At 44.1% G+C, this 144,179-nt stretch overlaps 1 protein-coding gene and 1 long non-coding RNA gene across 2 annotated transcripts; one reads left to right on the top strand and one right to left on the bottom strand.

Annotated features, from left to right (window-relative positions):
* Nucleotides 1-3,390: 3,390 nt before the first annotated feature.
* Nucleotides 3,391-92,528, top strand: LOC146036598 (G-protein coupled receptor 83-like). The gene is made up of 5 exons (XM_083160543.1): nt 3,391-3,527; nt 13,310-14,251; nt 14,954-15,079; nt 37,944-38,077; nt 90,869-92,528. The coding sequence occupies exons 2-5, from the start codon at nt 13,862-13,864 to the stop codon at nt 91,461-91,463; spliced, it is 1,245 nt and encodes a 414-aa protein (XP_083016669.1). The 5' UTR covers nt 3,391-3,527; nt 13,310-13,861; the 3' UTR covers nt 91,464-92,528.
* Nucleotides 92,529-103,839: 11,311 nt separating this feature from the next.
* LOC146036599 (uncharacterized) lies at nt 103,840-104,770 on the bottom strand. Its single transcript, XR_014460876.1, has 2 exons — nt 104,509-104,770; nt 103,840-104,093 (listed from the first exon to the last, which is right to left on the bottom strand). It is a non-coding gene; the product is annotated as an uncharacterized LOC146036599 (long non-coding RNA).
* Between the last annotated feature and the right edge of the window lie 39,409 nt (nt 104,771-144,179).

A 144,179-nucleotide genomic window follows, 5' to 3' on the forward strand; every position in this document is an offset into this window, starting at 1 on the left:
TGCATATAACTGAGATAGTTAGATAAGGTCTCATTTTCAAAATTGTTCATACTGTTGTTCAGGGCAGATCCAGAACAAAATGATATAGGTACCATGACAATGCAAAGAGGGGGGATGCTATCTATGCGCACCGATGGCATGCAGGCTTCTTGAAAAAAAAGTGGACTTACAACAAGGGGTGTGGCCTCAAAGAGAAAGAAATATCAGCATGATGGGAAGAGGGTGATGGCTTGGAGATGCAGAGGGTGACAGTAGAGAGAGTGTGATGGGGAGAGAAGCAGTGGGTGACAGTCAGAAGCAGTGGGTGATGCCAGTGAATGAGTGACTGACGGAGACATGTGTGATGCCAGGGAATGGGAGACCAGGTGACAGTTTGGGCGGTATTCAATGAGCCAGAATCGTTGGTCACAGTGATCCAGATTTAACATTCGCCTGCCAATCGCCGGTTTTTAGCTGTGAATCGCCATGCATGGGGATTCGTGGGGAGTCGCCAAGTCACCCTATTCAACGTGGCTGAGAATCGCCGGCCCTAACGGCGATTCTCAGCCATACCGGCGTTTCCCTATACAGCGGCATTAATGTAGTCAGTTGTTTAAAAAAATGCAGAGAAATGCAAGAAAAAAGCAACTTACCCTGGACAAACGCTTCCCATACAGCATACGGCAAACGCTGGGTAATCTGCTCAAAGGGCAAACGAAGGAGTGAGGTGGGGAGGAGAATCATGGGTAAGTGAGGTGCACCATGGGTAAGAACAGTGCTTTGTGGGAGAAAAAAAAATACCTGAAAAAATTAAATATATATTTGTATAGCACTTCTACGACCATGACATCACACAAGGGCAGCGAATAATAATACATTAGACTTGCATAGTTAAATAGAACACTTAAAACCAATTATTTCACATGTTCCTATAAAAGTTCACCAGAAAAAGATGACGAGGGACACTCGGTGAGGAACGGCGATATGAAAGAAGAAAAAGGAATCGCCAACTTCTCATTGAATACACTTTTGGCGATTCCCCTCAACTACCGTCGATTCCCCATGTAAAATCCTATAGACAAAAAACGGCGATTTGTAGAGAATAACATTTGGCGATTGCTGCTTCATTCACCGGTCGTCATCGGCGATTTCAGCTCATTGAATAGGGTGATTCGCATTTGGGGCTCCAAAAATCACCGTCAGACACGATAAAAACACAGAATCGCCATAAAACTTGGCGATTCCGGCTCATTGAATACCGCCCTTTGTGATAACAGGGAAAATGAATTACAGGGGGTGGCAGTGAGTTACAGGGAAAAAGGGTAACAGGAGATGACAGGTAGAGATAGTGGGAGACTGTGAGGCTGTTGGTGACAGAGAGTGGCAGGGAAATTCAGAGGGTGACTATTCATGCTCTGACCTTAATATGGTACATTATCATAAATGGACTAGAAGTATTGACATATTTATCAAAGGGTCTAGACCATGAACTCCATTAGGGCCATGCCACACATAGCCACCAAGCAGGTCCCTTTCAGTATTACCCGCTTGGCCGGAAAGAGGCTGTGTGTGACCACACACAGGGGTGTGGCTGAATCGTGCAAAACGGCAACAGGATTTCAAGTGAAACAGTGTTCAAGTTGAAATGCAGTTGTTCTGCCATCCAGTCCTACCTCAGCATGCTGTATATTTTGAGGAAATATATTTAATTTCTCAAATAGAATCCTAAAAGTAAAACTGGTGTACTCTAAGATATGTTTCATTCCAGTAATTTTACATCCACTATCTAAAGTGGGATATGTATGATAAGGGGATGGCAATATAGAGTACATCCCTGAATATTGTCTTATCTAAAGGAGGCAAATAGCATTCGATCCACTGATAAAGCCATTATAAGATGACATTAGACAAATAAAATAAACCCTAAACTAAAAAAGTAATAAACTAATAATGTAATTTAAATGATATGGGTACATAACATAACATAAGTAATAAATTAGGTAGGTATAGTTAGCTATATATATATAGTTAGCCCATAGTTAGCTAGGTACATAACCTTAAAATATAAAGCTATAAAAAAGCACAAAGCAAAAACAAGAAACAAACAAAAAAAATCTACCCACAAGCCAAAGCCGTCAATCCATCCATGCACCGATCCAGCATTTTTTTTGAGTACCAATTAAAATGTTGGGCGTTCTTCTGCGAACGCAGACGTGTCCATTCCTGCTCGGGGTTGGCAACTGACATCACATGATGTCAGCGCATGCCCCCAAATTCAGAGGACAACGGTGAAATGAAAAGTCAGTCCAGGCTGACTTTTCATTACATACGGAGGAAAAATCATTCGATGGTGAGCGACCATCGAATACTGTTTTTTCCGTCCATGTGGCTGCATGCGAGAAGATGTGTTAGCATACACTAGTGAGGGGATTCACATGGCGGTAGTGTGTGTGTGTGTGTGTGGGGGGGGGGGGGGGTCAGTCCAGCGAACAGATCTGAATCAGACCCATAGTTAGCTAGGTACATAACCTTAAAATATAAAGCTATAAAAAACCACAAAACAAAAACAAGAAACAAACAAAAAAAATCTACCCACAAGCCAAAGCCGTCAATCCATCCATGCACCGATCCAGTCAACCAGCAAGAGACAAAATAGGAGAGCTTAAAGTAGGGAAGTGTAGTAAAGACAAGGGCTAAAGCTAGAAGGCCATGGAAGTTTTATTATTGGGATATTCACGCATGTGCAAACCCCGGGAGCACATGGTTCCTTTGTCAGGATTCAGTATTGAATCCCGGCGGTCGGGATCCCGGCGTTCAGAATCCCGACGCCGGAATCCCGACAGCCGAAATGCCGACAAGGGGAGGACGTGGATCGCCCCCCCTTGCGGGCTCGCTGCGCTCGCCACGCAGCGGGCCCGGTGCCTCGCTACGCTCGGCACACTAATTTATTCTCCCTCCAGGGGTGTCGTGGACACCCCAGGAGGGAGAATGTGTCGGCATTTCGGCGGTCGGGATTCCGGCGTCGGGATTCTGAACGCCGGGATCCCGACCGCCGGGATTTTTAACTGCATCCCCTTTGTCATCCTGTTCTATCTGGTTGATAAACCAAAGAGTAGTTTGTTATCTATCGTGTGGACTAATCTCCATCACACATTGTTGCCACTTATATCATTTATAATAATTTCAGCTATATTTCAGGAGCAATACTGCTCATTTCACCTATGTTATATGATATGTTACAACAGTGCTTAATAATTTAATTACTTTGAAAATACTGGCTTGGTAGTCGGTGCAGCATGGCTAAATAACAGCACATTCTTATGAATGAAAGTTCTGGGATGTGTTCTGCTGGAGACGTTCCTCCCACTAATACTGTCATTGGCTGCTGTAGTCACAAAGCTACACATGTTGCTGCTAATATTGTGAAGAGATCTGGCAGCAGCTGGCAAAGATGAAGAATATTAGTATTGGTAAGCTTAGCTGCCAGTGTTAGGGGTCTCTGCTGCTGACTGCGGACTATACAATTTTAACTGTATGCACAGATACAGGTAAGTGCTATAAAAGTGATTGCGTATTTACTAGATCTATTGTACTGTACATTTTACCCATTATTGTTATATGAAAGTTAAAGGCTATTTCAAATATACTGTATACACCAATTGCTTTTCAATACTGTATGCTGAGTGTTGTATATAGTTTATGTATGTGTGTGTGTGTGTGTGTGTGTGTGTGTGTGTGTGTGTGTGTTTGCTTCTGTGTGTGTGGAATTTGAATATGTTTTTGGGCAGGTACATACAATATAATGATATATGTTTGAAATGATAGATATATTTTCTCTGCATATGTATGTTATATGTGTGAATTATTCAAAGGCCATTCTTACTGAAAAGGGTGAGTTTAGAAAAACCCAGTATAAAAAAAATGTGTTCCTGTGTGCATGCAAACAATGCATTGGGCAATGGGCTACATGCTGCTATACCTATATGCTGATGATATACAAAGTATATGTGAAAATGTAAATCTCCTGTCTTTGCTGTTTACAAGACTGTGTAAGGCACAGAAAGCTGTTTTGATGATGAATGAAATCCTAATCTAGATTCAGCAGAAGCCTTAAATGCAGCAGTCACAAAACAGAGCACAAACCTTTTGTGTCAGCCTGGAACCTATAAGCTTATCACAATGTCCACAGCAGCATCAGAGACTGCAGCAATTGTTAATATAATGTCATACATCTTCGTGACAAAGTCCTTTGCCAATATGTCTGTTATATTCCCCATCATTTGTATTTACCATGTAGAACTTGGCACATGCACAATCTTTCCAATAGAGTTTGCATGGCCCCAATAGAATTGTCTCAAGTAGAAAAGTGCATAGTTTTTCCTCAGGGGTATGTAAGAGAACTCAGTCTTGGTAAATTGCATGTTAGTTGTGTCAGTATGAGTTTGCTATGATACTTTTCTTGTTGGGGCAATACACCGTATGTTCATTTCTGTCCTGAAGTCAGTTGAGATGGCTGTACTTGGCTATGTACATTTGAACAGCAAATAAGTATACTTAGATGCTATCGGGTTCCATTGAAGATAGGATGTTGCCCATGGTAACGGAACAGATTCTATCTATTATCTTCTAGAAGGCGTATAAAACAAGGATATTCCCCAATGGGATTGGTGGTGGCGCTATGGAAGGAGCTGCCCTAACCAACAGTGGATTAAATCCAGGGTAGTTGGAACCTGGATATTGGGGGAACAGAAATCAAAATGGTAGCAGAGCTCAAAGATTAAAAATAGTATTTATACAGTTGGACTGATTTTACAATTAATATAATAAGCACATACTCAGATACATTTTCCAATATCCATGAATAATTAAAAAAACAAGTTAAAAATGCCCCAGGAAGTCTGTTCAAATAATCCAGGGTGGAATTAGATAGATTGAAAATGTTACCGTCCATCATATGTGTAGAAGTTAGACAGCACTCTTTTGCCTCCTATAGATCAATGTATAAGCTGGTCTGTGAATGGAGTCCAATTCACCATGGGGGTCCGGCTTTAGCTGGTCTTATAAGTCGTTGTGGTGGGTTTGAGGTCACGCTGCTGCAGGTTGTACCTGGGGCTGGTTCGAATAGATCCAAGGCTGAATGGTAAGTAAGTAAGCTTTATTTATATAGCGCACTTTCTCCAACAGGACTCAAGGCGCTTTACAGACATAAAAATTAACAGTGCACATACTGTAATACAAAATCACAGTGCACATACTCTAATACAAAATCACAGTGCACATACTGTAATATAAAGGTTTATCAGTACAAGGAGCAAGTAACAACGGCAGTACAGATATACATCACACATACAGATATGCATTCTAATAAGGGACACGGACAAGTGGAACATATTTACCAAGCTGTGCAGTACCCAGGCAGCCATTTAGCGGTGCCACATGGTAAATTGCACAGCCAGCTAGGTAGCTAGTAACAGTACCAGCACCAGCCAGCACCGTACATATAGAACACATTAGAACAGTACAGGGTACACAGAACTAGACATAACACAATTAAAGCACAATTCTTAGTACACAATACAGCTGAGAATAGATGCAGGTATAGATTGTAGGTGAGTAAGAGTATGTGTGTTGGGGGGGGGGGGAGAAAAAAAGACATTAGAAATTATTTTCATAGTGCATGTAGATGGGTCACTGGTGCATTTCAAAATGTCAAATGGCTTTTTCGAAGGTCTTTGATAAAGCCATTTGACTACTTGAACCACTCAACCTTGGATCTATCCAAACCAGCCCCAGGTACAACCTGCACCAGCTTGCTTGCCACTTTGGACCTGAAACCCACCACATCAACTTACAAGACCAGCTCAAGCCAAACCTCCATAGTGAACTATACTCCATTCGCAGAACAACTTATACACCTAGCTTTAGGAGGCAAAGGAGCACTGTCTAACTTCTACACATATGGTGGACAGTAACATTTTCAATCTATCTAATTCTATACTGGCGTATTTGATAAGACTTACTGGGGCATTATATGAATGGAAAGTTTAAACTCGAAATTACCAAGGACCCTATGATTACAATGGATTAGATAACTAATTTTTTAACATGTTTTTGAATGATTCATGGATATTGGCAAATGTATCTTTTATTAAATTAATTGTAAAATCAGTCCAATTATATAAATACTTTTTTTTTCATCTTTGAGTGCGGCTACCATTTTGCTTTTTATCTTCTAGAAGGTGATAAATAAATAACAAGAATAATCTGATTGGTTGCTAAGGGCAACCTTCCATCTTCACTAGAACTCCCATCTTTGTAAATGTATCCCATACTGTGTATTACTACAGTACGTGTCCTTGTAAAAAGTGGTTTTGATTAGCAGAAATAGAGAGCTAACAAACTGCAGCAATCTAATATGTTTTTGCAACATTGCCTATTTTTTTCTGTGAGTGTTTCTATTATCAGAGTGATAATTAAATTTTACATTATGGACAATATTTAAAACTTAAGTTGTTCCAGAAAGAAAAGCTGGAGGCGGGTGTCAGCCATGTCTCTGTGCAGTTACAAGTGGAATTAATCTTCTTTCATTAATCCATCTCAGCAGAACAGTTTGTGCAAATAAGAAAACTAATAATTATGCAGATTATGATTACAGATAATGTTGTGCCGTTTCTCCAATCTGAATCTACAGTATGTTTAAAATGTAAAATTAGTGTTCATAAATGTACTCATTAGCTGTTTAAAGATGCCTCGAATAATAAATAAAATATGTGCATGTGTCAGGGAATATGATGTGACTGATGCGAATAACTGAAATATTCTCTGTAAAAGTACATATATTTCTCAATAATAAAATAATAATTTTAAGGCTAATAATTTACTTTAGTACTCTATAGCCATGGGGACTGAGAGTAACATTAAAAAAATATTTTCATAACCTATTTTAGCATTGATATAAAATATTATATTATGAGAGCTATATGAGCAAAATTATGGTTATACTGAATTTATAAAGGGTAGTGGAGTACAATAAGGATTATACAGATAGGGGGAGGGACTGTGATTTATTAGATACTCCCTTCTAACTTGTTGCTTGTTGCCTCCTCCCCATGAGTATTCTTCCCTAAACTTGTGCATCTAAACTTCCTCTTCTGTACATCTGCCTCTCTCCTCATTTATCAGTATCTTCCTCCCTCCCTAATGTTGCCTCTACCCCCTACCTACCTGTACTTCTGCATCCTTCTCTTGTGCCCAGTGGCGTAGCTTGTGCAAGGCAGCCCCTGCTTCCGCTTGGGGTAACGAGCGACAGTGGGGGCCTGTGCACCCGCCCGGCGCACTAACAATCATCTGACTGTGATGACAGGCTTCCGCAATTCCACCTGCCACTGTCCGCGCACTGGCTGAACACGGGAGGCGAGTTGGCCACAGCATGTCAGAGACAAACAAATCCCCGCCTCACTAGGCTGTACACAGAGCCAGATATTGGCTACTGTGTACAGGATGGGCGGGAGGTTGGTCGGATAGGCGGGTGCACTGTGCCGGAGGGGGCACATCTCCTCCATTGTCTCCGGCTCTACTGTACTCAGCGGTCCCTGCTTCCCTCTCTCTTGTACGGGTGGTTACCTTTGCTGCAGCCTCCTGGGCCCCAGGTGGTTGGGGCAGCACACAGTAATTTGCAGTGAACTAATGGGTAAAAAATCCCAGGAGGCACTGCAGTGGGTTCAGAGGAGAATGTGCTGAGCTCTGATTGGAGGAGAGACCAGCTGTTGCTCCAATGACCTCTGGAGATATATTCATCAGCAGCAGGAAATGGGACCCCTCCAGCACCCAATGCAGTCAGCAGGCACAGGAGGAGACCCCACACTGAGAGCAGCTACCACCTGCTACAGCCAGGAGCTCCTTCCCCCATCACTTACCCTGTAAATGGCTCACACAGGCCAGTGAAATTACACAAGTAATGAAGAGCAGGGGAGGAGCAGGGAGTGGGCTACATCCAGAGACATATAACTTGCTACCCTCCTACAGCCTTACCCTAACCTCTCCCCTCCTGCAGACTTACCCTGACCTCTCTCCTAAACTCCCTTCCTACAGCCTTAACCCCAACTTATCCCCTACAACAGCCTTACCCTTACCTCTCCCCTAACCCTAGCCTCCCCTCCTGCAGCCATACCTAACTTCTCCCCTCCTGCAGCCTTACACTTACCTCTCCCCTAACCCTAGCCTCCCCTCCTGCAGCCTTACCTAACCTCTCCCCTCCTGCAGCCTTACCCTAACCTCTCCCCTAACCTCCTCTCCTGCAGCCTTACCCTAACCTCTCCCCTCCTGCAGCCTTATCTTAACCTCTCGCCTATCCATAACCACCTCTCCCACAGTCTTATCCTATACTCTCCCCTCCTGTTGCCTTCCCTAACCTCTCTCCTCGTGCGGCAATACCCTAGCCTCCCATCCTGCAGCTTTTCCCTAACCTCTCCCCTTTTACAGCCTTGCATTATTCTCTCCCTGTCCCTAACCTCCCCTCCCACAGCCCTACCTTATACTCTCCCTTAACCCCAACCTCCCATCCTGCAGCCGTACCCCCTCCAGCAGCCTTACCCTATTCTCTCCCCTAACCTCTCCTCTGGCAGCCTTACCCTAACCTATCCCCTAACCTCTCCTCCGGCAGCCTTACCCTAACCTCTCCCCTAACCTCCCCTCCCACAGCCATACCCTAACCTCACCCCTAACCTCCCCTCCAGCAGCTTTTTTCATAACCTCTACCCTAACCTCCCCTCCAACAGCCTTTCCCTATTCTCTCCCCTAACCTTCCCTCCAGGAATCTTACCTTAACCTCTCCCCCTAACCTCCCCTCCTGCAGCCTTACCCTATCCTCTCCCCTCCAGCAGCCTTAAACTATCCTCTCCCCTCTGGCAGCCTTACCCTAACCTCCCCTCCCACAGCCTTACCCTATTCTCTCTTCTAGCTTCCCTTCCTGCAGCCTTACCCTAAACTCTACCCTATCCTCTCCCCTCCTGCAGCCTTACCCTATCCTCTACCCTCCTGCAGCCTTACCCTATCCTGTCCCCTCTGGCAGCCTTACCATAACCTCTACCCTAACCTCCCCTTCCACAGCCTTACCCTATTCTCTCCCATAACCTCCCTTCCTGCAGCCTTAGCCTTTTCTCCCCTCTGACAGCCTTACCCTCACCTATCCATTAACCTCCACTCACACAGCCTAACTTTGTAGTACTGGCGGAGCTGGCATCACAGCAGTCAGCTCTTCTGCCGCAATACTAGCTAGCAAAATTAGTGGCTGCCCCACTTCTATCTATCTATCTATCTATCTATCTATGTATCTATCTATCTATCAGACGGGGGCACCAATATTTATCTTGCCAAACTTACGCCACTGTTGTTTTTTATATTGGGGGGCGCCTCAAAATTTGATGGCAGGGGGGAGCAAAATTTACAGTTACGCCACTGCTTGTGCCTCTGGCTCCTCCCTATCTGTAATTTACCATTGCTACCCACCCCACTTGAAACTCTGCGTCCTTCACTCCATTACCTTTAACCCCTTCAGTGGCAATCCCAAGAATTTTCCGGGCTGTGCCTCAGTGCCCAGTCTGGCAAGCCCGGAAAATTTTCGGGATTGCCACTGTTTGGAGCCAGGCAGCGCTGCTGAGTTCACTCTCTGATCTCAGGTAGCGTCGCGCTGCCTAGCTCCCTCCCCTCTGCGGCGCTGCCTCCTCCTCCCCCCCTTCCCCTCCGGGTTTCTTATTAAAGTCCCCGGTGCCGGCTTATGACAAGCCGGCTGCCGGGGACAGGTACGCGGTGTGAGGGGCACAGTTCCGGGCAGCCGCTGATTGACAGTTCAGCGGTGCTGCCCGGACCCAGGGAGGTGGTGGTGTTTTTTTTCATATAAAAACTCGCCCAGTGGGGAGCGCTCCAAAAAAAAAAACACCATTGAAGGGGTTAATAGCTGCCGAATTCTGCTACTTTTACTATACTCTATCACTACCTGTGGCTTCACCCCTCAACCTACCTATGTATCCCTTCCAATTTTGCCTCAACTGTGTCTATAACTCTTCACACTTGTGCATCTGCCTTTCTCCCCATCTTTGCCTCTGTCCACCACACCGCCATTCTGCCATCCCACCAGCACCACTCAGAGCTTCTGAGCACTCACACCTGTGCTTCCCCCTCCTTCACAACCAGTGTCTCTTCCCTCCATCACCACTTGTGCCTCTCTCCAGTTCCATCTATGCCTCTGCCCCTGCACCAGCTTTGCAACCAAAATTTAGAAAAAGAGGTTCTTTCAGCGGATGGATCTGATGGAGCAAGTATAGCAACAGTTCCAGAGCTCTAGAGCAGGAAACGAGTAGAGCAAGGTAGCCCTTACTAAAATGAGGAGGCAACATTGAGATCAGGTGTACAGTCTGTGTCGGGGAGGCAGGGGTGGTTATTGTGTCTTATACACCCCTTATAGAGACCCAGGACATGGTTTTGGATAAGGAGGAGGAAAATTACAGTAGGCTGGTGACCAAGGCAACCCCAGCTCAGTGGAGAAAGTACCACCTCAAGCTGAAATCTTCCTGCACTTTGCACTCTGCCCACTGCCTTGTGCAGGGCATGATGATGATGAGTGAAGTATAGGGTAGGAAAGTAGTGGTAAATATGTGGCTTGGATTCAGAGACTTTTTACATCTTCAAAATGTCAACATGTTCCAAGTGTCGTGTGAAATCATAACAATTTCAGAATGCAGACATAATGGTTAGACTGGTCAGGTATGGGGCGGGATAGGCAGGCTCGGACTAGTCTAGAGAGAGATTCCCCAGTGGGCCCCATTGATTTATAACTCCGCCCACTTTTAAAGGCGTCACTGTTGTGGGCGTTCCCAGGCCGCCAATGTCACAAAAGGGGCGTGCCTGGGCACTGTCATGATGAAAAGGGGCAGGCCAGGCCACTGCTGTCACTAAAGAGGGCGGGCCCAGCCCCTCCGTAGTCACCGCACTGCCAGTGGTCAGGTGGCCACACCCCTTCAAAAAAGACCATGCCCCTTGGTGTGTCCGTGTGAGTGCATTTACCTGGTGGGCGCTTCATGCCCAAATGAAATGCCAGTGTTGCTTTCATTTGGTTTATAAATTTTAATAAAAAATGTTGTGTAAAAAAGATTATGGGTGACATTTATTAGGAGGAGATATTTTGACTTTTGTGATTTTTAATCAGAAAATGGCCGAATTTGCATGTTTTCCAAAAATCCCAAGACAAATAGACCAAGTTGAACATGCAGAGCTTGATAGAAACATGCAAAGACCAGTGCAATCTGTGCATGGTTCTGTTCCAGAAAATGTGTAAAAGTAAAAAAAAAAAAAAGGCCTCCTGAGTTCAACCAGCCCTGGGCTCAAAGACCAGGTCCTGGTTTTAGAAATTCAGGGAACAAAAGACATATGGGATCCCCAGGATTTCTAAAACCAGCACCAGACTCAAGGGCCGGTCCTGGTTCCCAAAATACGGGGGGGAGAAAATGAGTAAGGGTCCCCCACATTTTGGCAACCAGCACCAGGCCCAAACAGCCAACAAGGTAATGCCACAGCCGTGGGAACTTTTTATGCAAGTTCCCCCGGCCAAAGCACTAATCCCTGTGGCTGGTCAGCCCAGGCAGGGACCCCGGAGGAGAGGGGACCCCCCAATAAAGGGCTTCTCACTCTAGAGTTAACTCTGCCCAGGCTGAAGCCCAGGGCTGTCCCTGGTGCCCATGGGCTTTGGGCACCGGGTTGATTGTTGTGTAAAAATAGACAAAACTATTTTACATTGTTGTGGAACTAAAAGTCCCAGCAAGCATGCACCGCATGCAGGGACTTGGTGAACCACAAGTCCCAGCATGCAGGGCATTATAGTGCCTGCTGGGTCTTGTAGTTCTACAGAAATGGAAATAGGGTAAAAAAAACACACACACACACACATAAGAAAAGTAATATTTTATTACATGCTACAATCACACATATAATACGTAATTATAGGGGCCACCGCCCCACCCTCCCCAATGGGGATTATAATGATGGTATTATATAAGAGATCAATGCTAATTTTCAGTAATTATACTGTGAGCCATTGTACCCCCGTGATAGAGAGAGAGATATCCTATTACTATATTTAAGCAACTTAGCCCTTTAAATTACTGTTCAGCCTCTGTTTAGTGGACTCTCATCGTTACCAGCCTGGGAGTGACCCCTGTGCTGGGAGACTAACAGGTGTAAAATCTGGTGCTGGATCATGACAGCAGATCCCCATATTCTTCCTTCATTGCTCATAGATCTCAAGACTCTATCCTGCACGTCTCCTATTCGGTTCACTGCCCGAGAGGCACATGGATAGGCAGTAGGAGCAGTTTGCAGTTTGAGTGAGAACTTTTGCTTGTGACCTGTCCTCATGTTACCATTATTCTGCCATATTCTATGTGAAAAAGATGTATGTTAAAAGACCCATATAAGGATTCCACATTTCAATATTGCGGTACCCCATCTGTGACAAACATCTAAGCATACAAATATTTTCGCCATTTATTTTATTTGTACATACTTTATTAGGTGTTATTTTCTATATATGTTGTGTCTGTATGTGTCACTTAGTTAATTCAGCCAGGTCAACTAAAGCTTTTGATTTCATGTAATGTACTAACATAACCTCATATAATTGAAGGTGTGTATTCTATCTTAACGCTTATCAATAAAAATATACATTTAAAATAATACATTTTGATAAAAGCAGTGCCCCAACTAAAAGAGTTATTTTTTTCTCCCATACTCCCTATACTGTACAAAGCCTTGTATGCAGTAACAAGTTAGTGCTATGTAAAGATAAGAAAAATACAGTATGCTTTAATATTCTATGGTTATAGCTCTTTGCACTGATTTATTAATTCCCTGTGTTGCATGATTTAAACCATAAATGAATGAATGGATAGAGAACATTGGGGCAGATGTATTAAGCCTGGAGAAGAGATAAACTGGAGATAAAGTGGAGATAACTTGGAAGAGTTAACGCACCAGCCAATCAGCTGTGTTTGAAATATGACAGTTGGGATCTGATTGGCTGGTGCGTTATCTCCTTCCACTTTATCTCCAGTTTATCTCTTCACCAGGCTTAATACATCTGCCCCAGTGTTACCTACTTATAACCCGGCCTATGGTAAAAGTCAATAATTTTCATAAATGCTTGTATTTCCTGACTCTGCAGGAATGATCAATGTAAAGTCAATAGTCAAGTTTTTAAGTGTATTCTAAAGATGAAAGACAATTACTGCTCTTTGACTGTGCAATTCAAATCTTAATAATCTTTTAATGCTTTCAACAGATGAGGAATCAAGGGGGATAAAATGCTTCAAGCATCACAAAAATATCAATCAGACGACTGAGAAGGATGGCCTACTACCAGAGAATAAAGTGCAAGCCTCTTCAATGGATCGGGCTATGAATGTAAAGCAGCTACTCCGAGAATAAACCTCAGAACAATCCTGGAATGTCATGTCTGATGAATAGGATACTATGACACAAATAGCACTCCAGGCAGGATACAAATGTTGAAGTACAGTATACAATCCAATAGGCACGGTTTGTCTTGTTTACAGCTTCTGGTAGCTGCAAGATTTATAGGTTAGTCAGAATAATGCTGTCTAACATTTACAATGGATTATACCAATTAAAGTCCATTTAAATGAATATGAAGTATTAATCACTGTGGCTTTATCTTGAAAAAGATATTTGATATATATGTGGACATGTTTACAACACAGGGAAAGTTAACATTACCTGCATTGACAAACTCAGGTACGAATCAATTAGTTGACATATTGATTATTGGTTTCACTGGTTAGATGTGTCTAAGTTTGGTCCATCTGAAGAAGCTATGACTCACTTTATACTTCCATCCTTAGAAAATATTCCAGGTCTCCATATACATTGGGAGGAACACAACATCAACTCCTCATTTCAGAACTTATTATCTAAACTTCAAACTATGAAGAGAATATCATTCAATTGGACAGATAGTAGGATTGGCGAGTGGGAAAGATTTGCAGAGCTGGCAAAGTATGAGCCAGATTCCCAGAAGCCCACAGTGAAAGCCCTGCTAATAGTTGCCTACACCGTCATCATTTTTATGTCACTTTTTGGCAACATGTTGGTTTGCCATGTGGTGATGAAGAACAAGAGAATGCACTCTGCAACAAGCCTGTTTATTGCCAATCTGGCTGTCTCAGATATCCTGATCACATTACTCAATACACCGTTCACTCTGGTGAGATCTTTATTGATTCTTCATAGTTGTTGCAAATGGACATGTTCTATGAAATACAGTATAGTAAGATGTGTTTCCTACTTTGTTAAAGATTTCCAAAAATGTGAATTTTGCAACCCTGTACCGATAATGGAGTGTTTTTTGCTACTGAGTTAGTATGAAGGTGTAGTCTGCTAAAACCACTTTGATGCATAATAATAAGTAGTTGTTTATTTACACTACTCATAAATATGAAAAACGTAAGTAAATGAAACAATGATATAAAATTACTTTTTCTTATATACTTTTGCTTGAAGTGACTTCTAACACAGGACACTTTGGTTTGTTTATATATAAACCCAACTGAATTTGGTAGATCCGATCCAAACCAATTTTTCTTCACATAGTTCAGAATTCAGATTATAAATGTGAATTTCTGGTTTTGGTTTGAAATTTTTTTTATCCATATTCGAGAAATTTAAAGCCCAGTATTTGGATTTTAAGTCTAAATTTTTTTCCAAAACACTTCAGGTGGTTTTACAAAACCTTGCACATTTCTAATTAAAATAAAAGGATAAAAGTGGTTCATCTCTAGTTAAAGTAGGGATGAGAACAAGATTGAACCCACTAGACCTTATGTAAATGTTTTGTTAAAGCATAAAATATATATTGAGTACAATTTAAAGTTTGAGCCATATTAATTATATACCTTCCTCTCATCAGGTTCGTTTTGTGAACAGCACCTGGGTGTTTGGGAAGGACATGTGTCATATCAGCCGCTTTGTGCAGTATTGTTCCCTGCATGTATCTACTCTCACACTTACTGCAATAGCTTTGGACCGACACCAGGTACTGTAGGATTAGGATTATAATTCCACTAATATTAAATTAATGTGCATATAGACTTTTAACACTGTGTATTATTCTATGAAGGATATCATGCCCCTGTCCGCCCTCTTCCCTCCGTTTTCTCAAGCAAACAGGTTTGTGCTAAGGATGGACATCACATCGCAATGTTTCTTACCATCGATTATTTTGTTTTGATGGTAGTAGTTTTACCATTCAATGGTGGCATTCCAAAGTTTGGTGCCATTGAAAGGTAAACATTTGATGGTGATTCGATGGCCTTGCCCCTTGACCAGCCATGCTGTAGTGCTTCTGCACATGCATGGCCATGCTAAAGATACGGTATTTGTGCATACATAAAAAGGGCTTTTTTTGCGCATACACAAATCATATAAATTGTTTTCTATCGAATTCATTTGATGGTCAGTTACCATTGCATCAAAAGATCATTTGATGGTGGGCTTCCAATGTCCATCCCTAGTTTGCGTATGCACATATTCGCACATGCGCAAACCCCAACAGGGACAGTACTGAATATTGGATGTGTCTGAATCGGTACCAATGTGAAGAGATAAGCTATACTGTTCTTTCAGCTACATACAAATCCTCCAACAAACTCTAATTTAAATGTTCTTCCTCTTAAAAATGCTGCTAAATTCAGGGAAGTCAAAACTTATACTGTGACTCACAAAAATAATTGGCAAATTGAAGCTGAACATTTTCATGGCCACAGCCATTGCACTGGTGATTTTCATTTAAGATCTGTTTTAACATTGGGTACTCTTTACCTAGAAGGGCGCCCACGATTGGAATCGCGGGCGTCGGGGGTAAAAAATCGCGGTCATCGCGGGTAAATCGCGGGTACATAAAAATCGTCTGCCCGCGATGACCGCGATTTTCCCATAGGGAACAATGTTAAAAAGGATGATTGACCGCGATTTTAATGTAAAATGCCTCAATGCCCGCGATTTTACCATAGGAATCAATGTTAAATGGGCTACAGAGCCCAAATAGGCACAATTAACCCTTAAATGTCCCCCCAAATTTTTAACGCCACCCCACGATCCACGCCAACCCGAAGCGTGGCGAGCGCAGCGAGCCCGCGAGGGGCGGCGGTACGCGTCCTCCGACCTTTTCATGCCCTACTATCCACGTCGGCGTGGAGTTGAGAATAGAATAGTGTGGCGAGCGCAGCGAGCCACCGAGCCCGAAGCGTGGCGAGCGCAGCGAGCCCCGCGAGGGGACGCGGATACCTTCACAGGTAAACGCGTCCCTTCGCGGACTTCACAGGTGTCCGCGTCGCCACGGACACCTGTGAAGCCCGCGAGGGGACGCGTATAACTGTGAAGGTATCCGCGTCCCCTCGCGGGGCTCGCTGCGCTCGCCACGCTTCGGGCTCGGTGGCTCGCTGCGCTCGCCACACTATTCTATTCTCAACTCCACGCCGACGTGGATAGTAGGGCATGAAAAGGTCGGAGGACGCGTACCGCCGCCCCTCGCGGGCTCGCTGCGCTCGCCACGCTTCGGGTTGGCGTGGATCGTGGGGTGGCGTTACAAATTTGGGGGGACATTTAAGGGTTAATTGTGCCTATTTGGGCTCTGTAGCCCATTTAACATTGATTCCTATGGCCAAATCGCGGCCATTGAAGCATTGAATGTAAAATCGCGATCAGCACAAAATTTAACATTGAACCCTATGGGAAATCGCGGTGATCGCGGGCATCGCGTCGCGGCCGTTAATGTACTGCCCGCGATCACCACGATGGGCGCCCTTCTAGGTAAAGAGTACCTAACATTGTTGAGCATCTATTATTAGAACTAACCTGGGGATTAAGGTGAAGTCTATAATATTGACTTATTTTTATCTGTAGGTTAAGAATTCAGGAGTAGTCTACCCGAAATGAGACAGGAACTTATTGGTGTGGTTCAATGACTTCATTAAAAAAACTCGGTACTTGTTTAGTTTCACGGCGACAGCGCGTGCCGCTCTAGCTATGAATCTTGGCAGCTTGCTAAACTGCTTTACTTCTCTAAGCTACGTTAGCTACGTAGTTCCTGTTTGAATCCTGGCAGCTCGCCAGCTGCCTTACTTCTGTAATGTACATTTTCAGCATCCTACGCTGACTCCGAGGCAGCCCAACGCTGCTACTCCTAAACTCCTGTCAAGCCTATTGAGCACCTCTCACACAGCGCTGGTGCCTGTGAGGATACGTGAAAGACATGTGAAGTTATCCGTGTCCCCTCGCGGGGCTCGCTGTGCTCACCACGCTTCGGGCGAATCAAAATCAACTCCCCGCTGACGTGGATGGTGGGGGTATGAAAGGGTCAAGAGAATGCATAATGCATCCCCTCGCCACGCTTCGGATACAATGGATAGTGAGGGTGTTTCAGGAACACATTCACACCTGCCATATCACACATCTGATCAATAGCTACTCAGAGGTCAGAGGCAGGAGCGTCTCATTGCTGGAGCGTCTGAGACGCTCCTACGTATCACACAGATGGAGCGCCTCTCCGCCGGCACCCGCATGATCCCCTCTCCACAGAAGAGAGGATATCATGTGAGCGCCAGCGCTGTGTGAGAGGCGCTCACTAGGCTTGACAGGAGCTTAGCAGCGCTGGGCTGCCGCGGAGTCAGCGTAGGACGCTGTAGATTACAGAAGTAAGGCAGCTGGCGAGCTGCCAGGATTCAAACAGGCACTACATTAATAATATAGCTTAGAGAAGTAAGGCCGTTTGACAAGCTGCCAAGATTCATAGCTAGAGCGGCATGCGCTGCCGCCGTGAAAATAAACAAGTACCAAAAACGGGATGTAGTTTAAATCCCGGCGGTCGGGATCCCGGCGTTCAGAATCCCGAAGCTGGAATCCCGACCGCCGAAATCCCGACACTTTCTCCCTCCGTGGGTGTCCACGACACCCCTGGAGGGAGAATAAATTAGCGTGCCGAGCGTAGCGAGGCACCGGGCCCGCTGCGTGGCGAGGCACTGGGCCCGCTGCGTGGCAAGCACAGCGAGCCCGCAAGGGGGGCGATCCACGCCCCCCCCCGCTTGTCGGGATTTCGGCGGTCGGGATTCCAGCATCGGGATTTTGAACGCCGGGATCCCGACCGCCGGGATTTCATACTGAATCCCCAAAAACTCTATTTACATGGTTACTGATCAGATTTTCTGGGGAAGCCGATGGCTAGAGTGGTCCAAATCTATCATCTATAGATGTCTAGTGTCTGTTTGTGTGTTTCTGAAACACTGCCATCTGTTGGCAGCAAGTGAAACTACATCTCTTTCACACGTGCACAAACACAGAGGTAATTACAAGGTAGCAGACTAGCTTTCGAAGCATGTGCTTCAAGCGTGTTTACTAGTAGTAATTATGTGTTTTTTTCATGTCCTTTTATGTAGCGCTTTTATGTTATCCGTAATGTACAGCCAGGCCAACATTTTTAGAGGATAGAAAGTGCAATAGCAAAAGCTTCAATGCATCACAGTGGCTCCTAAATTACTAAACTTTTTATTGTAAAAAACCCCATTGTGCTCAGACACACTTTCACTTTCTAAGATGCAATAGAGAAATGATAGACAGAATCTATTGGTTGCTGTCACGGACCCACCGGACGCCTGCTCCAATACGTCAATCTGAGCAGCTCCGGCCGTGACTGGGGTTCACTTTGGACACTCGGGTCCCCTCTTTGAGGTACACTGGCACCAGCCAAAGCCTGATTTTAGCGCTTTGAAACTGTGCAAGGAGCGGCTTGGCTCGCACCTGACCACACAATGCAATATAAAAATGGTAACGCTCTCTTCGTTGACTTACAGGATCCTAAGAACACAAAACCAGAACTGAGATATATATATGATTTATTCCTAGAAATACTACAGAGCTTTAGTGATAAAAATGGCTACAAGATATTACAATGATTTTAAAAGTACACACAAGATAAATGCAATTCAGAAATAAAAGGGAATAAAAAAGAAATGACAGAACTGTATCTTACACCTAAGTACAAATCCTGACGTGGGGGGGGGGGGTCGCCACATCAAATCAAATGGTCACTTCAAGCTAGATGCTGCTCCCCAAGAAGTAACAGTGACCTATTTGACAAGATGGACAGGTTTACTTGCAGGCTCCCTCATCCCTCCCACCCTTGGGATTTTTAACCAATACCTTGCTGAGCCTAGGGAATGTCCATAGATATAGGATCTTTCACATGAAGAGTTCGTCTGCTGTTTTCAAAGTGATTGATAACTGTCAGGCTTCACTGATAAGAGGTCTAAACTGGATGGGGGAGACAAGCTCTGTCCTCTCCATGGTTTATGAGGGGTATCAGATCTTTATCTGACATCCAACCTTCAAAGGATTACTACAGATGGTCAATCTGAGGGAATACAGGCCTCAAACTCCCAGGGTCACCTACAGTTTACACACATAATACAAGACATGTTCTGATCTCCCACATAATAATAGCAGACATGCTTTATTTTGATCGATCACCTGATCTGATTGTTACAGTTGCTATGGGCAACATCACCTCTTTTGATTTTTATAAGGTTTATTAAATGTATCCTTTGCGATATCACACATAATGCACAAAAGTTACATACCGTGTTTCCCATATAATAAGACACTGTCTTATTTATTTTTGGTCCAAAAAACACCATAGGGCTTATTTTATCCACATTATACCCCTCAATCCTGCTTTTATCCACATCATGCCCCTCAGTCCTAATTTTATCTACATCATGCCCCTCATTCCTGCCCCTCACATTATACTTTAAGCACAACCGGCACTTTCCTTCTGCATTTTTCAGCATTTCCACTGCCGCCGCTCAGTCACTGCGCTCCCGCCTGTGTACAGATGCCTCTCAATTTTGGATGGTGAGAGCTGCCGTCACATGCCAATGCATCCCTGGGTTGCCAGCAGAGGCTACAGCAAGAGCATCCATTTCATGAGGGGGTGTGCAGCTGGAAGCATTGTAGTTTAGCACGGGGACTGGACAAAATGAGGATTTAGCTAGGGCTTATTTTCAGGGAAGGTCTTATTTTGGACCGTTGTCCAGAAATAAGGGTAGAGCTTATTATCGGGGTAGGTCTTATTATCGGGTAAACTCTGTAGTTATATAGTAATTTACTGTAGGTCAGGCATGTCAAGTTAAAATTTTGATCACCGGTTGTATCCCTGGATGTTTTAATCTGATAAAAATTAAAAGAGAAAAAAGGAGGTTGTAAGTGTTGGACGCAAAATTTACAATAATATTAAACTTTTAATGGTTATTCATTCAAAAATCCCGTTGTTTCTTTCTATTTCATGAAACAGTGGAGGGACTAATATAAGGGTGAAATATAAGGGTTACATAGAGGAAAAAGCAGTGTTAAGGCCCATACACACTAGGCAACTTTCAGCTGAAAGTCACCTAGTGTGTATGCTCCAGCAAGGGTCAAATAGCACATCATCGCCAGCAAGGTGGGCCTCTGGCTGGTTTTACCAGCACATCTAGCGATGATGGCTGGTTTTTCAGCCATCAACGCTAGGTGTGTATGCCGAGCGGGCTGACCGCCCCACTCCCTCCCCCTTCTCCAGATCATCAATAGTCAATACTCACCGCCACTGAAGGACCTCCCCGCTTGTCCGCACCACTCCACCTGGCTCCATACTCCTTCTCCCCTGGCCACAAAGTTAGCTGACGCCCCAACCCTCCCAGCTTCCACCCGCCCTGCTCCCTCCGCCTCTGGTCCACACGGAGCATACAGCATACACTGGCCACCAATGTTTTAGTTATTAGCCAGCAATATACACATTGCTGGCACATGCCAGCAATGTATATATTACTGGTACCACTACCCACCAATGAGGATTTATTAGCCAGTAATATGTATGAATTGCTGGCACATGCCAGCAAAGTATTTATTACTGGCACAACTGGCCACCAGGGGTTAAAGTGAGCCAGAACAGGGCAGGACTGCTTTCCGTCACTTAATTTTTTAGGTGGAACGTTCTGCCTCTGTCTGCTCACCCTGCCCCACTGTTTGTCCCTGCCTGCATCACTAAAGGAGACAGCCAGTAGAGCGGTGGGAAACCCAGCTGTCTCAGAGCCGGTCCATATCTCTGCTGGCACCGAGCATGTTACCCTGGTCACCATGCATTTTACCCCTGGCACCCAGGGCTGCCGAGAGGGGAGGGGCACTGGAGTGGCCCGGAAGGGGCCCTGGTCCTACCCCCCCCCTTCCCCCTCTGTCTCTCTCAGGCAGCAGCACACATGTATAGCATGTGCTCTGCTGACAGCAGGCTCAGCATGAGCGTCTCACTGAAAGCGTGAAAGCTCATGCACAGCACATGCTGTAGGTATGTGCTGCTGCTGCTGAAGGGTGAGGCGACTATAACACTCCTTTCTAGACATTAAAGTTTGTTTTCACCGCCTTAAATGTTTTTGGGGCATGGCCTAATCGCGGTAGGTGGCCACACCTCCTGCAATTAGGCCATGCCCCCAAAATTTTACCGGGGCCCGGCATAGCTCTTGGCTGCCCTGCTGGCACCGAGCATGTAACCCCTGGCACCGAGCATGTTACCCCTGCCATTGAGCATGTTACCCCTGGCAATGAGCATGCAGGTAAGCGGCAATTATGTGGCATTCTATGTAATGCATTACAGTGTGTGGCATATGTGTAATGGGTATTACGGTGTGCATAATCCCATGTCCCACAAAGCTATGCCCTACATTTTTTGCTGTTGAGTTGTTTTGCACTGTGGAGCATAATTTGAATTAGGGGTGTTTTATGTGGCCTGCATTATACTTTTCATGGAAAAAGGCCATGAATTTAAAGCTTGCAGGGGGTGCTGAACATCCCAGCAATGTATAGGCTACTGCCGCCACTGCCCTCCAATGTATATTTTGTTATGGCAGTAACATATACTGTGCATTGGATTTGTACCTATGTGCAATGTTGCAAATGAAATCGTAGATATGCACATTTGCGGGATTTTGCCCGGTCAGGGCCACGTGGGGTGGAGTTTATCTGATTGCTGGGTTCTGAATATATGCAGCCCAGCGATCAGTTCTGAATCAGGCCCCAAGAACAGAAATGCACTGAATAAAATGGCCGCTGCTCCCACCCTTGGAATTCAAACCCAGCCCATTACGTAAATAGAAAAGAATGTGACCCTGGGGTCACTCCGTAGCGCTAGTCGTGCTAGATCTTAATCTTCAGTTAGTTGTTACACACTCAATGTATATAATAAAATAGTTCAAAAGAACCAATCAGCCAATTCATATGGCACCCACTTTAACTGTGCAGGATTTGCTGCTTCTTACTCAGGGAGTGTTGATCCCTTTTTTGGAAGTAAAATTTGGGAATTAGTGTCAGAGACCAAAGGTGTCTGGCACTTTAAGAAGCGCAGTCCTGCTCAGTAAATTCAATGTCCATGCATGTTTAGTACAAAGTATAAATCATTTATTTAAAACAACACATATAATGGAGATGGCTTCCATACAATGGCCCTTATTCTGATCGGTACGGCCGGATCCGATTATGCGGCCAGGACCGTGCGTGCGAAACCCCGCCTTCCATACGGATCGCCAACTCCGTCCGTACGCGGTAAGAAGCTGGCCGAACGGACCGCACGTGTATTTTTCACGGAATACGCCTCCTACATCTAAGGGAACCTCCCCCATCATTCGATGGTCGCAGACCATCGAATGCAGGACCGAGTGCTCCACCAGCTCCCGCAACCTCAGACCACACGGACATTTTTCCGTGCAAAAGCAGGGATCTGGGCGGGCAGCTGACATCCGGCGATGTCATATGTCCGCCCCCTACACGTGCGTCACGGCCGCAATACCATACGTACGCCCAGTGTTTGCATGGGAACGCCCATGAAACGCGGGGCGTATGCATATGGTAATGAGCCCAAATAGCCCTTCACGCCCCTCTCCACCCCCTGTTCGGAGTGTTCACATATCATGCGGGATTTGGCCGTACGCCCCGCTCGCACATGCGCAGAGACGCCTCTGCACATGCGCAGAGACAAAACATCGGCGGGCCGAACGCACGCGGATATATCCGCACCGACCAGAATAAGGGCCAATGTAACAATTCATTAACAACCAAAGGATTCAAGTGTATGCAGGACTGGTAATTATGATAAATCATTCACTGCCTCTAATAGAATCTATTACACAGCCTCATATATGCGCTTTCAGTATATGTTATATGTTGTTTGTCTTGTCTGTCTGATATATTGTGCACAATTGTTAATGAATTGTTGTATTATATGGAAGCTATTTCCATTATATGTGTTGTTTTGTGATTTATACTTTGTACTAAACATGTATGGACATTGGATTTACTGAGCAGGACTGCGCTTCTTAAAGTGCCAGACACCTTTGGTCTCTGACACTAATTCCCATTATGTAAATAGCCTTATAATGAAAGATTTTCAGCAAAGTCTTTCATCCCCTGAAAATCTCTTGCTCTTTGGGAAAATAGCTCAGTGTGTATGCATTACTTTGGTGACAGATATTTTCAGAGATTTTGGAAAAGTCTTTTTGAAATGAAAATCTCCTAGTGTGTATGGGCCTTAGCTAGTGTTAAAATCGCTGGCTCTGGATCTGCAAAATGCAAATAAATGAAAGTGTTTAGCAGGGGATTCTTGCTACAGTGTCTCCTGGGTTAATTATTATGTTGCAATTTTTGCATCGCTCAGGATTCTTGGCACTGAGCCCAGAGAGATTCTTTAGGTGGATACAGTTTAATTTCAAACTTTCAGTTCATTCAATTGTATTTGGAATGTGGGTTGAAATTAATATATATTGGAGTTTTACACAGATGAGGGCGAGGGACTTACAGTACAGCCGCCATCCCCCGCCAGCGCCATCTCTATAGCGAGAAGGGGACGCGCGCGCACAGGAGGCGTGCGCGTCCCCTTCCGACGGCGCTTCCAGCGCTTCCCCCGGGTCACCGCCGGCGCCAACGGAGGGGGGCGTTGCATAGCGCAGAGCTATGCAAAGCTGTCCTGAAAGACGCTTATCTGCTGGTATAACCAGCAGATGAAGGGCTTTGCCGGAGATGTTGCGGGATCACGCAGCAGCGCTCACCGCTCATCGCCGGGCCATACACACTGGGCGGCTTGAGCTCCTGTTTTGAGCGACTTTCAGCTCAAAGTCGCCCAGTGTGTATGGGATTTAAGGTTCCTGCCTGGACCGGCAATCAACCAAGGACCAAGATCCCCCAATCAGCTTCATATAAAATCAGTCAGCTCAATCCTATTAGCTCCTAATATTGGCGCTCACTCTCCAAGTTTTTTTTATTTATTTTTTTAATTTGAGTCTTTATTTTATTTTTCAAATACAAAATTTACATATAAAAACACATATAACATACATATCACGTTGCAAAATCACGGTTTCTATACCTGCAACTTTAAACCAGTAGACGTAGGCACTTCGTGGGACCCAGGAGGGCAGGGTATAGAGGGACAGGGATCCAGGGAGGGATTTGGGGGGGGGGGGGGACGGCCAAGGTATGATCCAAATTTATTTATATTTTACAGGAGACTTACATCTCCCTCTCTATTTTTAGATTGTAACATTCTTATCTCAATCAAATATGGACTCTGACACACCTTGCATTATGATATACTAGAGGGATATATATGGGTCCCAGGGAGGCCGGGTATGGGGGAGGAGGGATTCAGGAATCGATTCGTAGGGGGGAGGCAGACAATATTTTCCACTGGTTTACTTAAGTGTTATGAGGATCTTACATTTCCTTATTTACTTTCGGGTTTTGGCATTCTTGGACATTTCTGGAGGGAACACTGGCACTCCTTGCTTTACATTGTACTAGGGGATTAGACCATGTAACAGGGAACAAGCATGTAAAGGAACAACAATAGAAGGTGCACATATTGACTGTGAATAATTGAGATACCTAAAAAACGCACACAAGAAAAAAAAAAAAAAATTCAGACATACAAGGAAAGAGGACTGTGTCTTAGTGAGATTCCGTGATTTTTTTTTTTCCCTTCTTTCTTCCCTTCCCTCTTTTCCTTTCCCCTCCAGTTAAATCTACTATACCCAAAATTAAACTCCTACAAATTTGTACCATTTAGATTGGTACCATTGATTCCAGATAACGTGAAACTTATTGTACTCCCTTTTAGAAGCATAGTGAAATTTTTCGTGGTCATATATTACATTAACTAAATTAATCCATTCTATAAATACTGGGCACGTTTTTGCCATCCAGTGCCGTGCGATTATCAATTTGGCCGAGGCCGTGAGCATTAATAAGAGAGAGCTATGCTCTCTAGTAATATGTTCTTCTTGCCAGATCCCCAAGACCATATTTTGGGCCGTGAGAATGTCCTGTGGTGTCCCCATATCTAGCAAGACCTGTCGTATATTATCCCAGAATTTACCTATTTTTTTGCAGGACCATAACAGGTGCCAGAAGGCGGCCCCTGACTCGCCGCACTTCGGACACCTGTCTGAAACTGAGTCTGCCATTTTCTGTAGTCCAACTTTTCTGTATGTCCTATGAAGGATGTTAAATTGGACCTGTTGAATACGAATCGAATTTGTTGCCCTTTTCGGAATCACCAAGGCTCTCTGCCACTGTCTGTCAGTGAGGGATGGGAGATCCTGAACCCATTTTTGCATGAGCTGCTGTAGCCCCTCTTCCTGTTCAGTTGTTAGCAAGAACTTATATGCTTTCGATATCCATTTTCTCGGGGTCAGTGTTTTCAAAAATAATTTGACCGGGGTGTCCTGTAACCATCCATCCCTCCCTTTACCCCACCGTATAGTGGCATCTCGCAGCTGCAAAAATCTATAGAACATTGATCTAGGGAGCGAGTACTCGCTCCGTAGTTGGTCAAAAGACTTAAAACAGTTATTTTAATGGAGATGGCCCAGAGTCTTAATCCCATATTAAGCCCATAATTTTCCTCCTTGCTGTTTATAAATCTCTTTAGCTGACGGCAGAAGGAGAAACGAGGAATCTGGGTCCACCCCCTCATACTTGCCCATTTTACAGGCCATATTCCAAATTCTAATAGCCTGGATAATAATACCTGGATATTTTCTCTTGGCTGTACCCAAAAGTAATGTCTGGAGGGGTGTTATATAAGGGTCTACGCACTTTAGCAATCTAAAGAGATCTAGGGTGTACTCGTCTTCTAGTATCCATGAATTGAGATGTACTAATTGGGCCGCCATGTAGTACCTTTTAAAATTTGGCAGAGCCAGGCCCCCCTTTTCTCAACTTCTCCATAGGGTAGCCATCTTAACCCTAGGACGTTTATTACCCCATATAAAGGAGGATAAAATACTATTAAGATTTCTGAAGTATTCGTCCTTTATATAAATAGGGGAGTGCTGTAATAGGTAGAGGATTTTAGGGAGAATGACCATTTTTATCAAGTTGACACGTCCCATTACTGAGAGAGGGAGTCTGGCCCATCTCCTGCATTTTGACCTAACTTCTAGGGTGACTGGATAGATATTATCTCTAAGATATTCTTCTGTTTGACCAGTAACCACTACCCCTAGATACTTAAACCCCTGCACTTTCACCAATGGAGCATATGCCGACCCATCCTCCTGTGCGTCTTTTCCCAGGATCAATAAGTGGGATTTTTCCCAATTTACTGTTAACCCCGAAAAGTTCCCAAATAGGCTGAGTTGTTCCACTACTTCAGGGAGATCTTGCTTGGGTTCTGCCAACCCCACCAGTAAATCGTCCGCGTAAAGTGAGATTAAATTATAGCCAGTATCTCTCACCCGATCCTGGCCATACAGCCTTGATCTTAAGAGGCAGGCAAGGGGCTCGATCGCAACTGCAAAAATTAGTGGAGAGAGCGGACACCCTGCCGGGTTCCTCTGTTTAGTGAGAAAAAAGAGGATGTATACCCATTAATGGAGACCCTAGCCCTAGGGTTCTTATATAATGATGTCATCCATTTTATAAAACCTGGTCCGAAACCAAAGGCTCTTAGGGTACTCCACAAGTAGCTCCACTCGACGGAGTCAAACGCTTTGTTCGCGTCGAATGAAGCTACTGCGGCGCTCCGTCCTCTTGCATTGGCATGCTGGATGTATGTGAATACCCGTCTTAAATTAATAGATGTGGATTTTCCACTCATGAACCCTGTCTGGTCATGGTGAATTATGCCTTGGGTTACTCGACTAAGTCTGTTCGCCAGGATCTTAGCGATTATCTTTGCGTCAGTTGAAATGAAAGAAATAGGTCTATAAGAGTCAACTCGAGTCGGGTCTTTATCCTTTTTTGGTATAAAGACCATAGAGGCATCCGCCATTGAGACAGGAAATTCCTCTCCCCTCGATATATCTTGGCAGAGAGTGACTAGGCGTGGGGCTAGAATCTTAATATATTTTTGATAGACCTGTGCCGGTAAACCGTCGAGGCCAGGAGCTTTTCCTGTGGGCAAAGACTTAATTACATTTTCGACTTCCTCGAGAACTATAGGCATATCTAGGAGCTCTTGGGCTTCTAAAGAGAGGCGTGGGAGATCTAGATCCTCCAGAAACTTCCCAAGTTCCTCACTACTTGGCGACACACTGGATTGGTATACCCTACCAAAATGGGCAACAAATTTTTCCACTATTTTAGGGGTTGTGGTCAGTATCTCTTCCTGCTCCGTCAGAATTCTAACAATTACATTAGTGGGCTTGTAGGTTCTGGATAAGAAGGCCAATAATTCCCCCCCCCCCTTATCAGCGTTGGAATACCATTGGTGTGATTGTGACTGGAGCCTACGATAGTTTACCTCTTGGAGGTATTCTAGCCACTTGGCCTGCATGTTTAGCCATGCCTGCTTATCTATATCTAACTTGCTTATTAAATATGCTTTTCCTAGTTCTGAAGTACGCTCCTCCAGCTTGCGTGCCTTCTCTCGATGAAGCCCTTTAAGATATGAAATCTTTTTTATAAATATGCCTCGAATAAAGGCCTTAAAGGTATCCCAAATGCAGGAGCTAGTGACTGACCCCTCGTTTGATTCAAAAAAGGCCATTATCTCTTGTTCTATCTCCCCCTGGTTGACCTGTGAGAGCCAGAATGGTTGTAGCTTCCAGTATCTGTACTCCCCTATCTCTGAAAGATCCATCTGCATGGTTAATGGGGAATGGTCAGAGATGCCCCGGGACTTATATTCGATTTGTGTCACTTTATTAATTACTGTATCTGAGACGAATATCATATCTACTAGGTGATTCATCGCGCCCTACGGGCGCTCTTCACACCGTCGTAAGGGGCTGCGCCCCCTTAATTTGTAAACGTTTGTATATGAGAAATATGGTTAGAATTGTATGAAAGATGCCCTGTATTGCAACTTAGGTGTCCGCGAATCGCGGGAGGGAGGGTCGCGGAGGGTGCCGCGAATTGCAGGAGGGGGGGTCGCGGGGGGTGCCGCGAATTGCAGGAGGGGGGGGGTTGTGGGGGGGTGGATGCTGCGAATCGCGGGAGGGGAGGGATTGCAGAGAATCGCGGGAGGGGGGTCGCGGGGTGGGTTGCCGCAAATCGCGGGAGGGGGGTTTAGGGGGCGGGGGTTGCGGCGAATCATGGTATAGGGGGTCGCGGGGGATGTGCCGTGAATCACGGGAGGGGGGGTCACGGGGTGGGGTGCCGAGAATCGCGGGGGGGTGTGTGTGTGCCGTGAATCGCGGGAGTGGGGGTTGCAGGGGGGTGGGGGGGTGTGACGCGAATCGCCACAAGAAAAAAATCAACACAGAAAGGTCAACACATGTAAATGTTGACATAAGTGTGGCACTTCATTGGTGTCCATGTCGACACATGAGAATGAATATGAAAATATTCAAAAAATGACAAAAAAAACTTCAAAAACTCATGTCAACCTTTTTCATTGTCGACCATAGCCATGTCCAGTGTTTTCCATGTGCAATTTAATTCTGGAGCTGCCGCGAATCACGGGGGGGTGCCGCGAATTGCGGGAGGGGGGGTCGCGGGGGTGGGTGCCGCGAATCGCGGGAGGGCGGGGTTCACAGGGGTTCCGGTGGGGGGTTGCCGCGAATTGCGGGAGGTGGGGGGTCACGGGGGGTGCCGCGAATCGCGGGAGGGGGGGTTGCGGGGGGTGTGACGCGAATCGCCACAAGAAAAAATCAACACAGAAAGGTCAACACATGTAAATGTTGACATAAGTGTGCCACTTCATTGGTGTCCATGTCGACACATGACAATGAATATGAAAAAATTAAAAAAATTAAAAATAAATCTTCAAAAACTCATGTCAACCTTTTTCATTGTCGACCATAGCCATGTCAGTGTTTTGCATGTGCCATTTAATCCTGGGGCTGCTGCGAATTGCGGGGGGGGGGGGGTGCCGTGAATCGCGGGAGGGGGGTCGCAGGGGGGGTGCCGCCAATCGTGCAAGGGGGGTCGCGGGGGGGTCATTTTTGCCGCGAATCGCGGGAGGGAGGTCGCGGGGGGGTGTTTTTTCCGCGAATCGGGGAGGGGGGTCACGGGGGAGGGTTTGCCGCGATTCGTGGGAGGGGGGGGTCGCGGGGTGGTGGTTATGCTGCGAATTGCGGGAGGGGTCGTGGGGGGGGTTCTTTTTGCAGCGAATCGTGGGAGGGGGGGTCGCGGGGGTGTTTTTGCTGCGAATCGCGGTAGGGAGGGTCGCGGGGGAGCGGGTATTTTTGCCGCAAATCGCGGGAGGGGGGGGGGGGCGCGCGGGGGGGGGGAGGTTTTGCCGCAAATCGCGGGAGGGGGGCGCTCACCTGGTGGCTGTGGAGTAGCAGTGCTGGGCAACATGGGAAGGCAGTGGGTGTCTGGCACTGTCTGTGGGCTCACTGGGCTGGTTCTCTGTCACATACCTCCCAACATGACCCTCTCCAGGAGGGACATAATGCTCTGTTTCTAGACTTCCCCTTAATGTGTGATTGCCATCACCTGTTTTAAACAGGTTAATTTCTCAGAAAGGTGTTCAGCACAGATGAAGGCAATCACACATTAAGAGGAAAGTCCAGGAACAGAGCGTTATAGACACAGACACCCACTTTGAGTGACAGATGTAGCCAAATATATAGGAGATTCTAGAGAACGCGCCGTATGATGGTGAGTAGCACGAGAACTAGGTGAGAGTCGGATGTCTTACTCGCCAAGGATCTATCCACCCAATGCCCTCCAAGAACTCTGCAAAACTCCTCCCTCCCCTATGGACATCTGTGATGCCCGTAGAGCATCTATCTAAATGGGGGGAGACTACATTGTTAAAATCCCCGAGGCATATAAGATGATTTGCTGGGTAAAGTAGAGAAAACTCGACGGCTGCCCTGAGTACATCATATGAGAAAGGAGGCGGGATATATACATTTAACAATGTTATGTCTACATGGTTTATACAGCAGTCCAAAAAAATATGTCTACCCCCGGGGTCGATCTTAATATTACGCCTTTCAAATACTACTGACTTCCTCACCAAGATTGAGACCCCTCTTGCGAGGGATGTGAAAGGGGCATGAAAGAGTGTACCCAACCATGATTGTTTCTAAGCCGCCAGCTTATCACCAATAAGATGGGTTTCTTGGAGGCAGATAATATCAGCCTCCAAAGATTTACAATGGTTCAGGACCAGCGCTCTCTTGAATTTATCATTAAGTCCTCTTACATTCCATGATAGGAATTTAACCATAAGCCTTCAAGTTAGACCCTTTTCCTTTATTTTTTCTCTTTTTCCACTCTTTTTTTTTTTTTCTCCTCCCCACCTCCCTTCCTGCTTGCTTTTTACCACCCTGCCAAGCCTCCCCACCCTCCTCCCACTCACCTCCCATGTTGGAATTATGGGTTTGCAACGTGAACACATACAACAAAAAAACAAGACATAATAAACCAACATCCCTCCCCCCCTCCCCCACCCTGTACCACCCGGAACTCCTGGCGTACCTAGTTCCCAACCCATTGGCCCACTGTCCTAAGGACAATGTATATATGGCCACCATTTGCGTGGCCGACTCTCCACTGTTACCCCAAATCGGCTAAGTTTTTTCACTTTAGAACCCCCCCCCCCCCCCCACATGCACATATCATCGTATATTCAAAAAAAAAAAAAAGGAAATTATAATAATAATACTAAAAGAAGAAGATAGAAAAACACAAATGAGGAAAAGCCAAAATATTTTTAGCTATATACCCAGACAACCCCCTAATAGGGCGGTTATCGAGCTGTTACCCACAATTCACAAAAATCGAGAAAAAAAAAAAGAGAGACAACAGTGAGAACCCCAGCATATTACTTGGCGTTGCCATGACTACTATCTTGTAATCAGAGCAACGGGCCTCCTGTTTGCGGGTTGGCCAGCTGTTTTTTTCCAGGGTAAGCCCCGTCCAGCCACCTGGCAACTTCCCCTCGGGAGAAGAAGAATTTGGTAGTCCCGTTCACTTCTACTCTTAATTTGGAGGGATAAAGCATCGAATATTTTAAGTCTAGCCCTCTGAGCCTGGCTTTAACCTCCCTAAATTTAGATCTCTCACGCTGTATTTCGACTGGGAAGTCTGGGAAGGCGGATATCTTTTTCCCACTGAAGCCAAAGTCCTCTTTATTCCTTATCAGACGAAGCAAACAGTCTCGGTCTCTATAATTCATGAATTTAGCAATAAAAGTAGGACCCCCGGGTGGAGCTGGGCGAGCCGGCACTCGGTGGGCTCTTTCAATTGCAAATTGCTGGGAGAATGCCTCTCTGCCTAAAGCCTGTGTTAGCCAGTCCTCCAGAAATTTCTCTGGGTGACTCCCCTCCGCCCGTTCTTCCAGACCTATGAATCTAATATTGTTCCGGCGGAGTCTCCCCTCGAAATCCAACATTTTGAGTCGCATATCGGCTAATTGGCCGGACATCACCTTATCTTGCTCCTGTATGGGGGTAACCACATCTTCCAGGGAGGAGACCCGATTCTCAACTTCCGTGACTCTTTCCCTGATTTTTTGGGTATCATTCCTCAACAACATAATATCAGATTGAATTTTGTTGATTTGTTCCAGCAGACGGGATTCACATGTATTGACAGCCTCCAATACCTGTTGAAGGGTTACCTCAGTAGGACGCAGCTCACTGGACCCCTTTGATGGAGTGGTTTGCTGGGTATTGGGCTGAGAACTGGAAGGTGTATTGCCCTGTGCTCGTGCATATTTCTCTAGGCGGGCTGCGGCGGTATTTTGCCCAGTCTTGCCCATTATCCTTACTGAGGCTCTTACAGATGCCAGCGGTAAATCTTGTGCTGTTAAATTGATGGGGCAGCTATGGCAATATAAGGGGAGTCGCCCTTTCTCCTTTCCTGAGAGGAGAATATTAATTGATTATGCTCCGACAACACCAGGATTTATTGGGCGGGTGTTACCACAGTATTAACTCCCGTATTTCTAGGCACCCCAGATTTTACTAATTGGTCAAAGTCAAATACAGTGGGTTTGTCACCTCCTTCTCGAACCCCTAATAACCGGGAGTCATATACTTAAGTACAACCTATATTTCAGGCAGGGCACACACAGTCATATATTTAGCTTGCCTAATACCTTCAGTTCTTTGTAGCTGATGCTGCTCCTGTCTCACGTGTAAGCGGGGACCTCTGCTCCCCTGGAGTAGTTGAAGTGTCAGACAGAAAAAAGATCTGTATGTTGAGGACCTTGAGCTGTCGCTTGCTGCCTCCTCCTCTGGCCTCTAGCCCTTTGCTGCACCGGGCCGGGATATTCCGGAGCACCAGCTTTGGTTCTGGGCCAAACAAAGAGTGTGTGTGCACAATGGAAATAGCAGCCCACACCTTGATGTCTTTTCTCAGCGTCCCAGCCGCACGGCTCTCGCCACTCCTTTGCTGCAGGCAAGGACACTCCACGGCTCCAACACTTGCTCAGGGAGCGGCTCAGGGGTTGCTGCCAGCTCACTGCGGGCTTGTACTGAGGCCTCTCTTGGTGTCCCCGCCGCACAGTTCACGCCGCTCGCTTCTCTCTCCGGGTGGCTCTAGGGGAACGGGCGGAAGTCGGGCCGGAAACCTGGCACGTCGTCACTATCCAGCGTCACCCCCGACTCGCGCCCTGTCAGACGCTAGTCTCCTCTGGATCCGGAGCGACGGGAGAAGGTAACACCACCAGGGGAGATGCTGGTCAGCTTTGTCGGCAATCTTTTAGTGGCTTTTTGTGCATGTGGGGGCTGTGGAGATCATAACCACGGGAGAGCCGGCACCATCCTCCCTCGCTCACTCACACGCCACCGTGGCCACACCCCTCCGCCACTCTCCAAGTTAGTGCTATGCTGCATGTAACTTTTCAATCCCCATCACACATTTCATTAGTTTAAATAAATATAAATTTCTATAAAGTGTGGCAAAAGCCCAAAGGTCTGCTAATGCCGCATGGGATCTGCTAATGCCACATGAAGGGGTTTTACTTGTGATATTGCTCTTATTCCCCTTTGGAATAAATGTAATTGTTTGTGTGTCCAGTAACTTTTTGAAAGTTGCCCACATAACCTCTGCGATATCCCCCTCAAATAAAGTATCCCAATCTATAATATATATATATATATATATATATATATATATATATGATGGAAGCGGCCCGGCACCCTCTCTGCTGGGTACAGCTCACCCCGGTGCCCCCTGGAGACAGTAGGTAGATGCAGGAAATAATCAAGCAGCGGCACTCAGAGGGAATTTTTAAAGTGTATTGAAAACCAAATCCAACGTTTCGGGGTGGGTATGCCCCTTTTTCAAGGTGTAGGTGAACAAATAACAACTGAACAGTGCTTACCTTATATAGGGGGTGAAATGAAACATGATATGGGAAGGCTGCACGATGCCGCCGGCTCACCGCGGTGTCCGGGTGTTGTCGCACCGGAAGTGACCCATGTGCATTGTTTCCTGTGTGGCGCTGCTGGAGTGCAAGCTCAGGCTGCTGAAACGCAAGCTGTGTGATTTCCATGGTGATGGGGCGGTGCTCGGCGGGATCGTGTTGCCTATACAATAAGACATAATATACACATCAATAAAATACACATCAATAAAATTGCAATCAACTCTTCTTCAAAAAACATGTATATGTTGGCGAACGATGGGGAGACATTGCTCCCCATCGCACACCCACTTTTTTGCAGGTAATGCTTTCCGTCGAACAGAAAGTAATTGCGTTGGAGCATTATTGTAAGGAGGTGAATGAACAGGTCTATGTCTATTGCTGTAAATTGTTCCTGTTCCAAAAATAATCTCATCGCTCTTAGCCCTGCTGTATGTGGAATGCTTGTATACAAGCTACAAATGTCTATTGTGCATAGTATTGCTCCCTGTGGTATGCTTTGTAATTGCTCCAGGGATAGCCAGAAGCTGGTGATATCTTTGATGAATCTGCGGTTCTTCAGAATTAGAGGTTGTAACATCTGATCCAAAAAGATTGAGGTAGCCTGGTAAATCGATCCTCTGGCCGATATTATCAGCCATCCCGGGTGCCTGGTAAGGCTTTTATGGATTTTCGGGACAAGAAAAAAGACTGGTGTTATGGGGAACGTTGTTTTTCAATGTTTTGACTACTTTAGCCTGTAGTGAGCCTTCCTCCTGGGCTCTATCTAATATTGTATCCAGTTCCCTTTTGTATTCCCCTGTGGGGTCCATATCCAAAATTTGGTATGTATCTTTGTCTGAAAGCTGTCTGAGAGCTTCCTCCCGATAATCCTTCAAGTTCATCACCACTATTCCGCCCCCCTTGTCGGTGGGGCGGATAATGATGTCCTGATATTCCCCCAGGTTTTTTAGGGCCTTACGCCCCTCATTGGACAAATTATTTGGGGTGGGCGCTTTTGCCCCCGCATATTTCCTCACAGATTCATCTACCAGTCTCGTGAATTACTTTATTGAGGCGTTAGTGGATACCGGATCAAACTTTGATGCACTGCATTTTTGTAAGAATTTGGAATGTGTTGAGGGCTTGTCTATGTGGGGAGTTCTGAAAATGCTCTTTTAAGCGACGCTTTCTGCCAAACTTGTACAGGTCAATACCCCATTGCAATTCATCAAATTTGCTGGTTGGCACAAATGTGAGCCCCTTACTGAGCACGTCTATTTCTTGGTCATTGAGCGATCTGGAGGAGAGATTGTAGATCAACGAGTCCTTGGAGACACCCTTGTTTTGGTGCCTCTTCCATTGCCCCCCGTGACGGGTGGAGTCCTCTTCCTCTTGAGCCCGTATGGCGGCCCTGCTCTTCCTCTAAAGGGGCTGAAGATGGTCCGGGGGTACAATCGGAATCTGCACAGGCAAATTCGCTGTCGCTGTTTGATGTATTGATCTCGCCCTGGTCGCGTTTCTTATTTCTGCGCCAATGTGGTCTGTGCTGTGGCTTGCGGTACTGTTGTGGGGTATCCCTATTGGCCCCCATTAGCCATTTGTATACCCAGGTAGACTCATAGTTTTCTTTTACTGCAGCAAACTTGGATCTTTTGAATCTAACTAGTTCTTGGTGGTAGCGGTCGCATTGGGTCTGCAACTTCATCAGCCATTTTTGTGTTGTATCCTGTTGTGCTGCTAAGTTGAATGCTGGTTCAATGTGACCTAGTTTTTCCCTGGTGACATTTAGTTCGCGGCCAGCTTCCCCGATGACTAATAAGACTAAAACCAGGCTACATTTGTTTATAATTCCTATCCACTTGGTGCAGAACTCCGGGTTAAATCTGCCAATTGTAGGCACGTTGCGTACGCGAAATCACCTAGGTATCATACGCTCCCTGAAATAGTCAGAGAGTGAGATGCCATGCAGCAAATAATCCTTTTCCCGTTTTTAAGCTTTATCATTTGATGGTACAGATCCTCCGCTCCTGGACTGTCCTCCTGGGTATTAAGCTGTTCTTTGAACAGGAGGCGCTCCTCAACCGCTTCAGAGAAGCTATAAGTGTGCCCCTTGGCTATGTTACTGCCTCTGCATCCTTTGGGCTCATTGAGGGTATTGGGGGGATTTTCTTGCTGAGGCTGCTGTTAAAGGAGGAACGGTCAGAGGAGCGTGATGCGCTAGGGACTCCCTCAGCTACAAGCATGTATCCACTCCCCACCCTGGCAACGAGCATGGGAGTCCCTTTGGGAACAAGTATGCAATCCCCCTTGACAATGATCATGCAAGTCCCCTTGGCAAAGAGCATACATGTGCCCTTGGCAACTAGCATGTATCGTCTTCCTAGCAATGAGCATGTATTTCCACCTAACGAGCTTGTATTATGTTTAATGGGCATTACAGTGTGTGGCATTATGTTTAATGTACATTGCGGTATGTGGCATTATGTGTAATGGGTATTACAGTGTGTGGCAATTTGTGTAATGGGCATTAGAGTGTGTGGCATTATGTGTAATGGGTATTACAGTGTGTGGCAATTTGTGTAATGGGCATTACAGTGTGTGGCATTATGTGTAATGGGCATTAGAGTGTACATTTTTGCAGCGCGCCTTCGGTGTGCACTGTACCTAATTTCTAGTGTATGTGTGTGTGTGTGTGTGTGTGTGTGGGGGGGGGGGGGGGGGGGGGTGATTCATTCTGAAGCCCATATTCAGAAATAAGTCACCTATTTAGATGGCATTAATGCCCAGTAGGCAGTGATGGACACGACCCCCCAATGGTGCACGCCTATGCACAGAACTAAACATTACAGAAAGCAAAACTAAAACAGCACAGGTAACAATTAGCAGCACAATTCTCAATACACAATACAGCTGTGATGTAGCAAAGCAAATTAGCTGCCCAGGGCAGGTTGTCATAGGAAGAGATGAAAGATTACAAGTGAGAAGAGATGCAGGTATAGACGGTCACTCTAGAGAGCTCCCAACAGGGGTGCATAATGTGTAAGGGGCAGGTTACTGATCTAAGACCTAAGACACCGGGTTCAGGCAGGTTACTGATATAATGCCTATGAATATACCATCAATGCATTGGGCTTTGGAATTCTTTAGGCAGCTCCCATAGGCAAACGTAGGGGGGGTGTTCTGGTTACCCGGAAACCCCTCTCCTCTTGGCAAGTGCCTTAAATTATGGCACCAATAGCAGTCGTATATAATATCAATAGAGCTGCCACCACATCATGCAGTTTAGTGGACAGAGCGGAGCTGCTGCACATGCCCAGTGTACCAGCTTCGTATACCAGATTTACTGTACGTGTGGATCTGAGCCCTCAAACATCGCAATGGACCACAGACCAGCTGCCAGGAGGAAGAGACAGGAGCCTTACCATTGTGGGCTTAGAAAGTACAGTACTGGTTCTATTATGTTTGTGTAATTATTTATTATGATGTTTAACCTTTTTCTGACCACTTATCATATTTAAATATTTGAAACAGCCTATATTATAGACCAGTGATGGCTAACCTTGACACTCCAGCTGTTGTTGAACTACACATCCCAGCATGCCCCTCTACAGTTTTAGTATTTGGCCATGCTAAAACTGATGCAGGGCATGCTGGGATGTGTAGTTCAACAACAGCTGGACTGTCAAGGTTAGCCATCACTGCTATAGACCATATATATACTGTTAAATATTAATACTGCATTCCATGCTGTATCCAGTGTATAAAAAGATAAAATTTTGGGGCTGTTACTGCTCCCTCAGACTCCCGTACGTACTCCAATGTGCTGCAGGGTGGGAGAGATTGGATCCCATATGGAAACCCCCCTCTAAAAATCCTGCGTTTGCCACTGGCTGCACTTAAAAGACCATGTGAAATGTTCAAGGTTATATTTCTGCCTGACAGTGGGGGGTGCTCACTGGGTATTTGGCCTTTTTGACAATTTCTGTACTTCACAATGTAATTTGTTACAATTGCTTATGTTAGTTTAGTGGCATCTATGCAGTCAGATTAAATGTAAATATATTAATTCTAGGTAATCCTAAATCCTTTGAAGCCAAGGATGTCTCTGAGCAAAGGAATCCTCAGCATCTCTATTATCTGGGTTATGGCAGCATGCTTCTCTTTACCTCATGCTATATACCAGAAACTGTTCCAATACAACTACAGGTGAGCTACAGTTCGATGTATATCCACCTGTCGTTCAGCATATACTGAGTCATTGTAACTAACTAACTGCATACATACAGTCTTTACTATAGGTAAAGCAATGTGTTCCAAATTACCATTGAAGATTAGGCAAAACATTTGCATTGTGTTTCATTTATCTGTACTTCAAGGGTTTTTATTTATAACAAATTTTGTACTTTTCTCATACTAACCTACTTTTATCCCCGGGGGGTCGGTACAGATGAGGCGTCATTTTAGCCCCACCACTTTCCTGAACTGCAGCAAATGCCGGCATTAAACTATGTGGTAGTGGGTAATGTGGGGTTATGGGGTGGTGGAGTGAGGAGAGGGAAGGAAAATGCGGGATAATTGCGAGAGGTGGACATGATTTTCATGAGCCTCCGGCAATTCCAGGAGGGTGGAAAAGTATGTTTTTTCTTCCTATTTTACCTTTACTATAACATGCATATATATATACTAGGTGATTCATCGCGCCCTACGGGCGCTCTTCACACCGTCGTAAGGGGCTGTGCCCCCTTAATATGTGAACGTTTGTATATGAGAAATATGGTTAGAATTGTATGAAAGATGCCCTGTATTTCAACTTGGGTGTCCGCGAATCGCGGGAGGGGGGGTCACGGGGGGTGCCGCGAATTGCGGGAGGGGGGATTGTGGGGGTGGGGGGGGGGTTGCTGCGAATCGCGGGAGGGGTTGCAGAGAATCGCGGGAGGGGGGGTGGCGGGGGGGGTGGGTTGCCGCAAATCGCGGGAGGAGGGGTTGCGGGGGCGGGGGTTGCGGAGAATTGTGGGAGGAGGGGCCGCAGGGGGTGTGCCGCCAATCGCGGGAGGGGTGGTCACGGGGTGGGGTGCCAAGAATCTCGGGAGGGGGGTCGTGGGGGGTGTGTGTGTGCCATGAATCGCAGGAGTGGGGGTTGCGGGGGGGGGGTAGTTGTGTGACGCGAATCGCCACAAGAAAAAATCAACACAGAAAGGTCAACACATGTAAATGTTGACATAAGTGTGGCACTTCATTGGTGTCCATGTCGACACATGAGAATGAATATGAAAACATTCAAAAAATGAAAAATAAATCTTCAAAAACTCATGTCAACCTTTTTCAATGTCGACCATAGCCATGTCAGTGTTTTGCATGTGCCATTTAATCCTGGGGCTGCCGCGAATCGCGGGGGGGTGCCGCGAATTGCGGGAGGGGGGTCGCGAAGGGTGGGTGCCGCGAATCGCGGGAGGACGGGGTTCATGGGGGTTCCGGAGGGGGGTTTCCACGAATTGTGGGAGGGGGGGTGCCGCGAATCGCGGGAGGGGGGTTGCTGGGGGGGGTGACGCGAATCGCCTCAAGACAAAATCAACACATAAAGGTCAACACATGTAAAACACAAAAAGAGGGGGGTGTTAATCGCACAGGTTATTAGTATTTAATAAATTCTTAAATGGCCCCTTGTATTAGGTAATTTTTATGGAACATGTGCCATTGCCAAAAGGGTGTGCTACCACTGGACACTAATTAGTTAAAGCAGAACATGATGGTTTTTGAAGAGACAAAAAGCAACTGGAGAATGTCTCTATGTGGTGCACCAAAGAAAGAAAGAATAAAATGTAACTTTTAATTGATACTTGATAAAATTAAGCGAAATAAAAGACACAATACATATACACATACACATACATGGACATTGGAATAAAAAGGATAATTAAATCCTCACAATGTGGGACCCCCCTGTCCCATGCAAGTTTTATAATAAACTTTATTATTTATAAATGTGTTGATTTTTTTATCTGTGGTTGAACTGGTTTATTCAAATATTACCAGTATACACGTGTTAGTGCACAATTTTTCCTTATGTAGATGGTAATTTCTGGTGATAATCACCTAAATGATACTGTTAATGGTGGCTAGGTTTTTGCTTGTTTGAAATAAACACTCAGTCAGGGAAATCATAGCAAGCGATCTGGCCAATAGATTGCCCAGATTCGTTAGTGTGTATGAATCTTAGGTTAATGCCGTTGGTTGCGGTCCCCACCTATAATTTAGTGTGGATTCCACTAGCCAATATTCAATATTCCGTGAGAAGATAGCAATACTAGCCACGGGTTGCCACGAGTACGGCAGCCCGATATTTACATATGAGGCCGTAAGTTAACAGTATAATATGCTGCGGCGTGGTTAGCTCGCCGGGAGACAGGTAGGCGCTGTGTGGACGTCACACACAGCGCGTGTCTGCCGGGCAGACTCGTATATGCGGGAACCGCCACCTATACCGCTAAGGAAAGAAAGCAGATCAAAATGCATTCAAGTGGGGTAGGGGGAGCAGGGGGAGAAGCCACGAAGTGTACAGTCGGCGTACGCTTCGCCTAGCAGCTTCATTGGTGTCCATGTCGACACATGACAATGAATATGAAAACATAAAAAAATGAAAAATAAATCTTCAAAAACTCATGTCAACCTTTTTCATTGTCGAGCATAGCCATGTCAGTGTTTTGCATGTGCCATTTAATCCTGGGGCTGCTGCGAATTGCGGGGGGGGGGGGCAGGGGGCTGCCGCGAATCGCGGGAGGGGGGTCACGGGGGGTTGTGTGCCGTGAATCGCGCAAGGGGGGCTCGCAGTGGGGTCTTTTTGCCGCGAATCACGGGAGGGGGGGTCGTGAGGGGGTTGTTTTTGCCGCGAATCACGGGAGGGGGGGTCGCGGGGGAGGGGGTGTTTTTGCCGTGAATCGCGGGAGGGGGGGTCGCGGGGGGGGTGTTTGCCGCGAATCGCGGAAGATAGGGTCACGGGGGGGTTTTGCCGCGAATTGCGGGAGGGGGGGTGTTTTTGCCGCGAATCGCGGGAGGGAGGTGGGTCGCGGGGGGTTGCCGCGAATCGCGGGAGGGGGGTGTCGCGGGGGTGGGTGTGTGTTTTTGCCACAAATCGCGGGAGGGGGGCGCTCACCTGGTGGCTGTGGAGTAGCAGTGCTGGGCAACATGGGGAGGCAGAGGGTGTCTGGCACTGTCTGTGGGCTCACTGGGCTGGTCATGGGCTGGTCTTTGTCATGTGAGTCAGTCATGTGGGTCAGAGGCTCCACCCAGCATTATACACACACTCACACACTTTGAGTGACAGATGTAGCCAAATATATAAGAGATTATATATATATATATAATATATATATATATATATATATATATAATGTAACACTACTTTTGGAACAACAATCAAGGCAGTTACCAGGGTAATTCAGGGACTGATAGGTTAGTGTAATGTACAGCACTGAAGAGTATGACTGCATGCAGTGGTGTTCTGCTTTTGTACCAGATCCCCACAGCAGCTCTACACCATCAGTTCTGATGAATGGAATTTTCGCAGCATCGTGCTATGCAAGAAACAGGTTACTATAGTGAAATCAAAGATTTCTTTGGCATCACCCAGAGTTTCAAATCATTTTGCTTCCCCATACACAGGTACAGCAAATGCGATCCATCAGCAATTCAGTGAACTGAGGAAAGCTCCGCTTGCTACAGTTTGAGATAAAATAATGACACCATGTTAGAGTGTCTCTACATGAAATGCATATCTGCAATTAATTTTAAACTTTTATTTTTAATCATTTTCTTCAATTATTATTTACCCATTGATCATGATGTATGTTATTTGAATTATATTAAATGTATGATTTTATTATTCTCATTGCCACACTCCTGATTTTTAGTGCAGTTTTAACCCTTCCTGTACATTCGGGGGGACGGACAGTTGGGGGAACCGATGATCACCACTGCACTGCCCAGCCAGTGATCACTGAATAGATTATGAAGGGAGGGGAGCTTGGTGCTGCCCAGCTGCTAAGATAGAACTGGGCATGCCCGCTAAATGATCACAATGAGGTCATGGCACTATGCCCTTCCCCTTTGCACAAGGCCCTGCCTATTCCTCCTGACACCTTGCACCATTTGGGTTGAGATCATACCTCCTGAGCAGCAACTCCCGACTGCCTACAATCAAAAGTTGTGAGCTATGTAAACACTCCAATGCCACCAGAATCATGTGTCATGAAGTACTCACATAACAGACACAGTAAATGTCGTCATTTCAGCACATTATACAGTTCTATAGCCACTGGTATCTCTTGTGACAGACTGGGATGTATTGTGGTCCATGGTGAGGGCAGTCCATCAGTCTGGAGCTGTAGGGACTGCAAACAGACAGTATTGTAGAGATATTGTGGCCAATGACAGCAAAGGCTCCTCTGTCTGATTTGGACTGTGCAAAGTAAAAAATATTGGCATTGGCAGGGAAATGGAAGAGTGTGGAAAATGTAGATGAGAACACAAAAGGGACATTGACACCCCAGGATGACATACAGTAGACAGGCATACTTATAGGCACATCCAGGGGAGGGGGCACACATACTCCTACCCCCCCCCCCCCCCCCACACACACACACACACACACACATAATTTCTGTCTTTTTTGTATTGTTATTAATTAAGGGCAGCAGCATCACATTTCCAGGCTGTTCCATACACTATTTCCAACGTAACTCATGAGACCTTGCAGACAGAGACTGAAGCCAGAAATCAGCCAGCCCGGTAACTGCATCACTCTCTATATATTGTATTTGTGTCAGGAAACGCAGTACTCGCACTGTTCATGTGCATCACTTATCGGCCCGCTGGTGTGCTCTGCTCCACAGTAGGTGGACCTGGAGTAGGTTGGCAAGATGTTCTTATGTCTGTTCTCCACATGGTGGCATGTCGCACGGCATTGTTTACAAACCACACTGGGTTCCGCCATGACACCTCGGATCAGCTGACCACTGCTCACCTATACAGTAGTCCCTGTGAGCCCAGATGTGATCACATGACGCAGGTAGAACCAGATGAACCCTCTTCCTGGCTCTGCTCTAATTGCTGCTGCAGCCAGCTGACAACCAGCAGGCACTCTGGGGGATATAAGTAGGCCTACCGCACTCCTCCAGTGCCTTGAACAATTGTTAACTTCCTGAGTTTTTGCAGAGAGTTCTCTCAAGGCTCCAGGCTGCTTTCAGTTACCAGCTACTTGGACTGTGCTGCTGCTGTTCCTGGGTACTCCTACTGCCAGATTTACTCCTGCAATTTACTATCTTCTGCTTCTATCTGCTAGTCTTTGGATACTTCAGCCTGTCTATCAGTACCAAGCCTGATAACTTGAATATCAGTACCCAGCCCGATAACCTGACCAGCGGTATCCAGTCCGATAGCCTGACCATCGGTACCCAGTCCCGTAACCTCTGCCATCATTACACAGTTAGAGACCTCTTGCCATCGGTACACAGTCCAACCTCCTGCTTGCATGGTGACCAGTCTGACACTCACGCAGGGAATAGGTAGACTCTGGCAAGGGGCTGCGACCTGCCTGTTGGGTGCAGCTAAATCCATAGTTCTGTGAGGGGCTTCCTTTTGAAGACCACTGATGGGTTTAGACTCTGCACCCTTACATAGTTACATAGTTGGTAAGGCTGAAAAAAGACTTGCGTCCATCTAGTTGTCAGAGTATCAGCCAACTTCCCAGCCGCCTGTGCCCTCCGTGTCCCAGCTTCCTCTCTGGTTTAGGCATTGTTGCATTAAACCATTCCAGTTTAACTATTTGTCCCTGTCCTCTGACCCACGTCAGTTACAGTCGGGAACACTGCATCACCAGGACCTGACACTTTGGTTAATATCGATTCTAGAATCAAAAAATGCCACTACTTTGTTATCATACATGACATATCAGGGAATACTGTATATAACTTTTATCAATATATTGAAAATGGTATCAGCAATTTGGTAATAAACTACTTGTTAGGACATGTTAGGACAAAAATATATTCCTGAATTAATTCTTAAATAAAACTAAAATTTTTTGCAGTTGAGCAGGATCTATGTAGTGTGAAGCCAGACAGGAAACAGATCTGTGCATCTGTAATGCTGAACATTTGTTCACAAAGTAAAAGTTGAGCTTCAAATAAGAATACTTCTCTAGTTTTGCAACAGCTCGATTAATAGAATATCTGACTGCAATGCCATACAGGATGGCCTTGATTCCTAGGTATTTCAGCATTCTGAAATATAATAAAGGACAGTGTGACTTATTAATAAAAAGCTCTCAAGTAAAGTCCATGAATATTGTATAGGTATTAGAGATGGAAGGGGTAAGGGAAGGACAAGTGAAAGTACTGTAATTAAAACATATAACTGACAAGTGATGCCAACAGAGCAATTGATTTCCATGCACCTGTGCAGTAGCAGTGATTTGCAAGTTTGTCTTTAACTAGTATCATATATACTAGGGATGTGCACCAGCCACTTTTCGGGTTTTGGGTTCTGATTACCTTGAGGTTTTGGGTTCTAATGGGTTTTGGCAAAACACCTCCTACGTGTTTTGTGTTTGGATTTTTTGGGTTTTGGGTTCTGATTTTTTTGTTAAAAAAGCATAAAAACTGCTAAAATCACAGAATTTGGGGTTTTTGTGCTCCTATGCTATATTAATCTCAATACCATTCATTTCCACTAATTTCCAGTCTATTCTGAACACCTCACAATATTGTTTTTTGGGCAAAAGGTTGCACCGAGGTAGCTGCATAACTATGCTTAGCCACACAAGTGTGCGGCACAAACACGTGGCTCATGTAAGAGTGGCGCTGCAGCGGCAGACAGGATGGCAGTTTAAAAAACTAGGCCCCAAAAAGACCCCTATCTGGCTTGATCGTGCACTGTTTACCATGTGCAGCTAAGGAGCGGTGGGCATTTTGTGCAGCACAGAGTTTGTCTGCAAGTGTGTAACTGTTTTGATCACTTTAACATCCAACAAGACCCCTATCTGGCTTGATTGTGTGATTATGATTAATTAATTAATGTAATCTGATTGTTTAATTTTGTGATTATTCTTCATTTATTAGCAGCCGTCGCTTAAATCATTGCCTAATGGGTGGAGGGGAGGGGGCTATCAATTTTAAGGTGGCAAATGGAAGAGTTCCTCCACCTCTCTAGGACCCCTGGGTTTGAAATGTATCGCTTTTCAGCAACCGGTGTCTTACTACCTAACCGTACATGCAGTGCACCAGCAGAATTTATAATAATTACCCTGGTCTCTGGAGCTGAACAGTTGCCTATTGCTACATTGTTTTGAAAAAGACCATTCGTGGCCAAAACATTGACCCCTGACCTAATCTCTGTGATTGAACAGATGGACTGGTAATAAATTATTTTCATTACTTTATATTTGGTGAGTGCCCTTGATTGGACCTGAATTTTCCATACAAACGATTTATTTGTGGTGCAGCCCGCTGCTACCTTAGAGGAAGCACCCCGCTATTGGACATGGGATGGTGAGAGTGCAGAACTACTTTATGTATATATATATATATATATATATTTATATATATATATATATATATACGTATGCGGTGATGGCGGCACTCGGTCACAAATAATCACACAAAATGCAGTAGATGTGTGCAACGTTTCAGAGCGTGTAGCGCTTTTATCAAGAACAATTCTAACAGTGTACACTCACCATATTTATGGGCGCTCAGGTCCGTGCAGAAGCCGCTGATCTTCCAACTTCCGCCTCCCCGGCGTCAGCCTCGGTCGCCCGGAAGTGACGTCGCGGCGCTGTACACGGTTTCCCTGGCAACCTGTGTAAACAACAATACAATACAGAATCTGCGGTGACAAATGTTTGTGCAAATACAAAAACACTTATACTAACAATACGAGGACGACCTGCGTCCATACTGTGCAAAAAATATTCAAACATAAAAACGTGTCAAGATTTGTTCACTCGCTGTTTCTGCTGGCCCGTTACATTGTGATATATAGTGACTCTTAGTACAAAACTTTACGTGTAATATTATACCCCTAGTGTTTCCCCCTAAAATTTATCTCCAAAGAATTTGCCTCAGTTTCCTAAAGGCCCTAACTAAGATCACTCCATATTGGATGGTTAGCTATGCTGGTTGTATTGATTTATAGCTAAACTAATCCTGTGATCCCAAACATCCCTCTCTTGTGACCCTCGACTTATAGTATATATGTAGATTCTCACATGGGTCTACTAAAATTATCCAAAATTTTTCTCCTGAATTAGGAGAGTTTGGTGTTTGGGGCATAAGTATACTGAGGCATTTTTCACCAAGATAGATCCTGACTGCCAATGTGTACTATTCTATGTATGAACATCTTTCATAGAAAACAGCTGAGCCCCAAATACTCGTTCAGGCCCCTGGGTGCCAGGGTGCCCAACCTGTGTATCCAGGCACTCTCTTTTTGTAACAACTTTTTTCCTCTGTCCCCACCCCTATTAGAGGGTGGGACATGGTCTATTATGCGGTGTCTGATGGTCGAGACATTGTGGCCGGCTGCAGCGAAGTGCCTGGCCACAGGCTGTTCACTGGTTCCTTTTATAAGAGCGGCTTTTATTGAGGACCTGTGCATGGCCATTCGTTCGCGAAATTGTCGTTCTGTCTTCCCGACATATTGTAGCGAACATGGGCAGGAAATAACATATATTACGTACCTACTGGTACATGTCAACCTATAGTTAATGTTATATTTCCTGCCAGAAAATGGATGATTGAAGCTGGGCCCAGTTTGCATATATCCACATGTTACACAGTTCGGGCATTTGTAACACCCATTCCTGCCTGCAGGAATGAATGTATGGGCATTAGTGGCCCCTCTCCCTGTTATGTCCGTATGTACTAGACGGTCTTGCAAACTGCTTCCTTTGCGATAACATGGCATAAGGTTGGTGTTTTGTAGTTTCAGCGATGTATCAGCCTGTATTACCGGCCAATATTTCTTCACCGTCTGTTTGATTTTAGGGGACATATGTGTAAACGTGTTGGGCCACATAATAGTAGGTTTGATGGACTTGTTCTGATGTTGTTTTATGCTTAACAGCTGGTCACGGGGAATTTTAAGTGCCTTGTTTTTAATGGTCTCAAGGGACGTTAGGTCATATCCCCTCTCTAGAAATTTCTTCAGCATGATGTCAACTTGTACAAGGGCTTCCTCCCTGTTGCTGGTAATTCTCAAGGCGCGTAAAAATTGGCTGTATGGTAATGACATTTTGGTTGCCTAGGGGTGTGCACTAGTTGCCAACAGCAGATTGTTTCTGTCTGTTGGTTTGGAATAGACCTTAGTGGTCAATTTTCCCTGCACTTTGGTGATATTCAAATCCAGGAAGTTCACACTGTCCTTATCCAGTGAGAATGTGAACTTCACTGGATGGTCTGTGGCATTATGGGATGAAATGAGCTCTTCAAATGCTGTACTGGTACCTGCCCATATCAGAAGGGCATCGTCAATGTATCGATGGTATGCAAGTATATTCTCTACTACCACCCTGTTGCCAAAAAATACGTCTTGCTCCACATCACACATAAATAAATTGGCCACTGACGGAGCCACGTTGGACCCCATGGCCACGCCCCTGAGCTGCAAGTAAAACTTGCCATCACAAAAGAAATAATTGTTGGACAGCACCATTTCCAACAGCTGCATAAACACATCAATGTCCGGGCCTATGTAGTGTCTGTTATTCACCAGTGCACGTCTGACCGCCTGTAGACCCATGGTATGGGGAATACAGGTATACAGGTTACTGACGACCAGAGATATCAGTAGTGCATGTTCAGGAATGTCCGCAATCTTTTCTAGTAACCGAAGCAAGGAAGAAGTATCCTTAAGGAAGGTGGGTTTAGCTTGGACCACCGGTTGTAGGTAACCATCCAGGAACACTGCAATGGGTTGGTAGATCGACCCCCTGGCCGATATAATGGGCCTTCCCGGCGGTCTCGTGGGGTTCTTGTGAACCTTTGGGATTGTGTATAATAGTGGTCTTATGGGGTGTTCCACCGTCAGGCATGCACAGCATGCTTCTGTGATAAATTCGTTTGTCACAAGGTACTTTAAGAAGCTGTCCACTTCCTTTTTATATAGCAAGGTAGGGTCATTGGGTAGAAGTCGGTAGGTCTCATGGTCATGGAGGTGTCTGTAGGTCTCCTCTCTATAGTCTGACAAGTTCTGTACGACTATTGACCCGCCTTTATCAGACTGTCTAATTATAATATCCTGATACGATTCAAGATTTCTTAATGCTGTTCGCTCACTCTTAGTGAGGTTCCACTGTTGAGGGTTGATGTTTTCCCTACCTGTGGGGATGTCCTTTTTTAGCATATTAGTAAATACTTCAATGGCCGCATTGTTGCTGGTTGGTTCAAATGAGGATTTCTTTTTGAACCCTAATAGATGCGGTGGGATCGTATTTACTGTGGGCCTCGCTTGGTCTTTATCTTTAAAATGTTCTTTTAACTTTAGACTGCGATTGAGCCGGTACGTATCTACAGTCCATTGGAAAGAACTAAAAGGAGCAGAAGGAACAAACGATAGTCCAAAGGCGAGGACCCTTTCCTCCTCCTGGGTCAGTGTCCTCGCTGACAAATTGAAGATGGGACTTAGCGCCTCACTGGCGGCTTTTTTTGCGAGCCTCTTGGCCTCCCTCGTCCTCTGGCCCCCCCTCCGGGTGCGGTGTCTTTTGGGGCTGCAATTTGGGCCCTGGTTCGGACTCCTAAAGGGGTAGAACCGCGGCCTCTGTTGGTATCATAATGGTTACTTTCACTGCCGGTGGTCTGGGAGTCTGAGTTCAAATTGCGTGATGGGCGGAGTCTCCTTCGAAATAGTGGACGTCTGTCCTCCTGGCTATACGCGCCCGTAAGCCAGCTATACACCCTCTGGTGCTCGTAATCATCATCGACTTTTCGTTGTTTTTCTTTCTTAAAGCGGATGAGTTCCTGCTTGTAGGCTTCTACCTCTTTGGTTAATTTAGTAAACCATTCAGCTTCTTTGTCAGCTTGTAAAGTACTTGTATGTAGCGTCTCTAGTTCCTGGATTTTAGCCTTGGTTAGGTCCATTTCTCTCTTAGCCTCCTCGATCACTAATAATAGCAAATCAAGGGAGCAGCGGTTTATGTTTTTATCCTCCACTAACATGAGGCTGTTTTAAGTGGATTATTACACACATATATATTGGTATTTTTATTATTTTTTTCATTTTCTCAGGGCAATCCTGAATTTTTTATTGTGATTTATCTTAATTGCATTGTTAATTGTTCGGTATCGGCCAGTACCTTTATGATTGGTTATTAAATTATTTTTAATATTGAAACTTTATTGTCTGTATCTATATGTTATAACATAGACTGGTCCCAATATATCCCTCAAATCCAAGCGCTCTCTTATATTTTTGCTTCTTGGTTGTTTCTGTTAGGATTGGTTATCCTAAATAAGTCAGCAGCTGGATTTGAGTGATCAAAAAAATATATATTGTCATTAGTGCTACTATCTCCCTCCTTTTTCTCTTATTAAGTACACAGTTAAACTGTCCTCCTTGCTAGGGAGATCCCACCCTAAGCAGAGAGGAGAACAGAGTACACAGCAGCGCTGAAGGAGACAGCCCCAGCGAATAAAATAATTACAGCACAGCACACCAGAGGTAGACCGCACAGAGGAGACAGTAGTACTCAGTGGCATAACTATAGCTCCGCAGCCCCCGCGGTGGCGGGGAGGCACAGAGAAAGTTTGGGCGGCGGGGGTCTGCGGGGCTATAGTTACCCGCTGCTGTCTCTGCCGGTACCTGCCATCACGGGTGCCATCACGGTCCCGTCTCTCCCAGCACTGGCTAGTGGCTCCTGCTTCTATAATGAAAACGGCCACTTAGAAAATGGCTGCCCCCATACTGCAGACAGTTTTCTGTCCGCAGTATGGGGGCAGCCATTTTCTAAGAGACTTTTCATTATAGCAGCAGGAGCCACTAGCCAGCGCTGGGAGAGACGGGACCGTGATGGCACCGGGCACGGCAGGCAGGTACCGGCAGAGACAGCAGCGGGGGGCGCCGAAGAGAGGGGGATTGGGGGCACCCAAAAATGTGCGGGGGGGGGGCACGAAATAGGAAGTTACGCCACTGGTAGTACTACAAGTACACAGTTAGACTGTCCTCCTTGCTAGGGTGATCTCACCCTAAGCAGAGAGGAGAACAGAGTACACAGCAGCACTGAGAGACAGCCCCAGGGAATAAAAAATATTGCGTTATAGGTCTAGCTCAAGTATAAGCCCCAGCAGCAGCATCATCACACCCTCTCCCAACCCACTGCTAGACTGGAGTGAAGATGGCGGGTGCGGCAGCCACTATTTAAAGCCTCGCGAAATCCGGTGCCGGGCGATGACGTTCTGCCCACTCAGACGGACCAGTGTCAGGCAGGAATCTCCGAGCGCTGCTCGGAACCGGGCTCGGAATGATGTCGTCCGTGGGGGAACGGATCTCTGGAATCCTAGTCTGCACATCACTAATATATACTCACGTATCAGTCACCCTAATGGATGGTGACATACTGTATTGTGAAGGGGTTTTTGAGAATTCAAGATGTGCTATCAAAAATAAGCCCAAAATGTTAATGGTTTTATCAGTATTCAGTGGTTCCAGCACTTAAGCACAAATTAGAGGTGCTTTGTAATAAAAGGATACATTCAGGAGGAAGGGGCCTGGACTGTACACCTTAGCAACTAATAATGGGATGTGCTACCTAACTGAGACATAAGGCCCCCACACACTAGAACGATTTTTTGTCCGATTTCCGACCGATCGTCCAATATATCGGCAATAATCGCAATAACTGATTATTGCCGATTATCAGTCGATATATTGAACGATCAATCGGAAATCGGACAATCGTCCAAAAAATCGTTCTAGTGTGTGGGTGCCTTTAGGGTGAAATTTAATAGGATGAGAGGTTCAGAAAGTGAGAGATTTGGTAAGAAATCTCCCCTTTTTGTAAAGCGGCAATCATTTACACTGCAAAATCAAACTGGTTTTGCAGTGTAAAAGATTGCCACTTTAAAAAAACTTGAAGATTTCTTACCAAATCTCTCTCTTTCTGAATCTCTCATTCTATTAATTTCCCCCTTAGTATTACAACATAGGAACCGAATAGCAAGTGAACCATGCACCATTAAATTTTTTATATATAATATATGAGGTTCTTAGCATAGTATGGGCCAATAGTATGAGCCTACCCACCACTCGTCAAGGCGACCTCTTCGGACAGGTCCCTAATAATTTAGGGGTTAACCCCCAAATTACCCCACCCAGACCACTCCAGGGCACCAAATAAATAAAAAGGAAAAATAATGAATAAAATAGAAAAAAAGAAAAGAAAAGGAAAAAAAAAGAAAAAATAAATAAATAAAAAAAGAAACATAACAAAAAAAGGAAAAGAAAAGAAAGATTTCTTAGAAAATGCACTAAAATCGCCCTGTGTAGGCCCCTTTACCTAGAGGGTCCAGGGGATGCGGTCAATATGCCGGCGGTCGGAATGTTCATGACACCCATAGAGGGAGAATAAAATAGTGTGCCAAGCGTAGCGAGGCGAGCGCAGCGAGCCCACAAGGAGGGGGGGGGGGGAACCACGCCTCCCCCCCCCATTGTCGGGATTCCGGCGTCAGTATTTCGACCATCAGGATTCCGACCGCTGGCATTTCATACCGAATCCAGGTCCAGGCCTAGCATATCTATCAGATTGAGGGTACTTACAAGCTGAAAATAATTGAGTACAGGGCTCCATTCTCTGAATTTCCAACAAACTGTAAAATTGGTTGAGCCAGTGGACCAAGAAATAACCATTCCCCCAAGTTTAGCTGGATTATCAGTAAATGGTTGTGTAAGTTGAGTGACTTCTAGCCTTACTGTCTTTATCGCTAAAATCCATAACCAAGATCCCATTTTGGTCCTTAAGTAACATGCTGAAAAAATCATTAAGTATAAAATTCATCAAGCCAGTTGGATTAGAGTTTCTAATCTCATACTATTTGTGCTCTAAGTGGTTCTCAAGTCCTTTTTGACTGTGTGATTAAGGGCAAAAGAAAGTGACCTTTCCCAACTTTTTGCAAATCCTAAGCATAATTCATGCAGTAAACAAATCCAGGGTCAGTACTATTGCTACGCAAAAAACTCTTATGCCCACAGCCGCTTAACCTGGATTCATGCCAATCAGATTCCCAATTAAGAAAATATAGAAAAGCAGCGCTAAATAATTACTATTTATACGCAATGAATCAATAAAAAAATTGTTTTAATAAAAATACACTAAAACACAATATATGAATTAATAATAATAATATATCTGATTGGACCCAGTTTGGATAGTCACCAATCATGTGACCTGCATTGATCCGGTGACATTATGATTGGAGGAGTCCTTATAAGCCCTTTTAATGGTATCCTGGTAGTTGTGTACTGGTCCTCAAACCGAAGGCAGATGGTGGAAATTAGCCAACTCGGGAGTCCTCACTACTGCGAGTGAACAGGTGTCCATAGATGGAACAGGCAAGGGACTTCCATTAAGTTGAAGCAAGGATCAGACGATTAAGCAGGTGGTGGAAGCAGTTTGAGTGTGGAAGAATACAAGTTGTTCTCCAAAGCTGGGTGCAAATAGCAGCAACTACCAATGTGTTTCACAGTGCTACTGACTGCTTTATCAAGGTGGACACCTTGATAAAGCAGTCAGTAGCACTGCGAAACGCGTTGGTGTTTGCTGCTATTTGGACCCAGCTTTGGAGAACAACTTGTATTCTTCCACACTCGTTGCTGGAGCACACTCCCATCGCTGGCGATATTTGCTAAAATCGCCCTGTGTGTACGCACCTTCAGTGCTGCACATACTTTTTGTACTAGATCTCATCTCATTGCATTGCATTGCAAAACCTATGCGATGCAATGCGATCTAGTCCAAATTGTATATAATAATTGCACCGTGTATGGGCACCTTAAGGTTTCCGCTGATAGATATATATATATATATATATATATATATATAGGAAAAAACAATAATGGCGGCACTCGAGTGCCGCCATTATTGTTTTTTCCTACATACTATGCATCGGAAGGCACCGCAGCACAGCATATCCATTTAGGAACTGAGTGCCGGTCCGCCCCACACGTGTATATATATATATATATATATATATATATATATATATATATATCCCTCTCATTCAGACCGGCATCTTGGCAATTTCATGTACAGAGCATGGACCTATCACAATACGATATCCATGATTGACATAACAGGACACCAATCACGCCCCTGAGAGGCGTGAACATAGTGATCGCCGGTCGCAGGAGCTTGCTCCTGTGACTAGCTGATTTCCACTGCTGGGCACCCCCGGCAGTTTCTTTTTCATCAGTGACCATCTCTGGTCGCTGATGCAAATGGGACACCGAGCGATATATCGCTCAGCTTGAGCGATATATCACTCTACGATATATTGCCCGTGTGTACAGGGCTATACTTTTTGAGCTGTGCGATGAGATTTGTGTGGGAGCGCACATCTCATCGCACCCAGCAATTGCCCTATCACAAATGCAAAACCTTGCTACTCCATTAATGAAGTAACCTGGTTTGAACACATTGAATCCAGTATGCCAGGGAACTGAGAAGCTACTTGTGCACTGCACCGATCAACTATACAGACAGAGAGCTAGTGTTTAGAGAATGGTAAAATATGGAACAAAAGAAGGAACCTAAGAAAAGACATGACAGAAAAAGAAGGGGCAAGGGTCAGTAATACTGGGCATATACGCTACAATTATCTCTCCGATCCGACCAATATTGATGGATCAGGCAGATAAATGTAGAGTGTATGCAGATGGCTGATCCAAAAATATTGATCAGATAGTCGTGCTAGATTGTGCAGCATGTTCGTCTGCTGCAGTATTTTCAAAGTTGAAAGTCAGCCATATTGGGCAGTGTATACCTGCTGCGGCCATCCAAAGTACATTTCCCTTGTTCCTTCACAAGAGAAGAAATGGGGAAATGTCACCTCCCCAGGGGAGAAGTACAGATATTGTGGCTATTACACTGTGAAAGATGTCACAGTGTATGTCCAGGATATCTGCAAGCTCTAAGCAGAGCTGGATTAAGGTCTTGGAGTGCCCAGGGCACTTAAGACAGGGGGGCCCGTAGGTCTAAAATTAAAATCATAATACAAATTTATAAAAAAAAAAGATAATAATAATTATATGTGTGTGTGTGTGTGTATGCGTGACCTGGAAATGTTGCTAATACTTACCAAACATACACTTAGACATACCATACAAACACACACACACCCCCACACACACACATGGCATACAAACCATACATAGAAACAGGCAGAGGCATAACTCTGGGAGGCAATGGAGCCATCCGTCACAGGGATCCTGCTCCCAAGGGGGCACCTCTTCTCCCCTGAGAGTTGAAATCAGCTTTAGGGGGTGATTCTAATTGACTCTGTAAGCTACAAAGCACGCAGCTTACCAAGTCCTTGTGGCACCACCCCGGCGAATACCCTAGATTTCACCCCACACCCCCACTGCATTTACCAAGACATCATTGTGCTCATTGGGCCAGCATACAGTAATGTATTAAAGGTGCCCACACTCCTCACCCCTTCCTGCCCATGTCTCTGCCACCTGCACCCACAACAAAGGACACACACCTGGAGAGTCAGCCTCTCCCAGCCATTCCAGCAGTAGCTCTGTCTCACAGCCCCAAGTGGAACTGCTGCCTGAGAGCCAAGGAGCTGTACACTGCAGTGCCACCTACATGCAGCTAAACAGCATTACATACACAGCCGCCTCCCTGTGTTCCCTTCAGCTCCGCTATTAAAAAACTATCATCAGCAGGCTTGATTGATTGTACGGCAAGGGGGTTTCCAGGTACTCAGAAAAAAAACTTGCGTGCGTGTACCACTACAAGCTCTGGAATGGCAACGTTTGCTACAAGGAGCCAATCTGTTCCGGCGTTCTGGGGGCCACACATTCCGATTTTTCATTAAACCGGCTAACATTTCACAATGGTGTGTTAAAGTTGGCTGTATTACAAAATAAATCTCAATAATTAATAATAGGCATAGACAGCATTTATATCCCTTTCACTCTGGAAAGCGCTTGCAAGCTGGGTCCAAAATCATAGTTGCGACCCGGCTTGCAAGCACTTTCACACTAGCCGTCCCGACCAGCATAAAGCCAGACGGGTGACGTAATTGGGAGATGGGGCCAGGGCAGCGCTGGGAAATGTCAGCATCTCCCTGCGGCGCCTTTACACCGCAGTGAACGGGACCTGGGTTCACACTGCCCCTGGACTCACGACCATCTTCTAGGACCCTTTCACACTGAACAGTTTACCAGGTTGTTGCGTATTCATGTTTATTATTTAGAAATATTTGTCAGTGTGAAAGGGATATTAGGGGTATAGAGCCATCCAAGTTTTGTATACATATTAGATGACAGAATATGTACATGCATACCAAGTAAAGGGTTATAAGCAGGTTAGTAATATCACACTAGTGTTGGAGGTTGCTGTAATCAGTAGATGATGTGTATGTAATACATTTTGCAAGTGTAGCCTTTATCCAAAATAATATGGGCAGTGTTTTATCAGTGTAGATAAATAGTTTCATTTTAGCCATTGTTCCACTGAGATATATCAATGACAACACAAATAGTGAATAGTTAATAAAAGGGTCAAAATAATCAGTCATTTAAAAATATTGATTTTAAGATCTCAACAGCAACTCTATAACCCAATAAGGGATTCAGTATGAAATCCCGGCGGTCGGGATCCCGGTGTTCAAAATCCCGACGCCGGTATCCCGACCGCCGAAATCCCGACAAATGGGAACGTGGATCGCCCCCCCTTGCGCGTTCGCTGCGCTCGCCACACAGCAGACCCGGTGAGTCGCTACGCTCGGCACGCTAATTTATTCTCCCTCCAGGGGTGTGTCCCACGGAGGGAGAAAGTGTCGGGATTTCGGCGGTCGGGATTCCAGGGTCGGGATTCTGAACGCCGGGATCCCGACCGCCGGGATTTAAACTGCATCCCCCAATAAGATAATAGTAAATCAGTATAATTAAGGAAGAAAGGAGAGAGACTTGGACCCACCAGAATGTTATGGAACTAACTTTTCTCATGGACATGTCAGTAGGGTCTTTCAAAATTACCTTTAGAATCTCCTATCAATCTTATGCTGTAACAGAGTTTGGCGCTAAATGCATGAAAATAGTATATGAACAAGGTGACCACATGAAACTTGTGATTATTACATCTAAAATCAAATTAAAAAAGAATAATTATAAATACAGTAGTATCAAGGTACATCTCAGCACAATATCATACTTTATAGAGTATCTTTATAGAGTGTCAAAAACCTTTAGTAAGGCTTTTTAGTAAGCAGACTGTTAAATAAACTTGAAAGCTTTGGATTGGATTTTAAGATAGTTGAATGGATAAGAGCGTGGTTGCAGGACAAAAAACAGAGAGTTATAGTAAAAAGGAGTACAGTCAAAGGAGGGAAAGGTTACAAGTGGGGTAACACAGGGAACTGTAATTGGACCAGTGCTACTTACAGTAATATCTTTTTGGTGATATTGCAAATGGAATTAAGGGTAAAATGTGCCTTTTTGCAGATGACACAAAGGTACGCAACAGGGTAGACACACCAGGAGGGGTAAAACAAATGATTGATGATCTAGGTACATTAGAGCAGTGGTTCTCAAACTATTTTGCTCTGGGACTCCATCAGACAATAAAAATAATGACAGGACCCCAGCAAGTTACTGCAGAGGGTCATCACATCACATGTGTAGTAAGCAGACAGCACATACATGGCAGCATTATGGAGGCACAATATGATGGGAGGAGCCAAAAATAACCGACAATTCAACAGATTTCTCAGACTCCTTGATCACTGACTGAGATTAGAAAAGTAATTAGTCTGATGGTCAGCAACATGGAGTCGCGACCCCATGCTGAGAAGGTTGGGACCCACTTTGGGGTCAGGACCCACAGTTTGAGAACTGCTGCATTAGAGGAATGGTCAAGAGCATGGCAACTACAGTTTAATGCCAAAAAATGCAAAATCATGCACTCGGGTCTCAAAAATCCAAAGACTAAATATAGTATAAATGGCACTATAATGGAAACTACTGAGGAAGAGAGGGATCTAGGTGTCACTATTTCAGGGGACTTAACCCCTTCCCGACGGGGCCTTTTTTGTTAACTTTTTTTTTTTTTTTCCTCCTCGCGTTCAAATAAGCGTAACTTTTTTAATTTTCCGGCTATATAGACACATGAGGGCTTTTTTTTTGCGGGACAAGTTGTACTTTTTAATGGTACCATTTACTATACCGTATAATATTCTGGGGAATCAGGAAATAATTCAATGTGGGGTAAAAAAAAAAAAAAAAACGCCATTCCACAATTTTGCGCTGGTTACGGTTTTTTTGGAGTTCATAGTTCGTTTAAAATGATGGGTTATCTTTATTCTATGGGTCGTTACGATTCCGGTGATACCAAACTTATATAGTTTTCGTTACGTTTTACCACAAAAAAAAAAAATAGAAAATTTTACGGTTTTTCTAATTTGCGTCGCGTCGCCATGTTCTGCGGCTTATAACTTTTTTATTTTTCCACCTACGGACCTGGGTGAGGGCTCATGTTTTGCGGGCTGAAGTGTACTTTTTAATTAATACCATTATTGGATATGTGCGACTTTCTGATCTCTTTTAGTTACATTTTTTTGGGTAGGCGATGCGACCAAAAAACGTAGTTTTGGCGTTGGGAATTATTTTCCGTTTACGCCTTTAACCGTGCGGGATAACTAATGTTATATTTTAATAGATCAGACTTTTAGGAACGCGGCGATACCAAATATGTTTATTTTTTTATTTTTTATTTATTTTTATTTGTGAAATGGGGAAAGGGGGGTGATTTGAACTTTTAATATTTTTTTTTTTTTTTTTAACTTTATTATTTTTTTTTTTTTACTTTTACTACAAGGCCCCCTAGTGTACTTGACCACTAGGGGGCGCGATCGCCTGTACTAGGTTCAGCCATAGAGCTCTATGGCTGAACATAGTGATTTTCAGCACTTCCTATTACATCCTGCCTCAGGCAGGATGTAATAGGAATGCTGACATGGCCAGCACAGGGGTCTACATTAGACCCCTGGCTACCATGGCAACCGATCGGCACCCTCCGATCTCGCCGCGGGTCCCCGATCGGCGCCGGAGGGGGGCGCCCCCCCTCCGATCAGCTATTTAAGCACTGCGGGCGCTTTGCCCGCGGTGCTTAAAGGGTTAAACGGCCACGATCGGCGAACTCGCCGCTCGTGGCCGTGAGAGCAGGTACCTGGCTGTAATATACAGCCATTACCTGCTCTCTTTCAAGCCAGCTCACTCCGTGAACTGGCTTGATTCCCCCGCAACCGGCATATGACGTACATTTACGTCATATGTCGGGAAGGGGTTAAAGGCAGGTAGGCAATGTAACAAAGCAATGAAGAAGGCAAGTCAGATGCTTGGTTGCATAGGGATAGGTATCACCAGTAGAAAGAAGTAATAATGCCACTGTATAGGTCATTGGTATGACCTCATTTAGAGTACTGTGTTCAGTTCTGGAGGCCATATCTCCAGAAGGATATAAATACATTAGAGACTGTACAAAGAAGAGCAACTACAATGGTGCATGGCCTACATCACAAAACGTACCAGGAAAGACTAACAGATCTCAATATGTATAGTTTAGAGCAGAGAAGGGAACGGGGGGACATGATAGAAACTTTCAAATATATCAAAGGCTTTAACAAGGTACAGTTGGGAGACATTCTTCACAGGAAGAGGAGCAACAGAACACGAGGACAAGCACTGAAACTAGAGGGAGGAAGATTCAGGGGAAATGTGAGTAAGAATTACTTCACAGAAAGAGTAGTAGATAAGTGGAATAGCCTCCCATCAGAGGTGGTAGAGGCAAATACAGTAGTACAATTTAACCATGCTTGGGATAGGCATATTGATATCCTTACAAAAAATAAGGATCAAATATGGTTTGAGGTAACATGTTTAAAAACGGGGCAGACTAGATGGGCCAAGTGGTTCTTATCTGCTGTCAAATTCTATGTTTCTATGTACCACTATTCAGAATGATGTCTAAGTAGCAGAAGCCTATAATATTACGGTTTCTATTCATCTTCCACCCCATGATGAATGAACCTCCATGGGAGTAAAGGGCCTGATTCAGACCTGCTTGCTAGGCTGTGTTTACTCGCAGCCTATCAAAAAAAAGTCAGCACCACCCTCCTGCCAAACCCACGACCCCTGCTGCCCGCATCCCCTCGCTAGCATGCAATGTATGAGAACACACATACGCGGCCAAAAGGGAGAGAAATCAAATAATTTTTTCCCCTTCGGTAATAAAAGTGAGTCTGAATTTTTATTAACGACGGAGACGGCCACAAAGGGGGCGGGCCTGATGTAATGTGATGTCAGACACCTGTCCCGAGCAGGCAATGACCCTCCTGCATTCCCAGGGAATAAATGCCCGGTATATTCATTAGGCGGGGGGGGGGGGGTCCATAAAACGCTGGGCGTTCCCCTGCTGCGAAAAAAGCATTGCTTGCCTTAGTATTTGAACATTTAAGCACAGTATTGTTTAGTTATTCTATTGTGAATGTACCCTTGAGTGCTTTTATCGGTATAACGGATATGAAGAGCATATCATCTTGCACACACAGCATGATCTAAGAAATGACAAGCTGTTTTCTTTGTGTACAGGCTGTTACTGTACTGTACTGGGATGTAGCGCAGCAATGAGTATGCATTCAGAATATTTATAGATGCACAGAAAAGAATATCTAATTGATAGGTCTGGGTAAAACATGCATATCATATGACGTCATGTGATATTGACAGAAGAATATCTCTGTGGGATGTGGTCAATACAATTACCAGTGTATCCAAGAGATTTATAGTAGATTGGTCTTTTTGAGACTTTTAATGGGACATACAGTACAATGGGATTATTTTTAAATGATCTCACATTGGCCCTTATTCTGGTCGGTGCGGATATATCCGCGTGCGTTCGGCCCGCCGATGTTTTGTATCTGCGCATGTGCAGAGGCGTCTCTGCGCATGTGCGAGCGGGACGCACGGCCAAATCCCGCATGATATGTGAACACTCCGAACAGTGGGTGGAGAGGGGCGTGAAGGGCTATTTGGGCTCATTACCATATGCATACGCCCCGCGTTTCATGGGCGTCCCCATGCAAACGCTGGGCTTACGTATGGTAATGTGGCCGTGACGCACGTGTAGGGGGCGGACATATGACATCGCCGGATGTCAGCTGCCCGCCCGCTTTTGCACGGAGAAATGTCCGTGTGGTCTGAGGTTGCGGGAGATGGTGGAGCACTCGGTCCTGCATTCGATGGTCTGCGACCATCGAATGATGGGGGAGGTTCCCTTAGATGGAGGAGGCGTATTCCGTAAAAAATACACGTGCGGTCCGTTCGGCCAGCTTCTTACCGCGTACGGACGGAGTTGGCGATCCGTATGGAAGGCGGGGTTTCGCACGCACGGTCCTGGACGCATAATCGGATCCGGCCGCACCGATCAGAATAAGGGCCATTATTACTTTCATTATTATATTTATTATATTTTATTTCTATGTCTCCTCAATAATTCTGGAATGTTGTATTTGTAGAAAGGGGAGATAGCATACAACAAAGTTACATATATACAAAACTGTTACAGAAAAGTTTACATACAGTAAATATATTTATGCTCCTGGCGATGGTAGCATACCGAAACAGCTGTTGAGCTTGGCAGACTTGTGGATCACTATGGGCAGCCTCCCTGCTCCCCAACCCACACTGAACAGATGCCGATATGTAGATAGATGCAATATGTATGAAAAGCTGCTGCCACTGGGAATGTGGTGTAACCATACTTGCCTCAAAAATAGTTTCAGGGAGATTCTAGATGGTAGCAAAGCTGTTGAGTGCGTGTCTAGCTCCACCTATTGTCACTCGGGGGGGGGGGGGGAATTCCTATGCCAGTTGGGATTCCGAAACCAGGTGTTCAGCTGTAGGCATGCTAATTGCTGGCATCATAACCACATCAGCACAACCCTCTCCCCCAATATTACGCCAAGTACATTATACACAGACCCCACAGACCCTTCCCCCATATTACACCAAGTACATTATAGACAGTCCCCCTCCCCACCCCCACCCCCCATTTGAATGTGCATTATACACAGCCCCCCTCCCATTATGGCTGTGCATTTTACACAGTCCTCCTCCAAAATTACACCCACTACACACTCACCCAGTTGGTTTTCATGTGGTGGTTTCCTATAGCCACCTGAGCAGTGTGGTGGGAAAGGCATCATAAAGCAGGAAGAGGAGCTGTAGCAGGGAGAGCAAGGCAGTCTGGTGGGTGGGGTCAGCCTCATGGAAGCCCTGGCTGCCAAGAGCTGAGCAGTTGCGCCACCCGATCTTCCCCTGATCTTCCACTGGTGCTGCGGCTGAACCAGCCTTCAATCACACTGCCTCCCTGATGGCAGCGCAGAGCAGGTCGGCCACCTCCTACCCACAACCCTGCTGTGGCTGGCACTGATGACGTCTGCCATGTAGGCCAACCCTCCCTGTATTTCACCGGAGGAACCCTGGAAACTGGGAGGGCTGCCATGTAAAAATTGGGAGCCTCACGCTGAATTCCGGAGGGTAGGCAAGTCTAGGTGAAACTCCTATAAATTCCTAATGTTCCATGATGTGGCCGCATGAGAAAAATTTACTTCTGACACGGAGACCAGCAGGAGGGACAGTGGCACAGTCTGCAATAGCGGGACAGTTCCGATGTAATCGGGACAGTTCAGAGGTATGTATATATATTAAACAAGTACAGTAGAAGACAGACCTGAGTCTTCTCAGCACACATTCTCCCTCCTTATACAGTATTAGGCCAAACTGTGGCCCTCCAGGTCTTGTGAAACTACAATTCCCATCATGTCTTGACACAGCTTTGCTATTAGGGAATGCTCAATAAAATCACTCAATAAGAGTTATATTTTAACGGTTATACTCATAATATATTATCCTTCATTATATATTCTTGTGCCCAAGCTAAGAGACAGTTCTCACCTCTCCTTTTTTTGTCTGACCCTTCCTCAAACCCTTGGGCAAGCCTACTTTTTTTTTTGGCACACTCCATGAAAATGACAGATGTCTACCCCCTAACTTTGGCTTCCTAAAAGTTAACCTCCTGTGTTATTGCGTTTATGATTCATATGCAATTTTTGTCGCTATTCACCATCGCACATAGGGATGTGCAGTCAGATGCGTAGGCAAATCTAGAATTATGGTAATGGGTGGTCCCAGATCTAGACATAACAGTAGGGGGAGCTTTGTGCGGCGTAGCCGCATGGCAAAAAGGGGGCGTGTCCAACATGGGAAGGAGGTGTGGCATCACAAAAAGGGGTGTGGTATTACACTTTAGAGCAGGGGTTCCCAATCTTTTTTGAATCACGGCACCCTAGAGTATAAGAATTTTTTCACGGCACCCCTACGACAATTTTTTTTATTAGATTGGGTTTATATGCGATTATTAGGGTCAGTTATGTGGTAAATGGCAGGATTTTCTTTTGTTTGTACAAATTTTATGATTGGCTGCAACCAGCACTGATTATGCTTATAAATAATTGACCATTAAAAATTTGAGTTGGTCCTGGACCACCAACTCAGGGCACCACCCCTGCATGTGTCCCAAGGCACCCCAGGGAGCCACGGCGCACAGTTTGGGAACCACTGCTTTAGAGCATACACAGTAATGCCCATTACACATTTTAGCAAACTCATCAATACCCATTACACATAAAGCCACACGCCGTAATGCCAATTACACATAAGGCCACACACCATAATGCCCATTACACATTGTGCCACACATCATGATGCCCATTACATACTATATAACAAACCGTAATGCCCATTACATATTTGCCACATAAGTTCTGCTTACCTACGTGCTCATTGCTAGGGGGTTCTTGCTTGATGGCACCATAGTACCCATTACACATGATGCCACACACCATAGTACCCATTACACATGATGCCGAACACCATAGTACCCATTACACATGATGCTGTACAACATAATGCCCCTTACACATTAAGCCACACATTATGCTTAATGCCCCACAAACCGCCACTTGTAGCATCCCTTAAGCAATGCCCCCAAAAGTGCCACTTACTGTAAATTTTTATATGAGCCTTCGCTGCTGCTGCAGGGAGAGATGGAGAGCGGTGCAGCTGCTTCTATGGGGAGAGGAGCGGAGCGCAGGGCAGAGCACGCTCCCACCGCCCTCCTGGTGTCCCCTCTAGCCGAGTGGACATTTGAAATATTGTGCGCGCTGTTGTTGAGCGTAACGTCGGGGAGCACGCCGGGCACCGGCACCACATGATTAAAGGGGGGGCGGGCTGAGGTGAAAGCTGGGAGAAGAATTGGAGCGGAAGCTACAGTTGTGACAGTCATTGACAGCTGGGCAGAGAGCAGGGGGCTGCCCGGCTGTATTCAGAGCACTGCAGGTCACGGCTGTTTGAAATAATACCCCTTTCACAACAGAAAATGCAGGGATTTACCTGGGAATATGGTCCCAGGATCATGCAGGAACATTCCCAGGCAGACCCCTTATACACCAGCCTAGTCCCTGCATTTTCTGGTGTGAGGGGGAGAGACAACCACTCCCCTCGCCTTTAACCAACCAGCTATATCTTCGGAACCAACTGACCCATTTACATGAGACCAGTATCATATTGAAGAACTTTCGAGTTGGCTTCGAATGATTTTGGTCCCGTGAAATTGGGCTGTTTGGTTCCATAGAAATCTGCCCTCAAAGAACATAAACAGTCATGAAATTACATTTAAGAAATAAAACAAAAATGGTTTAACCTCAATATCCCTGGAACCAATTAATCCATATGGATCCAGCCTGGTATCAGATTGAAGGCCCAGCGATTTGGGTTCGACTGAGATCTACCTCAAGCTTCAGTGATGCTGAAGGGAGAACTGGCAGCCGTTGAACTGGGTGGGGGTCGGAATTAGCGGGTCCCATGTTATCTTATAGGGAAAACGTTCCAGCTTTTGCCTAGCAGTATCTCCGGTTCCCAGGGGGCTAGAGACACGGGGCTGGGCTCGTTGGAAAGCCCCATCCCTCAGCTACAAAATTGCACCCCTGAACCACCCCCTAGATTCGCCTATGGTCAGATGGTAACTGCTCGATCTGCAAATTTGCTGATGGACCTCTGTTTCTGGCACTTATTTTCTTAGGTGTTTATAAATATGTATCTAAATGTTCTCTGATGTCTTATTTTCCATGCTGATAAAGCAGAGAACACATTTTGACGGCAGGCAACACTGTATCCCAGCAACACCTAATCAGATTCCTTAATTAACTGAACAGTATGAAAGCTTGATAATGGAAATACTGAACATGCTTGTGCATTGCTTATAAAATAATCTATCATCACAGTGCCCATACATCTAGTGAGCTTAGATGTATCCCAAGAACCATGCTTAAAGGGCTCATTCACACATATTTTCTGGAAAATTAAGAAGAAGAAATAAAAACGTATACAGAACATGTGATAGATTGTTCTGCTTTATCAGTGAACTGTTTTAAATGCAGTCATGGGTATGGCACCGTTAACTCTTACCTAACAGAACATGTTTTATGTGCTTTTTTTTGTAGCATATTGTTACGAGCCACCTCTGGTGGGTCTGTGTAAATGCCCCCTTATGCTGGCCACACCTCAGACCAACTTTCCTCCAACTATACAACTAGTTGGTTGGTTGGACTGAAAAGCTGGTACTGTATGGGGGCAAATTCAAACTCAGGAGAATGGACAAAAACCATTCATTGAAATTGTTTAAATCAAATAGGTCCAACTACAGAACATTGTCTGAGTGACAGTTGTTTTCTGATTTGGGAAACAAATGACTTAATTACAAATTACATTTGCTCCTATTCAGTACCAGCTTTTTATTCCATCCAACCAACTAGTTGGATGGTTGGAGGAAAGTTGGTCTAATGTGTGGCCAGCATTACTCTTGTATTTTTTCTGTGTTCAATTTCACCTGTCACATAATTAGGCAATTAGTACTCTGCCTTGTGTGTCAGGCTGTGCACCTGCAGTGACTTTCCACATCAAGGGGGCTTGTCCATTCTAATTGTTCTGATTGGACATTGCTCCTTATATTATCCAGTCTGCCCTAAGCTCTGTGCTTATACAGACAGACAGCTTATACAGGTTGTTTCAAGCTATTGCAGCAGATCACACTGAGTTCTTGCCTGTATAAGATGATCCTGTCCAGCCCTGTTTTCACTTACCTGGATCCTGTTTCCCGAAGTTTGCTTAACCCATCATGTGCCTGTGCTATGTTTGATCCTGTTTTTCCCAGCTGTTACTTTGTCCAGAGGGGCTTCAGTTTGTATCCTGGGATTATTCCTGTTTGAACCTACCCCACAGTCTGGTCTCACTGTATGTCCATCTATGTCACTGTGTCTATTCCGCTTTTGCAGGTTCCGTAGCCAGTCTGTTTGACAGTGTGTTGTCCCTTAGTACTACACAGTTGTTATTAGCAACCAGCCATTGCGGTTCACTACTCTGTACTTACCTGTATGTCAACATCTACAGTACAGTGTCACTAGTGCGTAACATCCGCAACAGTAGTCTGGTGCCATTGTAGTATATCTTTGTTCCCTGTTTGTTTTGTGTGTCTGGTCCTTCCTTTTGTGTCCCAGTCTGACTCCAGTCATGTATTTGTCTTGTCCAGCCTCCTATAGCAGCCTTGTCCCCAGTGCCAGACACTGGAGCACCCCAGGCGGGTGGGGGCGCAACGGCACTCACCTGCACCACTGCTCCTGGGGGGTGTCCAGGTATTGCGGCAGACTAGCCGCTCCAAACGGGGGGTCCCGTGAAGGGGGCTGCAGGCTTAAATGCATTGATCAATTCATGAACTAAATCTCCACTATTTATTAATATCAGTTAATTTAGTGTGTGCAGAGCCCCTACAATGTCTGTTTTAAACAATGTGGTCACAAGCCATAGGGAACCCCAAAACTAGGAAGGTGAGGTGAGTGCCGATGTTTAGTGTGTGTGTGTGTGTGTATATGTATATGTGTGTGTGTGTGTGTGTGTGTATATATATATAGACGATTCTCCCAACAGGGAATGTACACTCTCCACTATATCAAAGGGAACACGCTCTGATAAAATCAAGTAGTTGCTTTATTTTTACATGGAGATATCCATTTATTCATATGCCATAATTGCAGAAGCCCCGACGTTTCGGTCCCACATCTGGACCTTTATCAAGGAGCCTGAAAAACCACATAAAGCCAATCACTACAAGTGAAATGCAAAATGTGCTTTCAAAATTACAATGTAACATAAAATTTCATAACAAAAAAGAACTAAGCCAAGTACTTACAAAGGCACAGTGATTCAGATTATGCAGCAGCACAAATCAGGCAGATCAGCATGGTTCAAGAACACCAACCATATCTGTGACTGCCCAGGCCCGGACTTATATACCCTGATACCGGAAGTCACATGTAGAGCTAATTTCCCGCCATTTCGCGCGTGACGCCGCGCTTCCGGAAGCGTATTTACCGGAAGTGTGCATCCAGACAAAAAGAAAACAGCGATGTGTTTTACCGCGATACCGGATATCCGGTATTTGGAACGCACACTGTTAGCTATCAGCCGGAAGTAGGGAGTGGGAAGTATTAGCCGCTGACCCGCATGTGGGTGACACGCAGCCAGGACTTTAACAAAGCGTCCAGGGGAACAATGATGCGTGAGAAATGACGGTGCATGCGTCCATGAGCTAAAATGTGTAATAGGCTATGGGTAGTGACTTGGGTATTCAGAGTAACGCCGGGGACCTGCTGTAATCGATGCCATCGGAATAATGTTGAAAGTAGACCCATTGGGTTACTGTACAAAACAGGAGATATATAGAATCTTAACATAGAAAAATAATTTATTCATGGACAACATATCGAAATGGGAATAATTATAGTATGCAACAAGTCCGATGGCATCAAGCAGGACAATTTAATTAGGACAAGCGATATATACAAAAAATGTTGTGAAAAAATACATAAATATATACAAATATATAAATAATGTGCTATCCAGTGTAACCATTGATGCAACAAAAAATGTTGCCTATACACCGTGAAACCTGTTATCAGTGTTAAATACATGGAATTATACACCCAAACATATTTTACATATGTGAAAAAAAATTCTTTTTGGGGATACATAAAATGATAGATAAATAAATAAATTAGTCAATTGATAAAGCTCTCTCACAACCATATCCCAAAAGAAATAAATAAATACAGAAAGAAATAGAATGGTCTATCTGAGACCATCACAATATTTCACCAATGATTATTTCACCGCATTAGCTGGGCTAACTCTTATCAAGAACCTTTATGACAGATTTGTATAGTCAGATGAGATCGTAAGGCTCCCAAATCATCAGTCAGAGATGAATGTTTGTCAAGGCTCAAGTTAGTAGATTCATAGGCTAATAAATTCTTAATGTTGGAAGATATTCAGGGGATTGTTTTCATTTAAACCCCTAGGGGCCAATGTGCCCAACCTGTGGATCCATCTGCTTTCCTTTTTCTTGAGGAGAAGAACTCTGTCACCACCCCTTGGTGGAGGGGGCACCCAGTCAATGAGGCGGCATCTCAAGCTAGCAATTTGATGCCCAGCTGATAGAAAATGCCTTGGAATGGGTAAGTCAGTTTTATTCGTCTCAATGGCTGCCCTAATGGAATTCCTGTGGTTTGCCATTCTCTCACGGAACTTCCTAGTGGTCATTCCGGTGTAGGCTAAACCACATGGACAGGTCAACAAATAGACAACATGATCCATGAGACAATGCAGACGGAAATGCAATTTAATAGGTTTCCCCGAATGGGGATGGGGGAATGTGGGGCCTGATAGCATACTGTTCCACGTTGTGCAACCAGCACAATGGTAGCATCCTGGTTTTTGCGAATATAGCCATGTGTTATTTTTCTGGGGGCTAGGACTCAGCATCGGTCGCATCAAGATTTGCTTGAGATTGGGCCCTCTCTTATAGGCCATCATTGGGGGACCATGATGATGTAACTTCAGATGTCTATCAGAGGCCACTATAGGCCAATGTTTTTTGAGGCTTTTCTGTATCGATGACGATGCATGATTGTATGTATTTACATACAACATACGTGGCGTCTTGTTGTTTTTGGGTGCCATCGAGGTCTGCTCATGGGTCGCCATGTTGTGTCTTGCTTTTTTCAAACATTTGTTAAGGTTCTTTAATTGGTAGCCTCTTTCGATAAAACGATTGGTCATCTCATTGAGTTGAAATTCCATCCTTTCGGGCATGGTGTTATTGCGAATAACTCGCATATATTGCGAGACCGGCAGGTGCTCCTTGAGGGCAGGAGGGTGTTGGCTACTGGTGGACAGAAGGGTATTCCTATCCGTTTCTTTCCTAAACAGGCATGTGTTGATTTTGCCATCGAATAATGAGACATTGATGTCAAGAAAGCGAATGGAATCAGGCTGGATTTCGTGTGTAAAACGTATCGGGCTGTCCAATGCGTTGAGATGGGCAACCATTGCTTCCAGGTTCTCGGCCGTATCGGCCCATAGCACAAAGACATCGTCGATATAGCGTTTGTAAAGTCTCATTTTCTCACCAAAAAATGGTAGAATGTGTTGATTCTCGTATTCATGCATATAGAGGCATGCGTATGCCGGCGCAAGATTAGAGCCCATGGCGGTCCCTGCTAGTTGGACATAGTAATTTTTTCCATAAACAAAATGGTTACAGGTTAGTATGAGGGTCGCCAGGTCCATTAAGAATTCAGTGGGGGGTTCAAGAAAGCTTCTCCGATTTAATGCTTTACGCAATACTCTCAATCCGTCGAGGTGCGGTATCACGGTATATAAGGAGTTGACGTCCATTGTTGCCAGATACTGTGTGTTTGAGGTGTCGGTGACCAAAAGTTTTTGAATGAAATCATTGGTATCCTGGATATAAGTATTGCCAGACGTAACCAATGGCTGTAAGTAGTAGTCAACAAAAATAGCTAAAGGCTGAAGGAGGGACAAACGAGCGGAAATGATGGGTCTACCGGGTTGGTTAATTAAGGATTTATGGATTTTGGGTAAAGTATAAATGATGGGGCAAACAGGGAACGGGACTGCACTAGTTTATAGGTCTGAGTGTCTGACAGTTGGCGTAGAATCTCGTCATTATATTGGGCCCAATCTTAAATGACCACTGCTCCGCCTTTGTCGGCCTGCCGTATCACGATATTAGAGTCTTGTTTTAGGGTCTTCAGAGCTACTCGTTCTTCTGGAGTTAAATTGCTGTATCTAGGATTGTTTGAAGCCTGCTGGGAATCACATTCTACCATCCTGGTGAAAGTTTTAATACTAGGATTGGTGGACAGAGGATCGAATAATGAGGATGGTTTGAATTTGGATATCGATCCAGATTGGGTATTGCCACCGAACTGCTCGTGGAGCCTAAGTTTTCTGCCAAACTTATACAGGTCGACGGAAGCATCGAATGGGTCGTGAGAACAAGTGGGGACGAAAGAAAGTCCTTTAGTGAGTAGTGAACTCATTGCAGGGGTAAGTATTAGCTGTGACAAATTAAAGACTAGATCTTGGCTTGCTTTCTGTTGCGCTTTCCCAGTTCTTCTACGGCGGGGGTGTGGTCTCCGCCTCTTCCGCGTGGGGGGCGGTTCGGACGGCCTCTGTCTTTGCTGCTTCCTGAGTCTAAAAAAACGGCCTGTGAACCGGATTGCTCATTCTCCTAGGCAGAGGTGGAAGATCCAGTATTTAGATGGTAACGATTTTTGGAGTTATATTGGCGACGAGGTCTAGAAGGGCGTTGTTGGCGCCGGGATCCCTGTTCACCAGATAGCCAGCGATAAACGCTGTGATTCTGATAGTCGCTTGTTACTGTGGTGAGTTTGTTGCGTTTGAATGCAACAAGCTCCCTTTTATAGTCTTCCACCTGTGTTCTGATCTTGTCGATAAGGTTACACGTTTTATCACTTTTAATAGTAGCAAGGTGGGCTATCCCAAAGGCGTCAATGTCAGATTTGACTTTCCTGAGTTCAGTCCCGACCTCTTCAACGACCAAGAGCATCAGGTCCAACGAACATTTATTAAGGACGCCGCACCAGCGGCTGCAAAAAGATGGATTGTTGCGCCCTATGGTAGGGATATTTGCTACACGGAACCCTCGTGGTATATATTTTTTGCGATGGTATTCCGAAAGAAAATGTCCATGCATAGCAAGGTCAGTTTCCCTCTTTTTTAGTTTCAGTAAGCGTTGATAAAGGTCATTGGGTGACTCAGTAGGTAGCGCATCGAAGTCTGTTTGGTCAAATAAGACCTTCTCCGCATCATCATCTGTGAGGGATATTATCCCATGTTCAGCTTGAGACAAAAGGTTATCGTCGAGGAACCCAATACCACCCGTTGCCATAGCAGAACTGGGTATTACAGAAAGAGTAGATTTCACAAACAAATGCGCAATGTATTTAAATTCAATATCAGGGTGTATATATTACAGTGTACACCAAGTGGGAAGCTTGGGCTGCAGTTCAGCCTAGCGTGTATACGAAAGACCAATACAGATCTTATACAGAAAAATTGCTAAAGTGATCAATGAATAAATGACAAAATACATACATACAAAAAAACTACAAAAAACATATACAGTGCGAACAAGATCGCTATACAGTCCTAGGAAATAGTCGCAGTCCCAGATTAGGTTAATCTCCGAACCAAAAATTGTGATCTGGAGTCGTGGGTGTGTCAGATCAAAAAGATAATCATTAGTCTTTCTAATAATATCCAAATACAGTCCAGTGTTTTTGATCGCACTCTCACTTGTGGTAACTGTAGTATCGGTGGGGTGCGCATAGGGGGTACAGATCAATATCCATTCCTCCACAAATAGACGATTCTCCCAACAGGGAATGTACACTCTCCACTATATCAAAGGGAACACGCTCTGATAAAATCAAGTAGTTGCTTTATTTTCACATGGAGATATCCATTTATTCATATGCCATAATTGCAGAAGCCCCGACGTTTCGGTCCCACATCTGGACCTTTATCAAGGAGCCTGAAAAACCACATAAAGCCAATCACTACAAGTGAAATGCAAAATGTGCTTTCAAAATTACAATGTAACATAAAATTTCATAACAAAAAAGAACTAAGCCAAGTACTTACAAAGGCACAGTGATTCAGATTATGCAGCAGCACAAATCAGGCAGATCAGCATGGTTCAAGAACACCAACCATATCTGTGACTGCCCAGGCCCGGACTTATATACCCTGATACCGGAAGTCACATGTAGAGCTAATTTCCCGCCATTTCGCGGGTGACGCCGCGCTTCCGGAAGCGTATTTACCGGAAGTGTGCATCCAGACAAAAAGAAAACAATGATGTGCTTTACCGCGATACCGGATATCCGGTATTTGGAACGCACACTGTTAGCTATCAGCCGGAAGTAGGGAGTGGTAAGTATTAGCCGCTGACCCGCATGTGGGTGACACGCAGCCAGGACTTTAACAAAGCGTCCAGGGGAACAATGATGCGTGAAAAATGGCGGCGCATGCGTCCATGAGCTAAAATGTGTAATAGGCTATGGGTAGTGACTTGGGTATTCAGGTCTATTTGTTGACCTGTCCATGTGGTTTAGCCTACACCGGAATGACCACTAGGAAGTTCCGTGAGAGAATGGCAAACCACAGGAATTCCATTAGGGCAGCCATTGAGACGAATAAAACTGACTTACCCATTCCAAGGCATTTTCTATCAGCAGGGCATCAAATTGCTAGCTTGAGATGCCGCCTCATTGACTGGGTGCCCCCTCCACCAAGGGGTGGTGACAGAGTTCTTCTCCTCAAGAAAAAGGAAAGCAGATGGATCCACAGGTTGGGCACATTGGCCCCTAGGGGTTTAAATGAAAACAATCCCCTGAATATCTTCCAACATTAAGAATTTATTAGCCTATGAATCTACTAACTTGAGCCTTGACAAACATTCATCTCTGACTGATGATTTGGGAGCCTTACGATCTCATCTGACTATACAAATCTGTCATAAAGGTTCTTGATAAGAGTTAGCCCAGCTAATGCGGTGAAATAATCATTGGTGAAATATTGTGATGGTCTCAGATAGACCATTCTATTTCTTTCTGTATTTATTTATTTCTTTTGGGATATGGTTGTGAGAGAGCTGTATCAATTCACTAATTCATTTATTTATCTATCATTTTATGTATCCCCAAAAAGAATTTTTTTTCACATATGTAAAATATGTTTGGGTGTATAATTCCATGTATTTAACACTGATAACAGGTTTCACGGTGTATAGGCAACATTTTTTGTTGCATCAATGGTTACACTGGATAGCACCTTATTTATATATTTGTATATATTTATGTATTTTTTCACAACATTTTTTGTATATATCGCTTGTCCTAATTAAATTGTCCTGCTTGATGCCATCGGACTTGTTGCATACTATAATTATTCCCATTTCGATATGTTGTCCATGAATAAATTATTTTTCTATGTTAAGATTCTATATATCTCCTGTTTTGTACAGTAACCCAATGGGTCTACTTTCAACATTATTCCGATGGCATCGATTACAGCAGGTCCCCGGCGTTACTCTGAATACCCAAGTCACTACCCATAGCCTATTACACATTTTAGCTCATGGACGCATGCGCCGCCATTTTTCACGCATCATTGTTCCCCTGGACGCTTTGTTAAAGTCCTGGCTGCGTGTCACCCACATGCGGGTCAGCGGCTAATACTTCCCACTCCCTACTTCCGGCTGATAGCTAACAGTGTGCGTTCCAAATACCGGATATCCGGTATCGCGGTAAAACACATCGCTGTTTTCTTTTTGTCTGGATGCACACTTCCGGTAAATACGCTTCCGGAAGCGCGGCGTCACCCGCGAAATGGCGGGAAATTAGCTCTACATGTGACTTCCGGTATCAGGGTATATAAGTCCGGGCCTGGGCAGTCACAGATATGGTTGGTGTTCTTGAACCATGCTGATCTGCCTGATTTGTGCTGCTGCATAATCTGAATCACTGTGCCTTTGTAAGTACTTGGCTTAGTTCTTTTTTGTTATGAAATTTTATGTTACATTGTAATTTTGAAAGCACATTTTGCATTTCACTTGTAGTGATTGGCTTTATGTGGTTTTTCAGGCTCCTTGATAAAGGTCCAGATGTAGGACCGAAACGTCGGGGCTTCTGCAATTATGGCATATGAACAAATGGATATCTCCATGTGAAAATAAAGCAACTACTTGATTTTATCAGAGCGTGTTCCCTTTGATATAGTGGAGAGTGTACATTCCCTGTTGGGAGAATCGTCTATTTGTGGAGGAATGGATATTGATCTGTACCCCCTATGCGCACCCCACCGATACTACAGTTACCACAAGTGAGAGTGCGATCAAAACCACTGGACTATATATATATATATATATATATATATATATATATATATATATAGGTATATTCTCACACAAGGTGAAAAAATGGTCAGCACACCAATTTATGAAAGTATGAAAAGAGCTTTTATAAGCAAAAAACTTGAAAAAATAGCACATGGCAACATACTGAGCTAAAACATTTTCTGAAAAGTGGGAAGGTTACTTATCATGGTCCAAGTGCATCAATGAAACTGCATATTCTCTAGGACACCCATCACCACTTACAAGCAGGATACCCGACAGCCTGTTTCGGTGGTGCTACCACCTTCTTCAAGGGTACAAAGCATACTGATATTGTTGCCATTTAAATAGAGCAAGAAGTGGCGCCAAAATCCCCCAAACAAACCTCACCTGTTGATTCAAACACCTGGGCAAATCAGCGTCATAAAACACTGCTGGAACGCAGGAAGCATATCGTGGACCGCATATCCGCTTCCGGTTCCGGTAATACGTAATACCAGCAGAGAAATAAAATATGTATATATGCGCCGCTGTGCTCGGAATTCAAAGCATAAACAGTTATAGGGAGACGTTCATCACAACTCACCATGCCGGCCGGATATGTTCAGCACACCTTCGGTGCACTTCACACACAGGACGGACAGTGTGACCGCTTCCGCGTCACTTCCTCCTCAGTGGAACGCACAGAGTAAGGCTGTGGAACGCACAGCCATTGCTCTGGCTCCACTGCTGTCACTACCGAATCCGATATAGCACATATGCGACTGGCAACAAGTTGGGCAGAAGAATTCTGCGCTATTAGTATACTGGCACACAAGTTACCTCAATAAACTTAAATGACTGATATCTTGCCCCTAGTATTAACAACATCGAGGAATTATAGTCTGTATAGAATTCTGGCCACCACATCGCTGCCCTACCTAGGACCATCACCATGTGATAAAGTAAACAGCAATTCATGGCATGTCAATCTCACCAAATTGGGAATGATATAACATGCCCTAACACAAAAATTAAAAAAATCCTATTAGAAGAATTTTTAGTGTATATGTCAAATACCACCAACGTGACATATGAAAAAGAATATCTGTATATACAAGTCGTACAATCCATCAGGATTATATAGTAGTTTGTATACAATAGGTATACCGATAGTAATATATTTTACATACTCAGAACTAAACATGATAAACACGTGAGCAGTCCCACTAAACAAACACATTTAGATTGAGTTCCTCATTCAACCCGTTAGGAGCTAACGAATTAAAGTTATAAATGAATTCACATTCTTTACGTAGAAGGGAAAGGTGTCGATCACCACCCCTTTTGGGCGGTCTTATCTGAAAAAGAGGCATAAATTTAAAGTCCCGCAACGTATGTCCAGCCTCAAAAAAATGACGTGCCACTGGTGGAGTGGTATGATCACGGATTAGCATTGCCTTTTTAATTGAAGAACGATGCATCCCTATCCGCTCTTTGAGCATACGGATCGTTTTTCCTATGTAAACATAATGACATGGGCAAATGACCCCATAGACGATAAATTTACTATCACAATTCATCCGATGTTTCAACTTGAAGTCAGTCCCAGATTTTACATTATGAAATGTGTCTCCTGTGATCATGAACTGACAGTTTACGCAACCGCTGCATCTGAACGCTCCATTTTTACCACCTAGCCAGGTGTTTCTGTTGGCTGTCGGTCCAATGTCAGATGATGTAACTTGATCTTTAAAATTGCTACTGCGTTTATAGGCGAATAGCGGTTTCTCAATACAAAAAGGTCCCATAACGGGATCTGACTCAAGTATGTGCCAGTGCTCAAAAATAGTCTCTCTCAATTATGTTTACATAGGAAAAACGATCCGTATGCTCAAAGAGCGGATAGGGATGCATCGTTCTTCAATTAAAAAGGCAATGCTAATCCGTGATCATACCACTCCACCAGTGGCACGTCATTTTTTTGAGGCTGGACATACGTTGCGGGACTTTAAATTTATGCCTCTTTTTCAGATAAGACCGCCCAAAAGGGGTGGTGATCGACACCTTTCCCTTCTACGTAAAGAATGTGAATTCATTTATAACTTTAATTCGTTAGCTCCTAACGGGTTGAATGAGGAACTCAATCTAAATGTGTTTGTTTAGTGGGACTGCTCACGTGTTTATCATGTTTAGTTCTGAGTATGTAAAATATATTACTATCGGTATACCTATTGTATACAAACTACTATATAATCCTGATGGATTGTACGACTTGTATATACAGATATTCTTTTTCATATGTCACGTTGGTGGTATTTGACATATACACTAAAAATTCTTCTAATAGGATTTTTTTAATTTTTGTGTTAGGGCATGTTATATCATTCCCAATTTGGTGAGATTGACATGCCATGAATTGCTGTTTACTTTATCACATGGTGATGGTCCTAGGTAGGGCAGCGATGTGGTGGCCAGAATTCTATACAGACTATAATTCCTCGATGTTGTTAATACTAGGGGCAAGATATCAGTCATTTAAGTTTATTGAGGTAACTTGTGTGCCAGTATACTAATAGCGCAGAATTCTTCTGCCCAACTTGTTGCCAGTCGCATATGTGCTATATCGGATTCGGTAGTGACAGCAGTGGAGCCAGAGCAATGGCTGTGCGTTCCACAGCCTTACTCTGTGCGTTCCACTGAGGAGGAAGTGACGCGGAAGCGGTCACACTGTCCGTCCTGTGTGTGAAGTGCACCGAAGGTGTGCTGAACATATCCGGCCGGCATGGTGAGTTGTGATGAACGTCTCCCTATAACTGTTTATGCTTTGAATTCCGAGCACAGCGGCGCATATATACATATTTTATTTCTCTGCTGGTATTACGTATTACCGGAACCGGAAGCGGATATGCGGTCCACGATATGCTTCCTGCGTTCCAGCAGTGTTTTATGACGCTGATTTGCCCAGGTGTTTGAATCAACAGGTGAGGTTTGTTTGGGGGATTTTGGCGCCACTTCTTGCTCTATTTAAATGGCAACAATATCAGTATGCTTTGTACCCTTGAAGAAGGTGGTAGCACCACCGAAACAGGCTGTCGGGTATCCTGCTTGGAAGTGGTGATGGGTGTCCTAGAGAATATGCAGTTTCATCGATGCACTTGGACCATGATAAGTAACCTTCCCACTTTTCAGAAAATGTTTTAGCTCAGTATGTTGCCATGTGCTATTTTTTCAAGTTTTTTGCTTATAAAAGCTCTTTTCATACTTTCATAAATTGGTGTGCTGACCATTTTTTCACCTTGTGTGAGAATATACCTATGATATTTCTTATATGATCAGGCACCCACCATTGGGAACAAAGTTCTTTGTGTGCGGTTTCTCTATATGTATATATATATATATATATATATATGAATAGAAAATTGGAATATGGTTTTGCATGGGGCTCAAAATAGAGTCACTGTTAGATTCAAGTCGCTGTACTGTGCATGGTAGGATGAAATATATCTGCAACTGTGTAATAACAAATACAATATATTAACTTCATATATGGTGAAATGCAACATTGTATATTGCTGTAGCAAGGGGAATCAAGGGGAAGTGTATGTAAGTGATGAATAGAGCTAGTGGTATAGATAGATGTCAAATTCCTCTGTTACTGGAAGATCGGTGAGGGCAAGGTTATGGTTGTGTTCTCCAAAAAAGCAGTAAAACAAGAGGTAAACGTTCATGTTTATTCCAAGGTGAAATAAGTGCTATAGAAATAGACTGAATGTCATGAAGGACAGTGAGAATAATGACATGACATTAATAGGTGAGGATTATAAATCACATCTGGAAAATATTGAAATAAACCATTACAGGTTTTTTTTTTAAATCTGATGCATTGTCCCGTATTTTTGTTTACCAGTCTGAGACTTTGCTACTCACAAGATACTCATTATTCCTTCAACTTGTATTGTTGCTGAGCTTACTCAAAGTTTGTCTTCTTAGATTCAGACAAAGCAAACTCAATCTCCTCCTCAGACTCCTCTTGGATGACTGTATCTGAAAAATTCAGAAAAGTGGTCTTGTGATAATTTAATTCCTGTACTACTGCTTGACATCCATGGATATCCAAGACCTCTGAACTTTTGTCTTGGACCGTTTTGTGCCGTATTCATCAAGCTGTGCAAGATTTTATTCAAGCATGTGAGGTTTGCACTAGAAACAAATCTCCTCCTTCTGAATTATTACTGCCTCATATAGTACCTCCTTGTATTTAGTTGTTGACCTTCCAGTTTCAAACTCTTCCATTACCATTTGGGTGGTGGTCCACCACTTTAGTAAAATGGTTCAGCATCATTACTACCCCAAGACATTGTTTCCAATAAAGGGATGTGTTGCCCATTTCTGGAGATCATTCTGTTCTGCTCTAAGTATGAAACTGAGTCTCTCTTTAGGTTACCATCCCCAATCTTTGGTCAGAGAGAATGGGTGAAAAATTAGTTGGAGCAGTTTCTGCAATGTTATATCCAAGTGCCAGAATGATTGGGAAGAACATATGCCTTATGTGGAATTGGCCTATAATAATCCTTGTTATGCTGCTACCAAAATGTCCCCATTGTATGTACTTTTTGGATATTATGCCTGAGTCCATTCTTTTGAAGTGAAATCAAGGACCTGTATTTCTTGCTGTAATAAGGTGTGTAAATGGGTTCACTAAGCTTGGCTACAGTGGGATACCTGTCTCCTATCCTCATTTATTACATGGTGTAGCCTGTGATTGGAGGGACTTTGTGTAAGTTACTCCTAGACCATACCTTCTTGCCGGTGTTTGTATTGCATATTGCATGCTCTCTGGTCTCAGTTTTGGTTCTCTAAATTGAACATAGATATTCAGCTGAACAAGAGCATGCAAGCGCTATTTCAAAAGATAAATTAATGCTTGCACTGTGGAAAAAGAGGTCGGCAGACTTTATTTTCTCTTGGGGAGCAGTGTCCGTGGGAATACTGAAAGTGTAAATGATAGCATAAGCTCTGCTTCCCAAATGGCAGCTGTAGTGGGATAAAAAGATTGATGTGGCTGAGGGTGCCCAAAATACCTAACAGCCTAGGGGCCCAGCCAACCATTAATATGACCCGTTCTGTATGCACTGGGGATGGTTTTAGCTCCCAGGTTCCATGAAGGCGAAACGAAACAGCAACCTAAATAATGTAATTTCCACCTGCACTTAACTATCTATAACAAAAAATAAATCCCTAATAATAGAGGGTTATTATGTCCTCTTCTTTGCCTCACTTAGAGTATGTGTGGTCAGGACGGATCATATGTAAGGATTCCAATGTATTTAATTCATTTAGTACATGAATGGACCCTTCACCGTGTTAAGCCATGAGAGAGAAAATACTATACATCTCTATCATGGGATAAGCATCTCTTCTTCTCCATTATGACAGCCAGACATGGTGTTAGAATGTTGGGGTTTCTATTAACCTGGCGTCAACCAAAGGTTTTTTTTTCTCGCTTATATGGAAAAAGAATGCAGGACATAGAAGAAGGGAGGGATGGAGTACACATAGAGGACAATGACATCCTCCAACAGTATTTAAACTTCTGTCGGGTTGGCCCTGACAAAGCTCTCTGCGAAGCATGTGCCGGCTAGCAGTCTGCAGGCATAGTAGCGCAAATACTGATTACTTTGTTATTTGTGATATTGGGGCAGATGTATGAACCAGCATTAAGTGCAGAAATGCACTTAATGCTGGTTAACTGGGGGGGGGGGGGGGTTTACGTTTTTCCCAATGCATTACTAGTGGCAGCCTGCCAAGATACACTTGGCGGGGCTTTCCCCTGTAATCCCCCCAGTGATTAGCAGCCGGGGCGATGTATTATCAGCCACCCAGGCCTTACATTTTCTATCTATCCCCCACTGTGGAGACAATGCTAGCCCTGCTTCCAGACAGCCGGCCGGGGGGGAGGAAACCACATTGCGCATGCACAGGACACCAGGGGAGCCGATAAGGAGAGCCGTTAACACTGGGCATAATGGCTCTCCTTATCGGCTTAATGGGGTTAATACAGAGACGTTCACGCAACCCCTGGGAAACGGAGCCATCCTCCTGTCCTCGACGCCCCAAGTGCCCCCTAACCCTGCCCGTCTCCCTGAAGCGGAGACGGGCAGTGACACGCAGCATCCCCGCCGAGAGACTGGGATGCGTGTGCATGTGAGACGCATGCACGTCCCAGTTCAGTGAAGCCCCTGCTGCCGGCGCTCTACAGTGGGGAGGGTCTGGTGAGCCCCGGCCAAGGATGGCAGGGGCTCCATCTGTACATTAGTCAATAATGTTATGCAGGAGAAGCGGGACCTGTTATTTGAGAAGCGCTAAGGGGGGTTTAGTAAATCTGCACCAAAGTCACTTAAATTGTTACTCTTCTCCCCACTGATGGATTATGTTAGGAGAACAACTGTTTATTTCTATTTGATTTATCGTCTCAGTACCTCTCTTCCCACAGCCCTGACAAGGCTAGCAGGGGTCAGATTGTCTTTAGTATTCCCCTTGTATAACACACACACACCGGGTAAACCAATTGATATACCAGATAACCCTGTCCATCTGCATGATCCTTGCGAGACTGCCCGGCAATCACCACACTGATATTATTAGAGTATATCCTTATGAATGTAACTCTCCACTCTACAGCAGCTATTTATGCATCTGAAATTAAAGGTCACTATATAATAAATAAAAAATATAAGCTGCGTCTACATATGTCCATTATACACAGCAGCTCTAATGCATTGTTAACATTACTTTAATGCAATACATACAGTATGCAGTGTGGTGTTTACTTTGCAACAGAAAACCTATTTGTTTCATTGTCTCAGTACAGTACCTTTCCCCCGCAGCCTTTACAATGATAGCAGGGGTTAGATTATCTCTAGTACACTCCCTGTACAGCATGCATACCGGGTTAGCCAATTTATACCCCTTTCCCTCTGCAGCTCTGGTAAATTGACATTTTTTTAGCCTTTTTAAATGGGTAGAGCTGCAGTGGGAAAGCTCCAGGTTGCTTTACCCGTTAACAAATACCGGTATTTGTTAAACGGGTAAAAAGCAGAGTCCTACCTGTTTAAGAGCCATATTTTTGCCAGTGGGAAAGTCTCTTAAATGGTATATAGGACTCAGGCAGTAGCTATGAGAGTGCAATGCATATGTATTGAGCCGCTCATTACATATGCACATATGTTATGAGCGCAGTGCATATGTAATGAGTCTCTTATTACATACATGCATATGTAATGAGCGGCTCATTCATATGCACTGCGCTAATTACATATGCACATATGTAATTAGCGGCTCATTACATATGCACTACGCTGTCTTATAGCTACTGTCTGTCCTGCTTTCACACTGCAAACCTGCTTGAGAACCGGTATTTATGTGCAGTGTGAAAGGGGTTTAAAACGGTAATATACAATTTTAAATACCGTTTCACAATACCGGGTCTCAAACATTTATGCAATGTGAAAGCAGCATAAGAGAACAGACAATCTTGTCCATCTGCACGATCTATAGATGGAGCGAGTTCCATCTTTGCAGGGGCTGGAGATAGATGAAGCGGAGACGGGCAGGGAGACGCTGCCCAGCCGCTGTGATACTGGGACGCATGTGGGTGTGAGACGCACGCACATCCCAGTCTCTATCGCCGGCACTCGCCAGTGCAAGGGATCTGGCGAGCGCCGGCCAAGGATGATGCACGCTCCATCTGTATGTGAGACTGCTCAGCATTCACCACATGGACATCATTATATTTGTATGATTGTGACTCTCCTTCTCACAGCAGTAACATATGCATTTGATACTGTGTATCACTTGTATCTGGTGCATACATCGTATACAGGGCAGCAAGCAGGAGGAAGAGTTTGCAGGTGCACACTAAATATAAATACTAGACCTTTTAATATCATTGCTAAATTGCCGCCCAAAGAGCGCGGGGCTCTTTGGGCTGCTGTTGCTGCGCTGTTCCATGGCATCATATCGTACATTTTCCATCACCCCTTTAGTTTGTTTAGTATATATGTAGCACCCTTCACATTTATTATTACCTCTTACTTATGTAAGTCTTATCACATATAATTTCCCTTATCCCTTTACTATCACTTTAATTTCACACCAATGTGATGCCATGGGGTGGTTCTGCTGGGCTGGGCTGGCCTGGGGGTTCCGTGCCCTGGACCTGTCTCATAGTAGTGTTAGGGACTTGTCCTATTGAGGTAACCTGGACGTGGTTCTCAGAAATGCAATATAGCAATGATATTAAAAGGTGCACCTGCAAACTCCTCCTCCTGCTTGCTGCACTACTGGTCTCAGCAGGTAGCACCTCATATGTCCAGGGTGTGCAGTTTAGGGCCCCTCCCCCTATATACAGGGCCATGTACCTGTTATATTTACCCTGTGCCATCCTGAAAACCTTTTCTGCCTTGTTAATAAACCTAAGAACTACAGTTTTTAAGTTGTCTACAGTTGTGTCCTTATACATCATTGTTACAATCATGCCAAGCTCGTCTCATCAAGCCAGGTCCCATAAGACTCTTCTACCATCTAGTGTGAATTTTTTTTAATTACAAAAATGTGTCACAATGTGACTAGGACAAACCAGAAGACTTTGCTGATTAATTTTATATGCACCACTTACTGTATCTGAGTGAGACTCGGCTTCTGAATCTGTATACAAAGTGCTACAGTACAGTGGCTGTGGCTTTTTCCCTACCAAGTTCCATTTCACTTCATGTACAAACTGAAGCATACAAGTATTGCATATCAAATTAATCAGCACTGTCTCCTGGTGTCACATTGCATTGCGACGAAGACACATCTTCAACAAAAACACAGTGACCGTGCAGCTCACTCACGCCGGGGGGGGGGGGGGGGGGGGGATTTATTAAGATGTTAATTCTATTCTGTTAATTCTATTTCAGATGAAATGTTGCTATGGGCAACCAATCAGAATCTACTTCTTATTTTTTAGCACCTTTTAGTAGATAATAGATAGACACTAATTGGTTGCCATCATACCATCTGAAATTGAACTCCCATCTTAGTAAATTTACCCCCGGGTGTCTCCTGCTGCGTGGAGTATTGAGGCTAGATGTATGAGGACACACCTGTACGATGTAGATTAACCTCCATCCATACTTGCCTACCCTCCCGCATTTAGCGGGAGGCTCCCGACTTTCAGAAGAGCCTCCCGCTGCCCCGCAAAGCCCGACAGTTCTCACGGTTTCTGGGTCCTGTCCATTAAAATATGGACTGCGCATGTGCACATCCGGAATTGGTGGGGGGCGGAACGTGCAGGGAGCACATCACAGCCGGCCACCGCGAGTTGTGGGTAGCGGAGGCCGAGCTGCGGCTGTGTGTACGCGCTGACAGGAAGCAGTCAGTCTGCACTGTAGTGTATTGGGAGGAGCAGGAGAGCCGGCAGCTAGGCCTCTGCTTTACTCCAGCTGGCCCCGCCCACCACAGTGAGTTCCATGCATCAGGCCTGCTGCCAGCTCTTCCTTTCCTTCCTTCCTTCCTTCTCAGCCTGCAGTGATCTGCCTCCCCCTCCACACTGCCGGGATCCTGCACCCCCAGTCAGGAGTAACACAGCCAGGTTAGTGCTGTGTGTGCACTGGGGGCTGCCTGTATGTAATGTGTGCGTTTGGAGAGGGAGGGTGGTGGGAGCTGCATAGTGTGTGCATGGCTGCAATATAAGGGGAATGAGGGGGGGGGGTATATGTAATGCAATTTAGTGGTGTATGTCCTGGGGGAGTAGGGGCAGTGTGTAATATACAGTAGTGTCTGTACTGAGTGTAATAACATATGGTGTAGTGTATATTGTACTATGCAGAGGCAGAACTCTGGGAGGCAAAGGAGTCATCTGCCTCCGGGCTCCTGCTCCCAAGGGGGCACCTCTCTTCCCCATCAAGTTTAAATCAGTAAATTGAAAGCAGTTGATATTGCTAATGTGGCTGACTCCCCCTTCTAACATCATTTTTGCAAGTATCACACCCTGGATAAACTTGGATGAACTTACGCCACTGGTACTATGGGATTGTGTACAATGTGCTGGGTGTAATGTGGGGGTGGGGCCATGTATAACGTTGTTAGTGTTAAGCAGTGCTGTGTAACGTAGCTGGGATGTCAGTGTGTAGCCCTGCTGTGTAAGTAGCTCAGATGTCAGTATGTAGCCCTCCTGTGTGATGTCAATTATCGGCCTGCTATGTGATTTCGGGATGATGCTGTGTAATGTAGCAGAGATATCATATTAAAGGCGCTTGACTCCGATGATGATGGATTGAATGGGGGAAAAAGAATATATAGGACAAAATGTCAGTGGATTCTTGTTCAGAACCGTAACTATATCAGTCCACAAGACAGGTGATAGGGATGCGTACTTTTTACTCACAATTGGAGTGGTATGTGTACTCCTATCTGGGTTTCTTTATGACGGGATCTGTGATTGAAGCGTGTCCCTGTCAAAGTGTCCCTCGTTGTGGGTATCGTGCAGATTAAATGAAAAAAGAACCGTGAGTAAATGGTTTGTAATGGGAATCGGCTATATGGAGGATAGCGGGAACCAATATTGCGTACCAGACTTACTAAGAAACATGTAATCACGTGTGCATAAAGGTTTCTTTTTTTACAGGATCACCAAAATTGTGAGGATCTGCCAGTAGTATATATGCGTACCGTACTTACGGTGCATAACACGGTCATACTCCTATCTGGGTATCTTTTAAAAAGACGATCTCCTCTGTAAGCTCTCATAAGCTGGCTCTAGTCTCAAGCAGTGCATGCAAACAGAGGATGAAGACCGTCTTAATGTAGGATAGTGCTTTAATTGCTAAAAAGCCAATTTTAACACAAGTGAAAAGAATAAAAATAAAATACCTGAAAAATGACCTTATAACAATAAGGACATCACATAAAGAATATTGGGGCTCAGTCACTCTGCTTGCCAACGCGTTTCGACAGACTCAGCTGTCTTTTTCAAGGCTACAGAGTGACTGACACTGTGCCTGGTTTTATACTATACTGGGTGAGTGGCTTAGTGACGCACTTCCGGTTTGGATTTTATGTGTAAATGAAGTATTTCTACAAAGATTGGGCATTGCCTCTTAGGCTGATAAGCACCACGCTACTATAGGGAATCCAACAAATTGATTTATGGTCCCTTTAGTGGTCCCAATATATTAGAACGGGTACCGCCGTCTGTTAACTTCCGGTCTATGAGACGCACGGAAGTAACGTACGTCACCTGTATGAACCGCACGTTCCGTTCTATGACTCCGGAACTAACGTGTGGTTTCTATGTGGAACGCAAACTTCGTTCCTTCCTTTATACTGGAACGCAAACACGTTTACATAGCGATGTTGCTGGGTATAGGTCACGCCTTCAGTCCTGTCGTTTCTTAGATATAAGAAACGCAGACTCTATATCCTTTATTCAGAATATAGGTGAGATGGGGCTTTATGTTAAACCTATATTTTATGTAAACATAACACATTAGTAAAGTGCATTAGTGAACGTAGCAAAATAGTAAAGTGCATTTAGCTAAATAATAAAAAAATGATCTAAAGTGCATTCGAATATTAAAAAAAATTGCTATCACCCAGTATGTATAGCTCCTTACAGGATATATCATAAACATTTAAAAACAATTAAAATTGTTTTATTTGACATGCAATATAAAAGGTATAAAAAAATTTAAAAGGCTGTAGCCCCGTAAAATCTAAGATAAAAACCATTTAAGTTCAAATTCATGATTAAGACCATTGGGTGCCAGTGAGTTTAGGTCATAAATCTAGCGCATCTCTTTTTTTGCCAACTGGATATCTCTATTTTTATGACGCCAATCTGTTTTGACCCACTCTAGTGCCCAAAAACCAGTCAGGTGTTTACAAGAGCTTTCATGTTTATCTCTAAAATGTAATGAAAATGGGTGGTCCGGGAATCCTTTTTTGATGTTTCTTACATGCTCTGAGAGGCGGGTTTTTAGGCTTCTGGTAGTCTTGCCTACATATAGTTTATCACATGAACACCTAATTGCATAAATAACATATGTCGATTTACATGTGACAAACTGTTTATATTTAAAAACCCGGTCGTTCAATTTGACTTCTGCATATTTGTTGCAAGGGGCGGGGCATACCTTGCACATGGAGCAGTCACCGCAACGATAAAAGCCCTTGTTACGGATAAAGCCACCTACTGGTTTCTCTATGTAGGCACTAGAGACCAATTGGTCTCTAAGGTTAGGGGCCCTTCTGTATATAAATTTGGGCCTCTCTGGTAATATATTAGTCAAGACTGGGTCTTTTAGGAGTAGATCCCAATTCCTTTTAAAGATCGTTTCCACTGATTTGTGGTATCCAGTGTATTGAGTGTTAAATGCTAATTGATGTTTATCAGCATTTGTGCTGGAGAGTTGAAGTTTAGTTTCTAGAAGTGTCTCCCGTTTAACGTTTTTTGTTTCCTCTAGAGCTTTATTGAGTAGGGCTGGTTTATATCCTTTTCTCAGGAATTTAGTGGTCATCACTTCTGCACTTCCATCGAAATCATTGGTCTTAGAACAATTCCTTTTTAATCTGATATATTGTCCCTTAGGGACGTTAGTAAGCCAACTATTTAGATGGTTGCTACTGGGATCTATATAGGTATTTGAATCAGATGGTTTGGTATAATTCGCGGTTTCTAGTTTGTTGTTGTCTATATAGATCCGGTACTTGTTTCCTATCTGGGCGCCCACTAAGTTAATTGCGCACCATGCTATTCTCCGTAGAGAAATCGGATCGCATCGCATCGTACACATACACGATATTGAACGATGAGATGCGATGCGATGCGATCCGATTCGATTTCCCATAGGAAACAATGTTAAATGGCTCAATTTAGCCAAATTATCATAGGAACAATAGTAAATGGGCCAAAAACACCCCTGAACATTGAAATGTCCCCCCAAAAGTAGTTGACGCCACCCCGCCATCAACGTGAACCCGAAGCGTGGCGAGCGCAGCGAGCCCGCGAGGGGCCGCGGTACGCGTCCTCCGACCTTTTCATGCCCTACTATCCACGTCGGCGTGGAGTGAGAATAGAATAGTGTGGCGAGCGCAGCGAGCCACCGAGCCCGAAGCGTGGCGAGCGCAGCGAGCCCCGCGAGGGGACGCGGATACCTTCACAGGTAAACGCGTCCCTTCGCGGGCTTCCCAGGTGTCCGCGTCGCCCGCGAGGGGACGCGTATAACTGTGAAGGTATCCGCGTCCCCTCGCGGGGCTCGCTGCGCTCGCCACGCTTCGGGCTCGGTGGCTCGCTGCGCTCGCCACACTATTCTATTCTCACTCCACGCCGACGTGGATAGTAGGGCATGAAAAGGTCGGAGGACGCGTACCGCCGCCCCTCGCGGGCTCGCTGCGCTCGCCACGCTTCGGGTTCACGTTGATGGCGGGGTGGCGTAAACTACTTTTGGGGGGACATTTCAATGTTATGGGGTGTTTTTGGCCCATTTACTATTGTTCCTATGAGAATTTGGCTAAATTGAGCCATTTCACATTGTTTCCTATGGGAAATCGAATCGGATCGCATCGCATCGCATCGCATCGTTCAATATCGTGTATGTGTACGATGCGATGCGATCCGATTTCATTACGGTGCCGTACGTAGAAAACCTGGGCGCCCAGATAGGAAACAAGTACCATAGATCCTTAGATCCAAAAAATTCACCTCTTTTTTGTTTATATTGAATGTAAGATGAATGTTGAGTGTATTGGAGTTAAGGAACTCGCAGAAGTTATTAAGGAGATCCATATCGCCACGCCATATGAACAAAACATCATCGATGTAGCGCCACCATTGGACCAGGTTTGCCGCCCAGCCATGTCCTTGCCATACCATTTGATCTTCCCACCTGGCCATGAAGATATTGGCATAGCTGGGGGCAAACCTGGTCCCCATGGCGGTCCCCACATCTTGCACATAAAAGCTTCCATCAAAGTTAAAATAATTATTTCCGAGTATATATTCAATACCCTCTACAATAAAAGATTGTAACTCGTTTTCCATGTTGGTCTTTTCCAGAGTTTGTTTGATAGCAGATATCCCATTACAGTGCTTTATAATTGTGTATAGGGATGTTACATCTGCGGTCACTAAACATAAATTCTCATCCCACATTACCTCTTTTAATTTATTAAGTACATCCTTTGTGTCTTTTAAGTGTGACCTATTTTCTGTCACTAAAGGTTGTAGGTGGTGGTCGATGAATGCAGATGGATTTGCAGAAATGCTATTCGTACCAGCAATAATTGGTCTGCCAGGGGGGTTTGTAGTGCTTTTGTGAACTTTTGGCAATAGGTATAGTACTGGTATTGAAAATTCACTATTAACCAGAAAGTCTGAAGTCTCCTTGTTGATGGTTCCATTTGCAACATATTTTTCAATAAGAGTTTTTAAGCTTGTGAAAATTTTGTTGGATGGATCAGAACGAAGTTTATGATATGTTTGTCCATCATTGAGTTGTCTTAGGACTTCATTTACATACATACTTTTGTTTAAAATAACAATCCCCCCCCCCCCCCCCTGTCAGCTGGTTTTATTATTATTTCGGTATTTTTCTGCAATCCTTCCAACGCTTCCCTCTCATTTTTGGTCAAATTATGTTTATGGGAAGGGAGATTATTTTTAAGTTGGTTAATTTCTTCATTAATGATTTTATGGAAGGCTTCTATGAAGCATCCCTTTACATGCTGAGGATTAAATGTAGAGGGTTTTTTAAAAAGATTAGGTGTATATGTATCAGAATTCTCTGATGGATCTTTGTTCGCAAAGAACTTTTTCAAGGTTAATTTGCGTACGAATTTATTTATATCAATATATAAGTCAAAGAAGTTGAGTTGATTGCTGGGGGCAAACTTCATGCCCTTTTGCAATACGGATTCTTCTTCCTTTGATAGCACGTGATCGCTCAGATTAAAATTTTTTGTTAGAGTTTCTGGTTCGATCATGGTTTCTGCAAATTTAGGTGTTGGTTTTTTGTTACGCATTCTTTTGCGTTGTCCACCTCTTTTTCCGCGTGTCGTTTTTGATGGTTGGTTTAGATCTATGGTCTCCGCCATGGTGGGCAGGGACGCTCTAAAAAAGAGGAGGAATGGGGAGTGTCTGGTGGATTATCTAGAGCATCAAATCTGTTATTTGTGACTAGATTTTCTGTCCAATCATTTTGTCTTCCCCTGAATGTGGGTCTTTGTCGTTCTGGGTATACATTATCATGTTTACGGCTATCCCAATTTCTAAAGGTGATTTTTGGATAATTCCAATTCTCATTTCTCCTATTTGTTTGAGAATGTTGAGGCGTTATAATTTTGTCTTGGTTGTGTTTCGCAACCTGACTATATAAAGGTTTGTTTTCGGTTTGAGGGTTATAATGCTGTTTTTTAGAATACATTTTCTTTGGAGTTCTATAAGTTTTCTGTACGGGTCTAGGTTTGTGAGCTATATCTGGTGGCCCTGGACCAGGGCTCCCAGATTCTGCTTCTTCTGTACCTTGTTCCCTTATTTTAAGGTCCCTCAAAAATGTATTTTGTTTTTTGGCCATCAGCGTCTTTTCATTGCTTTTTATTTGGTTTCTTGTCCTTTTCCTCTAGATCTTTAAATTCCTTTTGGTCTTTAAAGGGGTCTAGGAGTGGTTTTAATTTTTGAATTTCCATATCTAGACTTTCCATCTCATGTTTCCTTTCTGATATTATTAACTCCATTAGTGAGGTGGAACATGTGTGTAATATTTTATCAAGATTGCAGAAAAATACCGAAATAATAATAAAACCAGCTGACAAGGGGGGGGGATTGTTATTTTAAACAAAAGTATGTATGTAAATGAAGTCCTAAGACAACTCAATGATGGACAAACATATCATAAACTTCGTTCTGATCCATCCAACAAAATTTTCACAAGCTTAAAAACTCTTATTGAAAAATATGTTGCAAATGGAACCATCAACAAGGAGACTTCAGACTTTCTGGTTAATAGTGAATTTTCAATACCGGTACTATACCTATTGCCGAAAGTTCACAAAAGCACTATAAACCCCCCTGGCAGACCAATTATTGCTGGTACGAATAGCATTTCTGCAAATCCATCTGCATTCATCGACCACCACCTACAACCTTTAGTGACAGAAAATAGGTCACACTTAAAAGACACAAAGGATGTACTTAATAAATTAAAAGAGGTAATGTGGGATGAGAATTTATGTTTAGTGACCGCAGATGTAACATCCCTATACACAATTATAAAGCACTGTGATGGGATATCTGCTATCAAACAAACTCTGGAAAAGACCAACATGGAAAACAAGTTACAATCTTTTATTGTAGAGGGTATTGAATATATACTCGGAAATAATTATTTTAACTTTGATGGAAGCTTTTATGTGCAAGATGTGGGGACCGCCATGGGGACCAGGTTTGCCCCCAGCTATGCCAATATCTTCATGGCCAGGTGGGAAGATCAAATGGTATGGCAAGGACATGGCTGGGCGGCAAACCTGGTCCAATGGTGGCGCTACATCGATGATGATTTGTTCATATGGCGTGGCGATATGGATCTCCTTAATAACTTCTGCGAGTTCCTTAACTCCAATACACTCAACATTCATCTTACATTCAATATAAACAAAAAAGAGGTGAATTTTTTGATGTGTAGACTCTCAAAAACATTTTAAATATTTTTTTCATGCCGATTTCCAATAGGTTTTCATGAAGTTCCATAGCAATGGCTTCTGAATTGCTTAAGTTAGTTGTAATGTTTGTGTACTAAAATATATCTCAAATGACCATACTGTAGTCCCATGTAGTGCAAAAGTGAGCAGTACATAATTACACAATACAAGTTGAGTATCCCTTATCCAACATGCTCGGGGCCATGAGCATTTTGGATAAGGAATTGATAGGGATTTCGGATTTTTTTTTATATGCTTACTTGGTCTCCTGGCGGTGCCCCCGATGGTCTACAATGTCCCCTGGCATCCACGGCTGCCATCGGAATCCTCTTCAGCTGCATCCCCGGTCCCAAAGACACTTTGCACGGGTGCCCCAATGACATCACCGGCGTACTCGTGCCTTGGGCAGGGGATGCCCCTGAAGAGGATTCTGATGGCTACTGTGGACACTGGGGGATGAGGTAAGTATAAAAAAGGTGCAGGGGGGTGAAAAAAAAAACCCCGAAATTTTCTGAATATTTTGGATAAAAGATGTACGGATATGGGATACTCAACCTGTATTATATATTTTATTTTTAAAACTACTATTTATTTTTTATTCCTAGAGAAACCACAATAAGAAGCTTGTGCATTCCAGATTTTCCAGAGCCTGCAGACCTGTTCTGGAAATACCTGGATCTATCTACTTTCCTGCTTCTCTACTTGTTGCCTCTTCTTATCATCACAATCACATACAGCCGCCTGGCCAAGAAGTTGTGGATGAGAAATGCCATTGGTGACATCACCACGGAGCAGTACATTACACATCGCAAAAACAAGAAGAAAAGTATAAAGATGTTGGTCTTGGTTGTAGTTGTGTTTGCAGTTTGTTGGTTTCCATTAAATTGTTATGTGGTTCTTATATCCAGCTTGGGCATCAAGACTAAAAATGCCCTCTACTTTGCATTGCACTGGTTTGCAATGAGCAGCACCTGCTATAACCCATTTATATACTGCTGGCTAAATGATAGCTTTCGTCTGGAGCTAAAATCTCTTCTAAACATGTGCAAGCAGGTTCCACATCATCATGACAATGCTCTTCCACCTGTTATTATTCCCTTTCGAGAAGCCTGGGTAGAGCAGGCCAGCTACAAGCAAGGTCCATCCTCTCAAAGCATTAGGTCCACAACCAATGTTCAGACTGTTAACACTGACCTGTAAGTCCATACTGCAGCTGAGCATTCTTATAGAAAAAAATAAATGTGCAAAATGATGTTCCCATTGCCATTCTGTCTCCATGTATAACTGGCATTTATCATCTGCAATCAGAACCTTATATTGGAAACAGAAATATTAGTATTTATATTTGAGTTTTTGACAAAGGATTTTTGTCTCCTAAATACAAAATACAAGACTCATGGTGACTTTGGGGTGATTCACATCGGTTTGCAAAGCACATTTGGTTTGCTAATGGACAAAACTGTGTCCCTTATTCTGATCGGTACGGCCGAATCTGAATATGCGGCCAGGACCGTGCGTCTGAAACCCCGCCTTCCATACCGATCGCCAACTCCATCCGAACGCGGTAACAAGCTGTCCGAACGGACCGCACGTGTATTTCTCATGAATACACCTCCTCCATCTCAGGGAACCTCCCCCATCATTCGATGGTCGCAGAACCGAGTGGACCGAGTGGCCAGGCAGCTCCCGCAACCTCAGACCACACGGGCATTTCTCCATGCAAAAGCAGGGATCTGGGCGGGCAGCTGACATCCGGCAATGTCATATGTCCGCCCCCTACACGTGCATCACGACTGCATTACCATACGTACGCCCAGCGTTTGCATGGGAACGCCCATGAAATGCGGGGTGTAAACATATGGTAATGAGCCCAAATAGCCCTTCACGCCCCTCTCCACCCCCTGTTCGTAGTTTACACATTTCATGCGGAATTTGGACGTGCGTTCTGTTCACACATGCGCAGAGACGCCTCTGCACATGCGCAGCCACAAAACATCGGCGGGCCGAACGCACGCGGACATTACCGCACCAACCAGAATAAGGGCCAATGTGCACTGCTGATGTAACATTTGCAGAGAGTCAGATTTGTGTGGGGTTTGTACTTCACACTGATACATATAGTGCAGTGTAAAAATAAAGTAGCCAGTGTTTACCCTGCACAGAAAAAAAATAACTCACCCAAATCTACCTCTCTTTTATGTTGCATTTGCCACACTTGTAGTTTTGTCCATTAGCAAACCAAATGTGCTTTGCGAGCCAACCTGAATCACTCCCTTTTTTAAATTCCTGTGGTCAAGGTTCACAGTTTTAGTTTTCGCCGTTTGAGTGGAATCTGATTTTGATAATAAACATCTAAAAAAGAAGCATCCATGATCTGACTGAAAAGTGATATAAAATAAAAAATCTGGTCATTAAGTACAGTTACAGCGATACCTCCCAACTTCTTGAAGGAAGTGGGACCCATGCGACCGTGCCAAAGAGGTGTGGTTTATGGAAATAAGGGGAGTGTCATACTCGTATGATGTGGACCTTGGCAACGCCCCCTTTTCACCCTCTGTATTGCTGAATAGACGCAGGGCCGGTGCAAGGGTTTGTGGCACCCTAGGCAAAATTCTGTGCACCTCTTCAGAGCCCCCCCCCCCCCCTACTGCCCCCCCCCCCCCCCCCACCTCAAATGTGTAACGGCAGTGGGTAAAATCCAGGATGCTGGCCGGGGAGGAATCGGTGCTGGACAAGCTGTCCGAGGGAGTGACGGCCGGGAGAGGTGTCCGGGGGCTCCGGCCTATGGGAGCGTACAGCGGAGCTGCACTACAGGTGACAGGAGCAGGCCGGAATCGCTATGCCATTGGGTAGCTTGAGGGTGGGTTGTGGCAGGTCGCCGTTGATCTCCCGTCCCTGGCCTCCTCCTCTGCTTCATCCCCTTCCTCGGTCAGGTCCTCCCCACAGCAGTAGAAGGCAGGAGGACTCCCCTGGCCGCCGATATCCTCCGGGCCAAACATTTGCTGCGCCTGGTCACCCTCAGCCTAAAGCAGCTGCTGATGCTGACAGGCCGGCCCCGGGAGCAGTGAAGCAGGCGCCACCTGGTCCAGGTGATGGGCACCGTGGTGGGGGTGGCTACAACCTGCTGCACAAGTGTCTCCCCTGCCAGGACCCATTATATTGAATTGTTGGGCTGAAGAAGCTGCCTAAAGCTGCCTAGTGGTAGCACCGGCCCTGAATAGACGCTGTGCACATGCGCACAGCGTCTATTCCTTCAGGCTGGGGGGGGGACTCCCAACTTCCTCCCCCCCCCCCTGCCGCGGGATACTGCCTACCCCGGGAGGGACGTGGGACGGTCCTGCGAAAAACAAGATTGTTGGGAGGTATGATTACAGCAAGTATTATTACTGTTGTGCTATAACAAATATTTTAACATACATACATTATACACAACTTCATGTACTGTATTCCAGGCCTTATCATTTAATTTAATTCACTATTGCTACTACTTGAAATTATGTAAATTGTTGAAAGTTATGTTTTTTTTTTTATATTGAATGTAGCACTGGTGCAACATATACCCCGTTCTCACCGCAGCTATAACACGGTATATTTACATTTTTTAAGTGTTTCAAACCGGTTCTAGCTGCAGTGTGAATTTACCAGTTACAGAATACCTGTATTTGAAAACAAGTAAAAAGGAGGATCCTACATGGTTCTGAGCCGTTTCATTGTGCAGTGTGAAAGGCTCAGACCCAGTATTTACAACACATGACTCTTCAAATGGAGGTGATAGGCTGTCTCCCTGCCTGATGTCACATGCATAAACAATGTAATAACAGTGCAGTACAGTGGAAGAGTGCATTTTGTCATGGCTAATTTGAGTGATGAGGAGGTAAAGGAACTGCTCAGGATCAGAGGGGATGAAGAAATATCCAGACAAATGACAGGGACAGTGAAGGAAGCAGTCATATACAAGAACATTGCAAAGATGCTTACAGCCTCTGCGTTCCAGCGTACCACACAACACATTATTAATAAGTTGAAGGCCCTTAAACTGAACTTTCATAAGGTCCACATCCATAACAGAAATAGGAGTGGAGCTGCCCACTCAGAGCTGGAGCTATAGAGTGGCAGTACGAGCAGTGTTCAACCATATTTGGCCACACAGTACTTACCACACCGGTGAGCTTATCCTCCAGCATAGCAGCGGTTGAAACAAGGCAGGTAGCAGCAGAAACAAGCCAGGCCTTTGTTGCTGAATCCTTGTGCGTTATAAATCCACTGCCACTATCCCAGTCCCCACCATCGTCACCGCTCCTACTTAATGAGGATACGCAACGGATGCAAACCGTAGTGCCTGATCCAACCATAGTCCCTGAGCCAACTGATAAAGAAGGCATCGCAAACATACCCAATGTAACAGCCGAAGACACCCAGGCTGGGACCAGTCAGATGTGCCTGATTGCAGAAATGACACCCTTACGTGGGAACAGTAAGTACAACAATTCAAAAGACATTATTAACATAAACTACTAGTGTAAACTAACTACTAACGCAAACTAAGATCAATTATAAACATAACTACATTAAATATTAACTTTTACTATATGATAAATGTACTCAGTGGGAGGAGGCCACAAACACGTTTGCAACCACTTCTGCTTTTTTATTGTATTCTTGAAAAGTACAGCATTATTTGTATTTATTTTTGCTGCAGTCTACAATGTGTCCACAAGTAGACGCAGTCCCAATAAAACAGAACAACCTGCTAGAATTATGACAACTGTACTGGCTGAGAAACATGAGCAGATGGACGCTGCCATGGCAGCTCGAGAGGATGCCCGTCTAGAGCGCTATTTGCAGGCACAGCAAGACAATAACAATACCTTAATGTCCCAAATTAATATGGATACAAGGGAATGCCTGAGGGAAATGCAGAAATGATAAATAACACACCAGAGGGAAATGCAGGAATTCCAAATGACATGCCATAGGGAAATGCAGGAATTCAGTATGGCACATCAGAGGGAAATGCAGGAATTCAGTATGGCACATCAGAGGGAAATGCAGGAATTCAGCATGGCATGTCAGAGGAAAATGCATGAATTCAGCATGGCACGTCAGAGGGAAATGCAGGAATTCAACATGGCATGTCAGAGGGAAATGCAGGAATTCAGCATGGCAGGTCAGAGGGAAATGCAGGAATTCAACATGGCACATCAGAGGGAAATGCAGGAATTCAACATGGCACGTCAGAGGGAAATGCAGGAATTCAACATGGCACGTCAGAGGGAAATGCAGGAATTCAACATGGCATGTCAGAGGGAAATGCAGGAATTCAACATGGCAGGTCAGAGGGAAATGCAGGAATTCAGCATGGCACGTCAGAGGGAAATGCAGGAATTCCACATGGCACGTCAGAGGGAAATGCAGGAATTCAGCATGGCAGGTCAGAGGGAAATGTAGGAATTCAACATGGCACGTCAGAGGGAATTGCAGGAATTCAACATGGCACGTCAGAGGGAAATGCAGGAATTCAACATGGCACCTCAGAGGGAAATGCAGGAATTCAACATGGCACGTCAGAGGAAAATGCAGGAATTCAACATGGCACGTCAGAGGCAAATGCAGGAATTCAACATGGCACGTCAGAGGGAAATGCAGGAATTCAACATGGCACGTCAGAGGGAAATGTAGGAATTCAACATGGCACGTCAGAGGGAAATGCAGGAATTCCACATGACACGTCAGAGGGAAATGCAGGAATTCAACATGGCACATCAGAGGGAAATGCAGGATTTCAACATGGCACATCAGAGGGAAATGCAGGAATTCAACATGGCACGTCAGAGGCAAATGCAGGAATTCAACATGGCACGTCAGAGGGAAATGCAGGAATTCAACATGGCACGTCAGAGGGAAATGTAGGAATTCAACATGGCACGTCAGAGGGAAATGCAGGAATTCCACATGACACGCCAGAGGGAAATGCAGGTATTTCTGAAGTCATTATTAGAAAGATTCGGTACTTGTGTACTTTCACGGCTCCCATCGCATGCCATCGCATGCCATATGTAGTGGCATGCGATGCGATTTTCCCGTGTTTTTATGCATTTTTTATAAAATCGCATGCGATCTGATGCGATGCGATGTCATTTTTCACAGAAATTATGGACATGAGTTGAAATCATGTAAAATGCACCCCAAATGTCATTTTTCACACTGTACCACCCCCACTATCAACGCCAACCCGAAGCATGGCGAGCGCAGCGAGCCTGCGAGGGGCGGCGGTACGCGTCCACGACCTTTTCATACCCCCACTATCCACGTCGGCGTGGAGTTGAGAATAGAATGTGTGGCGAGCCCGAAGCGTGGCGAGCGCACGCGGATACCTTCACAGGTATCCGTGTCCCCTCGCGGGCTTCACCGGTATCCGTGTCCCCTTGCGGGGCTCGCTGCGCAGGCCACGCTTCGGGTTCGGTGGCTCGCTGCGCTCGCCACACTTTCTATTCTCAACTCCACGCCGACGTGGATAGTGGGGTTATGAAAAGGTCGTAGGACGTGTACCGCCGCCCCTCACGGGCTCGCTGGGCTCTCCACACTTCGGGTTGGCGTAGATAGTGGGGGTGGTACAGTGTGAAAAATGACATTTGGGGTGCATTTTACATGATTTCAACTCATGTCCATAATTTCTGTGAAAAATGACATTGCATCGCATCAGATCGCATGCGATGCGATGCAATTTTTCCCTGTACGATGCCCAACGTGGGAGCCGTCATAGTACACAAGTACCAAAGATTCTTCCCAAACATGGAACATCCACACATAATACCACCTCAGCAACCAACTACAAACATCCCTCAACACTATCCACACTATGGGCCTTCCTCCTACTATGACCATACCCAACCTCAACACACCCTACCTCACTATAACCCTCCTCAATATAGCCATGCACCACAAACCCACCCTCAATATATCCCACCTGGATCTGTCCACCCTTCACATACACAACCACCCCCGGAAAGCGATACAACTCCAGATGCTCCTATTTTCAGGATTTTACCTTCAGAGTTTAATGCAAGTATATTTTATACAATGTTGTATTATCTTTATACTGTTAGGGGGTCTGCGCATTCGTGAATATGCGCATGTGAAGACCCCCTGTGCAAATTCCTTTGGTAAATATAACACTCGCTAAGGCATTTGCATGGACAGGGGAGAGAGGGGCGGGCATTGGGTTGCATCAGAACGCACAGGGTTTTATGGGCATACCCGTGAAAATGCTGGGCGTTTCCCTGGGAACGCAGGTGTGGCGTTGCCTGTTTGGGGTGGGAAAGGGAATGAGTTCTCCTGCATATCCCCTCGCATGCTAGAGAGGAGATGCAGGTGGTGTAGGCAGCGGGGGGCGGACAGTTCAATGGGGCGGCAAGAGGCACTAAACTGTTTGCTAGGCTGCAAGTATATGCAGCCTAGCAAACAGGTGTGAAACAAATGGGTAAAATTTGGTATGTAAGAACTAATTAATGATACTTTATAATCAAGAAAATTATATATTTTTTTTAGATTTTAGAAATTTTAAGCATAAAACTGTAATAAGGAAAACAGTACATAACACAAAGCAATCATAGTCCACTGGGTTGTAAATTAAGCTGTAAGGGCAAATGCTTTAATAGTGCAGTTATAGGAGGGAAGTCTAGAACTGAGGCAATGCAGCAGAGATTGATGACTGAATGGAACCAGTAGAAGGCAGCTGGAATTGGTGATGTCTCTGGAATGGACTGGAACTGTTGATGTCTCTGGACCAGACTGGAACTGGTAATGTATTTGGGTGCTGAGCTGGGGACCGGGTTAGCTTCAGGTGAAGTGGAAGGTTGTAATACTCTGTAATACTACCACCTGTAGCAACATTATAGGGACACACATCTGTACACACTTGTGTGTTTTTTCAGCAAACCTCAAATCTGAAATAATCTGCTGAACAAAATACGTTTGGCTGTGGAGGAAGGGGATTTATTAATTAATTTATGAATTATAATAGCAAAGAGGGGTAGATTAAAAGTGAATGACTTCATTAGAGATTTGGACAGGATTGTAATATCCCCCACCCAAAATATGGGGTTCCCCTGAAGGTATAACCTGCCATGTTCAAATAATGGAGAACAAGATGTAGAGAAGGTCCACATATAGTATTTCATGAATCATCAGCAAGCTCTTGTTCTAAAAATATGGGGAACAAATTGAGTAGGAGTTCCCCATATTTTTTAGAACCACTACCAGGTTCCACTAGCAGGGATACAATGCCACAGACTTCATAGAACATAGAATAATGCTTCCTGTGTGGTAGCATTATTACCTTTGGCTAATCAGCTAAACTCACCCAATAAAAAGGTCCCCCTCTCCAGGGTATCCAAGGCTTGAGCTCAAGGGCTCACCAGCTCAGTGGATGCTGGTTTGATAGCATTCAGTGAAAGTTAATATTTTAATAATATTGTTCTTACAGGTGGCCTACAGGTCTCATGCCAGGACATAAGAACTACTAGTGCGAGCATGCCCAGACATAAAAGGTCCACTTTCACCTTTAGTTCGCATGCAAAAGAAATACAAAAAGAAGCCATAACACTAAATATTAGTTTATTTACAAGCACTTTCACCTTTTACGAGTTGGCCTTTATGCATTTTTGCACGGACACCACCCATCCACTTACCCAGCACCTTCTTTCTTCATGACCTCTTCATCGCTCCTCCACCATTAGACTGACTCTTACTTCCTCAAACTGGCTATTGACATGGTGAGCCATGATTGGATCACTGTGGCCTTCTTGTTTTAAACAAAAAAGGCACAGTGGCACCAGTTTTAAAAATATAAATGCTGCTCGCTGCCAATCTCTGCCAGTAAGCTTTCCAGGCCATCTGACTTGTTCCACTACTATATCATTCACCACCCCCTCAATGCTGTCACCACCACTGTTATGCCCAATGCCTCCATGCACACTGCTTCTTGCTGCAGTGGTAAATGGTGCTGGGTGGGATCCCACTGCATCCAGCACCGCCATCATGCTGATGACATGCTGAGTTGCTGTTACTGATGCTTGATCACCTGCTCTGGACTCAGCAGCCTGAACAGCACAGAATTAGTTGACTTATCAGTGGTCAGGTCTCTCATATTTGAAAACCAGGATACCAGAAAGGCAACAAGGACCAGGTGGGTTGATCATCAGAGGGTACACACTTGTCGATTGTCAGACAGAGCAATCAGTTGGGCATCTGATCTGATGTTGATTGTGTGCCCAGCTAATGACCATAGGTCCTGCAGACTAGAAATATAGTATGCACAGCAGATCACTAGAAATAGAGAACAATGGCAGACGTCTGGATGGAAATGCTGAAACCAGTTAAAAGGGGGTAAAGCTAAGTGGAACTTTGCAGTCAGTAATTGCAAACTTTACAGACACTCAGTGGACCAGATGTATCAAGATTCAAAAAGTGATAAAGTGGAGAGTGATAAACAACCAGCCAATCAGCTCCTACCTGTCATGTTACAGGCTAGGCGTGAAAAATGACAGGTAGGAGCTGATTGGCTGGTTGTTTATTACTCTCCACTTTATCACTTCTTGAAGCTTGATACATCTGGCCCTTTAAGTGTACCTTTCTTATTACACTCTTGAGACAAGAATAACAAAGTATCTTACTGCAAACAAGAGCTTGTGTAACAGTATATCTTGTTGACTAGTTGCGCTGACCGACAAATGCCCCCCGCCACCAGCCCGCCATCAGAGATGGGCAAAACTGGGGTGGCCATGTAACATCAGCCAACTGTCCCCAGCAGGTATCACCCCTCCTGCGTTCCCAGGGGAATCCCATAACATGCTGGGCATTCTCCTGTTTCGACCCGGTGTCTTCCCCGCCCAACCCCTCTGGAGCAAACTGTTCGGCGACTGTGAAAATCGCCAAAGCTGGTCGTTCCTGGGGTTTGCACATGTGTATAAATGTGCATGCATATATGCAGACCCCCTCCATCAGAGCAGGGCCGAATTCAGCCCCGTCTGAACAAAGTTGAATTACCCTATTTTTCCTTTCTGGAATGGGTCATTTAGGGAGTTATGCACAATGTAATATAAACCCCCCTCTCCAAGGTCCTTGTCTTAAGTGCTCCAGGTCTATCCAAACCTTAATCTGGCCTAGATTATCATATGATATAGGGTGTAACATATGTAAAAGCAACTAATCAGTGTTAAAAAGTGTTATATTATTAAATATATTATATATATACAGATGTACAAAAATAGATATAGGATATGACCCTTCCCTGGCGCAATGCTGCCTCTGGTTCGTACTTGTCCCTAGTTATCACCAAATAACCAAAACAGTAACAAAGAAAATACAAGAGTGAACTTTCCAAACTTCCTGAGGCGCAACCAGTCCAGATGTTTCTCTGGCCGTCAATGTTTTGTTCAGTCTTTCTGTTGATTTATCCGATGGTTCTCAGGAAATAATTCAAACAAACAAAAAAAAACACCAATTAGATATAAGCTCAATGAAGGATAATTCGAATTCTGCTGTTTGAAGTGAAGTAAGAGGGCATTGATGGGCGTACCCTACTCACAGCGTGAATGGCACTGTATGTGCACATAGCAGGTTCTTGTCCTGTTAGTGAATTCTCTACGGACTCCTTCTTGACTCCCAGTGTTGTATATACCATAAAAAATAAAAAGTGAACAATAATGTGTGACTGTTTACTTATAATGTGAGATCCTAAGGTATATTATGGGAAAGGAATCCTGTAGGCGCACCTCACTCACTTGTAGCAAGGGAGAGGCACACATATAAAGGTTTCTTTTCCTTATTAGTGTATCTAATACAGATATAGGCGTGATGAAAAATAGTAGGCGTACCCCACTCACGGTTAGTATGAAGGTGTCTAAGCCCGTAGCGGATTCTTTGCCTTTTTTGTGTCCTTTTCAAGTGTTTGTAGTGATCAGGATTTCTCCATCCAAAGTGTATATAAATTAAGCAGAAAAAAAAAAAAACAAGCAATGTGTAGTCTCATCACAACTCCTTATACATCTGTCTCAGACCCATAAAGCAGTGAATTTTTTACCAAAAAAATATGGTGATCTAAATGTACATCCGTACTGGGACTCACACTGGGTGGTGCCTTTTACATGTGCGTAAAGGTATCTTTAAGTGCTCATGAATCTGTGAACATATATCCTTCACCGGGTAAGACAAGATTGAAGTTTTTATACCCCGTAATAGTGCGATGATCTGAAAAATGATTGTAATAGCATACCCAGACTTACGGTTGAGTAAGTCTTTCTACTCCTATAGCGTTTTCTTTTTTTTTTATGCTTAATTTATATACACTTTGGATGGAGAAATCCTGATCACTACAAACACTTGAAAAGGACACAAAAAAGGCAAAGAATCCGCTACTATTTTTCATCACGCCTATATATATGTATTGGATACACTAATAAGGAAAAGAAACCTTTATATGTGTGCCTCTCCCTTGTTACAAGTGAGTGAGGTGCGCCTACAGGATTCCTTTCCCATAATATACCTTAGGATCTCACATTATAAGTAAACAGAGTCACACATTATTGTTCATTTTTTATGATATATACAACACTGGGAGTCAAGAAGGAGGCCGTAGAGAATTCACTAGCAGGACAAGTACCTGCTACGTGCACATACAGTGCCAATTCACGCTGTGAGTAGGGTGAGCCCATCTATGCCCTCTTACTTTACTTCAAACGGCAGAATTCAAATTATCCTTCATTGAGCTTATATCTAATTGGTGTTTTTTTTTTTGTTTGTTTGATTTATTTCCTGAGAACCATTGGATAAATCAACAGAAAGACTGAACAAAACATTGATGGCCAAAGAAACATCTGGACTGGTTGCGCCTCAGGAAGTTTGGAAAGTTCACAAAGTATTTTCTATATATACTGTATACATATATACGCACACACTAGTAAGCCTGCTTGCCGCAAATGCTTCGAAAGCTAGTATGCTACCTTGTGATTGCCTCTGTGTTTGTGCATGTGTGAGAGAGAAAGAGATTTGGGGTGACATTCTATGGGATGAGATAAATGCACATTTTTTTATCTCGCACCACATCGCCGCTCTTCGCACTTTTCTAATTCGCATTTTTTGGTAATAATTTGCATATTTAATGGGATGCGATTTGGAGGCTGAAAAGTGCGATGTAGTGCAATTTGCGGCGAAGTGGTGCGATTTTATGACACAAAAAAGTGTGATTTCTTCCGCCGGTCATGTGCGAGTTTTGGACCAACCGGAGTGCGATTTAAAAGACTGTCTCCGCATGACTAAGAACCCCCTAACCTATTGGCCCACCTCTGTCCCCTCCATTATGCATCACACCCCCTATATAAAGGGGCACTGGCGCCATTTCACTCTTTGATAGGAAGTAAGGAGCATGTAGAGGAGCAGTGGCAGTGAGCAGAGGAAGAGGTGTTGGTGGTAGAGTGAGGAGTGGCATAGGGAGCAGTGGCAGAGGGAGCAGTGGCAGAGGGAGCAGTGGCAGAGGGAGAAGTGGCAGAGGGAGCAGTGGCAGCAGCCAGCCAAGTGGGAGAGGCAGCAGAGGACTGCTGAGGTCATCCTCCATTACAGGGAGTGGCAGCAATGTGGCAGGCAGTATGGCCACAGCAAGGCCAGCCCCAGATCAGGACCTGGCGGACCAGCCCCAGCAGGAGGAGGTGGAGGATCCGCTGGCATCCACATCCTATACCCAGGACCTATTCCATACCCCAGAGCAGCTGCATGAGGGCCACATGTCAGAGGTGGAGGAAGATGGAGGTGAGGAGGAGGAAGACACTGGCATAGAGGAGGAGGGGTACATGGCTGGAGTAGAAAATGAGGAGGAGGAGGAGGTAGAAGCTGGCCACACAAAAAGTGGCCGAAAGGTCAGACTCTGATACGAGGAAAATGCTGCGCTTGTTCGGGCTATCATACCCGTGTTTGACCGGTTACTGGGGAAAAGTCACCACAAGACCACTGCACAGTGGAAAAGGGCTATGTGGAAGGACATCACCCAGGCGGTGAACGCTGTAAGTCAGCACAAGCGCCTGGTCAGAAATGTTAAGAAGAGGTTCAACGATATCAAGAGACAGCTCAAAAGTAAAATGGCCATGGAGTTGGAGGAAGCCCCACCACTGTCTGCTACACGTCCTATGAGGTCAAGCTCAAAAGAATCATACCCCCTGAGGTCCTGCCTGGCATGCACGTCGCGGATACCGATAGGCCGCCGACGCCATCCAGAGCTGGTAAGTGTGACCACATGCAATCTTAAACATACATGGCAATGTTTTCAAACTGTAATGTTCACTTGTATTGTTATGCTAAGTAAAGTGCTGCTGTGGAACTACATAGCCCAGCAAGGTCAGGCACAAAAAATTGCCTGCTCCTACTTTCAAATTGGTCATAATGCTGGGCCTTGTAGTTCCACAACTGCTGATATTGATCAACACTTTAACATTATTTCTAGCAGCTTAACATGTATGTGGCCCAAAAAACATTGGTGTACTGGTGGTTTAGCTGCCATGCCTACATACCACAGATTATCCACCAGTTGTAATGTGTCAAATAGTTTAATAATAATCTAACAAAAAATTCAGGTGAAAAACATATGTCAAATAATGTGGGGACTAAATAATGTAGTCCTTAACCAAAGGAAGTATTGTCCAGTAATGTCATTTCAATGCATTTTTGGCATAAATGCTTATCCATTGCAAGGTACATAATGGCTGCCCATCTTTCCTTTCACAGATTGTCCGTCCCGAAGTGCTCACGCATCAAAGAAAAGAAGGCCCGTTGGAGCAGAATCTGTGGAAGCAGGTAAATGAACAAAAAACAGGCCATTATACATACAGTACACACACCCATGTCACATCAACAATATCTCACACTACATTCATCTCCTGCTGCTACATTGCAACGGAAATTAATGTAATCTGACCTAGCCATCTCACTTATTATTAATGTCAATGTTAAGGCCCCCATACACTATGCGATTTTCAGCCGATTTCATCCGATTTCGGCCCTTTGGGCCGATAAATCGGATGAAATCGGCCGAAAATCGCATGTGTTTGACATCTGATCTGATCTGATGCGCGTTCCCGTGCGCATCAGATCGGATCAGGGCGTCGGACCTGCTGAACATCAGATATATCGGAATCTGACCCATCATGGGTGCTTTATAGCACCCACGATGTTTCAGATCCGATATATCTCCGTGTACCTCCTTCCGGCGCTGTGGACCTCCTCCTGCCCCCAGTGTAGAAGCAGCAGCAGCCGGAACTTATGTCACAGAAAGTGACAGGCAGTCAGGCACCACGGGAGAGAAGAGTGCAGAGGGCGGCGCGGCAGTGAGAGTCTTCTCTGCTGGCTGCTGCTAGATGACAGCTCACTGAGCTCAGCATGCGCTGCTGCTAGAAGACAGCACGGGCAGCAGATGAAAGCACAGGCAGAAAAGCCCGGACCCCCCCTCCTCTCCTCTGCTAAGACAGTACGGGCAGCAGAGCCCGGACCCTCCCCCCTCTCCTCTGCTAATGACAGTACGGTCAGCAGAGCCCCCGGACCCTCTCCTCTGCTCCTAGATGATAGCACAGGCAGCAGAGCCCTCTCCCCTGCTGCTGATTTTCAGCTCGGTCAGCAGAGCCCAGACACTAGTGGGAATTCTGTGTGTGCTCTACCCCTATTATGTGTGACTGGATGTAACAACACAGGTGTAATCCACACCTGTGTTGTTACATGCAGTCACACATAATAGGGGTAGAGCACACAGAATGGTCAGCTAATGGATGACAGAGAGGGTTGTGTTGTAATCAGCTTTATTATTCAAACGTGCTGTTAAAGACCAATCAAATAATAAATACAAGATGCATATATTGGATCAGACCACTATGCAACTAGTGGTGATGATCACAGCAGGGCTTATATTTCTAGTTTTGTTTGAAGGGGGGGGGGGGGGGGTTGAGGGGGGAATATATATAATGTATGTCCAATCAATATCGCACCCGTCAGTCTTTTTATATATGAATAAAGATCACCAGGACTATGCCTTTAAAGCGACGTTTCGGGACTTCTTTATTGTCCCTTATATATATTTATACGGTAGAGGCACTCCTAGGTCTGTATCGCACAAACAACACAGACACAGGGGTCTGAAAGCAACGTTTCGGTTTATTTAATGACCATTTTCAAGCTCATACAAATAGTAAATGGTACATACCTAAATAATCTACACCAACACCACGCCCAGGTCGTCAGCTCCCCGCTGCGTGTCGAAGTCCAATGACCTCACCATCCATACCGGCCGGTATGCGTCGCTGGACGGTGACGTCATTGGACTTGGACACACTGCGGGGAGCTGACTACCTGGGAAAAAATTTTAAGAAACAAAACAGTTCCCTCCAGACAGCAGCGCTGTCGCTATGTAGAGTGGGCATCAATGTACAAAAAGACACCAGACATGGAGTATAAGCCAACATTTCAGAGCCAAGTGGCCCCTTTATCAAGGTGCAGAGAGAATCGAACCTCTCTGATATAAATACCCCAGTGGTTTGTTCGTGTCTTCTGCTGCAGCACCATGTCTGGTGTCTTTTTGTACGAGTGCCAACACCCCCCGAACTATATATACAGGAATCTGCTGCGCTATATAAGAAACTGCAAATAAATAAATAAATATACCACCATTCTCATTTTCTCAGAACAGTAATACCTGCAAGGTATAGCACTGTTCAGGCCACTCCCTAGAGCCATCCCATCAGATAAATCTCATGGCACATCCAATTTGCGTCAGATAAATCGCGTGATTAATCACATGTGATAAATCACATGTGATTTATCTGACGCAAATTGGATGTAAAAAATGGCACATCAAGTGTCAAATTGTATGTAGGCCTCCTGGGAAGTTGCCAGGGAAGTTCAGGGGAAATCAGATGCAATTTTACAGGTCAGATAAATCTCATAGTGTATGGGGGCCTTTACATGCAGTATCGGGGTACATGTGTAAGTACATAATACCCCTAGGTATGTGCGTTCAGCATCTCAAGCCCTTTCAAAAACAGTACTGAAGAGAGACTGGCCTATACAGTATATGCATCAGTACTTACCTCTTCATCTGTATCCACAGGTACTGTACAACTAGGAACACAACCAACAGAATCCTCTATGATGATGTTGGACGAAATGGACATCATTCTCGAACCTGTGGAGACCTTTGCGGCTGAGGAGGAAATACAGACATCATCACAGAGTGATCTTCCCCCAAGTGGGGTGACTCCCAACCCACCCCCACCCACAAACACACCCCATACAGCAGCTTCTGCTGCACAAGTAGCTAACTCCTTGGTAAATTTCAAGGAGAAACAAATAGAATTAATGGCCTCCCAAAGCCTGCAAATAGGGAACATCCAGGGGTACATGCGTCACACTTTTCTTCAATTAAGAAAAATTTCAAGGAGTGTACGGGTTGGTGTAGTTACTCATGTGCGCATGGCTAATAGCATTGACACCCGTTTTGCAGATCTTACTTATGCTGTAAGGGAACAGAATAGCCATATTGGCAGCCTTGCGCAAAGTATAGCTGCACTTAGCCAATCGTGCACAGCGCAGACCAATGCCTTAATAGGTATGCAGGCACAACTTCAGCAGATGGAAGGCAATGTCATAGGTGCAGCAGCATCTACACTGAGTAGTGTATCTAGCACCCCAGTAAGTGGCTCCCCCACTTCCCCACCCCGTCAGAGTATTAGGACCCGGGGTGGCCTGGGTGCAGCTTCAAGAAGTGGTTTAGGGTGGCCTGATGGTGGGAGAAAATAATTCATATTTTTTATACATTTTTAATTTGCATCTAATATGCAATACATCTTGTTACATCCCCCGACAGTTCGAATGTTTGAGTGACAAAAATGCAGGTTGTTTATGACATACTATACTGCAGTAAAAATGTCTAAACGCATACCATTTTGTCTGTGTATTATTTTTAAAGCAATTGTTGTGTGAAATATGACATAGTGTAATGGTATATGACAATGGGATTGCTTAAAAGTAGTGTTGGGTAACTTCTGGCCCGTCAAAGGTTGTGGAACTACATATTCCAGCAAGCTCTGGCACTCATTGTTTGGACTGTAATGGTTATAGTGTGTCAGGGCATGCTGGCACGTGTAGTTCCACAACACCAGGTGAGCCATGTTTTAGAGCAAAATTAATTCATACATGTTACAAATGTACTTACAAGGTTGATTACAGCAAGGGATAGGTCAGCACCACCAGCTGCATCAGTTGGGCTCTGTGTATTAGGCTAAATGTGGGTGGAAACAGATGGTATTGCTAAATAATTTATTTATGAGTACACCAAAGGTACATGTTGGAATACAGGGCACATGTGCTTACCAGAAAAGTAACGCCTGATGATTTGTGTACGCACCAGATTCCACCTCTGCGTACCCCTCACTACCCAAGGTGTGGTAGGTTGGGCTCCCTGCATGACTGCTGCATGTTCCTCCTCCACATAGGCAGGTGGGGACAGGGCTATGTTGTGTAACATGCAGAAAGCCTGAACGATCATCACTACTTTTGCTGGGTGGTAAAGCAGCGTACCCGATGACCGGTCCAAACACAGGAATCTACTTTTCAATACGCCAAATGTACGCTCCACCACATTGCAATATGGGATTCGTTATACCAGTGCTGTGCAGGGCCCTCTGGGGAGCCCAAAGGTGTCATGAGCCAGGAAACACACCCATATCCTGAGTCACCTAAAACACAGATAGGAAGTTCGGGATTTCCAACCACGGGCGCAAGATGAATTTGTAGTCTTATGGGTCCTCCTGAATTCTCCTTAGCAATGTCTCGACCATATAGGGGAAATTTAGAAGGAAAGATCGTGGTTACTAATGCCCATATTACAATTCTACTATAGTAAGCACATAGAGTGTTTTTTGTAAACAAAAGAAGCGTACCCTACTTACAGTAGGCAGGGCAGCGTAAATACACGTAGCGGTTTCTTTATTCTTCTTTTCCTCCTTCTTGATTTTTTTCCTTTTTCCTGTTTTCTTTCTTTATGTGGACCAACTCTCACAATATATTCCTCAGTGATGAATATTGTAGGGAAAATATACAATATGTATGGTTAGTGGTTTATTCACGGTGTAGCAAAAATCAAGAGGAACACCCAGTGATTGAATGAAATGAAGTAGTGGTGATTGAATCGTACCTTACTCACCAAAGTAAAGGTAAGGTACACATATAAAGGTTTCTTTGTCTTGGAGAAGTTCTAATAAACCCAAGAGATGATGGCGTACCCCAACTCACGTCAGTGGAGATTTCTTTACACACGTAGCGTGTTCTTTAAAAGGAGGGGCTTGACCTTGGCCAGAAGACAACAATTTTCCTCTCCAAGTTGTGTAGTGTAAAACGAAAACAATATAATAAAGATGTGTTAAATCTAGTATTTGTGGGTCTCTAAATCATATAGAGAAACACCCGGTGATCACGTGAAATGGAATGGTGGTGATTGTATCGTACCTTACTCACCAGAAATAAAGGTAAGGTACACATATAAAGGTTTCTTTCACTTGGAGAAGTTCTATTTCATCTAGATACCCAAGAAATAATGGCGTACCCAAACTCACGTCAGAGAAGATTTCTTTACACACGTAGCGTGTTCTTTATATGGGGGGGCTTAACCTTGGCCCGAAGATAACGGTTTTCCTCTCCAAGTGATATGGTGCAAAAACAACACAATATAATAAAAAGATGTGTTAGATCTGATTATGTGGGTCTCTATGTCATAAAAGCATAGAGATTTCTTCTATTCAGGGGTGTTTTAATTTACTATAACCAAGAGGTACTCATATCGTACCGTAACTCACACGTGGTAGTGCAGTTAAACTCTTATCAAGGTATCTTTATCTAGAGGTGAGATTTTTCCACAGTGGTAATTCTTCCATTAGGGGGTGCAAGATAGGGAAGGAGGTCTCAACGGGAGATTATATTGGCGTACCCAAACTCACAGTCATACGTCGTTTTCACCACATATAACGGTTTCTTTAATCCTGGGTCTGGGGGAACTTAGTAGTTGATATAGGTAGTTCCACACGAATGGTTCCAGAAGGGAGATAGTCTCTTCAGAAAATGTATTTTATTTATAAAAAACAATAGCAAAAAATATCCTTCATCCCAACAATGAAAGGATCCCAATGGTTATCCAAGAGGACTTCCACAATTAGTCCCAAAAGTTACAAAAAACGTATAAAAATACAAAACATGATAAAAAATCCTTAAAAAACTTTAAAAAATACATACAAAGTCCAGAGCAAAGGTGTCCAAGGGAAAATGATGGCTGCTCACCTTCCACAGAATTCTGTCATCGCGTTTCGGTGTCTACACACCTTTTTCAAGACATATCTGTGGATAGTGAGCTACCATCTTTTATACTAAGAGCAGCCAATCAGGGTACACAGGAAATAAGATCATTGTCATTATACTGAATTTGTTCAAACCATATGTACACAATGTGGATCATATACTTTATATCATAACACATTAAGAAACCAAATACAGTTCACAAAAATATATATGGAAAGTCCATAAACATTAGTAGACGTCCATTCTTCTGGATAGTATAAACGGTCACCATAGCAACCATGCGCGTCACATCCTGTTTCCAGGTCCGTTTTTAAAGATGATGTTACTGTGGCAATCTAATGCGCCGAATGCATGTGCTATATACCTGCACATTCTAGCTGAAAGCTCCTGGATGCCAGAGATAATAATGCGAGCTGCGATCTTGGATGGAAAAAGACGCGTTGATGTTAATGTTCCGCTTCCGGTTGCTGGAACGCAAACTACGGAAGCCTGGATGGGTCAGGTGTCTAGGAGTGAATATCAGCTTCCGGTTTTTGGACCGCATAACGCGGAAATAGCTGATTCAGACGGCCTGGCTTTGAAATGCGTTGCATGTTGCCATGGTGACCCGTATCTAGCAGCAAAACAAGTCCAAAGCAGAGAATAAGATGTTATTAGTTTAAACAGTGTGCATAACATTATAATAGATCAATTGGCAACCAGATTTCTCGTATGTATATTTATCAACAGTTTACATTTAACCATTCATGAAAAAACACTATGTTCTAAATAGGGGCTCACATATTATTCGTTAGGATAATCTGCATAGCATGCTTTCAAATAGATTCATTTAAAGCAGAAACATAATATGTGTATTGACCCACTAATATGTTTAACCATTAAAGTGTTTAATTGTGCTCTATATGCACTAGATGACGACTAGTAAACTTATACATATTGAGAGATAAAAGCCATAATTTTTTGTAGAGCACAGTGACATCAAGCCTAAGGTACCCTTTTAGAGGAACCATTTTAGCTCGAAGTCACTGTTCAATCCACCTGGTATTAGAGTGTTACAGTTGAAGATGAGATTCATCTCCATTTTTGCCAATGGGGTGGTGTTGTCATTATGTCTGAGGTTATTCTTTACAACTCTAAGTCCGCAGAATGAAGCAATTTCTGCGGGAGAGCAGTTGTGTACCGTTTTGAAATGAGCTGATAGTGCATGGGATTCAAAACCGTTCTTAATGTTTCGAATATGTTCTCCCAGTCTGGTTTTCAAGGCTCTGGTTGTGCGGCCGATATAATGTTTTTTACAACTGCATTCTATAGTATAAATGACATTCTTAACATTACAGGTTATGAAATCTCTAATGTCTATTTTGTACCCATTTATCGTATATTCTGTTATCTTACTAGAACCCCTACTTTTTATGTTCTTGCATCCCACACAGCTACCGCATCTGAAAAAACCTTTTGTGTTTATTCTCGACATGGGTGGTTTTGAGGTATATGCACTCTTTACCAATGTAGATTTGATGTTGGGGGCTCTGCGGTATATGTGTTTGGGTCGATCTGGGAGCAAATTCTTTAGGATGGGGTCACACAATAGGACTTTCCAGTGTTTTTTAAACACTTTTTCAATATTTCTATGTTCCTGTGTATAAGTGGATACAAAAGCATATGCAAAATTATCCCTCTTAGTCTTTGTTTGACTAACAGTCACAGAGTTTGTGGTGCTATTTGTTTCCACTTACTCTATTTCTTTCTCTAATTTTTCTTTTTCGTATCCGCATGCAATGAACTTTCTTTTCATGTCAATTGCCTGCTCTCGAAAAATTGTGTCATCAGAACAATTTCTACGTAGTCTTTTGAATTGCCCTTTGGGACTGAATTTAGCCATTGAGTGTGATGGCAGCTTGATGAGGAGATATATGTGCCGGAGTCTGTCGGTTTACGATAATTTTTATGTTTAAGTTTCCCCTCCTCTACATAGACTGTCATATCTAAAAAGTTGATGTTTTCCTCATCTATTTCGAATGTGAGCTTTATGTTGCAATTATTGTTGTTTAAATGCTCACAGAAAGTGTTGAGGGTTTGTTTATCTCCCTCCCACACGAAAAAAATATCGTCAATGTACCTAGCGTAGGACACCAGACTCGCCCCAAGTGGGTTATTTGCCCAGATGTTATTGAGCTCCCATGCCCCCATAAAAAGGTTGGCATAGCTTGGGGCGAATCTGGTGCCCATCGCAGTGCCGGTACGTTGAACGTAAAACTCCTCATTGAATAAAAAGAAATTGTTCTGTAAAATAAAGGATATACCTTCTAGGATAAAATCCTGAAGGCCTTGAGGTTCTTCTGACAAAGAGAGGAAGTACTTTGCACTTTGTATGCCCACGTCGTGCTCAATTATAGTATAAAGTGAGCCTACATCGGCCATCACTAGCAAGGAGTTTGGTTTCCATGTGATGGAATCTATGAGTTTAATAAAATCTCCGGTGTCCTTTAAATGTGACCTATTCAGGCACACCAAGGGTTGGAGATGATGATCTACAAACATGGATAAATTGCTTGTGATTGATTCCACCCCGGAAATTATCGGTCTTCCGGGGGGGTTGGTTAAACATTTGTGAACTTTTGGTAAAATACAGATTACAGGAGTTATTGGCTTGTCATTAAGAAGAAATTTTGCTTCGCCTGAAGTAATGATGTTTTTGTTAAGTACGGTTTTTATCAGAGCCTCTAGTTTTTTTAGAGTATTGGACGTGGGATCCCCTCTTAGTTTTCTATACGTCTGTTTGTCATCCAGTTGTCTCATGACCTCTGCCTCGTACTTCTCAATATCTAGCACTACAATCCCCCCCCCCCCCTTTGTCTGCAGGTTTTACGATAATATTCTTATTATCTTTAAGGTTTTTCATTGCTTCTTTCTCTTTTTTGGTTAGGTTTGATTTATTTTTTTCAATTTTTATAGATTTTATATCTTCTAGGACCAGTGTGGAGAAAGTCTCCACATATGGTCCCCTGCAGTGTTGGGGGTAAAAAACAGACTTTGGTTTGAACCGGGATATAGTGTCTTCATTGTTGGTTTCAATGGTAGACATTTCTGTTTTTTGAAAGAATTTTTTTAGGGCCAATTTTCTAGTGAATCTTTGAAGATCGATATAGAGTTCAAAATTATTAATATGATTTGTGGGTGCATATTTTAACCCTTTCTGTAATAGATTAAGTTCTTCTTGGGAGAGTTCATGTGAACTTAAATTGAAAATTTTCGTGGGTTCTTTTTCCTTTTCTCTCTCTTCTTTTTATAAGTTTTTTTTTTTTTTGGGGAGGGTTTGTCTTTTTCTCCCCCCTCTTTTTCCCCTATATTTATAGTTGACTATCTGTTCGGGGAAGAGGTCTGGCTCTCTTCTAAAAAAGGAGAGTAACATGGGTCTAGGTCTTCATTCAAAGATTCATCATGTAGCAATGGACTGTACCGATTTTTGGTTTTAAAACTGGCTGGATTAGATTAGAAAGTAGGGGTTCTAGTAAGATAACAGAATATACGATAAATGGGTACAAAATAGACATTAGAGATTTCATAACCTGTAATGTTAAGAATGTCATTTATACTATAGAATGCAGTTGTAAAAAACATTATATCGGCCGCACAACCAGAGCCTTGAAAACCAGACTGGGAGAACATATTCGAAACATTAAGAACGGTTTTGAATCCCATGCACTATCAGCTCATTTCAAAACGGTACACAACTGCTCTCCCGCAGAAATTGCTTCATTCTGCAGACTTAGAGTTGTAAAGAATGACCTCAGACATAATGACAACACCACCCCATTGGCAAAAATGGAGATGAATCTCATCTTCAACTGTAACACTCTAATACCAGGTGGATTGAACAGTGACTTCGAGCTAAAATGGTTCCTCTAAAAGGGTACCTTAGGCTTGATGTCACTGTGCTCTACAAAAAATTATGGCTTTTATCTCTCAATATGTATAAGTTTACTAGTCGTCATCTAGTGCATATAGAGCACAATTAAACACTTTAATGGTTAAACATATTAGTGGGTCAATACACATATTATGTTTCTGCTTTAAATGAATCTATTTGAAAGCATGCTATGCAGATTATCCTAACGAATAATATGTGAGCCCCTATTTAGAACATAGTGTTTTTTCATGAATGGTTAAATGTAAACTGTTGATAAATATACATACGAGAAATCTGGTTGCCAATTGATCTATTATAATGTTATGCACACTGTTTAAACTAATAACATCTTATTCTCTGCTTTGGACTTGTTTTGCTGCTAGATACGGGTCACCATGGCAACATGCAACGCATTTCAAAGCCAGGCCGTCTGAATCAGCTATTTCTGCGTTATGCGGTCCAAAAACCGGAAGCTGATATTCACTCCTAGACACCTGACCCATCCAGGCTTCCGTAGTTTGCGTTCCAACAACCGGAAGCGGAACATTAACATCAACGCGTCTTTTTCCATCCAAGATCGCAGCTCGCATTATTATCTCTGGCATCCAGGAGCTTTCAGCTAGAATGTGCAGGTATATAGCACATGCATTCGGCGCATTAGATTGCCACAGTAACATCATCTTTAAAAACGGACCTGGAAACAGGAAGTGACGCGCATGGTTGCTATGGTGACCGTTTATACTATCCAGAAGAATGGACGTCTACTAATGTTTATGGACTTTCCATATATATTTTTGTGAACTGTATTTGGTTTCTTAATGTGTTATGATATAAAGTATATGATCCACATTGTGTACATATGGTTTGAACAAATTCAGTATAATGACAATGATCTCATTTCCTGTGTACCCTGATTGGCTGCTCTTAGTATAAAAGATGGTAGCTCACTATCCACAGATATGTCTTGAAAAAGGTGTGTGGACACCGAAACGCGTTGACAGAATTCTGTGGAAGGTGAGCAGCCATCATTTTCCCTTGGACACCTTTGCTCTGGACTTTGTATGTATTTTTTAAAGTTTTTTAAGGATTTTTTATCATGTTTTGTATTTTTATACGTTTTTTGTAACTTTTGGGACTAATTGTGGAAGTCCTCTTTAATAACCATTGGGATCCTTTCATTGTTGGGATGAAGGATATTTTTTGCTATTGTTTTTTATAAATAAAATAAATTTTCTGAAGAGACTATCTCCCTTCTGGAACCATTCGTGTGGAACTACCTATATCAACTACTAAGTTCCCCCAGACCCAGGATTAAAGAAACCATTATATGTGGTGAAAACGACGTATGACTGTGAGTTTGGGTACGCCAATATAATCTCCCGTTGAGACCTCCTTCACTATCTTGCACCCCCTAATGGAAGAATTACCACTGTGGAAAAATCTCACCTCTAGATAAAGATACCTTGATAAGGGTTTAACTGCACTACCATGTGTGAGTTACGGTACGATATGAGTACCTCTTGGTTATAGTAAATTAAAACACCCCTGAATAGAAGAAATCTCTATGCTTTTATGACATAGAGACCCACATAATCAGATCTAACACATCTTTTTATTATATTGTGTTGTTTTTGCACCATATCACTTGGAGAGGAAAACCGTTATCTTCGGGCCAAGGTTAAGCCCCCCCATATAAAGAACACGCTACGTGTGTAAAGAAATCTTCTCTGACGTGAGTTTGGGTACGCCATTATTTCTTGGGTATCTAGATGAAATAGAACTTCTCCAAGTGAAAGAAACCTTTATATGTGTACCTTACCTTTATTTCTGGTGAGTAAGGTACGATACAATCACCACCATTCCATTTCACGTGATCACCGGGTGTTTCTCTATATGATTTAGAGACCCACAAATACTAGATTTAACACATCTTTATTATATTGTTTTCGTTTTACACTACACAACTTGGAGAGGAAAATTGTTGTCTTCTGGCCAAGGTCAAGCCCCTCCTTTTAAAGAACACGCTACGTGTGTAAAGAAATCTCCACTGACGTGAGTTGGGGTACGCCATCATCTCTTGGGTTTATTAGAACTTCTCCAAGACAAAGAAACCTTTATATGTGTACCTTACCTTTACTTTGGTGAGTAAGGTACGATTCAATCACCACTACTTCATTTCATTCAATCACTGGGTGTTCCTCTTGATTTTTGCTACACCGTGAATAAACCACTAACCATACATATTGTATATTTTCCCTACAATATTCATCACTGAGGAATATATTGTGAGAGTTGGTCCACATAAAGAAAGAAAACAGGAAAAAGGAAAAAAATCAAGAAGGAGGAAAAGAAGAATAAAGAAACCGCTACGTGTATTTACGCTGCCCTGCCTACTGTAAGTAGGGTACGCTTCTTTTGTTTACAAAAAACACTCTATGTGCTTACTATAGTAGAATTGTAATATGGGCATTAGTAACCACGATCTTTCCTTCTAAATTTCCCCTATATGGTCGAGACATTGCTAAGGAGAATTCAGGAGGACCCATAAGACTACAAATTCATCTTGCGCCCGTGGTTGGAAATCCCCAATTTTTGTGTATTGTATTGTGTTTTCAGTTATTGGGTGATAGCTGGGGGTCTGTACAGTCCATAGGCAGCATAGCGCCATCACAGGTCATTTTCTATATTTTTCGAGAACAGATAGGAAGTTATTGCCTTATATGGTAAGGTATGTGCATTGTGCAAACAGGAGACACTGGGACAAGAGCAATATGCTTGTGAAACTAGAAACACACACATTTGAGCAGGTACAAATAAGGACAGAGAGGGTAATATGTACAATTGTACTTACCAAGTAGCCAGCCCTCTGGCATTTGTTGTTGGTTGAATCGGTTGCAGAGGGCTGAGTGCCTCAGAATATAGACGTCATGGCAGTTCCCAGGGAAGCCTGCTACAACACTTAGGATTTTGAGATGAGCATCACATACCACCTGAACGTTCGAAGAGTGCCGCCCACGCCGATTGACATAGACGTATCCCCGCACGTGCGGTGCCCTAATCCCAATGTGTGTGCAGTCTATAGCTCCCTGCACGTGAGGGAATGCTGAGAGTCTATAGAAAGCCACCTTGTGGTCCTGCCACTCCAACTCAGAACGTGGGAATCTGATGTATGTCCGCCACAACTTCTTTAAAGCAAGTAACACTTGAGTAAAATGCTTAGAGAAAATGGGCTGTGATACCCCCAAGGACCATGAGGTCACAGACTGAGTGGAGCTTGTGGCCAAATAGTAGAGGGTACACATTAATTTCTGCAGCCCAGACACTGCATAGTTGCCTCCCCCGAAATAGTCCAAATCATCTCTCACCTGCTCATATAAGTCCAACAGGTTATTGCGGTTCAGCCTAAACATCCCCACAACCTGTTGATCCGAGAGGGAGTCCAGGTACAGCCGAGCATGATACATACGTGGGGTACGCAGTAGTCGGGGGGGCTACCTGGATCTGGTGTGCAGCTTCCTCCCTCCTGCGCAGCTCCTCCAAATGGGCCACATCACAAATGAGCAACTCCAAACCACTCTGCAAAATCTCCATGTCTCAAACCCTCACAGGTGTCCTTAATGATGTTGGGGTATATGTAGCGGTGTTTATGAGTGAAATTGAGTGCACCTGTGTTGAAATTAACCATTTGCGCACTTGACCAAAGTGAGTTTTGGGCCAGATCACCCAACAGAACCTGGTCTGAAAAAAAGTGCGATTATTAGACACCTTAAAAGTGCGATTTGCGAAAACGCATCCCATTAAATAAGCGATTTGTATACTTTTCTGTACGAAAACATCTGGATGCGATAAAAATTCGATTTTTTCACACACTTTTGGTCCGCATGAGTTATCGCACATAATATGCGATATCCGTCCCTTAGCGCATCCTATTAAATATGCGATTTCAAGGAAAAATGCGATGTTGCCATTTTTTTTACTAATATTCGCCAAAAAACACAAATCTCATCCCATAGAATGTCACCCGTAGTTGCACTCGGTACCAACAAATGGCATTGTTTCAGAGACACACTGACACTAGACATATATATTCTACTAGTAAGCCCACTCAAAGCAAAAGCTTCAAAAGCTAGTCTTCTACCTTCTGTGTTTGTGCATGTGTTAGAAAGAGATTTAGTTTCACTCTCTGCCAGCAGATGGCAGTGTTTCGGAGACTCACAGACACTAGACATACAAGTGTATATAGATCAATGGTTGCAAAAAAAAAATGGATGGGCATAATTAACAGTGCATGCCGGTAACAAGTTGCAGTGGGAAGGTTCACAGGTCGGTGGTGCGCTGGGCTGGCATCTCATCCCCTCCGTGGTGTCCCTCTAACTGTGATTGATGGATTGATCCTCCTTGGCATCCTTGTTGTCTCTTGATGAGCTCCTTCTGCCAGCCATGGCTTGGTTGGCGCAGTGACCACACACCCAGCTTGAATCCACATGGCTTCCGAGGCGCAATGTCATGAATCTTGGTCCCCGGCACCACGCTCACTCCTTGCTCTGTGTGCTCTTCTCCCGGCTGGGAGGAGACTTGTAATTACCTGTAGCTGCAACAGGAGCTTGGTAAGTGAAGGTGAATAGCTCCAACGTGTATCGACCCTATGAGGGACTTTTTCAGGCAGAGTGTACCAGTAGTCTTGTTCTGCAGGTTTTTAGTCTATATAGGTGGGAGTGTCTAAAGCTGCAGCATCCATCTTTCTTATGGCAAAAATGCCCTTAAATCAAGATACTGCAATGTGAGTGCAGGAGAAGCATAACATAGTATCAGTTCAAATTAACTTCTCATTTCCATTAATTGTCACATAATGTATGTACTTTTTTTTATTAAATATCTTGTGCAAAAAAAAAATTAAATAAAATGAAAGATAATAAAATAAAATAAATGGAAATGCTGGCTTGCACATGTGCTGTGCTTATATGTTATAGAGTTGTTCAATTTAGAAGGACACGTCAGCTGCTGATTCTGCTCTGATTATAATAACATGCACTCAATATTCAGTAACGGCTGATAGACCTCATTTCATTATGAGCATTGAGGCCTCTGGGTATCAGTGTTCTGAGTCTGAAGATCCACTTCAGTTTTTCTGTGTGGATAGTTTTAATATAGTCCACTCCTCTCCAATTCTTATGGACTAATCGCATCCCCAACACAGACAGACCTAAGGGGCTCTTGTCATGGAAATGTTTGGATAAAGTATGTGTTTCCGTCCCATTGGTTATGTTCCTTATATGTTCGGCTGTTCTGTTCTCACTTTAAGTTTTCCAATGGTTCTGCCTACATACTGCAAACCACATGGGCAATTTACCAAATAAAAAACCCCTATGTGGTTGCATGTAATGTCTTCTGAAATCCAATATTCTTCCCTGGTAACCTGTGATTTAAACATACTGTATTGACCTTTGTGGTTATGTTTTTTGTTTGCAATATTTACAAGCTCCGCAATGGTGGAAGCCTTTGGTTTGTGTGGATCTCTCTTTGTTTCTGACATGGTTGAGAGTCAGTTGTTGTTTGAGATCAGAGGATTTCTTAAATATCATCCTGGGTCTTGTTGGTAAGATGTCCCCTAGTGTCTCATTTTCAAAGAGGATATGCCAGTGTCTATTGAGTATTCTCTAGAATAATCTGTTGTCGGGATTGTATTTGGTGATGAAGGACATTTTGAACTTTTTGGTATTAGAATTTGGAATTTAAAAAGTCACCCCGTATTACAAATCCAGTGGTGATGTTTAACATAATAATGTGGAATATGGATATAATATCGCACATTATATTGTGAGTGATATAATCCAAACATCACTCACATCATCTGTTTTCTTGTATCTGTCTGTTGTCTTATTTGTGTTGTAAGTGTATATTATTCTTCATTATAAAATAATTAAAATCTATGTTTTAAATAAGACATTCTAAACAAGTTGTGCCCCCAGAACCAGGGAGTACTTTCCCTTTTCTGTTTGAACTTTTCGGTATTGTCAGTGGATTTTGTCAATAAGGTGTCTCTGTCTGGTTTTTTTTTTTTCAATTTTTTTCAATTTTTTTCTTATGCATTTGACACTGTGTTGCTATTATACCCTTTTTCAATAAACTGTAAACTTAATTGACTAGATTGGGTTTAGTAGTCTGTGAGGTTAGGACAGTTTTGTCAGACTCTTTAGAACTGGCTGGTGGGGATGCTGGACAATCAATTTGGATGGTGTCCACTTGTCAAGAGTATATAACTATTAACATCTACCAGTTTCTGATGATCTTGCTATTGACATTAATGTGTTCTATGAAATGTTTAAGACCACTCCCTGTACCCTGCTATATAAGGATGATGTCATCCATATATCTGCGCCAGAGCACCAGATTCGTGCCAAGCTCACCATTGGATCAGATGTTGCGGTCCTCCCAGAAACTCATAAGGAGGTTGGCATAGCTAAGGGAGAATCTGGTGCCCATAGCTGGGCAATGATTTCCGAACCATAGATAATTGTGCTCTATATAGGCAAAATCAAATTATAATGAAATCCGAATCAACGGTTTTACACCACATTCAATACAAATGTACAGCCCTGTGGCATCGAAATCAAATATGAAAAAAAGGCAATACTATATTGTACAGATCTTTACAATAAAGTAAATGTGTACATGGCACCGTGTGATTCAATCCTCATTTGATCTTGTTTAGATCCCAATCGAATCAAGATCGATTGGAAAATAAATCACACTGTGTATACAGGGCTTTATACTAAGAGCATTACATAGCTCACCATACTATTTGTTTAGCATTTTATTGGCCGCCAGACAATACAGAGAGCATTTTAGTGACCAACAGACAATATGGATAACATTTAAGTTATCCCAGACAACACAAGGAGCATGTTGGCAAATGCTAGAGAATATGGAGAGCATTAATATGAGCAAAAGACAATACAGAGAACAACAATATTGTAACATAACATTGTAACATTGTAATAGTAATGTAACAATATGGTGGTCACAATACTGTGACCCCCATACTATAATGACAGCATGTTAGCGATTGCCCACAAAAATAAGAGCATTTTTTTATCACAAGATAATATGGACAGCATTTTTGTGACCCTTAAACATATCATCTCATCATTAAATATCCTTCCAAACGCTGGCTTCCTGATTTGCGTCCACAAGTTTAGCACCGGAAACCCATCATTGATAAGGATGCCAACACTTAAATACTAAGCGTAAGTATGTGGGGCAAGTTAGCGTTAGGCTGAGGGGGAAGGATAGCTTTATGCAGTGGCTGGGGACTTAGGGTTAGGCTGCAGGGGGTGGGGAAGGTTAGGTTTAGGCTGCAGGGTAGGTAGGTTTGGCACTAGCGAGGAGGTTTAGGGTTAGGCTGCAGGTTAGGGTTAAGTTTAGGTTTCAGGGTAGGAAGGCTAGGATTAGGCAGTAGCATGGAGGGTTAGGGTGAAGGAGTGAGAGTTAGGGTTACGCTACAGGACAGGAAGGTTAGGTACTAGCAGTAGGGTTAGTGTTAGGCTGTAGGGTAGGTAGGTTGGGTTACGCACTAGCAAGGAAGGGCTAGAGTCAAAATGTGGGGAAGGGGTTAGGTTTAGTGGGAGGTAAGTATAATTACTAGACCCCTGTTGGGATTACCTTCTTTGGGATCCTGGCATTGTTATTTTAACCACCGGCCTCCCCACCACCGATGGTCATCCGTATGTATACCATTCAATATTTAGGGGGGGGGGGGGGGTTGGTGGTAATATGCAAGGTGTAATTGAGGAGGATACAACATGCAGGGTGAGTTTGAAGAAGTGTGAATATGCAGGGAGGGTGCTGATATGCTAAGTGCTATTAAGGGATGGGGTAGGATTGCAGAGAAAGGAACAGACAGTGGCACAGTAGAGAACAGGAGTTCCCATAGCAAAATTTGGAAAGGACCCCAAATACTTAAACAGGCACCTCTCTCTTTCTCTCTCTCTGCATTTTTCAAAGTAGGCATACCTAGTAGAGGCACATTTACTGCTGCTACACTCTACACCACATTACTGACCTGTCTATGCCCAACACTACACTACATCACTGACCTCTCTATACCCTGCACTACATTGCTGTCCCCACTGTACCCTACACTACATCACTGCCCCTCTATACCCTGCCCTGCATCACTGACCCCTCTTTACCCACCATTACAATACTGAACCCTCTATACCCTACACTACATCACTGCCCACTCTATACCATGCACTACGTCACTGCCCCCTCTAATTACCCTACACTACATCACCGACTTCTCTATACCTACACTACATCACTGAACCCTCTATACCATACACTACATCACTGGCCCCTCTATAGCCTACACTACATTACTGATCTCTCTATACCCTGCACTACATAACTGACCCCTCTATACTCTACACTAAATCACTGCCCCCTCTATACCCTGCACTGTGTCACTGACCCATATATACCTTACACTACATCCATGACCCCTCTATACCTTACAATACATCACTGCCCCCTCTATACCCTGCACTGCATCACTGACCTATCTTTACCGACCATTACATTACTGACCCCTCTATACCTTACATTACATCACTGACCCCTCAAAACCCTACACTACATCACTTCCCAATCTATACTCTGCGCTAAGTCACTGCTCCCTCTATAATCTGCACTGGGTTACTGACCCCTCTATACCCTGCACTACGTCACTGCCCCCTATACCCTGAACAGTGTGACTGACCCCTCTAAACCCTACACTGCATCCCTGACCCCTCTATACCCTGCACTGCATCTCTGTCCCCTCTATACCTTGCACTACATCACTGACTCAATATACCCTACACTACATTCCTGACACTTTATACCCTAGACTCCTTAATGGACACCACTATGTATGTCAGTACACATAGTTACAATCATACATACACACTTGCACATAAATACCCTCACATAAGGTTCCAGCTTCAGACAGGACGGCCACGTGAGGACTGAGCTCCGTGGACGGCGAGATGGGTGGCACCCCTTACTTGCCAGATCGCGGTCTTCCAGATCCCCAGTCGGCGGCGGAGTGCTTCAGGAGTTGGGCTCAGTGCATGGAGAGATATTTTTCTCCCATGCCGAAGTGCCAGAACCGCTGGTCCTCAGTGAGGCCGCAGACACAGAAGCCCAAGATGGGGGCCGCACCTCCTTCCCCTGTCCAAATCAGATCTCAAACAGAGGTACAGCAAATTCCCAGCCAGCCTTACCAGCACCAGTTTGTGCAGCATCAGGTACCGGGGGCACCCCAGCTTCCCCTAAACATTCCCTACAGGGCACCTCTGAGTGTCTGCTGCAGGACTTAAATAGAGGGGAGGAGGAGATGGACACTGCGGCCTATCAATGCATGGTAAAGGCCATCAAGGCAACTATAGCACCCATGTTTAAAGAGCAAGCAGAGGCATTTCATTTAAGCTTTGCAGACTTGAAGGGACACATATCACAGCTTTCACAGAGGGTCTACCATAATGAGACACAAGTGGGGGCAGTTTTTCACGATGAGCAGGAATTGAAGGCCCACCTTCAGAAATATGCTTTAACTAATAAGGTCGATGACCTTGAAAATAAGTTGAGAAGATCGAATCTCAGACTGACGGGACTCCCAGAGACCGTAAGGGGTCTCGCACTTCACCACTTTGTCTGCAATACCCTACCTGCCCTGCTGGGGGTGGAAACTGATTGTACCGACATGGTTATAGAAAGAGCCCAAAGGCTGGGGCCTGAAAAGGAAGGGGTGAATGTTAGACCTAGAGTAACCATATGTAAATGCTTGAGTTATTTGCATAAGGAGACATTATGGACAGCTTCAGGTAAGCAGAAATTACTACAAATGGAGGGCCACAAGTTATACTTGTTCAGGACTACTCCGCTGAAGTGACTAGGGCAAGAAAATAATTCACCAGCATTTGTTCTCAGTTGATCGCAGAAAAAAGTTTGCACTACTCTACCTGGCCCGTCTTAGGGTTTTTGAGGGGGACTCCTTTAGCTGTGAGGTCGTACACGTGATGTACAGTATATGGCCTATTTGACGCATGCCAAAGTTATTATGCGGAACTGTGTGGGACATCTGGGAGCTTGCTCCCATGATTGAAAATATCTTACAGCAGTCGCATGTTGCTTGCTTGATATATATGCAGGCTTGGTAAAAATACTACATATCTTCTGAATAATATACATATAATACTGTGGGGGAACGTGATATTATATATTTTCCTTAGATATTAGGGGTGCCGGCCCAACTATGCAGCCCGGGAGACTGGTTTTGTCTCATTAGCCCAGGTGCGTAGAGGTAAACGGAAGTTAGGTATCTACCAAAACAGTTGTGTTGGCGAGAGAGGGGCTCAATATTTTGGCTCATTCTCCGATGCTTGAATAGTAAAGTTCACTTAGCGGCATATGTGAGAGTTACTTCTCTCAGAGGAATTTGCTTGAATAGTAAAGTTCACTTAGCGGCATATGTGAGAGTTACTTCTCTCAGAGGAATTTTTTCTTGTTGTGGGGGGGGGGGGGGGGGGGGGGGGAATGGGATAAGAGATAATCCTTTTTTCTATGCATAATTTGTGTGGGAGTTGGGATGGGGGGGGGGGGGGGGAATTGAGACTCGGTGCGTCAATGTTTAGAAATTATCATCTAATAGCTGTGCAATGTCTAGTATAAAGTTTTGCTGGTGGAATGTTGGAGGTATTAACTCCCTGATAAAGCGGAAAAAATTGCTTTTATATCTCAGAAAACAAAAGTCGGACATAGTTCTACTTCAGGAAACACACCTTACTGATAGTGAGCACTATAAATTGGGAGCTTTAGGATTTAAGGTGGAGGCTTATGCCTCTTTCACCTCTAAGGCTAGAGGGGTAGTGGTTCTATCATGTAGGATACTGGGAGTAGTAGTTATTAAAACTATTAAGGATTTGGAGGGGCGCTTTGGGTACTTGTGTATTATCACGGCGCCCAAATTTACTATGTACGCAAACGTAGTGAAATCGCATCGTATTGCATGCCGTTATGGTATGGCATGCGATGCGATTTTGATGCTTATAATGGCATTTAATGTACTATAGCATTAAATGACATATAATGTCATTAACTAATGCCCCTCCCCCAGTATCGACGTGATCCCGAAGCGTGGCGAGCAGCGGCGGTACGCGTCCGACCATGCTTCGGGCTCGGTGGATCGCTGCGCTCGCCACACTATATAAAATCAACTCCACGCCGACGTGGATAGTGGGGGTATGAAAAGGTTGGTCGGATGCGTACCGCTGCTGCTCACCATGTTTTGGGATCACGTGGATGGTGGGGGGGGGGGGGATATCTCATCGCATGCCATACAATAATGGCATGTGATGCAATGCGATTTTTATCACATCCTATCTTTTTAATGGATTCACTGACACAGAGCAGTGAATACATTACATAGGAAAATCGCATCGCATGACATACAATATGGCATGCAATGTGATGCGATTTCACTACCCTGAATAGCCCTCTACACAAATGGAGTAGTGGGCTGCCGTGATAATACACAAGTACCACGCTTTGTGATAGTGGAGATGTCCATACAAGGAAAGCAGTTTGTTTTGTGTAATATATATGCGCCCAATATATATTCAAAACATTTTTTTACTAGCTTATTAACAAAACTGTATCCCTACGCTGACTCCCGCCTAATCATAGGGGGGATTTTAATATAGTGGCCAAACCTTCACTGAATAAATCCTCCAAACCCTATAGACACCCTACAAGGCCCACTTTGGGTATAGAAGAGTTTTCATCTCAACTTCACTTAGTAGGTAGCTGGAGGTTGTTACATCCCACTGACAGAGACTATTCCTGTATTTCAGCTGCTCATGGAACTTTGTCGCGTATCGACTATATACTCCTATCCACGGGCCTCTGCGGCCGTCTACTTGAAGCAGGTATGGAACCAATATGTTTGTCGGACCATGCTATGATATGGACATTAGTGGAGACAGCCCTGGATGTTGGGAAGCACCGTCAGTGGTAGTTCCCCTCTTACCTGGCGTCCTCGGAGACATTTAGAGATGCTCTGGAGGCCAAGTGGATGGAGTATCAGCATAATAATGTAGAACATAATGCAGACCCACTACTGAAATGGCAGGCGGCTAAGGCAGTGCTCAGAGGGGAGATCATTTTGTTTGTGAATAAGTACCATAAGGAGAGATCGATAGATCTAATTAAAGCCCAAGAGTTACTAACTTCTACATATGCTGCTTTTAGTTCGTCCCCTACCACGATACATAAAAAGAACTATATACAGGCCAAGACTCAGTTCGAAGCCTTGCTGGAGTCTCAGACATTGAATTGTGTAAACAATACAAATTTGAAGTTTTACAGACATGGTAATAAAAATGGGCGCCTACTATCCAAGTAATGCGAGGTACCCAACCCTCCACGTTTATTAAAACCCTGAGAACTTCGGGGGACGCCAGGGTACATAGGGGACCTGATATAATAGAAATTCTCAGGGGTTTTTATTCTAAGTTATACTCTCAGGGAGAGATAGATCGGGAGGAAAAGGAAAAGTTCTGGGCTTCTGTCTCTATACCTCAGATTTCTAGTTCCGCGGCGGACCGTATTATGGCACCTATAACAGCAGAAGAGGTGACACAAGCAATATCCAAACTTAAACCCCTTAAAGCCCCGGGGCCAGACGGATATTCAGGTGAATTTTATAAAATCTTAAAATCAAGGGTGGGTGACACCTTGGCTGAGGTGTTTAATGCTATACTCCAGGGTCAACTGCTCCCGTTATATTTCAACTCCACGGTATTTAAGATACTCCCAAAACCTGGCAAGGACCCGGAAGACCCGGGCTCATATAGGCCCATTTTGCTTTTGATCACCGATTACAAACTGTTAACAAAAATAATATCTGAAAGAATTAAGTATATCTTGCCTACAGTTATCTCTGAGGACCAAACCGGATTTATATATGGTCGTCACTCGGTGGTAAATGTATGTAAATTGCTGGCTGTGGTTCAATGGCTGGGGGAGGAGGGGGGCTCGGGTGACCGTGTCGTAATATCTATGGATGCTGAGAAGGCGTTTGACCTGGTCACCTGGGACCACCTTTACGAAACGCTGGCGAGGTTTGGGTTCCCCCGGCCTTTATTGGAACTATACTTCTTTATATTCACAACCTTATACTCAAGTGGCATGTAATAGTTATATTGAATAAAGTGTCTGACCTGGAGGTACATATAGAAGTCTCTATTTGATAGAGAATATTTAGACGGGGAAATTGTCTTGCCGTTTTCTTTGGCGGGGTTGCTCCATGTTCCATGAGCTAAATTGCCACAGCAGGTCCGGGTAAATATCTTATTTATAGATACGCACTCCACGTGGATAAAAATCAATAAACATCTATATCGAAACTTCCAGAACCCTGGATTCACCCCTGGGATGTTAGAATTAGGGTATGACAGATGAAGAGGGCAGGGCATAATGGCAGTTAAGGATGTGTTTGATCCTGGGGGACATCTTCTTTGGTTCCAGGATCTATCGTCTAAATAATCTCTATCAAATAGAGACTTCTATATGTACCTCCAGGTCAGACACTTTATTCAATCAAAAGAGGGTCCCATGCTGGATCCTGAAAGACAGGATGTAGTACAGCAAGTGTTTGGCCTGAGTTCCACTGGGCCCTTTCGAAGAATATATATATATATATATATATATATATATATATATGGCGATATCTTACCAGCTTCACCAGAAGCAGTCTGGAAAGCGATGGTACCTAAATGGCACAGACATCTCGGGGGTGACTTCAGAGGAAATGCTGCATAAGCATATGGAGAAAACATTGAAAGTGTTACACTCAGCCATGCTGCAATAGGTACATATCAAAACACTGCATAAGGTATACATCTCACAAGCACAGAGAAAATACTTTGTCCCGGGAGAACTGGCAATATGTCTTAAATGCATGGGCTCCAATGCTACGTTTTTCCACCATATGTGGGACTGCGAGAAAATTAGAAAGTTCTGGGACAAAGTGATGGCTTATATTAACACTATATGCGGCCTGCATCTTACTAAAGACCCTCTAGCTATGTTGTGCGCAAATGTCTCAAACTGGAACATACATGGCCGAAAAACCGAATTATTCCCATTCCTGACTATAACAGTAACAGTCGCGAAGAAAATTATCTTACGCAACTGAACCACCTCATCTCCTCCCTTCAAGCAGGAAGTTAAGGCAACATTGACACAGCTATTATATTTTGATAGAAAGGCCACCCTGCCTATGGTGGAGGAAGGCGTTAAAAAATGTCATGCTAAATGGGGAGTATATATATATATATATATAGGTTCGTTGGAGGAAGATGTGCGGAAACACGTTATGAAAATATTCGAGGGCACAACCTGGTACCTTCTTAGGTCATTGTCTGATGGTTAAGACGCACCGAGTCAAATGGTGCCCATACACGGTCCGTTAAACGGATCCGTTTGGGTCTTAATTAGCATGCATCGTATCGGATCGCATGCCTAGTGCATGCCTAGTGCATGCAATGCGATCCGATACGATGTTTAGCTAGTACAAAATGTATGTGCAGCACATACTTTTTGTACCGTACTATGTGATGCGCGGGAGCGCGCATCGCATAGTACAAAACGGACGGTCCGGGAACGGACCGTCTATGGGTACCTTTAGTTCTGGGAGGGACAGGGTGGGGGAAAGGGAATTTACAGTTTTGGGGTTGTTGAACTGTTTTTAGGAATTTGCTTTAGTATGATGTAATACTCAGGATATTTGGCAAATCTGATGTTCTACTACGGATTCAAGGACTTATATGTATACTTTCAGACAGTTATTACTAGAAATTAAGGGGGAAATAGACAGAGCAATACAAGATGTGATAACACCCTGTGATAGAGTTCCGCGATAGGAATGTGAAGGCTTCCGTGAAATGATTGTAACATAAGCCTGCTTTGTTGTTTTATTATGTTTTATTTGCCAATGTTCCAATATGAAACAACATTGAAATATCCGTGTGAATTTCTAACATGTAAAAACTTAATAAAAACTTTTTTGAAAAAAAATATATATCCTCACATATACTATATGCGCACATAAAATAGAAGATACCAGGTCCATTTATACATACAGTACATGGAACATTTGCTGTAAGCACAAAAGCTGTATGATGGATCATAGTAAAGGGAGGGAGAGAGTTGGGGATGGGCACCTGTGCAGGTGGTGAAAAACAGAGCAGTGGTATACCTGGAAACATGGGTCATGGTGAGTTCTGTAGAAATGAGCCATGGCTGCGGCTAATAAAGCCCCATACACACTAGGCAATATTGTTAAAGGCTTTCTGAGCGATATTTTCTGGTCATTAACGGTGCACGTTCCCTCATATCAGTAATGACCGCCTTGCTTGTATCACCATGTTCAGGTGCAGCATGACCCTCACCCTGCCGGAGACCCCACCTTGTGTCCAGCAGCAACAAGTGTGTATGTACTTGCCGATGACTTCCCAGGCAATATTGCCATTGGCTGGGATGGGGCTTAAGACCTGCTATGCCTGCTGCCGCCAATAGTGTGTAGTAGTAGACTGAGAGAATGCCGTAGAGCAGCCCACAATTCTCTCACAATTGCATATGCTCCCTCCTGTTGTTGCTCTGCACAATCAGGAGTGTAACAGTCGTCCCTCCCACTAGGAAGTGTTTTCTGTGATCACTGCAGGTAAAATTGTGAGGTGTTATGGGTGCAGGGGCAGACAGGTCATAGATGGCCTGGGCCCCATAGCAACAGCACCCAGGGTTGTTACACCAGTGGGAGCTGGCTTATCACCAGCACACATTTCACAACATGTGAAGGGCCCAAACCACACCCCCTCCCAGGAGGCTATGCCTATCTTACGAAGCAACACCCCTTTCACGTTGCGATCTGTTGCAGGCTGCAGCACATCTTTTGTCACAGGTAAAATATGCCTTTGACCAGACCCCTTGTCTCTTGCACTGTGAGAATGACGATATGTTGCAATCACAAGGGGAGGAGGGGGAGAATATGCTGTGTGCGATTGCAGGGTGGGGGTGCTATCGTGGAGGGGAGATGTGACAGGTAACATGCGGGGTGATATTGTGGGAGCCTGATAACCCTTGCTGTTGAAGGGTATGCTGAGTGGGGGATATGACAGGGATGCAGAGACGGCCTATTCCCAAGCACACAGTGCTGTATACACTTACTGCTGACTTTACCTCCATGCCATGGGTTCTGCTGTCCGGCTGATAACATTTGCGCGCCGCGGTATCCATGCTCCTCGTATTTTTAGGAAGCATTAATAAAGGAAGCATTCATCAGGAGCAAATGCCTAAAGCTGCCTAATGGTGGCGCTCGCCCTGTGTATACCACAACCTGTCTGCATTTGTGATCACATCGTATTGAGAGGTTCTTTCAGTGACTGCCCATCATACTTTTCCTATACTGGCTTGTCATGAAGCTAAGCTTCCTCAATTATAAGGATGCATATTGTAAATAAAATAGCTTTTTAACTAAAAAAGGGATACATTTATTAGCAGGGAATCAAAATGTGAAGGTGTGAGTTTCCATCAGTCCTTTATGAGCTTTATCCCTAGTATTCAGTGCTAGGTGATTGTAAATTGTATATTGTGCTTTCTGACTTATTGCTAGTTATTATAACATTATCCCTAGTATTCAGTGCTAGGTGATTGTATATTGTGCTTTCTGACTTATTGCTAATTACTATAACATTATCCCTTGCTGCCTGCTAATATTGTGACCAGGGGCGGGCTGGGCTGGGGGGCAGGGTGCCATGTGCCCCCCAGGCCGCTCTAGCACGAGTGCTGCGGGCGCCTTACCTACGTTGCACTGCCGGCAGCCATGTTCCTGTAGTCTTTTAAAATATGTCTGAGGGCTGCGGCTACAGAAACATGGCCGCCGGCCTCCACAGCTATGTGGAGGAGGGTCCGGCCGGCAGCCTTTTCCCTCAGATCACCCAGCACTTGCAGACGCTGGGTGTGGACGTCATGACAATGATGCCTCCCACCCACGTGTCTGCAGACTAAGGAAGCAAGCAGGCACACACGCTGGAGTCTGGACGAGTCGGGGGACTGATCTGTGGCTGCAGCAGGAAAAATTCAGTAAGTGAGAATCAAACTCACTGAGGTCAACGCATTACTTTTATATTATACAGGGAGAGCAGCCTGTGGTGTCATGGCATTATTATTATTATACAGGGGGAGCAGCCTGGGGTGTCATGGCATAATGCCATGACACCCCAGGCTGCTCCCCCTGTATAATAATGATGCCATGACACCACAGGCTGCTCCCCCTGTATAATAATAATGCCATGACACCACAGGCTGCTCCCCCTGTATAATATAAAAGTAATGCCACGACACCACAGGCTGCTCCCCCTGTATAATATATTAATAGTAATGCCATGACACAAATTATTATAACGAGGAGCAGCCTGTGGTGTCATGGCATTATTATTATTATACAGAGGTAGCATCCTGTGGTGTCACGGCATTACTTTTATATTATACAGTGGGAGCAGCCTGTGGTGTCATGGCATTATTATTATACAGAGGGAGAAGCCTGTGGTGTCATGGCATTACTTTTATATTCTACAGGGGGAGCAGCCTGTGGTGTCATGGCTTTATTATTATTCAATAATGCCATGACACCACAGGCTGCTCCTCCTGTATAATAATTTATGTGTCATGGCATTACTTATATTATATTATACAGGGGGAGCAGCCTGTGGTGCCATGGCATTATTATTATACAGGGGGAGCAGCCTGTGGTGTCATGGCATTATTATTATACAATAATGCCATGACACCACAGGCTGCTCCTCCTGTATAATATAAAAGTAATGCCACGACACATTATACAGGGGGAGCAGCCTGTGGTGTCATGGCATTATTGTATAATAATAATGCCATGACACCACAGGCTGTTCCCCCTGTATAATAATAATGTCATGGCACCACAGGCTGCTCCCCCTGTATAATATAAAAGTAATGCCATGACACCACAGGCTGCTCCCTCTGTATAATAATAATGCCATGACACCACAGGCTGCTCCCCTTGTATAATAATTTGTGTCATGGCATTACTATTATTATATTATACAGATGGAGAAGCCTGTGGTGTCCTGTCTTTTACGCAATGGAGCAGCCTGTGGTGTCCTGTTATTATTATAACACGGGGAGCAGCCCGTTGTGTCCTATTATATAGGGGGAGCAGCCCGTTGTGTCCTATTATACAGGGGGAGCAGCCTGTGGGGGTCTTTATATTATACAGGGGGAGCAGCCTGTGGGGATCCTATTATTATACAGGGGAGCAGCCGGTGGGGTCCTACTTATGGGCCAGTGCTCTGGACTTGCCCCCCAGGCTAAAAGTTGCCAGCCAGCCCCTGATTGTGACCCTCTTCCTATCATTAAACCTTTGTATTAGTCTTCTGGACCAGATATTCTATTCCCTGAGCACCCGGCGAATAATCTATTCACCGTGGTCTCTCGCACACAGCGGCTGCACATGCGCAGAAATAACGATGCACATGCGCAGTCGCAAAAAATCACTCCCCTGCTAATACAATGCAGGGGAGCTTGTAAACTAGAATAGGCACCATAGTGTAAAACCCAGCACTTCTGGTCCTGCTTAAGCAACATCATTAAAAGGGCATTGCCTTGAATAGCAAATAAAATATCAGATGAGGCAGCTACAGTAAAGAGAGGTTTAATTATTTTCCACTTTCTTGTGTATATTACGTAGCAAGTGAAATTACAATAATATTAAAATAAAAACAAACATAAAAAAATTAATAAAAACATATGGACCGGCCAATGCCAATAAACAACTTACTGTAGATTCCTTAAAATCTATGGTCATTCTTGCTGTCCAGGCAAGTACTGTATGCAAACACTCGATTGTGGAGTAATCTGCTATTTGTGTACATATGGTGAAACACAGGTTATATTATGGGAGATGTATATTTATCGTTCTCTGAGTGTATGTACTTTTGTACTGTCACTTTTAGAGGTCTGTCCGAAAGAGCAGAGTTAATCCCCGTACACACTATCGAACCTGGTCGCGACTGATATTTTTGACATCATTGGTGGGGGGCAGATATATTGAGTGTACACACTGAACAATATGAGTAACAGTTATCTTTCAGTGATGTCACTGGGACCCGCTGAACACGTGGGTGTTTTGCCTCTATAGCAAATAGACCTGCATGTTCAGCAGACGGGGGATGGGGGGGGGGGGGTGTTTGTCATTAACGATACATGGGAACATGCATCGTTAACGATATTGCGCGTACACACAAGACGATATTTTAGCCCCTTTCTGAGCAATATACACTGCACAAAATAACATAGGGAACACTAACATAACATCCTAGATCCTAGATCTGAATGAATGAAATAGTCTTATATTTGTTCTTTACATAGTTGAATGTGCTGACAATAAAATCACACAAAAATTATCAATAGAAATCAAATTTAATAAACCATGGTGGTCTAGATTTGGAGACCCCTCAAAATGAAAGTGGAATAACAGACTGAGTCAAAATGAGGCTCAGTAGTGTCTGTGGCCTCCACGCGCCTGTATGAACTCCCTACAATGCCTGGGCATGCTCCTGATGAGGTGGCGGATGGTCTCCTGAGGGATCTCCTCCCAGACCTGGACTAATGCATCCGCCAACTCCTGGACAGTCTGTGGTGCAATGTGGCATTGGTGGATGGAGCGAGACATGATGTCCCAGATGCGCTCAATTGGATTTAAGGCTGGGAAACGGGCGGGCCAGTCCATAACATCAATGCCTTCATCTTGCAGGAACTGCTGACACACTCCAGCCACATGAGGTCTAGCATTGTCTTGCATTAGGAGGAACCCAGGGCCAACCGCAACAGCATATGGTCTCATAAGGGGTCTGAGGATCTCATCTCAGTTCCTAATGGCAGTCAGGCTACCTCTAGCGAGCTCATGGAGGGCTGTGCGGACCCCAAAAGAAATGCAACCCCACTCCATTAATGACTCACTGCCAAACCGGTCATACTGGAGGATGTTGCAGGCAGCAGAACATTCTCCTTGGTGTCTCCAGACTCTTTCATGTCTGTCACGTGCTCAGTGTGAACCTGCTTTCATCTGTTAAGAGCACAGGGCGCCAGTGGCAAATTTGCCAATCTTGGTGTTCTCTGGCAAATGCCAAACATCCTGCACGGTGTTGGACTGTAAGCACAACCCCCACCTGTGGACGTCGGGCCCTCATGGAGTCTGTTTCTGACCATTTGAGTAGACACATGCACATTTGTGGCCTGCTGGAGGTCATTTTGCAGGGCTCCGGCAGTGATCCTCCTGTTCCTCCTTGCTGCTGCTGGGTTGTTGCCCTCCTACGGCCTTCTCCACATCTCCTGATGTACTGTCCTGTTTCCTGGTAGCTCTTCAATGCTCTGGACACTACACTGACAGACACAGCAAACCTTTTTGCCACAGCTCGCAATGATGTGCCATCCTGGGTGAGCTGCTCTACCTGAGCCACTTGTGTGGGTTTTAGACTTCATCTCATGCTACCACTAGAGTGAAAGCACCGCCAGCTTTCAAAAGTGACAAAAACATCAGCCAGAAAGCATAGGAGCTGAGAAGTGGTCTGTGGTCACCACCTGCAGAACAACTCCTTTATTGGGGGAGTCTTGCTAATTGCCTATAATTTCCACCTGTTGCCAATTCCATTTGCACAACAGCATGCAAAATTGATTGTCAATCAGTGTTGCTTCCTAAGTGGACAGTTTGATTTTGCAGTAGTGTGATTGACTTGGAGTTGCATTGTGTTGTTTAAGTGTTCCCTTTATTTTTTTGAGCATTGTATTTCACAATATCCTCTAGTCTAGTGTGTGTGGGGCTTAATTATTATAGCAAGTTGTTAATAAGTTGAAAATTTGTTATTTAGGCAGCAGTTTGTTATAAAGCAGCACAGTCTTTGTTAGTTTTTAAAAACCAATGCCTGGCCAGGCTGAATATATCTATGCATATGCACAGTGCTGGGTATCTCCTCTCTCTCCAGCTGTTCCTGGTTAGAGATACTCTGGTTTGTGCAACCCCATCCAAGGTGCTTCTGCCAGGGAAGTAAATCCATTCCTAGGAATACATTTTCAAAAAGGGGGGGGGGGGTTCTATTGAAGATGCTATGCTCCCAATCGCAACCAATCAATTTCTATCTATTATCTTGGTACTTATGTAATATCTGGGCTCCCGTTTTCTTATGAGACCGCGTCCCCTCGCGGGGCTCGCCACGCTTCGGGCACGGTGGCTCGCTGCGCTCGCCACACTATATAAAATCAACTCCATGCGTAGTTGGATGGTAGGGGTATGAAAAAATGGGGTGTATTTAACATGGGAGCCCAGATAATACATAAGTACCATTATCTTCTAGAAGGTGCTATATAAATGAGTAGATCTGTTTGGTTGCTATGAGCAACATCCCATCTTCAATAGAGCTCCCATCTTAGTCAATTTACCCCCTAGCAGTAAGCGGGAAGACCAGCTGGATAGATGAGTTTTTTTAATCCCTTTACACATTTCTCCATCTTTATCTCTGTCTCATAGGCTTCATCAGAAGATGTGTTGGGCTCTGCCATTCTTCCAGTACTCGTTCCATCACGGGTGCTTCTGCTCTGGTTCACTTTCAGTGTTCTTCAAATACCGTACCATGGCACACATGTGCCTTGAGTTTGTTCTCAAGTGTGCCCCCAGATCTAGAGATGTCCAAACGAATTTACAGCCACCACCTGTTCAACTGTTATTTACTGGTCTCTTCTTTTCATGTAACGGGCCAATGCATTTTATTTTTGTTACGTGTGGGGACCAGTGTGATTGTTTTTTATATGGAGGCCAATAGTTTTTTTTTTTTTCCTGTGAGGGCAAATGTGTTTTGCCCTGTGGGGATCTCATGGTGTGCCTTGGCAATTTTAAAATCTAATTTAATGTGCCGCAAGGTAAAAAAGTTAAAAGTCACTGGTCTACATCATGCTTATTTTTTGTCTGGGACGTATGAATCTGTGCGGTGCTGCCGATGCCCTCAAAGCCTCGCCCGGCAGTCAGAACGCACACACTTTTTTATTATTAGTCTTTTCTAAGTCTCTTTTTCATTTTTTCAAATGGAACGTGTATGTTTGGGTATTGTAGTTATTGTTTCCCAGATCTCTCTTTCAATTAGCCTACATAAGATTCTAAAGTAAATATTTAATTTACATAGTAATGGAATTCTTTTTCCATTTCTGTAATTTTGTTTTTCAGTACTCCAATTGACATTTTAAATGTTGACTCACCACACGTATTTCAACTTATATAAATTAAAAATCACAATTAAAAATTTACATAATGACAAAATAAAACATACTGTATGCCATCGCTACATTTATCACATATTTTATCATTTCCGTATTTTATTTTTCAATTGAAATAGACAAGTTTCCCTGTAAATTTGGCTAACAAGTGCCAGTGTGGTCTTTTATGTGCTGCACATCGCAATCATTAGTATTGCACTTTTAAATATGGGGCATTAACAGTGCCATGTGCTTCGTAATAAACACAATTACATTTTCTGTACTAGAATATTAGGCGTGTTGATTATTCAATAGATGGTCTGGTGCCCAACATTTTCTATCACTTTTGCAATGACAACACAATTGTCAATCTTCTGCAAGTCTATTACCCAAGGTATGTGGAGGTTCTCTTGTCAATAGACTACAAAGGCATTTGCAGGCTTTTATATAACCTTCTCACATGCCATCTAAACATCATGTGAAGCTTAGTGTATAAATTGTACACTATTGTTGTGTCATCTATCATTCACCGTACCAAACAGAGTTTACCTTTTATATCTATACTCTATTCATATTGCACAGACAGCAGAACAACAACTGTGCATTCATTATGTAAATCACAATAAAAGGATGAAATAATTAACACACTGCAAGTCCAGATGGAATCATTTCTGCTGCGCAGCTTCTGTTTTTGACAGCTATTGGAAACAAACTGTCACTGCAGCATTTCGGGTTTATTCAGACTGAAGCATAGTTGTTCTTCCATGTTCATCATTCATTCATGTTCTTTCATGTTTAATATTTAGTCGCCAGCTAAACCTCTGGGAGATTGTTAAATTGGACCAGATTGCAGTCCTCATTGATAACAGAATGGGTACAGTCACCAATTTGGATTCACAGATCTCCAACATGCTGATGGATAATGTAAAAAAAAGTAAGGTAAAGTATGATAAAGCAAGTATGTGCCGTGTCTTAATGGGATGCCTTAAGTATCCCTGAGGCGCGGATGCTGGCATTCACAATACTGATGCTGGCATCCTGACCACCTCCGGGATATCCCAACATCAATGAGAATGCTGGTGCCCGAATCTTTAATGTCGGTATGCAGTAGCTAAGTATGTGTGGACCGCTAGCTTTAGGGCTGGGGAAGGTTTAGGCACTTAGAGGGGGAAAGGGGGGGTAGAGTGGTGAAAAAAGGGGGCATGGCCCCACAGGAGAGCACGAATATAGGCCACAACCCTTTTGTCAGGCTGTGGGAGGGCAATAGTTAGGTGGTGGGGAAAGAAGGTTAGGATTAGCCACTTAGAAGGGGGATTAGGGTTAGTCTTCAGGTGGGAGTTAGGGTTAGGAGGCAGGATATTTTGGTTAGGATTAGGGACTACTGGACAAGGGGTAAAGTAAGGCTATAGGGGGGTAGGATAGAGTTAGACTGCAGTAAGGGGGGAGGGTAAGTATAATTACCAGACCCCTGTTGGCATTACCTCCACCCAGGGCCGGCGCCACCACTAGGCAAATCTAGGCATTTGTCTAGGGCGCCGGCCACTGGAGGGCGGCATTTTGCCCCCCGTGCTGCGGGGGTACCTGTCCTGCGGCGCTGTGTATTTAAAGCTGGCGGCGGAGGCAGCGAGGGGTCCCTGCAGTCAATAAGAAATAACGAGCGCTATCCGCCGGGCTATGCGGAAGCGCTTCTGTTGTGAAAACACTGTCCGCACGCTGATTGGCTGAGATTCAGCCAATCAGCCTGCGCCAAGCCGCCAGTGTTTTCACAACAGAAGCGCTTCCACATAGCCCGGCGGATAGCGCTCGTTGACTGCAGGGACCCCTCTCTGCCACCGCCGCCAGCTTTAAATACACAGCACCGCAGGACAGGTACCCCCCCACCCCGACTCGCCTGGGGCGCTCCGGTGCCTTGCACCGGCCCTGCCTCCACCATCTGGATGGGGTATTCTGACCCCCGGCATTGCCACCACCAGTCATTCATATGTCTCTCTTCTAAAGTACTGGGAGCAGTTTGCACAGTCTCTGTCTTTGGCACAAGAAGAGCAGGCCAGTAACAATCACCATCACATATTTTCCAGGAGTAAACATAAAGTGCTATACATTACAAATTAATTGAATGTTTCCTCCAAGGAAAAATCCTTAGTTACATTGCATCTTCTCTAAGTATGGTGTGTACTCATCTTATGGTGAGGCACATAAACCAGACAGAAATAATTCACTCATTTTATATTTCTACCACATCAAAGGTTTATCTGGCAGTTTAAAAGTGAAATGTTCTTAGGTGAATAGTCCTTGTTCTGAAAACATAAAAATAACTTGTACTGTTCCTGATTAAGATCTAAACACTTGAGGTAATGCTCCATTTCATCATTTCCCTTCTTAATCTGTTTGGCCGCCCTATTAACTCCATTTCAGATTATCTCCTATTCTTCTTCCCACGACTGTAGCTCTAGAACACACACTCTCACAGTGCTATGTGTCAGGCCTTTCATCCTCAGCTTGAACGTTTCATTTTTCTCATCAAGTGGCCTCTTGATGCTGTAAGAGAAGAGTTATAAAAGGAACAAGAAAGACAGGAAGATAACGCCTTTTAGACCATATAGGAAAGGGAAGAGAGATTATAGTTATGTATTTATAAGCCTCTTTAGAATAAAATGCCATAAGGCATTTATGAACAAATCACTGTGTTTTGCTGAAACAATGAAAAAGAGAACACATACTGTACCTCCCAACTGTCCCGTTTACCACGGGAACATCCTGTTTTTTGGGGATGTTCCCATGGCCTGCCCGGGGCTGAGAGTGTGTGTGGGGGGGGGAGCAGCTGGGAGTCCTCACTGTCACCTTGAATATATGCTGTGCACATGTGCACAGCTATTCATTCCCCACAGTGGTGAAAAATGGGGGCATGGCCCCACAGGAGAGCACGACAATAGGCCACGACCCTTTCGTTAGGTCACGCCCCCACAATTTCTGCCGCTCCTTCAGCACGCATATGCCTTTCCTTCCTCCTGCTGCCTAAGAGTTGGGAGGTATGGAACATCATGCTTTTACCACTGCTGCTTCCCAGAGATTATTGTCAATACAAGGTTAGGAGAGTCTAATTTTAAAGTCCAAATTGTACACGGTAATCTTATAGGTGACCCTAGTTGTCAGTAACATCACAGGTTTCCCCACTATCTGTGGTACATTGTCACAATATATACATTTATATTTGATCAAAGCAGAGAACATTCCCCCTATCGCAAGTCGTCCTATATATAATTGCCTACTTTTGAAAAAGCATGTCAGGGAGATTATGAAGATGACACCTAGAAGCGCTGACATGTTCTGTTACATCTTAGAGGCGTTTCATTAAATTACTTATACCTACATGTACTGTAGATGAGCCACAAAGTCAGTAAGATCTACTGTACCTGTGGAAGAAAATACACTAATACGTGTCAGGCAATACGAGTGGCAAAGAAAAATTCATATCTGAGACTGGCCAATAAAAGGAAAAGATTAATATGGGCAAAAACCACAGACATTGGACAGATGAAGATTGGAAAACAGGGTTGTGGACCGTCAAATCAATGTTTTTGGCATCAGGTACCTGCTTTACCATAGAATCGCTAAAACAGCGCAAAACTGGTACAAATGACATCCAGCAAAGAGCACACAACATGTAGGAAGCAGTTTGTTCTATCTATTTTTGGATTATATAAAATATTTTAGCATAGATTTTAGAGAATGAAAGAACTGCTTAACTAGACTGTGGGTCTGCAGATGGTAGACTTATTTTCTCACCAAGGTCACCTTAAAGAGCTTTAGTACTCATTGCATCAATCAGGACACAACATTTATACCCTGACTGGAAAGCATGTCCTTTGGAAAAATCCTTTCCATAGGAGACAGGTTTTTGATACCAGGTGGAATAGAATCCTTTCACCACAATAAACTCCATTAGTAGATAGATCAATAGGTTCCAGCAGGTCCACCCCTAATTTCTTAAAGAATCACCAACAATAGGAAGGCAGTGGTGCAAAAGATGGGTGCTTCCTAAACATCTACATTATTATGTACAGTGGGTAGCATTACCCCAGCAGATGTTCTCATGAATGTACAGTACAGAAATAATAAAAAATAAGTGTCACTTTTGGAAGACTTGCAAAGGAAGGCTTAAAGTGTGTTGGAATCTACCAGTTGGCCTCATGGGGGCACACCAACAGAATATATAATATTTTTAATAAAAACAAACAAAAAACTTTAGGCTTACAAAACACTACTGGTCAGGTTTGTTGTAGTCTACAAAAAGGGTAAATACCCACATAAAAGTGCCATTTATAGGTCAGTTTACCTACTGAATAATTATATAAATATTTGTAAAAATGTTACCCACGTGCTTGAGTCAGTTATGGTCTGTCAGGCTTCAGTTCTGCATGTCCAAAACAGAGTTATCTTCTTTCTATCACTTACTACAGATGGAGCTGGTCCCAGCTTTGCAGGGGATGGCGGAAGAGTCGCCAGCCGCCATCCCCCGCCAGCCGCCATCTGATGTGCGAAAGGGGACGCGCGCACACGAGATGCGCATGCCTCTCCTTCCGACGGCGCTTCCCCTGGGTCCCTGCCGGCTTGCCGGCGGTCACCCGGGGTTCCCACCGCCTCCCCGCTCTCCCACCTAACCCTATCCGTCTCCCTGAAGCGGAGACAGACAGGGTTCCCGTCGCCCCGCCGCCTGGAAACTGAGACGCGTGTGCGTGTGAGACGCACGCGCGTCTCAGTCAGATGAAGCGCCTCTCCAGCGGAGACAATCTGGCGATTCGCCAGCAAGAGGGTGGCTGACTCCATCTGTATATTTAGAAGAACGCCTTCTTCTCCCAAACCATCTATGACAAGCCCGTGGCCTGTGTTGCCCACATCCTTAAAGAAATCAATAATGTACTATAGAGACCATTAAGTTAAATATTTATATCATACTTGATCATTGTGCCATGTTTGTCTTATTGATTTCAAACACTGTATATGGAAATGGATGTTTTTCATTTTACATTTATTACATTTAATGTTCTGAACATTTTATCCAACTTAAAATGTAAGGGCCAGATGTTCTAAGCTTGAAAAGTGATAAAATGGAGAGTGATAAACCACCAGCCAATCAGCTGGTTACTGTCACAGGCTGAGTTTGAAAAATGACAGGTAGGAGCTGATTTGTCGTTTATCACTCTCTTTTTTTTATAAATTTTCAAGCTTCGTACATCTGGCTCTTATTGTTTCATTTTGAAAGTTATTGTATGCTATAATTTAGACATCATGTCAGTGATCACATTGTGAATGTTCAGATATCACATGTCAACCATCCATTCATATTGACATTATGAACCAACATTCAGAATTTCATCAAATTCTACCCACCCATGCTGTGCAGTATTCCTAGAACATTACTTATGATGTGAACCGGACTTCATTTTAAAATAATTGAAACCTGTTAATGTCCTATATCATCAGGGAGCCTCATTTAATACCAACTGATAAGCAACATTGTTATAAATAATTCATGTCCCCATTCTGTGATTCTAACAATACAGAAGAGTACTCTGTGTTCCTCATTTCCCACACAATGAACATAGAGCAGGATACTACCTCTCAGTTCTATTCTCCTTGTCCTTAGTTTCCTTCAGAATAGCAGAACATCCTCACATAACAAAGGGAATGCAAGCAATTGAAGCACCTCCAATTTCATCTATATAACTTCAAATGCATTCAAATATTTCAGGCAATATGAGTCTATTTTACCTGCCACCTGTGATGCTGAGGAAGATTTTACAGTGGAATAATTCACATATAAAGCACTTTTAAATTGTATCTATATTGTAGTTATGGTCAAGGACCTTAAACAGTTGCCCCTAATTATAATAGCTTTTACTTTTTAGGTAATCATATTTAGAGACATAGATGTATTGGATCAATTTCTTTACTAGCTTAGGGGCGCATTTATCAAGATCGCATTTACAATGCGATCTGGGCGGAATATTACCGCCCAGGATCGCATTGTAAAATACGATCATACCGGTGGAATGTATGAAAGTTGAGGGCGCAGGGACAGGGCGACGAAAGGAGCCCGTCCCTGCGAAGCCCTGACCCGGCGCGGTTATGCGCTGACCCCCGCCGACCCCTCTTACCGCACTGCCCTGCTCGGGCAGTGCGATGTGTAGCCATAGGCTACAATGGGCTATCGCCAAATCAGAATGGCGATAGCCCAGGGATGCAATGCCGGGCTGCCCGATGTTGATACATTGGGCAGCTTCATATCCCCCATAGAAACCTAGGGGGGATGCGGCCGGCGGCGCTGCAGGGAGGATCGCAGCAGGGATCGTAGATTCCTGCTGCGGTCCCCCTTTAATACATTTGGGGGCTACTAAATATTTGCGGTGAACCCCCGAAAACTGATGTTTTTGGGGATTTAACCGCAAATATTGCTTGATAAATGCGGCCCTTAGTGATTTAGAAACACTTTTCACTTGCAGTGTGCAGGCTACTCAAGTCCAAAATGATGATGATGATGATGATGATAGATAGATAGATAGATAGATAGATAGATAGATAGATAGATAGATAGAGTGCCTTTATTCGAGAAAGTTTCAAATCCACTGCATGAACCTTGTATAGTAACCATTAATTATATACTGTATCAAGCAGGATTGCGTTCAAAATATGCAAAGTACAGTAGCCTTTACGATGCTATATTTTAGTATCAGTCATGTATAATAAGTGTGAAATTACTGATTTTTTGGCATTTGCGATATTTAGGTATTTTTTTGTAGATTGCACCACTGTTTTCTAATTGAGAAAGAATTGAAATGCGATACTTCTTTATGAATAAATAAATGTAAAAAAATTCTCCCGATTATAGCTACCTCAGTGGCAAAGCACTGGAGCATTAAGCAGCAGTTTTATAGCTGGGGAGCAAGGAATTTTCTGTCAAAATAGTTAGTTTTTATGTCACCCTATAAATTAATTGTACAGTATTACAACAAACCAGTGGTAGGATTCAAATACATTAAAAACAGGATTTATGTCCTAATGCCCATTGCACATAAAGCCACATGCTATAATGCCAATTACATATAAGGCCACACACCATAATGCCCATTACACATTATGCTACACACCGTGATGCCAGTTACACATTATGCCACACACCATGATGCCCATTACATATTTGAAACATAAGTGCCTCTTACCTACATGCTCATTGCTAGGGGGTTTTGCTCAATGCCAGGGGCTTCATGCTCATTGCCAGGGGCTTCATGCTGGATGCCAGGGGGGCTTCTTGCTTGTTGCCAAGGGGGAATACATGCTGGTTGCCAAGGAGGAGTGAATTGCTCGTTGCCAAGGGGGAGTACATTGCTCATTGTCAAGGGGGGTGAAATGCTGCCGCATTGTGTCAGCAATATCGCCGCCAGCTGCACACAATGTAAAGCTGTGACAACCGGGCAGAGAGCTGTGTGCTGCTCAGCTGTATATTGAAAGCAGGTTTGTGGCTATCCAGTAGGAGCTGGTGGCACAGCAGCCAATATGGAGCCATCACTGCTCCTCCTTATTGGCTGCCAGGCCGCGAGCTCCTACTGGCTTGCGGTCCAGCGAGAGAGTTCAAAAAAGCCGCGGACCTGCTTTGTGTATACAACCAGGCTGCACACAGATCTTTGCCCAGCTAACATAGCTTTACAGTACCTTGTGAGCAGCCGCGTCTGTCTAAATTACAAGGAGCGGACAGTGCAGCGCTACTTAGCAAACGGTTTTGTAGAACTAGTGTGAACTGGCTGAATCCCACCTCTGCAACAAACCCTAAACTCTTTTGGGGGAGCTTATATACTTCCTATGCAGATAAAACCCAGAAGTAAACCATTAAAAAGCTTTATTCATGGAACAAATCATTTTAGATAATGTGTAAAATAAATGTTATTTATTTACTGTAAATGAAATACAAAAGAGTTATTAGTTATTTTTTTAAATATGTCATCCTACTGAGAGCCATACGTATGAGCAGATAATTGACTACAAAATAATAGAGCGAATAGACCTATTGACCACTATATAATACAGAGACCAGACCAGTGACCACCATAGAATAGAGAGAGCAGACCTAATGACCACTATATAATACAGGGAGCAGACCAGTGACCACCATGGAATAGAGAGAGCAGACCTAATGACCACCATACAATACAGAGAACCGACTAGTGACTACCATATAATAGAGAGCAGAC

The sequence above is a fragment of the Crinia signifera genome, chromosome 9 (genome assembly GCF_055691185.1).
Source record: "Crinia signifera chromosome 9, ASM5569118v1, whole genome shotgun sequence".
NCBI lineage: Eukaryota > Metazoa > Chordata > Amphibia > Anura > Myobatrachidae > Crinia > Crinia signifera.

Bases quoted from the DNA above. Each gene is read 5' to 3' on its own strand.
- LOC146036598 (XM_083160543.1), top strand. From the start codon at position 13,862: ATGACTCACTTTATACTTCCATCCTTAGAAAATATTCCAGGTCTCCAT. The intron at 14,252-14,953 runs GTGAGATCTTTA...TCCTCTCATCAG, and splicing joins TCAATACACCGTTCACTCTG to GTTCGTTTTGTGAACAGCAC. The intron at 15,080-37,943 runs GTACTGTAGGAT...TATTAATTCTAG, and splicing joins TAGCTTTGGACCGACACCAG to GTAATCCTAAATCCTTTGAA.